This window comes from Cavia porcellus, unplaced genomic scaffold (assembly GCF_034190915.1).
Source record: "Cavia porcellus strain 051 isolate PalLab524CR breed Dunkin Hartley unplaced genomic scaffold, mCavPor4.1 scaffold_1, whole genome shotgun sequence".
NCBI lineage: Eukaryota > Metazoa > Chordata > Mammalia > Rodentia > Caviidae > Cavia > Cavia porcellus.
The window spans coordinates 195,594,787-195,738,965 of NW_026947484.1; the positions used below are offsets into that span (position 1 = coordinate 195,594,787).

Genomic DNA, 144,179 nt, shown 5'->3' on the forward strand with positions numbered 1-144,179 from the left:
GGAAATTTCCAGCTATTACTTCTCTAAATATCCTCTTGACATCCTTTATGTTGTCTCCTTCTTTTTCATTAATCCCTATTATTCTTATGTTATTTTTCTTTGCATCGTCTTGCAGTTGTTGAATTGTTGTTTCCTGATTCCTTGTTATTTTTAAAAGATCTTTTCTTTCCTGTTCACTAGCTGCAATCCTGTCTTCAAGGTCTGAAATTCTATATTCACTTTCATTGAGGCAGTTTTTACAACTTTCAGTGGAGTTTTTTATTTCCTATATATTTCTGTGCATCTGCATTATGTATTCTGTTTGTTTCTTATCTTGCTCATCTAGGGATTCTATCTTTTTGTTTAGTTCCTCCAGTTTTTTAACTGTGTTTTCTTTAGATATATTCAGAATCTCTTTCATTTTTTTAATCATTTCTTCTTTTACCTGGGCGATTATTTCGAGTTTCAATTTCTTTAAAGCTTCCTGGAGTTGCTTGTTAATTTCAGGAGCTATTGTGTCCGATACGTGAGGTGAATGGCATATATTTTCTTCTATATATATTCCTCCTAGGGTTTCCTGAGATGGGCTGGAGGTTTGAGGTTGTAATTTGATCTTTCGTTTTGTCATTTTCCTATATTTCTGTGTTTCAAGTGTTATTTGAAAGCTTCCTCAAGGTCTTTTGGAAATCCCCTTCTATGCTCGCAAATTCTGAGACTCTGGCACCCCGTTACCCAAAGCCACTGGGCCTGTAGAACCAATGGCCCTCTTCTGCCTGTTTAGAGCTCGGTAGTTCTAGATAATCTGTGCTTCAGGGACACTGTGCACCCCCCTGCTTGTTGGAAGCTCCACAGTTCTCCAAGTGCAGTCGGGATGGTGAAGCGGATGTAGATGCCTCAAACCCACTTATCCATTTCACTGCACCTGGAAGCCTGGAGGGTCCCAAACAGTCTGGGCTTTGGGCAGAGTGGGTTGAGCACTTACCACAGGCCGTGGGGCCTCTGAAACCTGTGATGCTTCCCTGCTTCCTGAGATATCCTCAGTCCTCCAGACACACGGGGAGGGGGATGCAGACGCCCCAGATCTGCTCAGCCCCTCCTCTGCACACCGATGGTGAGATACAGGAGTCCCAAATAGGCTGGGCTCTGGGGATAGTGTGCACCCGCCTACTTGTTGGAAGCTCCACAGTTCTCTAAGCACAGCCGGGATGAGGAGGCAGATGTAGATGCCTCAAACACACTTATCCACTTCACTGCACCTGGAAGCCTGGAGGGTCCCGAACAGTCTGGGCTTTGGGCATAGTGCACTGAGCACTTACCACAGGCTGTGGGGCCTCTGGAACCTGCAATGCTCCCCTGCTTGCTGAGATATCCACAGTCTTCCAGACACACGGGGAGGCGGATGCAGACGCCCCAGATCTGCCCAGCCCCTCCTCTGCAATGAGTTAAAATTTTTCATGATAGATTGTTATATAATTTTTCCTAGTCCAAGTTTCTATAGCTTTCATGATTTATCTATCTAATTAAATAATTTCATTCCTAGATATATCATATATTCAAGTCAAATTTATATATAATGCATATATATCAATTGATGTTGCTTTCATTCATTTTTTAATTCTCTCCATCACCAAGATCTTGAGAGATAATTTCAGTACAGAAATTCTTGTCAAAAATTTGAATTCATCAAGAAGAAATGTTCTTTCTTACATTCATCTTGACTCAATTACACAAGTGCATTTCTTTCTCCTAAAGACTGAAAAGTTCCATGAGCTGTTGTTCATGGCAGATGCAAAGTTTTCTAAACATCATACACACAGTCATTTTCTAAACATCATACACACAGTCACACAGAGACAAACACACATAATGTACAGTATAGGAAAGGTTCTTATTAGTGCCCAGGCTGATTAACACTGTGCTGGCTGCTTTTTGTATATATACATTTCGTAACAGAAGTATCCCTTTATGTTTTTCATCTTAGATTCATTTGCATAATAAATTAATTTGCACAAATAAAATTGTACATATATAAGACATGAAATGTGATGACTGAAGGAATAAAAATTGTGACATGATTATCAAGTCACATATGATTGCAACATCCATCAAGCACTGTCAACTGAGTGAGGATGGTGACACTTTACATCCATTTGAAGGTTGTTCTCCAACATACAGTAAGCCCTTGAGCTTAAAATAAAACTCATAGTGTGTGAGTATAATACATCATCAAATGATGATCACTAACCTAGCTGCTTCTCAGTTTCCTAAGAAAGGAAGAACACTGCTTTATAGGAGCACTTATATAGATTTGTAAGTTTGAGTTGTGAAATAAGACTGTATTTACTTGATACTAACACTATTTTTTCATGTGTTTTTAGAAGCACCTGTGAATTTCATAATTTTTTGATTGTACTACTTTGTGATTATTTTATTTAATGACACATTACCTATCTCATCAGTAGAAAAGATTCTTATAGAGTGAGACAGTGTGTTATCTGTGTTTTGACAGTCTCACAGTTAAATGCTAAAGCAGATTGTTGATTAAACAGAAGATACATGAGTTGCAAGTTTACTTATAATAATTTCCAATCTCTTCTCACAACCACCTGATTACAACTTCTGCCTGTAATAATCCACTTAATGAGTAGTAATTGGTATAACTAAAAAATCAAGGAGAAAATTGGGCCTATCCTCAGCAAGAAACTTAAAATCATAAAGGGAAATCATGAGACTTTCTGGATCATGTACAAATGTTAACTTTGCATTACTCAGAGACATTAGCAAAGCTTTTGCAAGAAGTCAGACCATTAGTTCTCTCAGTCTTTCCAGACATGGACAGTGCAGTTTTTATCCACAATGTTTTCCAATAGCTCCACGGGGCACATGCTGAACTAATCTCATTCACAGTTTGACACAATTTCACCTGAAGGCATACCAGAATTGGGAAGCATTGCCCTATAAATAAATCACATGAATTCATGCTCACTTTGCTTTTATACTGAGGGCATGAAATACATCAAAAGGGATATATCTGTCTTCTGTTACAGTGTCAATCATTGCCAAAAAGTGTAAAACAGAATTGGTGTTCAATCAACACAGTAGAAGTTAGAATAGGTTTGAGACAAGACATGAGCAGGAAGAAAGTCACTGAAGCTTTGAGAGATATTCAATCCATCATGAGCTGTACAACACAGTCTACTTGTTCTCATCTCCAGACTTTTCTTTTTTTAAAATTTTATTTAAGGAGAAAAAAGAAAAAAAAAAAAACAGAAAAAGGGTACAAGTTATATGAATTTCAGAAAAAATAAACAGTAGTAAATCACTAGTTAATTACATATTTTCATCTTAGAAATAGTTGTTGAAGTTACAAAATTAAAGCATATAGAGGGGACTTTCAAACAGTGAGACTGCAAACAGTTTTGTTCAATGATCCAACAAATCTCAGTAATATGGTTATTTATCTTATACACTTAAATATATATGCAGTTATATCTTTTAGAGAACTTTCTTTTCCTTTCTTTTGTACAATGACAATTACACATTTTGGGTTTTATTATTCCCACAATTCTTACTACTTTTTTTTTTTTTTTGGTCTTTTTCACTTTTATCGGTACCAGGGATCGAACTCACGACTGCCTGCTTGCAAGGCAGGCGCTTATGCCGCTGAGCTAAATCCCCAGCCCCCTTACTACTTTTTTTTGAAGAAAGTAAAACCAAATGTGACATACCAGGACAGAGTCAGTCAAATCAAAAGGATGGACATGATACATAATGTAAAAACAAAATACAAGGTTATCAACAATGGTTACCATAATGCCTCTTGTTATCTTAAAAAGAATTGCCTATATCATCAGTTATAATAAAATTGAACAAAACAGTAAAGAATAAGACCAATAAAACCAAAACATTGGAGACATTAGAGGACTTCAAAAGAAGATAATAGTCAATCAGAATGGGCGTCACAATGAATCTTATTGTCTTCATAGTTGTTGCCTATACTTTCAAACTTGGTACTATCAAGCATAACAGAATAGAGGAAAATCAGTCAAAACAAGATGGTGAGAGCAATACAGAGTTTCAAATCAAGTTAATAGGAAATCAAAGGGGGTTACTATAATATATGCTGCTATTTTTTATTTATTTTTCCCTTAATTAAAAGGATAAAAATGAAATAAAAAGGAGATTGAGGATAAAAATGAAATAAAAAGGAGATTGAGATGAAAAAGAGGGCATAACAATAAAACAGCACAGGTCAAAACATAGCCAATTAAGCAAAATAGTGTTTCACCACAAGATAATCTCGACATAATAGTAGTTACCATAGTGTCTCTTTCCTTAAAATCTTTGGGTATAACTTCGTATACTGTAGCATCAAACATATCAAGACAATGTAAAACCGTTCAAGAGAATGACAGTATTACAGGGTATTTAGAACCAACTAACAGGAAATCAACAATGGTTTCTGTATAGTCTCCTTGTCTATAAAAGTTTTTGTTTATATTATCACATATAATAAAATCCAATAAAATACAACACGTTAAAACCGATGGAGACAGAAGAACAAAAGCTTGATGGGACTTCAAAACAAGAGGATATTAAATCAGCACTAGCTATTATTATGTCTTGTTTTCTCCAAAATGGCTGTTCCTGCCATCCAACCTTCTCTGCCTCATTTCTGTTGAGCTCTTTTTCTATCATTAGTTGTCAGTTTGTCCTCTTCATTTTGCTTTCTACTCCATTCATTGTGGCCTCTCTGCCACTGTTTCTGGACTCTTGGTATTTTTCATTTTTAGAATGTCCTGCAGTAATCTCTATAGAGTTGAACTGATGGTTGCAAATTCCCCTAGTTCCTCTTTATCCTGGAAGCACCTTGTTTTTCCATCAATTTCTAGGGACAGTTGTGCAGGATATATCAATCTTGGCTGGAGGTTATTATCTTTCAAAGCTTGAATTATTTCCCCCCATGCTCTTCCTGATTTGATGGTTTGTGCTGAGAAGTCTGCTGTAATTCTGATGGGTGTTCTCCTGTAAGTGATCTGTTTCTTGTCTTTGATGGCTTTTAATATTCTGTTCTTATATTAGATTTCTGGAATTTTGATTATTATATGCCCGGGTGTAGCTCTGTTTGGGTTGTAGGTTGCTGGGGTCCTGTATGCCTCATACATCTGAGTATCTTTACCTTTTGCTAAATTAGGGAAATTCTCCTGGATTATGTCTGTGAATAGCTTTTGTAGTTCATTTGTTTGAAGTTCATTTGTTTGAAGAGTCCCTACTTCTTCTTTTATGTTCTTAATTCTTAAGTTATAGTCCTCTTATCATCTTCTAGTCTTTGTATTATTGTTTGTTTTCTTGTTATTTTTAAGAAGTTTTTCATTTCATGCTCCCACCTTACAAATCTATCCTCCAATTCTGATAATCTATCCTTAGTTTCTTCCAAGCTGTTATGCCAGCTTTCAATAGAGTTTTTAGTTTCCTGGTAATGTCTTTGAACCTGCTTCACGTATTCTATGTTTTCTCTATTTTCTCCATCAAACAATTCTCCCCTCTTTTTCTGTTCTTCCATTCCACCATCTGTTTTTTCTTGGGTGGTGCTTAGCATTTCTCTAACTATTCTCCTTATTTCTTGCTTTATTTCATTAAATACTTCATTTTTGAACTCATCTATGAGGCTCCAGAGATATTGCTTTATGTCTATAGGTGCCGTGTCGGATATTGCATGTTTTCTGTCTTCATTCTCTTTTGCATTTACCTTTCCTGGATCAGTGTTCTCAGGATTGGGGACTGAGCACCCTTTGTTGTTGCTCCCTTTTCCCATATTTTTTGTTCCTTCCATACAAGTGTATGTAGGAGGCCCTGTTTTTTTTTTCTCTTTGTCTGTTACAGTTTGTTTGAATCCACCAGCTAGGTGTTCCTGCCCACTGCAGTGTACTTGGGAGACACAGACCTGGGCAGTGTATGCTGGGCCCGCCCCTCCAGGTCAACCTACTGAATGCTTCACTGCTAGGGTGCACCACCAGGTGCAGGGACCTGATTTGGGCTAGCCTACTGGATCTTAGTCCATGGCGTCACCAGGCCAAGTGCTCCCCACCACTCCTGCTTGAGAGGGGAATATGTGACTAAAGTCACTGCAGGGCCCTGTTCTGGCTAGTCTGCTTGTCCACAGAATGTCCTCTTTTGGAGCCTCCTAGTCTATGAAAGGGTCCCCATATCTCTCACTCACTGCAGGTCGATGCAGGGCTCCCTGCCAGTCCCGCTCTCAATGCCATTTGGTTCACTGATTCCAGCTCTCAGAGCTTTCCTGCATCTCTCTCCCTGCCGTGCTGATTGGGACGCAGTAGTGGCAGCAGGAAATTCAAATCACGGCTTCCAATGGTGCGGGATCCAGCTTCCACACTGAGGTTTTATCTGTTCCTGTTATAGCATCAGGACTGCATTTCCAGTTGGTTTCTCTCAGCTTAGTTCATTCCTGGGTTGGCAGGGTACATCTCCCCTTGCGTAGGACACCTGACACGGCACCGCTCCTGGATTCTAAACTGGTAATCTCAGAAAAACATGATCCTCCTGTGACAAATAATATATAGGCATAAAATATGCATTGTTTAATTAATTTAACAATGTATAATGTTAATGTGAAACTATACTGACAATTAAGAGTGCATGGCACACACTCAAAGTCTTCTGCTTGTATTATTTTGTAAATATTTATAACAGTTGTGATATTTTAAAGCATTTATATTTTAATATGCTCTAAATGAATTGTTATGAAAGCTAAGTTTAATTACATGTATTTATCATTTTTGAGGCTCCAGCTAGGTCTGCTTTATTCTAAACGCTAGACAAGTCATCAAGTGCATATAGAACTGTGAACGTGTGTTATTATTGTTTATTGGCCTGTTCACTCTTCTTGCTTCTTTAAATAGGTAAGATAGGTGGAGTTGGGGCTGGGGATTTAGCTCAGTGGCATAAGCACCTGCCTTGCAAGCAGGCAGTTGTGAGTTCGATCCCTGGTACTGATAAAAAGCAAAAAGACAAAAAAAAAAATAGGTGGAGTGTTTCAGTGCACTGATTCTTTCGTTCAATGTGTCAAAGTGTATTCTATGGGCCTTCCTTTCTATATATTTTCTCCTTAATATTGCTTCCTTTGTTAGCAATTTTAGCAGACAGTTTATTTCTATCCATGACAGAAACTGTCACAAAAGAACTATCAACAGTTTCATAGATAAAATATTGCTCTGAAATAATTTGTGTTCCAATTCTTATCCTTGTAACATTATCATGACTTTTTAAAAAAAATCAGTTTTAGCCTAGAGGCATAAATGCCTGCCCAGGAAGCACAAGATCGTGAGTTGCACAAAAAAGAAGCACAAAAAAATCAGTTTTACTGGTACATTTTAATGTACATAATGATCACATTCATTGTGGGGAATTTGTGCCTGTTTTTTCTTTCCCCACAGAATCACTAGCCACATTGAAATCAGAAAATAAAAATAAGAAGCAAAAGAGATAATCAACAACAAAACCAAAACAATAACAATACAGGTTTTCAAAAGAGAATGAAAGAAATTTAACAATGGTTGTTATATTGCATATTGTTCTATTTTTCAAAAAAAAGAAATTAAAGAAAATAGAAAAACAGAAGAAAAGGTAGAATAAGGAATTCAAAGAAATTAACATCACAAAATCACTGGTTGATATATTATACATTGTCATCTTAAAATTGTTGCCAAAGTCACAAAATCAAAGCAAAACAAGTGGCTAGAGACTCAAAAATTTGCAGTGTAAACCTTTCTGTCCAATGATCCAGTAGAAATGCAATAATAAGGCCATCTATCTTACACTATACATACCGTTATAATGTTTGGAGCATTTTCCTTCCCTTTCACTTTTACAATATCTATTATATTTTTGGATCCCATTATTCTGTCCATTTTTTATTATTTTTCACACTAGAGAGATAATGTGATATTTACTAACATGCATGTTGTTTAATGATATTCTCAAGTTGCCTCCATTTATCTATAAAGCCTCAAGATAATCTTTTTTATAGCTAAGTAGTATTTCATTGTATAAAAATACCACATTTTTTTCATCGACTCTGTGGTTGATGTGCAGTTTGGTTGTTTGCAAGATGTAGCTATCAGAAATTGTGCCACTATGAACATGGGTGCACATATATCTCTGTGACATGACCTTTTCAATGTTTCTGGGAAAATACCCAGGAGGGGAATAGCTGGGTTGAATGGAACCTCCAATCCTAGTTTTTGAGGAATCTCCATACTGATTTCCACAGTGGTAGCACCAGTCTGCCCTCCCACAAACAGTGCAGAAGTGTTCTTTTTTCCCCTGCATCCTCACCAACATTTGTTATCAGTTGTTTTCTTGATGGCAGCCATTTCCCTGGGTGATATAAAATCTCAGTGTTATTTTAACTTGCATTTCTCAGATGATAAGTGATGGTGAACACTTCCTCATGTTTTTATTGGCCATTTGTGTATCTTCATCTGAGAAATTTATGTTCATTTCAGATTTCCATTTTTGGAGAGGGTCTTTGAATTTGCGGGGCTTGATGTTTTTCAATTCTTTATATGTTCTGGCTATAAATCCTTTGTATGAGAGATTATTAAAATTCTTTTCCATTCTGTTGGTTTTTTTCCACTTTGTTGGTGATTTCTTTTGAAGTGCAGAAACATTATAGTAATATGACTTTCCAGTTAGTGATTCCTTGAAGTATTTCCCATGCGGTTTGCATTTTATTCATGAATTCTCTGCCTACTCCTGTGTCTCCAAGATTTCTACCTACATTGTTCTCCATTATATTTAGTGTTTTTGTTTTAATATTTAGATGCTTGATCCATTTTGACTTATTCTAGTGTATGGCGATAGACATGGGTCTATTTTCAGGCTTCAGCATGTGGAAAGCCAATTTTTACAACACCATTTATTAAAGAGGCTATCTTTTTTCAAATGAACATGTTTAGCTGCTTTATTAAATATAAGGTGGCTTAGTGTCTTTGTAGTAGTACTTGTATCTTGTAATCTGTTCAATTGATCCTCAGATCTATCTTTTCAGTACCATGCTGATTTAATTATTGTGGCTTTGTAATACAGTTTCAAGTCAGGAATTGAGATACTTCCTATGTTGCCTTTGTTACTCAAAATTGCTTTTGCTATTCTAGATTTCTTCTTTTTCCAAATGAATTTTAGGAATATTTTCTCTAGATCTATAAGGCATGTTAATGGTATTTTGATTGGGGTTGCTTTGAATCAGAATATCGGTTTTGGGAGTATGGCCATTTTCACAGTGTTGGCTCTGCCTAACCAAGAGCAAGGAATATCCTTCCATTTTTAATATCCTCTTCCATCTACTTTTTAGAGTAGTATAATTTTCAGCATATAGATCCTTTATATTCTTGGTTAGCTTAATTCCTAAGTATCTGATTTTTTTAGATGATATTGTGAAAGGTGATATTTCCATAATTTCTCTCTTGGAGAGTTTTATGTTTGTGTACAAGAATAGTATTGATTTTTGATTGCTGACTTTGTATACAGCTATGCTGCTTGGATTTATTACTGCTAGTTGTGTTTTAATGGAGTTTCTCAGGTTCTCTATGTAGAGAATCATATTGTCTGCAAATAATGATATTCTTCTTTTCCTGTTTTTATTCTTTTTATTTCTCCCTCTTGTCTGGTTGTTCTGGCTAATATTTTTAGAACTATATTGAAGAGGAGTAGTGATAGTTGAAATCTTTGCCTTATCCCTGATTTTAGAGTAAAGGCTTTGTGAAGCAGAGTGAAGTATCTATTTCACATAATATTGACTGTTCATTTGTCATAAATGGCCTTTATGCAATTGAAATTCATACCGTCTATTCCGACTTTCTGTAGATTTTTTATCATGAACAGTTGTTTGATTTTATCAAAGGTTTTTCTCCATCTATTGTGATGATCATGTAACTTTTATTTTTGGCTCTGTTGATGCAGTGTATCATATTTTTGATTTGCATATATTGAACCATCCCTGCATACCTGGAATACTTCCCACTTGCTACTGGTGTGTAATCTTCTTGATGATTTGTTGCATTCTATTTGCCAATATTTTTTGAGAATTTTTGCATCAATATTCATTATTGAGATAGATTTGTAGTTCTCCTTTTTCATTGGGTCCTTTTCTTGTTTTGGTGTCAGAGTGATCCTTGCCTTCTTGAATGATTTAAGGAGATTGCTCTATTGGTTTACTTCTACTTTAATTTCATTTGTAAACCACTGGTTGTTCGGAAGGTTGTTATTTAGTTTTCATGGATTTATGCAGGTCTTATAATTTTTTTGCCACTGATTTCAAGTTTTATTTCACTGTGGTGAGATATTATGTATGGGATAATTTCTCTCACTTTGCATTTACTTAAGAATATTTTATGAGTTACTATATGGTGCATTGTGTAGAATTTCGCATGTGTAGCTGAGAAGAACATATATTCTGATGTGGTTGGGTGGAGCACTCTGTAAATATCACTAAGTCTATTCATTCACAGGTATGACTAGGTTCTGTTAATTCTTTGCTGACTCTTTGTCTACTTCATCTATCTCTTTGTGATAGTGGGGTGCTAAGATCTCCTATTACAATTGTATTCTTTTTTTTGTCTTTTTCCTTTTTATCGGTACTGGGGATCAAACTCACGACTGCCTGCTTTACAAGGCAGGCGCTTATACCACTGAGATAAATCCCCAGTCCCTTACAATTGTATTCTTGTGTATTTGGTTTTTCATGTCCATTAGTATTTGTCTTACATAGTTGGGTGCTCCTGTATTTGGTGCATATATAGTTATAACTGTTAGTTCTTCCCCTTCTAGTTTCCCACATAAAAGTATGTAGTGACCTTCTTTATTTCTTTTAATCATTTTAGGTTTTAAGTTCACTTTGTCTGCAAACAGGATAGCTACCCCTGCTTTTTGAGGGTTCCTGTTGCATGGAGTACTGTTTTCCATTCCTTTACTTTTAGTCTACAAGTTTCTTTTTAAGTCAGATGTGTTTTCTGTATATAGCATATTGTATGATCCTGTTTCTTGATCCATGCCATCAACCTGTTTCGTTTGACACAGGAATTGAGCCCATTTACATTTATGGAAATTACTGTTATGTACAGACTTGACTTTACCATGTTGTGTTCCTGTTGTTGGTTTCCTGCTTTTCTTCCCTGTTTAATTTCTTGTCCATCCTGATAGTTTATTTCCGTTATTGTTCTGGAGATTGTGGTCATTGTTATCACTTTCTAGCATGTCTTTCAATACACTTTCTAGGGTTGGTTTGTTAGATATGAATTTCTTCATTTGTTCTTTGTCATGGAAGCATCCTGTTTCTCCATTACATTTGAAAGACATTTTTCTGGGTACATCAGTCTCGGTTGAAAGTTGTTTTCTTTTAGGGCTTGAAACACTTCACTCCAAGCTCATCTTAACCTGAAGGGTTGTGCTGAATAGTTTTCCATGATTCTAAAAGGCTTTCCTTGATAGTTGAATTGTGTCTTTTCTCTAACAGCTTTTAGTATTCTATTTTTATGCTGTATGTCTGGAATATTAATTATTATATGTCTGGATGTAGATTTATGTTGGTTATGACTGTTTGGCATTCTATAGGCCTCACTTATTTGTATATAAGATTTTTCCCCATGTTTTGGAAATTTTCTGCTATCACTTCTGTGAATAGCTTAGTGATGTCATTTGTGTTTCTCCTGCATCTATTCTGATACCATTTATTCTTACATTGTTTCTCTTGGCATCATCTGGAAGCTGCTGGGTTGTCATTTCATACTGCTTTATTGTTTTTATAAGTTCTACCATTTCATGGTCACTATCTGTGATCCTGCCCTCGAGGTCTGAAATTCTATCCTCATCTTCATTTAAATGATTTTGCTAGCTTTCAATAGAATATTTTGTTTCTTGGATATCTCTTTGAATTTGTTTCATGGATTCTAATTGTTTTCTACATTGTTAATTCAAAGTGTCAATTAATTTCCCATGCTCCTTTTTAAAATCTATTTCTTCCCTAGATATGTTGAAAAAATAATTTACTGTTTGATATTCCTGTCTTTATGTAAGTCATTATTTCTAATTTGATTTCCTCTATTGCCTTATGGATTTGTTTCTTGTGATTGTAAATTTGAAGCAAGTACCCCCAGATAAACAAAAATTTTGTAAAACAACAGAGTTTGAGAATTTACACTGACAGATATCAAGACTTATTACAAAGTCATAGTGAGATAATGATATGCTGGAGCCAGCCTGTTATCAGCTCATGAAAAGCCAAATGTTGAATTTTTACAGGTTTCACATGGTGACTGTTGTATTGGTTATTTGAATGTGTCTTTTGTGAGAGTACTTTTAAAACAAGTGTGCTGCCTCCAGACATGGGCAAGGCTGTCATAGCACAGCCACAGGTAGACTATTTGCAGTTTTTGTAGCCCTTGGGCTCCAATATACAAAGTTCCTCATTAATAAAAAAACTTTCAGTCTCCTTTGAATACAGGGCAATGCAAATCCTTAGAGAGCCAGCCCAAGAGATGCAGAATTTGGCTTTGGTTGATTCTCTAATCTGGAGACGTCTGCATGCTGCCTTCCTCCGTCCCCACTTTTCCATCTTGGTTCATGTACATTTCAAGTAACTTGTGCTCCTTAATGCATTTTGGATCTGTTGTTGACTTTTAGTTTTCCTTAAAACTAGAATTAGACATACTTCAGGAAAACTTTTATGAATATTTTAATACCAAGTTTATTGAAATATCATGAGATTAATAGGTTATCTTTGGCTGCCACAATTACAACAGGTGCTCAATGTGATGACCATTAGATTCCAGATACTTATTAGTATGACAAACTACTGCTTGGGTCACCTTTGCCACTGAGTTTGTTGCATGCACATTTTCAGCTTCTTCCCTAAGGCTTCATAATATGTTGGATTTTCTGTGATATACAACACCTTCTAGGGTCCCTTTATAAGAGTGACATCATCTACTAAAGAAGTATCATAGATTTTTCTTTTCCTGAAGTTTGTGTACATTTTTGACAGAGTATATGTATGTATATTCCCTCTATAAATTTATGTAAAAGTATAATCAAAGTGTGTAAAAATAAAAACTCAGAGGTTTAATACAATGAATGGGTAGTTCATGGAACAATTCTTATGACTCTTAAATAGTACATAAAATGCATGATGCAATTATGATTCATATTTTAGTTATATTATTAATAAATTGATACTAATGTATTTATATAATTCTATTTAGAAAGACATTTTTAGCCAGAATTAGTGGAACATGCCGGTAATCCCAGAACTCTGGAGGCTGAGGCAGGAAGATCATTGTGAGTTTGAGACCACCCTGAGTTACAAAGTGAGCTCCAGGCCAGTCTGAACATAACAGCAAGACCCTGTCTCAAAAACACCTAAACAAGAGGAACTTTTATTGTTGTTATTAACAGCTTTATTGAATTGTAGTTAGCATACAATACTTATATACTCAAATGGCTCAATTATATATATTTTAACATATGTATATTGAGATATCTGTATACAAAATATATATGTGTGTGTATATATATGTATATATATCCAAATATCTCTATATGTAGGTATCTGAATACTTATTATCACATAAATAAATGTATGTGTATGTAGACTTGCATCTTAATATTTATTTATATATATATACTATATATGTATACAGATATACACCCAAATTCCCATCACCAAAATTGATGAAGACATGTGGCTCACCTAAGAAATTTTTCTTATATCTCTTTGTAAATTTTTTTTACCTTTTTATAATCACTGAGCATGCATTTTTAAAAGATTTATCCATTGATTTGTTTCAGTAGTTTGTTACTTTTTATTTTATCAGTACATGTTTGCAGTACTTAATGATTACATTCATTGCTGGGAATTGGTACACATACATGTCACATTTTAATTATTTTTTCACCTTCCTTCTAACCCCTTTTATTCTGTCAGCATCAGAATTTTGCTAGCATCAGATTCATTGAATCTTATAAACCCTATAAAATTAATTACCATATATACAGGTTAAAAAGCCAAACAGGACAAAATATATAAATAAGGCATTTGTACCAAGTTAAGGTAAACTTTTATTTTTTATTAAGTTTACCAGTACATTTTAATTACACAATAATGAGCTAACAAAAAAGAGTAGTATAGTGCTGTCATTGTCTCAAAATCTGTTCATGTTTTACACTTTGATTTTGTAACTTGAACAACTGCTTCCAAGATAACAATATGTAATTTATCAACTAGCAATTTCTTACCATTATTTCTTTGAAATTATGTATTATTTCTTCACTTTTTTCTGTTTTGCCTTTTTTTCTCTAAATAAAAAAATAGTTAAAAGTGTTATATACACAATGATCACTTTCATCATAGAGACGTTATGTAGGAACTATGTAGGGACTTTATATCTCAAATCCTTTTCCCCATTTCCTTATCCTACACTAAAGCCCTCTTTGCCTTATTTACAAAGATATATTGTCCAAACTATTATTATTGGTAAGTTTGCCATTATTTTGATGCTCCATAATTTTCTTTTCCATTGTCCTGTGGGGAAGCAATTGAATTATTTTCAGTTTTTGGTTACCACCAATGTAACTATCGTAAATATTTGTGTACAATTGTCTGTACAGACATATGTTCTCATTTTCTCTTCAAAAGAATTCTGTTCAGGGAATGAAGAGTGGATCACAAAGTAAATGAATCACAAACTGATTCCAAATTGTTTGCAGTGTTCTCCGAAGTAGTTACCAATAAATATTTGTCAGAATTCTGTGAGAATTCTAGGCTCCTTGGCTTCTTTAACCTTCTGATTTCACTAATTTTTAAAATTATAGCCATTTAAAAGCTTGTATTAACAATATTAATTCATTGTGGCTTCAGTTTGTATTTCCCTAATGACAAATGGGGTTAATGTTCTTTTCATGTGTTTGTTTGCTGTATGTATTGGTTGATGTCTGTGAAATATTTGCTATTTTAAAATTTTTTTCATGCATAATAACTGTACATATTTGTGAGGCACAATGTACTATTTTGATTCATGAGTACATTATATATTTATAGAGCTAGAGAAATTAGTAACTCCATCATCTTTAACATTTATATTACATTTGTAGTAACAGAATTCTAAATACCTTGCTTTTTGTTTAACTATGAGGGAGGAGGACAAGAGGTCATAAGTCAGTGGGTAAAATGTTAAAGTTGGGTGTGAACAATAACTTCTTGTCTCTATTGTACAACACTGTGAAAAAGTAACAAACATGCAATGTATATTTTACAATATCTCCCAAGTTTTACTGAGCCTTTTGAGATTTGAATCTTATGTATATTCTGAATACCAGCCTCTTAACAAATATATGTATGTATAAAACTTACAAATACTTTCTCAAACATGTGATATATCTTTTATTCTCAAAAAAATCTCTTTTGATAATGGAAGAGTTGTATTTTAATGAAATCAGAATTTTCAACTCTTTCATTTAGGAGAAAAAAACTCAAAAAAATGAAAGAGAAACAACAAAAATAAACTGAAATCAATAACAATATATACTTTGAAAACAGGAGGATAGGAATTTAACAATGATTGCTATATTGCATATTTTTATCTTCAAAAAGGTTGCTTAAATTACCAGATATAGACCTGAAAATTTGATCTAATCATACTAACTGCTCTTTTCCAAGACTAATATAATTAACAGTAGAGTCATCTTAGCTATCGTATGTATACATACATACATGCAAATTTATGTCTTTTTCCTTTTCCCTTTTTCTTTCCTCTTTCTTCTCTTCTAGATATCTTTTCTCCTTTGAGCAGTTGCTTACACTTACACAATATTTATTGTAGATTTTGGATCTTATTTGTTCTTTCAGTTTCTTACACTTGGATACATGTGTCCTAATAAACTAAAAACATAATTTGAAATTAGTTTTGTACATGTACCAATTTCCAAAGATTAATATAATTTTATTTTGCAAAAATATCCCAGTAATAAAAATATTAAAAACTTGATTTACTGTGAGGTATATTTTTTCATATTTGCAGTTGATAGCAAAATGATCACTTATTTCCCACCACACACATGCACACACATGCACACACACACACAACCACATAAATATGTTCAGAACATAGTAGCATAAACATTTTTCTCCCAAAAAATGAGTAATACAGATTTTAGCTATTTCATATAACTTTTGAAAGATAAAGAATACATAAAAGATAATTTATGAAGGCATTTTATAACGGGGTTTCCTCAGTGTTGTTTTAATTTGCATTTCTCTAATGAGTAATGATGATGAAAATTTTTTTCATGTGTTTATTTGCCATTTGTATTTCTTCATCTGAGAATTGTGTATTCATCTCAGATGCCCATTTTTGGATTGGGTCTTTGAATTTCGGGGGTCTGATTTTTTTTTTTAATTCTTTACGTGTTTTAGACAGAAGTCCTTGGTCTGAGGGAGAGTTCACTATGTTTTTCCCCCAGTTTGTGGGTTTTTTTTTCACTATGCTGGAGATTTCTTTTGATGAGCAGAAATTTTTTAATAAGAGGTGATCCCAGTTATTGATTCTGGGAAGTAATTCCCGTGAAGTTTGAATCCTGTTCATGAGTTGTCTACCTACTCCTACGTCTTCAAGGTTTTTACCCAATTTGTCTTCCAACAGATTTAGTGTTTCTATTTTAATATTCAGATATTTGATGCATTTAGATTTTAGTTTAATACTTCATGATAGGCATGGGTCTAGTTTTAGTTTTTGGTATATGGAGAGCCAGTTTTCCCAGCACCACTTATTAAAGAGACTGTCCTTCTTCCAGTGAAACTGTTTGGCCCCTTTATCAAAGATAAGATGGTGGAGTGTGTTTGTAGTTGTGATTGTATCTTCTAATCTATTCCATTGATCTTCAGATCTATTTTTATTCCAATACCATGCTGATTTTATTACAATTGCTTTGTAGTATAGCTTTAAGTCAGGGATTGTGATGCCTCCTGCCTTGCCTTTGCTGCTTAGAATTGCCTTTGCTATTTTAGGTCTCTTCTGGTTCCAGATGAATTTTAGGAGTGATTTCTCTAGGTCTATGAGGTATGTTTATCATATTTTCATTGGTATTGCCTTGCATGTGTGTAACAGTTTAGGGAGAATGGCTGTTTTCACAATATTTATTCTTCCTATCCATGAACAAGGAGCGTCTTTCCATTTTCTAACATCCTCTTCAATCTCTTTTCTTAGGGTATTAAAATTTTCCCTATATGGATCTTTTACTTCTTTTGTGTGATTAATTCCTAAGTATTTCATTTATTAGGATGCTAGTATGAAGGGTGTGACCTCTCATTTCTCTCTCCGTGATTTGTTGCTAGTGTATAGGAATGCTACTGATTTTTTTATTTAAAGAGAGAAGAAAAAAAGAAAGGACATAAAAAACAATGCAGTAAAAGGGTACAAATAATACAGTATTTCTAGAAAAAAATATATACAGTATGAAATCACCAGTTAATAGGTTACATATTATCTTCCCAGAAACAGTTGTCCATATCACTAAATTAAAGCATATAAAGTGGACATTCATACAGTGAAATTGGAGACAGTTCCGTTCAATGATCCGACAAAAGCCCAGTTATATGGTTTTCCATCCTACACACTTGAACATACCTGCAGTTATATCCCTTAGTCCACCTTACTTTCCTCTCTTTTTTACAGTAACAATTAGACTTTTAGGGTTTTATTACTCTCACGGTTCTTATTACTTTTTAGAAGAGCATAAAACCAAATGTGACTAAGCAAGTCAGAGTCAGAACAGAAGGGTGGGCATAGCACATGATGCAAAAATAGAATACCAGGTGATCAAAAGTGGTTACCATTGTGCCTCTTGCTATTTTTAAATTGAGTTGTCTATATCATCAGGTATAATAGAATTGATCTAAACAGTACAGAACAAAACCAATAAAACCTACACTGAGGACCTTACAGGACTTCAAAAAAAGGATAATAGTCAATCCATATTGGGCATCATAGTATATCCTATTGCCTTCAAAGTGATCACCTATACCCTCAAACTTGATCCTATCAAACAAAATAGAATATAGAATAATCAGACAGAACAAGATGGGAGAGCAATACCGGGGTTCAAGTCATGTTAATAGGACAACAAAAAAGTTACTATAATATGTCCCATTATTTTTAATTTAGTTTTCCCTTAATTAAAAAAATGAGAGAAAATAGATTAATTTAAAAAAAGGTGGGAGATTGAGATAAGAGAGGACATTGTGATAGAACAACGCAGGGCAGAACTGAGCAATTCAAGCATCATTGTGTTTCACCACCAGATAATATAACATAATAGTAGTCGCCATAGTGCCTCTTTCCTTAAATTATTTGAGTGTAACTTCACATGCTATAATATCAAGCATATCTAGACAGTGTGAAGCCTTTCAAGAGAATGCAAGAATTACAGGGTATTTAGAACCTGCTAATAGAAAACAATGGTTTCTATATTATCTCTTTGCCTATAAAGAATTTTGTTTATACTATAGCATATAGTGAAATATAGTAAGATACAACATGTTAAAATCAGTGGAAACAGATGTACTACAGCTTGATGGGACTTCAAAACAAGACGATATTAAATCAGGACTAGCTTTTATGTTGTGTTGCTTTCTTCAAAATAGGTTTTGTGCTATTATAGATACTAAAATCAAAAAACCCAGGTTAAAACCATTGCAGTTAATAAGTGAAAACATTATATGGCTTCAAACCAATATGACTGGGAATCATGATTACCACATACTTCTATGTATTCTTATCATTTCTTACACTAGGGAAACTATTCAGTACTTATACATGTGAATTTGATTTATTTCACTTATGAGTATGGTCTCAAGCTGCGTCCATTTATTTATAAATGTCTCAATGTGGTCATTCTTTATAGTTGAGTAGTACTTCATTGTATAAAAATACCACAACTTTTTTATCCATTCTTCAGTCGATGGACACTTAGGTTGTTTCCAAGATCTGGCTATTACAAATTGTGCTGCTATAAACATGGGTGCACATATATCACTGTGGTATGATGCTTTCAGTTTTTCTGGGAATATGCCTAGAAGTGGTATAGCTGGGTCATATGGGGCTTCCAGTCCTAGTTTTCTGAAAATATCCAGACTGACCTCCACAATAGTTGCACTAGTCTACACTCCCACCAACAGTGCAGGAGAGTTCCTTTTTCTCCACAGCCTCTCCAGCATTTATTTTTGGTAGTTTTCTTGATCTTGGCCATTCTTTCAGGAGTGAGATGAAATGTCAGTGTGGTTTTGATTTGCATTTCTCTAATGACCAATGATGATGAACATTTTTTCATATATTTATTTGCAATTTGTATTTCTTCCTCTGAGAATTGTTTATTCATCTCAGATGCCCATTTTTGGATTGGGTCTTTGAATTTTGGGCATCTGATTTTTAAAAAATTCTTTATGTGTTTTAGACAGAAGTCCTTTGTCTGAGGGGCAGTTCACTAAGATTTTTTCCCAGTTTGTGGGTTTTCTTCTCACCATGCTGGAGACTTCTTTTGACATGCAGAAACTTTTTAATAAGAGATAATCCCGGTTATTGATTCTGGGAAGTATTTCCCATGTGGTTTGAGTCCTGTTCATGAATTCTCTATCTACTCCTATATCTTCAAGGTTTTTACCCAATTTGTCTTCCAATAGATTTAGTGTTTTGTTTTAGTATTTAGATCTTTTATCCATTTAGATTTTATTTTAGTACATTGTGATAGACATGGGTCTAGTTTTAGTTTTCGACATATGGATAGCCAGTTTTTCCAGCACCATTTATTAAAGAGAATGTTGTTCTCCCAGTGAACATGTTTGGCCCCTTTATCAAAGATAAGGTGGTTGAGTGTGTTTGTAGTTGTGGTTGTATCTTCTAATCGATTCCACTGATCTTCAGCTCTGTTTTGGTTCCAGTACCAGGTTGATTTTACTATGGTTGCTTTGTAGTATAACTTCAAGTCAGGGATTGTGATGACTCCTGCCTTGCCTTTGCTGGTTAGAACTGTCCTTGTTATTCTAGGTCTCTTCTCACTCCAGATGAATTTTAGGAGTTATTTCTCAAGTTCTATGGGGTATGTTGATGGTGTTTTTATTGGGATTGCATTGAAACTGTATAAAAGTTTTGGGAGGATGACCATTTTCACAATATTTATTCTTCCTATCCATAAGCAAGGGATGTTTTTCCATTTTCTGAGATCATCTTCAATTACATTTTTCAGTGTATTCTAATTTTCCCTGTATAGGTCTTTCACTTCTTTTGTGAGAGTAATTCCTAGATATTTCATTTTTTTGGTTGCTAGTGTGAAGGGTGTGCCTTCTCTTATTTCTTTCTGTAACTTTGTTGTTAGTGTATAGGAAGGCTATTGATTTTTGAGTATTGATTTTATAGCTGGCTACATTACTAAATTTATTTATTATATCTAGCAGTCTTTCAATGGAGTTTTGGGGATCTTCTATATAGAGTATCATGTCATCTGCAAATAATGATAGCTTAACTTCTTCTTTTCCTATTTTTACACCTTTTATTTCTCTCTCTTGTCTAATTGCTCTGGCTAGTATTTCCAGTACTATATTAAATAGGAGCAGTGATAAGGGACATCCTTGTTTTGTGCCTGATTTTCAAGTAAAGACCTTCAATTTTTGGCTATTTAGTATGATATTGGCTGTTGGTTTGTCACAGATGGCCTTTATTATACTGAGGTAAAGACCATCTATTCCAGTTTTCTGCAGGGTTCTTATTGTGAATGAATGTTGGAGCTTAAGAAAAGCTTTTTCTGCATCTATAGAAATGATCATGTGATTCTTACTTTTGGCTCTATTGATATGGTGGATTACATTTATTGATTTACGTATGTTGAACCATCCCTGCATGCCTGGGATGAATCCCACTTGGTCGTGGTTATATGATCTTGATGATTTGCTGCATCCTATTTGCCAATATTTTATTGAGTATTTTTGCATCTGTGTTCATTAGGGAGATTAGTTTGTAGTTCTCTTTTTTAGTTGGGTCGTTCTCAGGTTTTGGTACTAGAGTTATATTTGCTTCCAGGAACGACTTAGGAAGGATTGCTTCCCTTTCAAATTCATTGAAGAGTTTGAGGAGTGTTGGCAGTAGGTCTTCTTTGTATTTCTTGTAGAATTCTGCAGTGAATCTGTCCGGGCCTGGGCTCTTCTTTGTAGGTAAGGATTTAATTATGTTTTCAATTTCATTAATAGAAATTGGGTTATTCAACAGTTTTACATCTTCATGACTTAGCTTTGGTACTTTGTGTGCTTCGAGGAACCTGTCCATTTCCTCTGTGTTATCAATCTTTGACAGTAGAGGTTTTCAAAATAGGTGTCGATGATTTTCTGTATTTCTATAGGGTCTGTTATGATTTCTCCTCTTTCATTTCTTTTTGCATGAATTTGAGCTTTTTCTTCCCTTTTTAAAATAAGGTTGGCTAGGGGCCCTTTCAATTTTATTTATTCTTTCAAAGAACCAACTCTTTGACCCATTGATTTTTTGGATTTTTTTTTAGTCTCTATTGCATTGATTTCTGCTCTGATTTTTATAATTTCTTTTCTTCTTTTGGCTTTGGGCTTGACTTGCTCTTCTTTTTCTAGATGTTTGAGGTGTAACAACAGGTTATTTATTTGTATTTGTTCTGTTTTCCTGATGTGTGAACTCGGTGCTATAAATTTTCCTCTGAGGACAGCTTTCATTGCATCACACAGATTCTGGTAAGTTGTATTTGTGTTTTCATTTTCTTGTAGGTAGTGTTTAATTTCTTCTTTGATTTCCTCTGTGACCCACTGATTACTCAAGAGTGTTTTATTCAGTTTCCATGTGATTGTGGGAATTCTGTAGTATCTTTTATCATTAATTTCTAATTTCATAGCGCTATGTTCTGATAGCATGCAAGGGATGATTTCAACCCTTTTACATTTATTTAGATATGTTTTGTGAATTAATATATGGTCTATTTTATAAAATGACCCATGCACTGCTGAGAAGAATGTGTATTGTGTTGTTGTTGTTTGGAATACTCTGTATATGTCTATTAAATCCATTTGTTCACAGGAGCGATTCAGTTCTTTTATTTCTTTGCTGATTTTCTGTCTGGTTGATCTGTCTGTTGGTGTCAATGGTATGTTAAGATCGCCTGTTAGAATTGTGTCACTGTTAACTTGGTTTTTCATTTCTGTTAGTACTTGTTTTATATAACTGGGTGATCTGGAATTTGGTGCACATATATTTAAGATAGTTACCTCTTCCTCTTGGAGTTTTTCCCTAACCAGTATGTAGTGACCTTCTTTATCCCTTCTGATCATTAATGGCTTGAAGTTCACATTGTCTGCAAACAGAATAGCCACTCCTGCTTTTTTTTCCCTTTGGGTTCCTGTTGCATGAAGTATTGTTTTCCATGCTTTGACTTTCAGTCTGTGGGTATCCTTTTGGGTTAGATGTGTTTCTTGTAGACAACTTATGGTTGGATTTTGTTTCTTGATCCATTCTGCCAGTCTGTTTCTTTTAATTGGTGCATTGAGACCATTTACATTAATGGTTATAACTGTTATATATTGGTTTATTGCTGACATGTTATCTTTCTGCTGTTGCATCCTTGTCTTTCTGTTCTGTTTAATTGTCTGCCTTGTTTAGTGGTTTTTTCCTAGATGCATCTAGGCTGTCTTTCAGTATTCTTTGTAGGGTTGGCTTTGTGATCATGTAGTTTTTCAGCTGTTCTTTGTCATGGAAGTATCTTATTTCTCCATCCATTTTGAAGGACAGTTTTGCAGGATACATCAGCCTAGGTTGGAAATCATTTTCCTTTAGGATATGAAATACTTCACTCCATGCTCTTCTTGACTTTATTGTTTGTGCTGAGAAGTCTGCTGTGATTCTCATAGGTTTTCCTTTATAGGTGATCTGTCTTTTCTCTCTTCCAGCTTTAAATATTCTATTCTTTTGTTCGATTTCTGGGATGGCCATTACTATATGTATGGGTGTATTTTTATTTTGGTTATGGCTATTTGGAGTTCTATATGCTTTGTTGATCTTGATATGTTTCCAATCTCATGTTTGGGAAATTTTCAGCTATTACTTCCCTAAATATCCTCTTGACATCCTTTATGTTGCTCCCTTCTTTATCCCTATTAACCTTATGTTGTTCCTCTTTGCATCATCTTGCAGGTGTTGAATTGTTATTTCCTGATTTCTTGTTAAGTTTAAAAGATCTTTCCTTTCCTGTTCACTGGCTGCAATCTTGTCTTCAAGGTCTGAAATTCTATCTTCACATTCATTGAGGTGGTTTTTACAACTTATGATTTCCTGTATATCTCTTTGCATCTGCTTTATATATTCTGTTTGTTTCTTATATTGTTCATCCAGGGATTCTATCTTTTTGTTTATCTCCTCAAGTTTTTTAACTGTGTCTTCTTTAGATATGTTCAGCATCTCCTTCATTTCTTTTATCATTTGTTCTTTTACCTGAGAGATTATTTCTAGTTTGATTTCCTTTAAGGCTTCCCATAGTTGCTTCTTTATTTCAGTTAGTATTATTTCAGGTATTTCAGATATGTGGCATATATTTTCTTCTATGCACATGGCTCCTAGGCTTTCTTGGGATAGGCTGGATGTTTGAGACTGCATTTTGGTCTTTTATTTTGTCATTTTCCTATATTTTTGAGTTTCAAGTTTTGTTCCAAGTGAGGTAGAGAGGTCAGCCAGAATTCCCTGCTCCCTCCTTACTCACTGATTTCTACAGGAAGCCGGATCCTGGGCCCCAGGCAAAGAAAACAGTTTGCCGGGCTGGGACGGGGTTCCTTGCCTCTGCTGGACTTACTCCACTGACAGGAACCCATAGTCTGGCCCCCAGGTGAAAAAGAGAGTTCCACGCCTCCACTGGACTTACCCCACCCACAGGAAGCCGGATCCTGGGCCCCAGGCAAAGAAAACAGTTCACAGGCCTAGGGTGGGTTCCCTGCCTCTGCTAGTCTTACTGGACCAACAGGGAGCCGGAGCCTGGCCACGAGGCAAAGAAGAGAGTTCCATGCCTCCGCTGGACTTACTCAATCCACAGGAGGACTGCTATTAATTTTTGAGTATTGACTTTGTATCCAGCTACATTGCTGAATTTATTTATTGTATCTAGGAGTCTTTCAATGGAGTTTTGGGGGGTCTTCTATGTAGAGTATCATGTCATCTGCAAATAATGATAATTTAACTTCCTCTTTTCTATCTTTACACCTTTTATTTCTCTCTCTTGTCTAATTGCTCTGGCTAGTATTTCCAGTACTATAGTAAATAAGAGTGTGATAAGGGACATTCTTGTCTTGTGCCTGATTTTAAGGTAAAGGCATTCAATATGATATTGGCCATTTAATATGATATTGGCTGTTGGTTTGACATAGATGGCCTTTATCATATTGAGGTGAAGATCATATATTCCAATTTTTTGTAAGGTCCTTATCATGAATGAATGTTGGACCTTATATAAACTTTTTCTGCATCTATGGAAGTGATCATGTGATTCTTACTTTTGGCTCTATTGATATGGTGGATTACATTTATTGATTTACGTATGTTGAACCATCCCTGCATGCCTGGGATGAATCCTACTTGGTCATGGTGTATAATCTTCTTGATGATTTGCTGCATCCTGTTTGTGAATATTTTATTGAGGATTTTTGCATCTGTGTTCATTAGGGAGATTGGCCTGTAGTTCTCTTTTTTAGTTGGGTCTTTCTCAGGGTTTGGCACTAGAGTAATATTTGCTTCCAGGGATGACTTAGGAAAAAATTGCTTCCCTTTCAATTTTATTGAAGAGTTTGAGGAATGCTGGAATTAAGTCTTGTTTGTATTTCTTGTCAAATTCCACACAGAATCCATCTGGGCCTTGGTTCTTCTTTGTAGGTAAGGACTTAATTACATTTTCAATTTTGTTAGTAGAAATTATTCTATTAATAATTCAGATGTTTTACATCTTCTTGACCCAGCTTTGATAGTTCATATGTTTCTAGGAATCTGTCCATTTCTTCTGTGTTACTGAATCTATGAGAGTAGAGGTTTTTGAAATAGGTGTTGATAATCTTCTGTATTTCCACAGGGTCCATAGTGATTTTGCCTTTTTCATTTCTAATTGCATGAATTTGAGCTTCTTATTGCCTTTTTAAAATAAGGTTGGCTAGAGGCTTATCAATTTTAATTATTCCTTGAAAGAACTAAGTCTTGGATTCATTGATTCTTTGGATTGCTTCCTTAGTCTCCATTGCATTCATTTCTGCTCTGAGTTTTATAATTTCCTCTCTTCCTTTGGCCTTGGGCTTGACTTGATTTTCTTTTGCTAGATGTTTGAGGTGTAGCATCAGGTAGTTTATTTGTATTGATTCTGTTTTCCTGATGTGGGAACTCAGCAATATATTTTACTCTGAGGACTGCTTTCATTGCATCCCACAGATTCTGGTAAGTTGTATCTATATTTTCATTTTCTTGTAGGTATTGTTTAATTTCTTCTTTAATTTCCCCTGTGACCCACTGATTGCTCTAGTGTATTATTCAATTTCCATATGTTTGTGGGTTTTTGCTATTTCTTGTATCCTTAATTTTTAGCTTCATGGCACTATGATCTGACAACATGCATAGACAATTTCAACTCTTGCAATTATTTAAATATGCTCTGTGGGCTAGTATATGGTCTATTTTAGAGAATGTCCCAAGTACTGATGAGAAGAATGTATATTCTGATGTTGTTGGATTGAACACTAAGTATATGTCTATCAAGTCCATTTGTTCACAGCTGTGATTTAGTTCTGTTATTTCTTTGCTGATTTTCTGTCTGGTTGATTCTCTCCCTTGGTGTCAATGGTGTGTTAAGGTCTCCTGCTAGAATTGTGTTATTGCTTATTTGACTTTTCATTTCTATTAATACTTGTTTTGTATAACTGGGTGCTCTGGAATTTGCTGCATATTTATTTAAGATTGTTATCTCTTCCTCTTGAAGTTTTCCCCTAACCAGTATGTAGTGACCTTCTTTATCTCTTAGGATCATTCTTGGTTTCAAGTTCACATTGTCTGCAAACAGAATAGCTACTTCTGCTTTTTTTCAGTTCCTGTTGCATGAAGGATTGTTTTCCATCCTTTGAGTTAAAGTGTGTGAGTTTTCTATTGGGTTAGATGTTTTCCTTGTAGACAGCATATGGTTGGATGTTGTTTCTTGATCAATTCTGCCAGTCTGTTTCTCTTAATTGGTGAATACAGACCATTCACATTAATGGTTATAACTGTTATATATTGGTTTATTGTTGTTATGTTATCTTTCTGCTGTTGCATCTTTATCTTTCCATTCTCTTTAATTGTCTGCTTTGCTTATGGTTTTTTCCTTTATGTATCTAAACTCTCTTTCACTATTCTTTGCAGGGTTGGCTTGGTGATCATGAAGTTCTTCAGCTGTTCTTTGTCATGGAAGTATCTTATTTCTCCATCCATTTTGAAGGATGATTTTTCAGGGTACATCAGTCTAGGTTGGAAATCATTTTCCCTTAGGATCTGAATTACTTCACTTCATGCTTTTCTTGACTTCATTATTTCTGTCAAGAAGTCTGCTGTAATTCTGATAGGTGACTTCTCTTTTCTCTCTACAAGCTTTTAATATTCTATTCTTATGTTGGGTTTCTTGGATGGTGATTATTTTATGTCTGGTTGTAGTTTTATTTTGGTTATGGCTATTTGGAGTTCTATATGCTTCACTAATCCTAATGTGAGTTTCCATTCTCATGTTTGGGAAATTTTCAGCTATTACTTCTGTAAATAGCCTTTTCATATCATTTGTGTTGTCCCATTCTTTTTTATTTATCCCTATTAATCTTATGCTGTTTTCTTTGCATTATCTTGCAGCTGTTAGTCATTTTCTGATTCCTTGTTATTTTTAAGAGATCTTTCCTTTCCTGTTCACTAGCTGCAATCTTGTCTTTGAGATCTGAAATTCTATCTTCACACTTGTTGAGGCAGTTTTGACAGCTTTCAATTGAATTTTTGATTACGTGTATATCTGTTTGAATATGATTCTTGTGTTCTGTTTGTTTCCTGTAGTGTTCATCCATGGATTCTATCTTTTTGTTTTGTTTTTCTAATTTTTTAATTGTGTCTTCTTTAGACGTGTTCATCATCTCTTTCATTACTTTTATCATTTCTTCTTTTACCTGGGAAATTATTTCTTGTTTGAATTCCTTTAAAGCTTCTCAGAATTACTTGTTTATTTCAGGTGTATGGCATATATTTTCTTCTATGTACATGGCTCCTAGGCTTTCTTGGGATTGGCTGGAGGTTTGAGATTGTGTTTTGATCTTTCATTTTGTTACTGTCCTATATTTCTGTGTTTCAAGTGATGTTCCAAGGCTTCCCCTCGGCATGCTGGAAATTGTCTTCTGTGCCCTGGGCTCCTGGGACTGAATGGAGGTTGCTGAGTGTGGTGCAGTTAAGGCACACAGGACCTCATTTGCCACCTCCCAAGTTCCAGGAAGCTGGGTGGGTACCTAACCACTGTGGATGAAGGTTCTAACCTATCCCCAGGCTATGACCAATGCACCGGAACTCACTTCATGTGCCCTCAACTCCCTTAATTGAAGAAGGTGCCTGGGTGTAATCTAGTCAGGTCATAAACCCTCCCAAGCCTAATCTAGTGTGGCTGGAAGCTGGGCAGGTCCTGACCACTGGGTGTGGAGATTTTATGAGTGCTACAACTTCCCAGAGGAGAGGGATGGCCTTTGTATAATATAAAAAGGAGGAAAAGAGGCTTCACCTTGCCTCCTTTCACTCTGGTTACTTTTGCTTGCTGCTGCCTTGAAATGTTGCCCCAGTGCCATGACACCCTGCCTTGGAGCTAGCTCAATGTGGACTAAAACCCATAAATACCACTAAGCTAAATAAACCATTCCTTCTTTCATTTTAGGTGCCATTTATTTTGTTCTAGCCACCAAAGAAAAGTAATCAAGACAGAATTGGATAACAGGAGTGGAGCTATTGCTGCAACTATCTAGTGGTCCAAGAGCCTTTGAAAATGGCTTGTGGGAAAAGTTTGAAAAGGTTCAGAGATGTCACTTGAATGTATAGAGATTGAACACCTTAGGCTTTTCTACATCGGTGATTCTGATCAGGTGTCAGAAGATTAGAAGGCTGATAGAAATCCTGTGAGTAGAGATCAGGCTAGAGAGTTTTCTGCTACAGAGAAGGATTGCATTGGTTGTTGGATTCCACAGGATGTGTTTCATGGCTTGGCAGAAAATCTGCATTTTGTTTATGTCTTGAGACTTTGCCTGAGATGGAGATTAATAGGAGTAGGTTAACTAATCTGATAAAAGAAATTTCAAAGCAATCAAATGTTGAGTTGGTGGCATGATTACTGTTGGGCGTTTTATCCAGATTCAAGATATGAATCAATAGAAAAGAGCCCATCAGGATGATTTAAAACATTGTAAGTTTGGCCATAAAGCTGTGAACTGCAAAGATAGAGCTGAGATCTTGATTGCTGAGAAAAAAATAGAAAAGATATCCTAGGGCATCATGGGAGTAGAGAGTAGGTCTCTATGCTTTGTAACCTCAAAACTGCCAATGTGAAAGTCATTGCTTGGAGAAGACAGCCTCACATCACATGTTCCAGAATGGTAGTGGCAGCAGTTGCACCAGGTTCCTGAATGGTAGCAGCATATGGGATCTTTTCCTAAGATTCAGATTCAGAGTGCTCAGTCATCCAGGCACTTTACCCCTACAGTCAAGAGAGCAGAAAGCCTGGCTACTACTCCAGCTAGAAGCAGACTTCAGCATTATCAACACAGCACTGATTTTAGGTTCATACAGAATGCACAAATTCTGAGGGTAAAAGGCTTCCATTCAAATTTCAGAAGGCCAGGGAAGCCAGACATTGTGACCCTGATGTGAAGATGTGAGTATGAAGCCAAAGATGCAGTGGAGACCTCAGCAGTTAGGAACATGGATCATCTAAGGCACACTGCAAGGAGGAAGGAAAGCCAGCCTAAGGAAAAAGCCATGAAATCTGTAACACCAGAGTGCTATAAGGGTGGAACCACATAAGCCCTTTGGAACTCACAATGGACGTGTAACTATAGGGCTTAACATTTTCCTTGCTGGATTTTGGACTTGTTTTCATCCCATATTTTGTATCCCCCTGTTTGTATCTTTTTAAATGGAAATGTTTATCTTGTACCATTGCATATTTGAAGTGTTTAACTTTGTTTTATTTGTACAGAGGCTGACAGTTAAGCTTTGCCTTACATCTCACAGATTTGGGACTTAAATTCTTCAGCAATGCTAAAATTTAGGACTTTGGCAACTCTTGAAGATGAACTAACTGCTTTTTGCATAAAGGGATGTGCATGAGTCTTTGGTGGCTAATGATAAAATATTATGATTTTAAATGTACATAGACACAATTCATGTTCTTAAGGATTTGTTAATCTGTGTTATAAAGTTCAAGTTGAAAATGTTAAGAACAAGTATGCCTCTGCATCTGGATACTGGTTTAAAGAAATATGTCTGGGTGCCAAGTTGAAAAGGGATGGACTGTTGTGATTGATTCATTGTGTCAACTTGAGAAGTTTTGAAGTTTAACTAAGAGACTCAGCAGAAAACCAGTATCCTTACATTGTAAATATCCTCATCCTGTGCAACAAGGGGGCACAAAGTCTTTGTAGAACTACTACGATCCTGGGGGAAGGGGTGGCCTTTGTATAATATAAAAAGGAAGAAAAGATATTTAACTTGTCCCCTTTTGCTCTGGCTGAGTTTGCTCTGCAGCTGCCATGAAATGTTGACCTAGTGTCATACCATCCTGCCTTGGAATCAGCTGATTATATGCTGAAACCACCAAAAATTGTAATCTAAATAAAACTTTTTTCCCTTCTTTTCAGGTGTTGGTATTTTATGCTAGCAATGAGAGAAAAGTAACCAAGACAAGTATAGAATAGATGTTATGAAATTGGAATAAATTGTTTAAGAGGAAAAATGAATAAGGATGAGAGCAGAGGGAAAGAAAGGAAGGGATAAAGAAGAAAAATGAAAGATAGCTGCACTATTTGTGTCTCAGTCCATTGAAAATTAAAATTTGTGCTAATATCACTTGTAAAAATGTTATGTCCATATCTTGCACTCTGAGTAATTACTTTTAAGATGACATTTATGGAATGTATTAACTATTTTTATTATTCTATTATTTTGCTATGAAATTTTGTTTTAACTTTTCTTCTATAAAATAAGAATTTTCTATTGTAAAGGGAAAAAACAGAGAAGAAGCTAAAAGCAAACAAAAGAAACAAACAATAAAAAACAAGAATAATGCAAACTCAAAACCCAAAGAAGAAAATCATAAATATTGGAGCAGAAATTAATGAAATTGAGACTAAAATTACAATACAAAATGTTAATCAATAAATAGTTATTATAATACATAAACTACCTGAACAATCCTAATCCAAACTTACCAAAAGAAAGAAAATCAAAATTCTATTCAATGCATTAAGGCAAAATCACAATGCTTACTTCTAACACCCAGAGTTTTATAAGTATTTACTTTGAAAATTCTACTGCACTAAACTTGAGAATGTAGAACAAATGGATGGATTTCTAGATAGATAGGGGTTCCCAAAATTGAATCAAGATGATAAAAACAATTAACAGTCCATTAATAGGCAATGCAATTGAGTTAGTAATTTAAAAACTACTAAATAAGAAAGGATTAGGACTTGATTGATTCACCACTAAAATCCCAAAAGACTTTAGAAAAGATATAAAGCCAATATTCCTCAGCATTTTCAATAAAACTGAGATGGAAGTAGTAATGTTAAATTCAATCCTTGAAGGTAACAGTACCCTGATACCAAAATCAGACAAATAGTTAAGCAAAATGGAAAGCACCAATCTTTCTACAAAACAGATTCAGAAACCCTCAACAAGATATTAGTGAACACATTGTTGCAAAATATCAAGATCGTACATTATGACCAAGTTGACTTCATTCCCAAGATACAAGTATTACTGCACATACATAAATTAATAAATGTAATACATCACATAAACCTAAGCAAGAGAAATAACCACATTATTATCTGACAAGATTCGGTAAAAGGCTTTGACAAAACCTAGCACAAATTCCTTGAAGAAATAGTGGGTATAGAATGACCATATCTCAAGTCTGATCAAGGACGCTTATGACAAACATATGCCACTATTATACTAAATAGGGAAAATATAATATCTTTCACCTAAATTCAGGAACAAGAAAAGATTTCCCCCTCGTGTCACTACTATTCAATACAGATCAAAACTTTATCCAAAACTCTCTAGGAAAAAAATAAAATAGACACAAAGAAAAGGAAAAAGTCAAGATATTCTTATTTGCTGGTGACATAATTGAGTACATAAAAGACCCAAAAATGCCACCCAAAGATTATCATAACTAACAGTTTCTGCAAAAGATATAAAACAAACACAATCAACACACATAAATCAATGCCAATCTTACACAGCATCACTTTGCTTCATTTTGTCCCTCAGAGCATTACATACAGTTCTAATTGTAGTATATATGCCACCACAGCAATCATTAGATATTGTTTCAAGGTTGCAGGAATAAGAAGCAACCCCTGCCTTTTTCTCTAACCCTCTTTATACTTGTTATCTTCTGACGGGTTTCACTTTCAAGTCCCTTTTCTAGGCATAGAGTTTTTACTTTCCCTCATTTCTGAGTATACACAGATTCTTTTCAGCATCCTCTGGTCATCTTATTAGTGCTGCTAACTCTAATCTACCATGGAGGATCATAGCAAGAGTAAATATTTGAGTTGGTGGATGTACCAATTATCCTAATCTAATCACTGCATTTTGTGTACAGGTATTGAATTGTTAAACTGTGCCACACAAATAAGATCAATTGACATGTGGTTATTAAATATATTTTTATAGTCAGTTAACACTAAAACCCATGACTTGGGATCTTATTCCATAATGTGAGAAAGAAAACTGACTTTAGAAAGTGAAGTTGTTTTTGAAATATCACAAATGGCTACAAGAAAAGTAAATTGCTCAAAATACAAAGTTAAAATGTATTTAGTCTTTATATCATTATGTGGTGATTTTGATGAACTTGGTGATGGGAGAGCCAGACATTCTAACACACTGGTATTTCTGTCACTGTAACTTACTCTGTCAACAGCAAATGACATATCACAGAACCAAAGACACCCTTTTGAAGAACTTCTTTAGCGCTTCTTTCATTTCTCTGTTCCTCAGACTGTAAATAAAGGGGTTAGTTATTTGGGGGACCACAGAATACATCACGGAAGCCATAGCAGTTTTTCTGGAGGAGTCAGTAACTGCAGAACTAACGTAGACACCCAGTCCTGTCCCATAGAACAAAAAGACAATTGTTAGGTGAGATCCACAGGTTGAAAAGGCTTTATACCTTGCTTTGCCTGATGGAATCCTCAAAACGGATGAGATTATTTGAGCATAAGAGAAAATGATTCCGGATAAAGGAACACCACCAAATATGAAAGCTGCCACATATGTGAGGATGTTATTGATGAGGGTGTCAGAACAGGCAAGTTTGATGATTTGAGCAAGTTCACAGAAGAAGAGGGGGACTTCCAGATCTGTGCAAAAGGACAGATGCAGCACCATCAGAACAAGAAGGAGGGCATTCACAGTACTAATGGGTAAGGAAAGTAGAACCAGCAGAGCACAGAGGCGGGGATTCATGATGACTGTATATTTCAAGGGGTGACAAATGGCCACGTAGCGATCATAAGCCATTGCTGCAAGAAGACAATTCTCCAAACCAGCAAAGAACAAAACAAAACAAGCCTGAGTAAGGCATCCTGAATATGTGATGCTCTGGTCCTGTGCTTGGATGTTCACCAGCATCTTTGGAATTGTTGTTGTGCTTAAACAGATATCAGTGAAAGACAGGTTAGAGAGAAAGAAGTACATGGGGGTTTGAAGGTGGGTGGTAGAGCTGATGGCCAGAATGATGAGCAGGTTCCCCAGGATGGTGACCAGGTATATGGACAGGAAGAGGCTGAAGACGGGCAGATGCAGAGTTGGATCATCTGTTATTCCAAGAAGAAAAAAATTTGCAACATTTGTTATGTTTCTGGCTTCTACATTGCATCTGGTGGAAATATGGAAAGAAATAACATGTTAACACCATCAGCAGCACCATTTGGCAACATGTGAAAATACAAGTTCTTTGTCCCATGTCCAAATGTATTCACCATAAACTGGTGGCGGCAGTGCGTGCTTCAATAAACCCTCTGAATGATCTCGATATATCCTGGATGTAGAGTGCATTCAGGGTTCAAATGCATTCAGTGACTCAGTTTTCTCATGGTTAATTTGAACTCAAATAAAAATGTAAATATTTCCCTCTGATATTTGCTGCCTCCATCCATCTTCATGCACCCTGTTTTTCTCCATTCCTTTTATTGAAACATATTTTTATTGCACATCAATTTTGTTTCATTCCTTGTGCTAGGTAGTGGCAGTAAAACAGAGTATAAATCCACAGATTAAGCAAATCAAAGATGAGAGCCAAGTTATGAATTCTGTTTTTTTAAAAAGTTGATTCCCTAAATTTGACTTACCTTTGAACACCAGAAGGTTGTGTAAAATTACACACATGTGATTTCTTGCTATCATCCCCACTTGCCTAAGCAAATCTTTAGGTAGAGTGAGGTTATATTGTTGTTATGAGCTAAACACTACTTGGCACATCTACATTTGAACTCAGCTGTGTTGACTCCTTAGCTAGCTCTTTAGATCAATCACTATTAATGTTTCAGGATACTGTTGCAGAGAGCTGGAAAGACTTTGAAGTACCCAGTTGGCAAGAAACAAGCAGGAAGGTATAGTTCTGTATAGTAATGTGAAAAAGAAAGTGGATGCTTTACCAATGTGGCTTGTAGCTATACTTCTTAAGATACGGCAGCAGGCTTCCTGGGAAAACTGGATTATCTCACACAAGTAATTAAAATCCAATCCATTGAAATTGTAAAAGAATTTAACGACTAATGATAGGCTTTGAAGATGTGATAAGACTCAAATATCTCCTTTGTTCTGGACTCTGTATGTGGAGCACACAGATATGTTTCTTTTTCTTGATAAGTTTTCATTTCATTTTATCTTTGGGCTTAGTCTTATATTATTTCCATCTTACAAAAGACGATTACCTACACTACCTGGTAACAATATGGACAGGATTATTATTATTAACTGATAATTCAAAGCTTATCATTTACTGATCTTAATATTTTCCTCTAGCATCTTCCTTCTTCCCAGATATGTCCATCTCTATAAGCTTTGTTGCAGCATGATTTTGAAAGCTATTCAGTAGATCATAGCAATAAGAGCAGAAAGAGCAAAAGGAGTTTGAAGTTCATAAGACTCTTCTGCAAACTCCATACCATACCCTCTGGCAATTAATATTAGAATAAGCTGGTATTGTTTATCTATATCATTTTTTCTCAGCCTAATCTATTGCTTAATTTGAGATGTGGCATATCATTTCAAAACAGATTAATGAAAGTGACACACAATGACTTCAAAAAATGAAAAAAAGAATATTTGATTATATTCAGAAAACAGAAACTTACAAGAAAACACAGAATTATAAGTCATCTAGAAGATAATCTTATTGGGATTGTCATGGTACTGCAATGGTCTCTGTCATCAAAGAGAGAAAAAAGCTATAGCATCATTTATCATTCAGTGCAATCCTGACTTATGTACGTGTGCTGAATGTGACCCAGGTCTTCACACTTGCTTTCTGAATAAGGAAAATCTTCAAGGATGTGAACCCAGATCTCATGTTTACACAACAGCACCAATGTGACAGATGTTAGCTGGATGACAGAAATCATTTTTCATTTTATATGTGTACCAACCACAACATTACATGATTTCACCAAATACATTTTTCACTTACTTTATATAGACCTGGTAATAATATGGAGGTGTTGAGCAACAAATAGATCAAATATATCCAGCACAGAAAACACCACTTGGAACATTTGTATTCACATGACTTTTTGTTTACTTTTGTGTTGTCACATACCACTATATATGGAACTACTCATTTTCAAAAAGTATCAATTAACCAAGAAAACTGAGGAAAATAAAGAAAAAAAAGCATTCTTAGCATCATAAGTGAAAATCCTAAGACAATGTTTCTGAGCTGAAGCTACCTTTAGAAATGATGGTCAAGCTAAAAATGAGGAAGAAAACGTCAATAATACCACTATTCAGTTGGCATAGTTATGTTGTAAAATATGTAACAGCTAAAGTTAAATAAATAATAAATGAATTAGATACATCAATCAAATATGACCTTACTTCCAAAGCATTAAGTATGGGATTTTGTTAACTGGCCTAAAACAGTTGTTTGATATCTCACCTATGTATTGCAAACAGAGATGTGCTCTCCAGAAGGACATGTAGGCTTAATGAGTTACCGTGCTTCTGGTCAACAAAGGTCATCTTTGGGAAGAAACATAAATGTTGCCTACTGCTTGGGGCAGGGCTGCAGAGGGAAGTGGCCACAGGCTGACTTCTCCAGCAAGTCAATTCCTAGGGCGTCAATATCCAGAGCTCCTCATTACACCAACTATTTCACTATCATTCTGCTCCCAGAAGTGCGGATCTTTAAAGATCTTCTCTGTAGAAGTGAGGAATTCAGGAAGGCTAATTTTCTGACCCTTGGGGATGTGTTTACATGACTTTTTTCTCAACATTTTTTTCTGTTCATCCACATTTCATGAGCCCTAAAAATGTTTCACGTATTATGTGTTTCTATAACAAGTTCCAGTGTCACCCTTTAGCTACAAACATGAATCTTTATGTAATTAATAATTTAGAAGCATAATTCTAATTTTTAAAATTAAGTTTATTGGTACATATTAGACATACTTACTGATGATATTCACCATAGGGAATCTGTAATTGTACATGATGTATTTTGATTCCCTCCCCTCCCCCAATCTTCTCTCCTCCCTTTAAACTCTCTTCTCCCTATTGACAAAGCATTGTTTCAATTTTACCCTTTTTATTTTATTTTTTTTCCTTTTCTTTCTTTCCTTCACCTCATCCCTGGTTACACTTTCCTTTTGAAAAATTTCTCCCCATTTCACTGTATATTATACATTTTAGTATTTATTTACTTTTTCAATTTCTCATACCAAGGACACCATGCAACATTTGCAAACATAAGTCAAATTTATTTCACTTAAGAGTATGTTCTCAAGTTGCATCCATTTACTTAGAAACCTCTCATTTATCCTTCTTTGTGGTGGAATACTACTCCATTGTTAAAAAATATATATCTTTTTATCCTTTTCTTTGTTGATGGGCATTTGGACTGTTTCTAAGATTCATCAATTACAAACTGTGGTGCTATAAACCTGGGTGCATATATATCGCAGTGGTGTACTATTTTTAAATGTTTCAAGAACATACCAAGAAGGGGAGTACCTGGATCAAATGAGACCAGTAATCCTAGTTTTTTAGGCATCTCTACACTGATTTCCACAGTGGCTATACCAGTCTACATTGCAACCAACAGTGAAGGATACATTTTTTCCCCACAGAACTTCCAGCATTATTATTGGTTTGTTACTCCAGAAATAATGAATTCTATCCAAAAATAAATTAATTCTGATTTTAACTTATTGAATACTTGTAATACTTCTTTTGAGAAGTGCCTGTACATATCCATTGCCCATTTTTATTAAGTCTTTTATATTTCGGTGTCTGGTCTTTAGACTTTACATAACCTAGAGGTTTCTCCTCTACCCAAAGATTATCTAGAAAAAAATTTCCTACTCCAAAAATTGTCCCTTCACACTCACGGTTATTTCCTCCAGTGTGCAGAATCATTATGCCTGATATAGTTTCATTTATTGTACTTGGTATTATTTATTGTGTGGTTAGACTTCTGCTCAGAAAGTGTTTGTTTTTAACAATGACTTCAAGAGTTTTACTTATTTCAGTCTTCCTAAATATTCAATGTTTTGGCTTTTTGATGTAGGAATCTGATATATTTTTCATTTTACTGTGAGTAGCATGAGGATAGATTAATTTTTCTGTACATGAGTTAATCAGCTTCCCCAGCTCCATTTATTAAACAAGGTATATTTTCTTTAACATTAGGTTTAGGTCCCAAGTCTAAGATAAAATGGTTAAAGCTACATGGGGTTATCCCCTGCATTCTTGATTCTGTTTATGCAGTATTTCTATTTTAGTGCCATATCACATTTTTATCATTGTAGTTTTGGTTTATTATCTGAAATGTGGAGTTGTAGTGCTTCCTGCTTTGTGGTTGTTGCTCAGGCTTGATTTATATATATGGGGTTACTTTGGTTTCCATATAAATTGCAAGATTGTCTTATTCACTAACGGATAGTGTTGGTTTATTTATTGGAATTGCATTAAATCTATGTATAGTGAAAATATTTATTCTGAAAATATTATTTCTGCCTATCAAGGAAAAATGTTTTGCTACTTCTTATATACTCTTTAATTTTTTTGATTACTATAGTTTTCATTATAGATGGCTTTCTTTTTTGATTGGTTAATTTCTTTTTATTAGCATTTTCAAGCTTCTGTGAATGGAATTACCTTCCTGATTTCTTTCTCAGTGTGTTCATTGTTGATGTACAGAAATGTGGCTGATTTTGTGAGCTAACATGATATCCTGTTATTTTCTGCTTTTTCATGATTTCTAAGATTCTATTAGTGGAGATTTTTGGAACTTCTATGTTAAAAAATCATGTCATCTGCAAAAAAGATAGTTTGAATTCATTTCTTATATAGATTTCTTTTATTTCTTTCTTTTACCTGATTCTGATGGCAAAAGTTTCAAGAGTGTTTTAACAAGGGTAAAAAGAATAGACAGTCTCATGTTGTTGCTGATTTGAATTTTTCCCATTTCAGGTGTTTTATATCTCAGTTACTAATCATAAGACCACAATTTTTTAAATTGAGAAAACTAGATATTTGGTTATTAAGATCTATTTATCATAGACATGAGATAAAATCCTGAATAATATTAAAATAATTCACAAACTAAATGCTAGAAGCACACACAAAAGACACACCCTTTAAAATAAAGTATACCCCTACACAAAAGCTCCAAAACATCTGCTTCAATTAAAAATCCACTTCAATCATATAGAAATATTATTAATAAGTTATAAAACATTCAGCTTAAAGGAAATAGGTAAAATGTACAGCTCATGAGAAAAAATATTTTGTTCATAATATGGGACATGAGTCTGAAATTCACAATAAGTGAAACAGAAATTAGGTAAATGCCATTTTACATTGGAAACGTCAGAAAAATATTAAAATGATTTGAGAAGGATATTTTACAATAAAAGTATAGTAAGAAGGTAGAGTGTTTCAATCATGTAGGAAATCTCATCAGAAATATGCAAACATGGAAAGCCACTCTATTACAGCCAATTATTCAATTTTAAATATAAGCTACCCTTTATTTCCTTAAAAGAATGGACCACTGAAAATGTAGCAGGGAGTGCTGTCCCAGGAGGTATACTTGAGTTTCTTAGTTGCCCGTGACATAGTTCCTGTTCCAGTTCTTGTTGCTTCACTCTCCTATAAATGGCTGGTCACTGTGATGCATATTTTATAAACTAATCCCCAGCTGAAAAACCATTCTGCCTCTGTATGTCCTGCTTGCTTATTCATATAAGCCCTAGATCACCAGAGATCAGGACCTGACATGCTGATAATGGTTCTGCTCAATGCTTGTCAAAATAAATAAATTTGCCTTTATTCTGGGTGTTGTTTTGTTGTTTTTACTTGCTGTTGCTAAAAGACATTATTCACAATACTGAAAGAATATCTCATAAAGCCAATTTATTGATGATGTCCCAGAATACGGTGTATGATGTAACTGCCTCAGAAAAAATGTATTTCACCAGCAAATTGTCCTACTAATTGTTTCTTTTTTTGCAAACTTTGTGTCTGATTTATTTCTTTTAAAAAAAAGCAGTAAAAGGGTACAAGTAATAAAGAATTTTAAGAAAAAATACAGTAAGAAATCACTAGTTAATAGATTACATATTGTCATCTTAGAAACAGTTGTCCAAAATTACAAAATTAAAGCATACAAAGTGGACATTCATACAGTGAGATTGCAGACAGTTCTGTTCAATGATCCAACCAAAGCTCAGTAATATGGTTTTCTAACCTACACACTTAAATATAAATGCAGTTATATCCTTTAGACCACTTTCTTTTCCTCTGTTTTTTACAATAACATTACACTTTTTGGGTTTTATTACTCCCACAGTTCTTATTACTTTTTTTTGAAGAGAATAAAACCAAATGTGACAAAACAAAACAGAGTCAGTTAGAACAGAAGGATGGACATAGTACATGATGCAAAAATAGAATACCAGGTGATCAAAAATGGCTACCATTATGTCTCTTGCTATCTTAAAAAGAGATGCCTATATCACCAGTTATAATAGAATTGAACAAAACAGTACAGAACAAGACCAATAAAACCTACACTGGAGACCTTACTGGACTTCAAAGAAGATAATAATCAAACCATAATGGGCATCATAGTAAATCTTATTGCCTTCAAAGTGGTTGCCTATGTAGGGAGTGGCTCAGAATGGCTGCTGCTGCTCTGCCCCTCCCACCTGAGGGCATTTTGTGTGTCAGCCTACATTTCCCATGATCCTCTCCTTGCCTACAGTGCGCATGACATGAGCAACTTCCCACTTTAGCCTACTTCTCCCATAATCCCCTCTTGTTGACACCATGTTCGCTTAGCTATGTGCCTACGTATGACTTCCTGCTTATCTGATAGGCCCACTGCATATGAGAAGATCCAAGCTGGCCCATCCTGTAAGGCCACGTCCCCTTTGACTCTATATAAGCCATGTATACTTCCTAAATAAATGAGACTCGATTGGAATCTCAACCTGTCTCCATCTCTCTTTTCTCTTGCCCAGCCCTTCGTCTCTGTCCCCTCTCCAGGCGAGGCCCACGCACCAATCCACAGGATGGATCATGCCTATACCCTCAAACTTGATACTATCAAACAAAACAGGATATATTAAAATCAGACAGAACAAGGTGGGGAGAGCAATACTAGGGTTCAAATCAGGTTAATAGGAAAACAAAAAAGTTACTACAATATATCCCTCTATTTTTAAATTTAGTTTTCCCTTAATTAAAAAAATAATAAATAAATTAATTTAAAAAGGGGGGAGATTGAGATAAAAGAGGACATAGTAACAGAACAACACAGGTCAGAACCAAACAATTTAAGCATCATTGTGTTTAACCACCAGATAAGCTGACATAATAGTAGTCACCATAGTGTCTCTTTTCTTGAATTATTTGAGTATAACTTCATATACTATATCATCAAACATATCAAGACAGTGTGAAGCCATTCAAGAGAATGAAAGAATTACAGGGTATTTAGAACCAGCTAACAGAAAACGAACAATGGTTTCTATATTATCTCTTTTCCTATAAAGATTTTGTTTATACTATCACATATAGTAAAATATAAGATACAACATGTTAATACCAATGAAAACAGATGAACAACAGCTTGATGGGACTTCAAAACAGGATGATATTAAATCAGCACTAGCTATTATAATGTATTATTTTCTTCAAAGTAGCTATTCGTACTATCACAGACAATAAAATCGAACAACCCAAATTAAAACCATTCCAATTAATGAGTGAAAACATTATATGGCTTCAAACCAATATGATTGGGAATCATGATCTACCACTTTTTCTGCTGTAGGACTAACACTAGTAATCAGTGCACATGGTGGACTTTTTCTCTAGATAGTCACTAGGTAGGACCAAAACTTTGTTTAAAACACTTGCAATCCTGAGAACCTTTTCCAAATTAATACATTCAAAGAGTGCACCAAAAAATTTACCAATATAAACCGTTATCTCAAGTTCTACTTTTGTGAAACCTGAACAATGTGATTGTGCACCGATTCTGTCTGGGAAAGTATAAACCAGATATTAAAAGTCAAAAAGCTAGACTTAAAGCAATATACTAGTTAAAGTCAATTGAAAATGATCCCAATTAGTAAGTTAGTCATGTAGCAGACTTTCATGAAAAAAGTTTCATATATACTGGATTATAGGAATGTCATGTACTTCACTTACTGCATAACCACAAATCCAAAATAAATGACATGTCATAGAAAAGGAGCCAATGAATTTGTTCAAGTTCCTCAAACTATAAAGAGATTCAGCATTGGAGATACCATACCATAAAGCATTTGAAGCTACAGAACTCGTCCTTTGAGATCAGTAATTGTGAATGGAATGTACACCCCCAAACTTGTCCATAGAATAAGATCATCAAAGATCAAACATCATGATTATTGCTGTTAATGTAAGGATGGATCAAAATATGTAAATCAATAAATATAATGTATCACATAAATACATGTAAGGATAAAATTACAAGATTATTTCAATAGATACAGAAAAATCCTTCAACAAAAGCCAATATTCATTAATGACAAAAACCATGACAAAATTTTGTTTAGCAGAACCTTACCTTCAAATAATAAGACATTTATGAAATACTGCCAACGATATATTAAATGGGAAAAATTGAAAGCAATCGCATTAAAATCAAAAAAATACAATGCAACACTCAACATTTTATCAATTAGAGCAATTAAGCAAGAAGAAGAAATAAAAAGTATTTGAATAAGGCATATTTTAGAGCACAACTTCTGTCCATGACAGAGATGCAGTCCAGATGATCAATGGAAAAGTTAACCATAAATGAACCAAAACAACTGGTTTTGTGTCACTAGCATCATGGGCAGGTATCCATCTGCATTTACTACAACTATCTGGGGATAGGAAGAAAAGTTGGCTAGGATAGGGGTAGCTCATGGAGGTTACAGTGAAGCCTTAAGTTCTATTCTGACATATTCCCTATCTCTGATGTATTCCTTATCTTTGTAATAAAAGACAACTCTATAGTTTAAGGATATAATGATTTGAAATTAGGATTTGGGGGATTTTTTATTATTATGATTGAAAATGTTTACTGATCAGTTCCACATATCACATAATCTTCTCAAGTTGCCATGTTATCAAGTAATGTCAACTTGATAAGCAATAATCCTGAGTACAGTGGATACTGTTTTTTCCTCAGAAAGAAATAATTTATCTAAAACTGGTCCCAGTAATTGCTTCACATACAGTAAGTGTCCACTGAATAAGTTCTGGAGTTGTTCTGTAGTTCAGTCTTAAATAATTAACACCTTCCCCCTAAGGACTCCTGATTAAATATTATCAAATATATTGGACAGTGCACTGTATTTCTTATACAGATTTAGCCTACCTTGTAGGAGGAGTCACCTTCAGAATAAAACTTCATTCTTTTTTTTCAGTTTGCTCCTGCTAGGAGTTTTTCTTGGAAGTAGCTCTGCTGGCCATGTGTGTAGTTTTTTCTGAGTCTGCAACCCTTCCTAGGCTTAATGTGTGTGATCAGGACTGGCTCCCCTACTCTTCACCCGGGATCAGCTTTCCAGATTATTTTGTGTTTTTCTTTCCACATGGAATTCCTTTTCTCAAGCTTTTCTCTAGTTTCTAGTTTTCCTATCATTTTCATCCCAATTCCCAGTGTTGTACTTCTTTCTTTTCACCAAATTGTTTTCCAGGTATTTCAGTTCCTGGTTGTAGAGAGACTATATTTTGCTGTCTGTATCTATTCTACCAATTTTAATCTTCCAAAAGGATTCTCTTGATCTCACCTTGATTTCCTATTCAACAATCCCCCATGACTGTGCTCACCTTCTATAGGGCTCCAGCTGAGCTTTCTGTCCTGTTGTACAGCTATAAGGGTTCATGCCATCTCTCTGACCAAGCATCTTTTACCCTTCACAAAGCCATCAATTTTGCTTCTGTAAGCTCATCAATGTGCGGGCCTTAGAGCTATCAGCAACCCTTATCTGAGGCTGGAAGAGTTCACATGTTGATGTAAATGGTGGGTTGGGGACAGACTACTGTGTTGGCACAAGATTCTCTGCTGTTTGAGAAAGCAGTAGAAAAGTGCCTGATTTGATCATCCTCTACTTCACAATTTTTCAAACACCAAATGCTGGGAAATAATCTTTAACTCATAGCCTTTGGAAACATTTCAGATTCACATTACATAACTGGATAACTGTGAGAATGATCCTACAATGAGGCCACCTTATGTGGGGCTAGGTGAAGACCTATTTCTGGACACTATGCATTGTATACTTGTGAAATCATAATCATGAACAATGACTCCCTTGATAATCTAAGCATATTTGTGTAAAACTTTTTTTTTTAGTTTTAAAGAGGGTAAAATTAAACACATCAAACCAGAACAAAACAGAACATAGGAAAGCAATATGAGTGTAAATTTCAAAGCAAGACAATCAGAGATCTTGACTACCTATCATTATTGTCTCTTGTTTTCTTCTGAATAGTTTTTCATATCTTCATATATAGAGAATTCACATGAAACAACATAGTTTAGAACAGATATGAACAGGATAAGGAAAGCATTTTAGGTCTTCAAGACCAGACAAAAGGGAATTCAACAATGGCTGTCATAGTGTCTCTTCAAAACAGCTGTCCATATCTTCATGTATGTTGAAATTATACAAAACAAAACAGGCTAAAATCTCTCTGAACAAAGAATAATAGTATTGCTGGATTACACGTCATGACACTATGGAATCGGCACTGGGTACTGTTGTGTCTCTTTTTCTTCAAAATAGTTGTTCTTTTCATCATGCACTATATACTCAGTTCTCATAAACCATTTATAGAGTCTACACTTGAATGGGTCTCTACATGTATTTCTATCCTTTCTGTATTAGAGGGAAAAACAAAGCATAGAAGACAAAACAAAACAAATACCTATAAAAACATGAAATGAAAAAGTCATATAAAACCACAGTACAAGGTGATCCACAATGGCTACTGTGATTTCTCTTGTTATCTTCAATAGAATTGTCCATATACTCAGGCATTGTATAATTGAATACAGCAGTACATAACAATATTAATAGAAACAAAACATTGTAGACATTGTAAAACTTCAAAAGCGGGTAATAATCAAATCAGAGTGGGTATCCTAGTGAATCCTGTAATCTTCAGTGCATTTGCCTATACTCTCAGACTGGATACTATTAATCATAACAGATTTTAATAAAATCTATCAATACAAAACAGCAATCTAACAAACCAGATTCAACTAAGATCAATCATGATAAAACAGTATACGTTATACCGGGCTTCAGATTATGTTAATAAGAAATTAAGGATGATTCTCATACTGTATCCTGCTATTTTCAGGATAGCTGTCTGTGTCCTCAGATGTAGTACAAGTAGACCAACTGGAGCAATAACCCATCTAAACAGAGCATTATGAGCAATGTGCATTTTAAACACTGATACACTGTTAACAATATCCTCTGATTTCTTTTTAAAGACTATTCCTCCCTTTTCACTCCCACATGGTGCTGCACATTTTGGGTCCCACCAACTCCCTCAGTTTATATAATGGGGGGAGGGAACCTGCTATTTACTTAAGTGGTTCCAGATCTTCTTACTCCTAGACTTGATCCCAAGTTGTATTCCTTTACCTACAAAAGCCTCTCTGCTACTGTTCCTCAAATCCTGGTATTTTAAAAATCTCTCTCTAGAATGTCCTTCAGTATTCTCTGTAGGGTTAGATTGGTGGTCACAAATTCCTCCAGGTACTCTTGGTCATGGAAGCATCTTATTTCTCCATCAATTTCTGGAGACAGCTTTTCAGGGTACATCAATCTGGGCTGGAGGTTATTTTCTTTCAGGGCTTGGAATACTTCACTCCAAGGTCTTCTTGATTTGATGGTCAGTGTTGAGAAGTCTGCCATGATTTTGATGGGTTTTCTTTATAGGTGATTGTTTCTTTTATCTGATGGCTTTTAATATTCTGTTCTTATATTGAATTTCTGAGATCTTGATTATTATATGTCTGGGTCTAGTTATATTTCGATTGAAGCTGGCTGGAGTTTTGTATGCTTCATACATCTGAATACCATTTCCTTTTCCTATGCTTGGGAAGTTTTCCTCAACTATTTCTATGAATAGCCTTTGTATTTCTTTTGTTTTAACTCCTGCTTCTTCACTTATGTTTTTTATTTTTAAGTTACAGATACTTTTATCTTCTAGCCTTTGTATTGTTACTGCCTGTTTCCTTGTTATTTTTAAGAGATCTTTCCTTTTATGATCATGTGTTGCAAACCTGTCTTCAAGTTTTTATAGTCTATCCTTAGTTTCTTTCTAGAAGTTTTGCCAGATTTCAATTGAGTTTTTAATTTCCTGATTATTCTTTGAATCTGCTTCATATATTCTAGGTTTTCTTTATATTCTTCATCAAACATTTCTCTTCTTTTTTGTATTCCTCCATTCTTCCATCTGTGTCTTCTTGAAAGGTGCTTAACATTTCTTTTATTAATATACTTATGTATTGCTTTACTTGAATTAATATTTCCGTTTTTAGCTTATCTATGAGGTCCCAAATATATCTCTTTATGTCCACTGATGCCGTGTCTGCTCTTGTATGTTTGCTGCCCTCAATCTCTTTTGTGTTTACCTCTCCTGGATCAGTATTCTCAGGTTGGGGTCTGGGGACTTTTTCTTATTTCTTTCTCTTGTTTAGATTTTGGTTTCTCCCATACGGGTGTATAGTGGAGATCCCAGCCCCTTTCCTTGTCAGCTATGTTTCTTCTGAAGCAGGCTGACTAGGGCATTCTCCCCCTCCAATTTGCTGTTGGTCATTGAGGTGCAACTGGGGTGGTGTATGCTGGCCCTTCCCTCTAGGACACTCAACTTTCAGGGGCCTTCACTGCATTAGTGTGTGCTACACATACAGAATTGGTTTGGGATAACCTATTGGGTCCTGACCAGTGGTGTGACCCAGGCCAAGCAGATCCCGCCAATCTGCTCTTGGAAAGGAGTAATCAACTGAAGTCACTGCTATTCCTAGTTCAGTCCCATCCTGCCTGATTCCAACATGTTATCCAGTTGGTTGCCCCTTTTCCATGGGAGGGTCTTATTCCCAGAACTCACTATGGGTTAATGCAGGTCCCTCACCAGCTCCATTCTCCACTGGGCTCACCAACCTCTGACTTCAGTACAATGGTGGCTCCAGCAAGTCATGGCAGTGTGGGTTTGGATGGCTCTGGCAAGTTAAGGCGGTGTGAGTTCGGGCCACTCTGGTGAGAGGACTGTGGCTGCTAGTCTTAGCTGCTCCACTTGTAGCCCCAGGACTGCATGTTTGACCAGCTCTTTTCCCTTTAGTTTCTTCCTGGGTTGAGAGGATCCATCTCTGTCTGTCTGGACCTCTCCAGGATGTTTTATTCCAGCATCTGAGTTGTATCTCTCAGGGAGTTGTCTCTCTCTGAGTTGTCTCTCTCAAGTTTGGAAAGGCTCTTCAAACTTTGTTTTTCTTATGAGGAATAAACAGTCTTCTCTAATGAGATTAAAAATCTAAAATATCTCAAAAATTCCTCAAACCATTAATAATGTCTTAATGTGTGAATTGGAAAAGTAATGACACTGAGTAGGGGAGATGCTAATACAAACTCAGAAAGATGCAGTTGCCTAAATATAGTATCAGTAACTGATCAATTACATGTAACAGTCCAGATCATTAGCATCATGAAGAGAAAACAACCATGGCTCTATCTATAGGATCATGTAGATGCTCATCTCCAGATGATAGTGCAGTTTTCACTAAATTCAAATACTCCAGCACTATGTCTGCAAAACAATGCATAAAGAATTGCTAAAACTGGGGATTTCTGGAAGAACATGGTGGTTAGATAGCAGCAGTCTCTGAGGCTCTTGGAGAAATCGCACTTGAAATCTAGGAATGGTGCTGGACAGGAAGTCCCAGGCAAGGGGGATATTCTTTGCTGACCCAGGAATGAACTAAATTAAGAGAAACCATCTGGAAACGCAATCCAGGTGAGACAGCAGGCACAGATAAGGTCTCAGCACGGAAGCTGGAGCCGCGCCACTGGAAACTGCGATTTGAATTACCTGCAGCTGCTGTTGCATCCCAGTTGGCACAGCAGGGAGAGAGGTGCAAAAGCTTGGAGAGTGGGAAGCATTGAAAGGAGTTGGGAGCAGGACTGGCTGGGTGCCCTGTACGACCTGCGGTGAGTGAGCGAATCGGACCCTTACATAGAGAAGGAAGCTTCAGTGGAGGACATACTCGGACCGGGAAGTCTTCCTGGAATGAGAAGCTGCAGTGACTTCAGTCACATATCCCCCTCTCAAGCGGGATTGGTGGGGAGTGCCTGGCCTGTGAGATGCCGCTGGCTGAGACCCAATAGGCTAGCCCAACTCAGGTCCCAGTCCCTGAAGGTGCACCCTAGAGGTGAAGCCTTGGGGTAGGTTGACCTGGAGGGGTGGGCCCAGCAGAGGATGCCCAGGTCTGTGTCTCCCTAGTACACTGCTGTGGGTGGGAACACCTAGCCTGTGCAATTCAAACAGACTGTGGCCGACAGGGGAGGAAGCTGGGCCTCCTATACATGCTTAAATATAGGGAACAAAGAATGTGGGAAGAGGGAGCAACAAGAAAGTGTCCTTGGCCCCCAATCCTGAGAAACACACATAGCAAACACGGCACCAATAGATATAAAGCCCTATCTCCAGAGCCACATAGATGAGTTCAGGAATGAAGTTATTAATGACCTGAAGCAAGACATAAGCAGAATAGTTAGAGAAATGCTAAGCACTGCCCAAGAAAAAACAGATGGTGGAATGGAAGAACAGAAAAAAAGGGGAGAATTGTTTGATGGAGAAGATAGAGAAAACATAGAATACATGAAGCAGGTTCAAAGAGATTACCAGGAAACTAAAAAAATCTATCAAAAACTGGCAAAACAGCTTGAAAGAAACTAAGGACAGACTATCTGAACTGGAGGGCAGATTTGTAATATGGAAGCATGAAATGAAAAACTTCTTAAAAATAACAAAAAACCAAACAGCAACAATACAAAAACTAGAAGATGATAAGAGGATCTATAACTTAAGAATCAAGAACATAAGAGAAGAACTTGGGACACAAAGAAGTGGACTACAAAAGCTATTCACAGAAATAATCCAAGAGAATTTCCCTAATTTGGCAAATGGTAAAGATACTCAGATATATGAGGCATACAGTACCCCAGCAATCTACAACCCAAACAGAACATATAATAATCAAATCAACCCAACCCAGGCATATAATAATCAAAATTCCAGAAATCCAATATAAGAACAGAATATTAAAAGCCATCAGAGACAAGAAACAGTTCACTTACAAGGGAACACCCATCAGAATTACAGCAGACTTCTCGGCACAAACCATCAAATCATGAAGAGCATGGGGGGAAATAATTCAGGCTTTGAAAGATAATAACCTCCAGCCAAGATTGATATATCCTACACAACTGTCCCTAGAAATTGATGGAAAAACAAGGTGCTCCCAGGATAAAGAGGAGCTAGGGGAATTGGCAACCACTAATTCAACCCTACAGAGAATACTGCAGGATAGTCTAAAAAAAGAAAATACCAAGATTCCAGAAATAGTAGCAGAGAGGCCACAATGAATGGAGCAGAGAATGAAATGAAGAATGACAAACTGACAACAAACGGCAGAAAAAAGAGCTCAACAGAAATGAGGCAGAGAAGATCAGAAGGCAGGAACAGCAATTTTGGAGAAAACAAACATCATAATAGCTAATGCTGATTTAGTATCATCTTATTTTGAAATCCCATCAAACGTGTATTCTTCAGTCTCCATTGGTCTTAAAAGGTTGTATCTTATTGGATTGTATATATGATAATATAAGCAAAAACTTTTATAGACAAGGAGTTGTTCATTTTCTGTCAATTGACTCTAAATACCCTGTAATAATGTCATTCTCTTGAATGGTTTTATAGTGTCGTGATATGTTTGATGCTACAGTATGAGAAGTTATATGCAAAGATTTTAAGGAAAGAGACACTGTGGTAACTATTTTTATGTCAGGATATTTTGTGGTGAAATACTGGTTTGCTTAAATGGTTATGACTTGACCTGCGCTATTCTGTTGTTATGCCCTCTTTTATCTCAATCTCCCCTTTTTTAAATTATTTACTTTTTTCTTTTTTAATTAAGGGAAAATAAAAAATAGCAGGATACATTATAATAACCTACTTTGATTTCCTATTAACTTGATTTGAAATCCTGTATTGCCCTCACCATCTTGTTTTGACTGATTTTCCTCTATTCTGCTTTGCTTGATAGTACCAAGATCGAAAGTATAGGCATAACTGTGAAGACAATAAGAATCATTATGACACCCATTCCAATTGACTATTATTTTCTTTTAAAGTCCTGTAATGTCTCCAATGCTTTGGTTTTATTCTTTCCTGGTTAGTTCAATTTTATTATAACTACCAATTCTTCTTAAAATAGCAAGAGGCAGTATGGTAACCATTGTTGATCACCTTATATTTTATTTTTACATTATCTATTATGCCCATCCTTTTGATTTGACTGACTCTGTTCTGATATGTTGCATTTGGTTTTACTCTCTTCAAAAAAAGTAATAAGAACTGTGGGAGTAATAAAACCCAAAATGTGTAATTGTCATTCTACAAAAAAGAAAAAAAGAAAAGAAAGTGCTCTAAAGGTTATAACTGCATATATGTTTAAGTGTATAAGATAGATAACCATATTACTGAGTGTTTTTTGGATCACTGAACAAAACTGTTTTCACTCTCACTGTTTGAAAGTCCACTTTAGGTGCTTCAATTTTGTAATTTAAACAACTATTTCTAAGATGAGAATGTGTAATCTATTAACTAGTGATTTCTTACTGTTTATTTTTTAAATTTTATATTACTTGTACCCTTTTTCTGTTTTTTCCCCCTTTTTTTCCTTAAATAAAAAAAAATCCAAAAAAAAGAATTGCTAAAACTGTGGCCTCAATTCACATTGTGGTTCCAAATGTCAGAGCAATTAAATGGAATTTAGAAGTTGAAATTGTTTGTGAAACATCACAGAATTGGATAAGTCAAAGGAAATTACAAAGTTTAAGTTGAAATGTGGTTAAACATCTTTTTTGCAGGCATTTTGGAAGATCATACAGACATAAGACCCAAGCTTTCTGTCCAACCTATGTTTTTCTCATTTTGTCACATTCTAGAAAATGTAGCTCAAAGTCTATGACACCAACATATTAAATGTTTTTCAGTTACGAGATTTTTCAGTGCTGTCTTCATTTGCTTGTTGCTTAAACTGTAGATAAAGAGATTCATCACTTGAGGGATCACGATGTAGATCACTGAAGCTACTATATTCTTAGTGGAAGAGTCAGTAAATGTAGCACTCAAGTACACACCAAAAGCTGTACCATAGAAAAAGGAAACAATAAATATATGAGACCCACAGGTGGAAAAAGCTTTATACCTTTTTCCAACTGATGGCATTCTCAAAATACAGCAGATGATTTTAATATAAGAGAAGAACAATATCAATGAGAAGGGACACCAAAAAATGTGTTTCCTGCTGAATATATTAGCATGGCATTCACAAAGGTATCAGAACAGGTCATCTTGATGATCTGAGAGAATTCACAGAAGTGTGGAATTTCCACATTTGTACAAAAGGACAGTGGAAATGCTGCCAGACTGTGGAGTAGACCATGCACAGTGATCATGAAAAAGAGAGTAGAACAAGCAAGGCACAGAGATAAGGGTGCATGATGATTGTGTATTTCAGAGGATGACGAATAATCACTTAGTTATCATAAGGTATTACCACAAGGAGACAACTTTCTAAACAACCAAAAACTAATACAAAACAAATCTGAGAAAAGCATCCTGTGTAACTGATTCTCTGATCCTGTGCTTGCATGTTCATGAGCATCTTTGGGATCATGCTGGTACTTATAAAGATATCTATGAGTGGCAGATTGGAAAGGAAAATGTACATGGGGCTGTGGAGGTGGGAGTCAGAGCTGATGAATAAGTTTCCCAGGATGGTGACTAGGTAGATAAACAGGAACAAGCTGAAAATTAAGGACTGCAGTTCTGGATCATCTGTCAGTCCTAGGAGAAGAAATTCTGAGACAAATGTTTGGTTTTTGAATTTCATGTTGTAGGTGAATCTATAGAAAACATGATGATGGAATAAAATGAAACAAATGGTTTATGGATGAGCAGCAGAGTCACCTGGGCATGATAGGAATGAAACATCTTGATACAACTATGAATGTCTGTTGTACGTATTTTGGGAATAAAGGCCATCATTCCATAGTTAGCACATTTGACATGAATTTAATATTTGTAAACTGTTTCTACGAGTGAATTAAAACAAAGAAAAAGTAAGAATTGACATTCACAACCCATGAAAATATTCAAATGTTTTTCTTCCCTCTTTCTACTTCTATTTTCCTTCTCTCTCTTCTCTTATTTCCTTTTTATTCCATTTTGTTTTAAAATGACTTCTAGAACTTAACCAGCTGTTATTTTGCATAGATTCATTTAGCCAATATCAGCTATAGTTCAAGGATGCTGTAAATTCTAAGGACCTTCTGATTCTACTTAGGGGAATCACACCTCCCAAACTTCTTCAAAATCTGTGACTCTGAACCTACTCCCTTGTTAGAATCACTTAATTATGATCCAGCTCCACTTGGAAATACCTTAATCCAAACCTAAGGACAGAGTTTCACACATTTGTGCCTTACAAAATCTTTTCAGGTTATTCTAATGTGAAGTTAGGGTAAGGAACCACTGCTCTAAATCAAACAGATTACTGTGGGTTTGCTCATTTTAGGAATGGCATTTGCTTCACTTAGGGAGTGTGTTTTATATGGGCGTACTTCATCTGGAATCAAACAAAAAATTAAGTTTCCTATGGAAATTATAAATGGGTGTGGGATGCCAAGCTTGTCTATAAAGATTATTTGGCTCCAAATGAATTTAATATGTGAATCAATACTGTATTCAGTGCACCGGTGATGGTGAACTTTCTAGAGCTTTCAGCGACACAAACAGCCCACTATGGCATATGTGCTGTAGGTTCGTCACCACTTCAGTAAGGCCTCTGTTCGCAAAGTCTACTAGATATGTCCAGGATTAGGCATCTGTCGCTCCAGAAAATAGCACACCTACCTTGTAAGTATTGCTGGTCTCATCCATGTGGTATAATCACTCCTCAGAGACTAGTCAAGGACAACAAATCCAGCATGCAGCTAGTCAGCACAGACAGCCCCTCTTTGTGTCTCAGCTGCTTCCAAGTAATTATGGACAGTAGTCATAACTGCTTACCTAAGGAAGCTGGAGTTTTACCTCCCCAAGAAAGACAGCTAGAGCTGCTCACTTAACAAGGTTCTCTCAGTAATAAAAGTGCAGAAAGTCCCTTATTTAGAAGTTTACATGACAGACTGCTGTTCTTCAGTCTTTCTTTTCTAACTCCTACTTCCTGTATTAAATATTGATGCTTCTTCAGAATGGTGCTGTCTGAATTGCAGTTCTCTTTGATGCAACAAAATATCCAACACTCAAAGTTAAAGAACAAAGCTTTATTTAGCTCACAGTTTGTACGCATTTCAGTTGATAATCAGCAGACTTCAAAGCAGGGTAGAGGGGCAATCATTCATGGCCCCAGGAGATAGTCAAAGCAGCAGGAAGAGAGAGAAGGGACATGCCTTTTTCTGTCCTGTATGTTGAATGAAGGCTGCACACTTTAGGACAGGTGTAGCACTCAAACTCTTAATTTCAGCACTGGATGGTAAATCAGTCAAACACTAGATTCAGCTGCCTATGAAAAGCTCACTCCCCATGACTTCAGGAGACTTTGGGGGACATCTAGATACAAACCATAACAAGTGACAAATGATTGATTGAAACAAAGCACAAGACATGGATCTTTCTTACTAGTCTAAAGCTTGAGACAAAAGGAATATTAGAGTAAAATGTATCAGTTTATCTGTTAGTGCAGCAGTGTCCATTCTTTTTGGTAGTGGGTACCATTTTCTTGGAAGACATTATTTCCACAGGCTGGGAGGAGCTGGTTGCAATGATTCAAGTGCATTACGTCTGTTTTGTACCTTATTTCTATCATTAATGCAGTATAGTATAAAATGTAATAATTATACAACTCACTATAATGCACAAGCAAGTAAATATTGTACAGGTCTTATGAAAATAGAAATTAAAGTTGGTTTCTGATCTAAATCATGCCATCAGATACAGCAGTACAATGTAAGTACATCAACTCACTTGCCACTGTAACCTCGGTGACTAGGTACACTTTAATTGTCATTACTGTGCACTTATAGAGTTTTGATAGGAGTCTACAAACTGATTTATTGTGATTTCTATGTAAACATCTCTCCTTATTTTTATTCCTATTTTCACCTATTTTCTGGTATGAGCATCAGCACCTGAGCTCCACCATGGAACATCATACAACAGAGTCTCTTAAGGAGCATGGAACCTAGGTCTGTTGCATATAGTTCACAGTGGCATTTGAGCTCCTGTGATAACTTAAAGTTACTGATTCTCAGACAGAAGTACAGTCAGGCAGTCAGGTAAGCCATGGTGAGTGGCTGTACCTACAGAAAAGTTTTCACCTGCTGATCACCTCCTGCTGTGTGTCCAGATTCTTAACAAGCCACAGACCAATCCATGGTCCAGGCTTGAAGAGCAATGGTCTATTATGGAACAATGTTCTCTTATTTTATGGAATCTTATTATTACTTGAATGTCTTGTCAGTTTCAGATGAGATAGTTTATCTTTTAGGCCTATGTACCTATCAGCACTTGTTATAGGTATATATACACATAGTTTGACAAACACTATATCAAAGATCTCATTGTCAAACTGCTGATCTGATCCTCTTGACTTATCTCTTCAAATACCCCTGGAAAGTACAAAATGAGCATTTCTAAATGATTTTGTATTTCTGATGAATGTTCTTTACATTTGTAATACTTTCTGTTAAAATAAATTCCCAAATTTCCTCTTGCTTTCAAAGTGTACCATTCACTAAGCATTAAGTGAGTTAAGACAGCAATCAAGAGAACACAAACAGTGACTAGAAAATGCTTCCTTTAGAGTGGAAGATGGTAATCCTGTCCCTTGGATTCACAAGCAATCTGCTTTAGCAATTAATTCTAGGAGAAGCAAAGTAACTTATGTTGATAACATTATTTTCAACCTTATGGGAAATTCTTCTCTTAATGAGTTAGAAAACAGATAATCACATAAAATTTAAAAGCAAATTAACTAATAACTAAATTCAATATAAGGAAAATGTAGAGTAGTTTATGAAAAAAATAAAAATAAGTTCCTCCTTTGTAGAAGATAGAAACTTAAAAAAATTTACAAGGACTCTGATATTTAGACATCTTAGTAGGAGTGCCCCTTGAAAGAAGTGCTGTTTCTTCCCTTGAGGAAGAAGAAAACAGTTACATTAGCAATGACTGTTTGGTGTAAAGTGAGATTTTTGGCTCTAAATTTATTGTATCTTGCAGGAGTTGGTTTTAGAATGAGGAAAAAAATCTCAAACTGGACGTTTTACATTTGTATAAAGCAATCTGATTAATGTGTGTGTTACTGAACTGCAACATAATGATTTTCACAATATGTACTTCTCCAGCATACAGTGCATGTATGTTAAAGACATAATTTTTACTCTATAATTATATCTCAATTCTCAGGGTAAAAATCCTCATGAAGATGTGTCAAAGATAAGTGAAATAAATCAAGCAAAAGCAGCCTGTGTAACTGTAGGTAGCGTCAGACTTCAGCTGACTTTTCCAACCTTTTGTCTCTGTGTGTATATACATGTATGTGTGTGTCTTTCACTGCTTGATTTTTCATATGCATTAGTATCTGTCTTATGTGGTTTGGTGCTCCTGTATTAGGTGCATAAACATTTATAATTGTTAGTTCTGCCTCTTGAATTTTTGCACTAATGAGTATGTAGTGACCTCTTTATCTCTTTTAATCATGTTAGGTTTGAAGTACATGTTGTCTACAAATAGAATAGTTATACTCCTGCTTTTTTCTGGGTTCCTGTTGCATGGAATACTATTTTCCATCTTTTACCTTTTAATCTATGAATTTCCTTTTGGGTCAGATGTGTTTCTTGTATATAGCATATTGTGGGGTAATGTTTCTTTATCCATTTTGTTAACATATTTCTTCTGATAGGTGAATTGAGGCCACTGACATTTATGGATATAACTAATATTTACTGGCTCGACTTTGCCATCGTATGTTCCAGTTGTTTGATTTCTGCTTTTCGCCCTTGTTTAATTGCTTGTCCTACCTGGTGATTTCTTTCTGTTGTTGTTCTTGAGTTTGTCTAGTATGTCTTTGAATACTCTTTAGGGCTGATTATCTGTGTGGCATGCAGGAAGCATGGCACAGTGGTGTACATGGTCCTGGGCCAAGGGGAAGCCTGGTGGCAGGCTGGGCATCCATAGGGCACATAGGAGTATGGTACAGTGATATATGTGGTCCTGGGCTGAGGGGAAGGCTGGTGGCATCAGTCCAGGCATCATAGGGGAATATTGTGTTTTGAAATCCTATGTCACTTTCATGGTTTTGTTCTGAGTGGGTTCATTCTGTTTCATCCTGTTTGGTCCTATTCTACTTAGTGAAGCTGTAACTTCAATTTGTTGTTGAAGTTGTAGGAAAAATCCAGGAGAAGCACAGGAGCATAGTGATTGGAGCCTGCTGAGATCTTCTGTTTCGGTGAGAGGTCACTGAGTCTCTGTTCAAATCAGCATGGTTAATCCACTCCATCCTAAGGTTCTGGGAGGAGAAGTGGAAGCCAAAGATCAAGTACTTGGTCTAGGAGATGGGGAAGGTCATTGAGGGCAGTGGCTGTTGGCACAGCATTCCTGCAGACCAGTGGGAGTCACACAGGAAGCCACATAATTTTTTTGAATAGCGTCTAAAACTTTTTCTACACCACTCCATTATGACCAGTCTCATTTCTCCCCTGATTTTGTATCAATGCTCTTTGAAGGAATTGTTTCTATTATGTTTTGATATTTTGTCCTCACATGTTATTCTGCAGTCAGTCCAAAGAAGCATCAGCTACTTACTTATCAGTCAAGTTTACAATTACTTCACCAACATGAAAACTTCACTCCTGAGTTCATTTACTGAATTCTGCTGCTGGTTAGGGTAGTAAAGATGGTAAAACCATCCATTAAATAATCAGTTAATTTACTTCATTTATTCTTTGGAAGATTTCCTGAAGGTTGCAAGAGATTTTTCTAAGAGAATCAAATCAAATCAAATCAAATAAAACAGAATGCAGCCAATCAAAACAAATAATGAATGTAATACAAGACTTCTAAATAAGATAATAGGCAATAAAATGGCTACCATACTGCTTCTTGTTATCTTCAAAGTAGATGCCTATACCATCAGACATGTTAAAATCCCCATGAAACATCAGATAATAAAATCAATTAAACAAAATAATGAAAGTGACACAGGGCTTCAAAACAATATAATAGGATAAATCAACAATGGCTATGATGGATCCAAATCTTCTAAACTCACTTTCTCAATCTAGCAGTGCTTATCTCTTGAGCATACATTTTTTAAGTAGGAAAGTTCTCTTCTGCCCTTGGCAACTAATGTCTTAAGAAATAAAATACTTAATATCTGCAGGGTGAAAGTCTTAACTTGCTCATATAGAAAAATTCACAGGTTTCCTTTGCTGCTTCTTACTTATCATACTATGCTTGGGGATTCTTTTCTGTTCTTGGAAATTTTGATATTACATATTAACAATTTTCTTTGTGTTATACAAAAAAATTCTCTATTTTATAACTACACTGATTCTTTTGTTTATTTTACCTTTACTGATTTGACTGAAGTGAAAATAACTGAGGTGATAAAGATGATTATACTATCATTATATTATATTATATTATATTATATCATATTACATTATTTGCAAATTATACTATTACACTGAAAATTATATATTTTTATTAGTACCTCTAATTTATACCTCTTAATCAATGGTGAATACAGGAAAATATTTCACTTATTAAATTTAAAATGTTTTCAAAGGAATGCTAACCAGGAACACCATCTCCAATTGTTATATGATGATTAAAATGTGACTAAAATATTGAGAATGGCTAAACCAACCTATGGGTCATTTTGTAGCTAACTGAACACCTGAGTTAAAGAGGAAAAAATCACAACTTGAAGCCACAAATTTTTAATACACAGTGTACATTGAAACAATAGTGGTGGAATTGAAAAGATGTTTTTATAAGTCTAACCAGGGAAAAGCTGACAGATCTCTCTTTATTTTTTCAGGCAGGAATGAACAGTGAAAATACCTGATTTTAAAATATCTAAAGTATAGAAAAATTGCATTTTGGAAAATAGACTACTGTATGTCTCAGGGTTAGTTTAAACAGCAGTTTCTGTGATATTATTCTCCGGTGATACTTTTGTAACTATGAAAAGTTCTGTAATTCAATAGATAAATTTCACATTTTCTATGATGAAGACAATCAAATGAACCTGCACTGGACATGGAAGACAGTCAACTGAACATGTACTGATGCAAACAAGGTCTCAAGAGCTCTCTGGAGCTCTGAAGCCGAATGCTATGCAGTTTTCTGACCATTCCACACTGTGCCGGGAATGCAGTGAAGGCAAGCATCATAGTGTGCAGTAGACTCAAGAGGAAGACCTGCACCGAGCCCTGGTGAGTACTAGGGACTGGGTCCCGGGGTAGCTGTGACTGGCCAGAGAACATTTTGGAATAGGGCAGAGCCTGCCACCATGGCGACATCAGTAACACAGAGAGTCTGGCGGAAGACATCTTAGAGTTGGGCAGAACCTGTGGCTTGGTGACATCACCGAGTTACCCCTGGCATAGAGAGGTCTGGTGGAAGACATCTTGAAATTGGGCAGAGCCTGGCGCCATGTTGGCTTCAGCATCATACAGAGAACTAGTGGAAGACATCTTGGAATTGGGCAGACCTGCTGTCCTGGTGCTCCTGGCACAGAGAAGTCTGGAAGAGAACAGCTGGGATTGGGGCAGAACCCTGTGCCATGGTGACATGAGTCAGCTGCTTCTGGCACAGAGAGAATTGGCAGGATCTGCTGGGGCTGAACCAAGCCTCTGCTTGGGGTCCAATAAGCAGATACAAAATAGTCGCAACTCTGTGACATCCAGAAAGTACAGCCTAATTTACAATTGGCTGGCACAGAGGCTGGAGGCTAGCCTGTACCGCCCTCGCATCCCAGCCTACTCCAGATAACATCAAATTGGGGAGGACAGCAAAAACTCAAGTCAGCACGCTTCTGAAAGGCCCTAAGCAATACAGAGAGGGCCAGAGACCCCCAGGACACTCCAGTCTGAAAGAAACCAGAAACATGACAAGAGATAAGAATAAAAAAAAATCTGCCCAACATGAGAAAATAAGTCCAGGAGAAGTAAACACTGAAGAGAACAAGCACAGTAACCATTCAATACTGGACACAGCATCAGCTGAAATTAAAAAATACCTCCATGACCTCATAGATGAATTTAAAGCTGTACTCCTGATCCAAGTGAGGCAAGATATAAAGAGATTAAGTAAAGAAATGACAAGCCCCGCCCAAGAGAACACAGATGGAAGAACTGAGGAAATCAGAAAAGAAAGAGAAACTTCTGAAGAAGAATTTAAACATAACTTAGAATACATGAAACAGATCAAAGAGATTACCAGGAAACTAAAAACTCCATTGAACGCTGGCAAAATGCCCTGACAGAAACTAAAGGCAGCCTTCTGAAACTTGAAGAGAGATTTATGACATATGATCGTGAAAGAAAAAACCTCTTAAAAATAACAAAGAACCAGAAAGAAACAATTCAAATGCAAGAAGACGACAAAAGGATACATAACTTAAGAATAAAGAATGTGAGTGAGGAAGCAGCAGCAACCAAGAATGAAATGCAAAGAATATTCACAGTTATATTAAAGCAAAATTTCCCATGTATAGCAAAAAGAAATGATATCCAGATAAAAGAGGCATACAGAACACAAGCTACCTACAACCAAAACAGATCTACGTCTAGACATATAATAATCAAGATTCCAGAAATCCACCAAAAGAACAGAATATTAAAAGCAGCCAGAGAAAAGAAGCAGATTACCTACAACAGGAAAATTATCAAAATAACACCGACTTATCAACACAAACTCTTAAGTCAAGAAGGGAATGGGGAGAAATATTCCAAGTCCTGAAAGAAAATAATATGCAACCAAGACTCATATACCTGTCAAAACTCTCTCTCAAAATTAATGGAGAAATAAGATGCTTCCAAGACAAGCAGGAACTGTGGGTGTTCTTGGCCACCAATCCAACCCTACAGAGAGTGCTGAAGGACATTTCAGAGAAAGAGAGGAAGAAATACCAGGATTCCAGCAACAGTGGCAGAGAGCCTCAATGAACGGGGCAGACAGTGGAATGAGGGAATAAGGTGGACAAATTATAGCAGAAAAGTGGAGTAGCAGACATGAGGCAGAGATGGTAAGCTATAGTCCTTAGTATAGACAGCTCTGAAACACTATAAAAAAAGGTAGAGGTCATTGTTAATAGTGTATCAGGATTTAAAAGACACAGTAGTCTTATTGTCATATGTGGTTTGAATTTAATTTGTTCTGGTCTGTCCACTCATGTCAGATTTGAGGGCACAGACATCTGACCCAAAAATAGCAGGTTATACCATGGTAACTGTCCTTACTTTCCCATTAACTTAAACTGAAATCCTGTATTACTTACATTGTCTTACTATGACTGATCTTATTTGCATCTGATTCATAAGACCACGGGTTTGCCTTGGCTGATTTTATTTGAGTTTGGTATGCTTGTTAGTATCAAACCTAAAAGTAGAGGCAACTACTCTGAAGATGACAAGATGTAAAGGATATCCATAGTGGTATTAATTATTAACAGCTCTCAAATCCTACAATTAGCTTTCAAAGTTGTGTTTTTTATAAAAATAGGTAATATTATGTTTAACTATATTAAGCAATGATGTAGACAAATTTATTGAAAATAAGAAGAGAAAATATAGTAACTACGGAAGATCACCTATCTTGTGGTCTTATATGTCTTATCCATTGCATGTTTTTCTAGGAATTTGTTTTGCTGTCTTGTTATGATTTGTTTTTCCCTACAATACAGAGAGGATAGATATATATGTAGAAATTCACACATGAGACTTTTTAAAAAAATTATTTATGGGAACAGATTATATAATGCAAGATGTAATGAACAGGTACTCTGAAGAAGAGACACTAAAAAACCCAATGCTAATTTTGTAGCAGTATGATATAAATTCTAGCAATACTATTATTCACTGATCAGAATATTAGTGTAGTCTCTTAAGTTCAATTTCAACATATGTAAAGATGGGGATGGCTACCACGAAGAGAATGAGAGATGCGATGGTAGTTATTATTGTCTTCCCCAATGGTAGATCTTGAAGACCTAAAAAGCCTTCATCATCCTGTAATTATTTGATTAGTTCTATAGTTTGCAATATGTATATAATGTGGGTGAAGATGGGGACAACTATTTGTAAGAAACTAGAGACAGTTAGATAGTGAAAATCTCCAGTGGACTTGCTTTGAAATCTGTATTTCTTTAAATTGTTTTTTTAACTGTTTCGTTCTGTTTTGAAATGTTTAATCTTACCCTCTTTGAGATGTAAAACAAATGTGTAGGACTGATAACCATATTACTGAGTTTTTGTTTGATCATTGAGCAGAACTGTTTGCAGTGTCACTTTTTGAATGTCATTTTAAATACTTTAATTTTGTAACCTGAACAGCTATTTCTAAGATGACAATATGTGACTTGTCAACCAGTGATTTCTTACCATTTATTTTTCTGTAATTTTGTATTATTTCTACCCTTTTTAAAATCTCCATGTATATTTTTGTTTCCTTTTCTTTAAATAAAAAAAAGAGTTAGGAAAATAGCCATTATACTCATCTCTTGTGTAGATTGGGTTATTAAAGATTTACTCCACTGGGATCCAAGCAACAGGAAAAGAGCTGATCTAATGAGAAGGCTTGGATATTGAACCTCCATTGAAGCAGAGACTTCAGCAGGCCACCTTCTGACATGAGAAACATTTTAGTTCCTTCCTGAGCTGATATCTACCAATGTGGAGCTCACTGCCTCCTTTGCCTCTCTTCAATTGTTAAGGACACATCTTCACTGCTCAGGTGAGATGCTGATCATTGCTGCTCTTGAATCTGGCTGGGTTACAAAGTGTCTCTTACAAAATGCTCTAGAAAATAATGTAGATGTTCTACTGAAATGTCAACCAGGGTATCAAGGAGGAGAGAAAATGCAATACAATGGGAATCATGTATGGTGTGATTTCTTTCAAAAGTCTGTCACTCTCTTGACATATTCTTGTACATGATTAGATCCCAGATTCACCCCTCTTTGGTTCTGCTGGTCTTGTACTCTCCAAGAAAAAGGATGCCATTGTTTCTCTTTAGAAATTTACCCCTTCTCACAATGGTGCCACTTATAAAGTATTCTTATATTTATTTGTACTTTGTGATAAAGGTAGGGAGTGAACTTAAGGAGTATAATTATTTCTAGGCTCCCACAAAAAAGTACCAAAAGTTGCAAGGTTTAACATGTGCCACTTATAAAGTATTCTTATATTTATTTGTATTTTGTGATAAAGGTAGGGAGTGAATTTAAGGACTATAATTATTTCTAGGCTCCCACAAAAAAGTACCAAAAGTTGCAAGGTTTAACAATAGAATTTATTTCCAAATTTCTGGAAATTCAAAGTGTGTACAGAAATATTTTCCTAGTATGTTTGTAAGTACTTCCCTTGTTGTCTATACATCTTACTCTCTTTTACTTCATTTTTTCCAACAGCCCCTTCAACAGCATGAAATATGTGAACCAAACAGTTGTTTCAGAATTCCTACTGTTTGGACTGACTGACCAATGACCCAGAACTACAAATCCTTATCTTCACCCTCTACTGTTAATTTACCATCCTGAGAACCATCCTGGTCACCATCCTGAGAAACCTGCTCACCATCCTGGCTGTCATCACTGACTCCCACATCCACACTCCCATGTACTTCTTCCTTTCTAACCTATCCTTTACTGACATTTGTATGAGCACAACCGCAACTTCAAAGATGCTGGTGGATATTTGAGCCAAAATCAGCACATAACCTACACAAGCAGCCTAAACCAAGTAGGCTTTGTTATCATTTTTGCATTCTTGGATAACTTCCTCCTGGCATTGATGGACTATGACCATTATGTAGCCATTTGTCAACTCCTCAATTACATGACCGTTATGAATCCTAGTGTCTGTGGTCTGCTGGCTCTGTTATCTCTTTTGCTTAGCACTTTGGATACTCTGCTCCACAGCTTGATGCTGCCTCAGCTGTCCTTATGCAGAAACATGAAAATTCCCCACTTCTTCTGTATACTTACCCAGGTTATCAAACTTGCCTGCTCTGATACACATATTCTCTACACCATGATATATGTTACTGCTTGCATGTTTGGTGGTATTCCTATCTCTGGAATTATTTTCTCTTACATTCATATTGTATCATTTGTCATGAGAATGCCAACACTGGAAGGAAAGTATAAAGCCTTTTCCACATGTGGGTCCCATTTATCAGTTATTTCCTTATTTTAGGGGACAGATTTGGGGAAGTACATTTGATCCACACTTACAGATTTATTCAATGATGTATTCTGTGATCCCTCAAATGCTGAGTTTCTTTATCTATAGTTTGAGAAACAGGAACATGAAGGAAGCCTTAAGGAGATTCAGTAGGATAGTTTTCCTTCTGTGATGAGTCTTTTTCTTTGGACTTGTGTTCCTAGGTAAGGCAAGGATAAAACATTCCTGTATCCCATTCTGCTAACTGATCAAGTAATTCAATGGCCAGGTACATTGTAGCTCATCTTTAAACTTGATATTGCTTTGTGTCTGCCATTTGTATTTTTTCCCACATAATTTAAATTTTCCAGGCACAGCTACTTGTTCAAGTTTCACAGAAACAAAGCTTGAAAAAGGAATTCTAATTTTGTCAAAATTTGGTGTATGCTTTAATAACTGGAAAAGGCATATAGGTCAGGATGTTATTCAAGTAAAGCTTTGCTCATATCTATAAAATGGTTTCCACCCAAAATCATGCAGTTAAGGCATGTAAATTGCATCCTATTGTAAATACTACTGAAATAAGTAGTGGACATTCACAGTGTTCAAAACAACAGCTGAGATCTGTAAACTGTTAAATAATTTCTTTTTAATGCAATAATAAAATTCATCACTTTCAAAGATGGTAGATTACTTTGTGATCTATTTGGCATAAATCAGTGATCATTTTACAGTGTAATATGGGGGAGGGAACAACCCAAACCCTAATATAAAGTATAAATAAACTTGACAATAGTGGCCTTTCAGTTTAAGGATCCTGGAGGTAAGAAATATACTGGAGCAGTGAGTATGGCTTCTAACTTCCATGCACTATCCTCAGCATAGGGCCGATTCTCTATCGGGTCACCAGTTGATAATTGTGAATGCAGCCATACCTGGTCATGATACCAGATACAAAGATCCAATTTTCTTGGTCCATTTATGGTTAATTTTTTTTTTACATCAAACTTCTTTTTTTTCTATTTTTTAAAATTTTATTTAAAAGGAAAAAGAGAAAAAAACAAAACAAAACAAAGCAGTGTAAGGGTACAAGTAATACAGGACTACAAAAAAAAAACACAGTAAGAAATCACCAGTTAATAGATTACACATTATCATCTTAGAGATAGTTTCTCAAGTCACAGGATCAAAGCATACAAAGTTAACATTCAAACAGTGAGACTGCAAACAGTTGTGTTCAATGACCCAACCAAAAACATTAATATGGCCATCTATTTAACAGCCCTAAACACATTTTCAATGGATTATCTGGCATATAGCTCTGTAAGGAACAATGACCCTTAAAGATTGTCCAGATCCTGTCTCACTAAGAGCTGACTTGCTTATGTGACATATAGGTAATGTCCATTGCTCAGGAAAAGGGAATTTGAAGAGGAAAGACTTCCAGATTCTATAGGTCAGTCCTAAATGTAGTTACATGTTTCTTAATAAGAGAGGGATGGATTGCACTGAGAAAAATGAATTATTTTAACCATCAAGGCAGTAACTGGACTGACCAGCCAGTGTTTGATTATTACTATTTGATCACTTCATTATGCAAGACACATTCTAACTCTAATGCATGTATATTACTTCTGCAGATATCCCTATAAAATTTGTTACCTAAATGAACCTATTAAAGTTCAAATATACTAGATTAATTCTCTGTCTTTTTATTTTTCACATCATTGTTTTTCAGAATGAGTCACTTGGTTTGCATGTTGTTCATTTATTTACAATATTCTGCTTTTTTGTGTCTTTTTATTAATACATGCTTGCAGTGCATGCATTTTACAATCATCTTTTGGAGTGGGTATATGCATGTAAAACAACTTGTTTTCATTTTTGTATCCTTCCCTTCTCTCTCCTATCCTTTCTAATATTCTGCATTTTGTATGGCGACATTAAAAATTAAGAGGTTTGAGAGGAGCAAAGATGGTGGATAGATAACAACCAGCTAAAGAGGCTCCCTGAGATAGTCAACTTAGAATTCAATATAATACAGAGTGGGGAACCCCAAACAGAGGGAGATGAATTCTCACATCCCAAGAAGAAATTAAGGTGAGAAGAGCCAACAAAACATACAGTCCCGGTGCTATTATTGAAACAGCTAAAGGCCCAGTGTTCCCACAGTAGCAGGTGACTTACTGGCCACCTGAGGTCCTGCTGTGACTTGCCAAGGTCCCACTGCGACTTGCCTAGCCATCCCATGTCCCACTGCTTTGACTCACTGGAGGTGCAGTTACACCGAGTTTGGGGGTTGGTGAGCCAAATGGAGAGCTGAGTTGGCAAGGTGTATACACCAACCTGTGGTGAGTATTGGGAGTGGAGCCATTCCATAGAAAGGGGGGCTCCAGCAGATGACATTCTGGGACCTGGCAGGACTGGCAAGTACAAGGGGCAGCAGTGACTTCAGTCAGTTATTTCCTTCTTGAACGGGATTAGTGAAGTGAGCTGGGCCTGGGTCACATGACCTGGCTGAGACCCAATAGATTATTTGAAATCAAGTCCCTACAGCAGTGGTGCACACTAACCACACTAACCCAGTGAAGCCTCAGAAGTTTGACTGACTCATAGGGGAGGTGGCGCATAGTAATACAGTGCAGGCCACAGCAACTTGACTGATTCAGAGGGGAGGCACCAGCATATGCTGTCCTTGTTTGCAACTCACTAGCACATGGCAGTGGGAAGGGTCCATTAGCTAGTGCACTTCAGAAGAATTGTAACCAACAAAGAAGGAAACTGGCGCCTCCTGGAAGGAGCAAAAAAGATGGGAAGAGGAAGCAACAATAAAAAGTCCCCAGTTCCCAACCCTGAGAACATTGACCTAGGACAGGAAAATACAAGGGAGAATGAGAACAACAAACATGCAATATCAGACCTGGTGCCAGTGGACATAGACGGATACATTCAGGATCTCATAGATGAATTCAAAAGTGAAATATTTAGCCAAGTAAAGCAAGATATAAGAATATTAATAAAAGAGATACTAAGCACCCCTCAAGTGACACAGATGGAAGAAGGGAAGAACTCAAACAAAGGAGAGAACCATTTGATGAAGAATATAAAGAAAATATAGAATACATGAAGCAGATTCTAAGAGATTACCAGGAAATTAAAAGCTCTATGGAAAGATGGCAAAGCAGCTTGAAAGAAACTAAGGATAGATTATCCAAACTGGAGAACAATTTTGCAAAGTGGGCTTATAAAAGAGAATACTTTTTAAAAATAACAAGGAAACAAGCCATAACAATACAAAGGCTAGAAGACGACAAGAGGATCTATAACTTATGAATAAAGAATGTTAAGGAAGAGGCAGGGGTACAAACAAAGGAACTACAAAGGTTATTCACAGAAATAATTAAGGAAAACTCCCCAAATATAGGAAAAGGAAATGATATTCTAATATATGAGGCATACAGAACTCCAGCCACCTGCAAACAAAACAGAGCTACATCCAGAAACTCAATATAAGCACAGAACATTAAAAGCTGTTACAGACAAGAAACAGACAACCTATAAAGGAAGGCCCATCAGAATAATGGCAGATTTCTTAACACAAACCATCAAGTCAAGAAGAGCCTGGAGTGAAATATTCCAAGCCCTGAAAGAAAATAACCTCCATCTCAGATTTATATACCCTGCTAAACTGTCTCTAGAAATTAATGGAGAAACAAGATGCTTCCAAGACAAAGAGGAACTTGGGAAATTCGCAACCACCTAGCATGTACAAAGCATTGAGATCAAACTACCAAACTGAAAAACACTTAAATGGAAATATTTTAAGAGCCAAATGCTTAAAGGAGAAATGAAAATGCCCCACAATATATAAAAAGAGTCAGAATAAGAGAAATATAGACCCCTTCCCAGCAGAAGCTGCAACTGTGTTGGAGTCTGGAGAGTTGAGCTGCTTTGAAGCCAGTCTTGGCTCAGGCAAGGGAAATGAAAAATGGTGAAGATATCAGCATTGTTCATCCCCTTTCCTAATTGTGAAGCATCCTGTTGGCTTCTAGTTAGAAGGAAAAGTGGAAGCTGTGAGCTAGGGTAGGAGCCTGTCAACATTCTACATGTCCAGGGTGGAGGAGAAATGTAATGGTAGCTGCAGATCCAGAGAGGGGACCAGTGTCACCTGTCACCATTCCCAGGCCTGGCAACACTGAAGCATTGTTCTCTACTCTTCTACTGCTTCCAGTGTGGTAGCAGCACATTATGATATTTTTGTTAATATATGCTTGAACATCTAATCATCAAACTCATCTTGGAGAACTGATATATATATATATATATATATATATATATATATATATATATATATCAGTTATAGTTATATATATATAGTTAATCAGTATATTTTTCCTTCCCCTCCTCTCTCTCCTTCTCACCATGACCAGATCCCTTTCCTATCTCCACCAAATCCACTTTCCCATTCCCTATCACCTATCTTTTATTTTGATCATTGAATTACTTGTAGTTTTGGTTTTTCATTGAGAGAAACCATGTGGTGTTTAACTTCCTGCTTCTCATTTTTTTTCACTTAACATTATGGTCTCAAAAGTGCAGCCATTTTCCTACTTAAATTTTTGTGTCTATTGTATGTATATACTACATTCATTTTGTTCATTCATCTGCTGATGCACATGTTGGCCACTTCCAGGACTTAACTGCTAAAACTGTGCTGCTATAAACATGGCATTTGTGTATCACTGTAATATGATGTCCTTAACTGTTTTGGGAAGATATCTAGAAGTGGAATAGTGGAGTTAAATACAATTTCTAGTTTTAGTTTTTTGAGTAATCTCTGTACTGGTTTCCATAGTGGGTTGTACTAGATTACTTTCCCATCAGCAATGAAGAAATGTTCTTTTCCCAACAGCTTGTCATTTTTGATGATGGCCATTGTTTCTGGAATAAGATAGATTTACACTATTGTTTTGATTTGTATTTTCTAGTAGCCTAAGATACTGAAGGTTATTTTTCAAGTATTTATGGGCCATTTGGGACTGATTTTAAACCTCCACTCATTGCCACAGTACCATCTCTTTCTGGGCTCCAGAGGCCACTGCAGGAGACAACTGTTGCAAGGATCATTTTATGCACATCCTGCCAGGCAGTGGTTACTCAGGAGAAGCAAGCCAAATCACTGTAGCCATCAAGTAGCTATCACAGCAGCCATTACTTGGCTGTGGCCCAGAACCAAGCTTCCACAGAGAGAAGGACATCAATAACCAAGTCCAGAGCCATTTCCAATCTGAAGAATACCACCAGCACCTTCAGCCATCTGTCTCTTTGTCCTTCAGCACAGGTTCCCAGACATGGCAACCATCATCAAAGGGATCATTAGCAGACACAAAAGGAGATGTCAGGAGAATAGATTTGATGTAGGCTTAACCTATGTTTATCCAAATATGATTGCTATGGGATGTTCTGCAGAGAAATGTGAAGATGTATATAGGAACAAGACTGATGATGTAGTAAGGTATTTGGATTCAAAGTAAAACATTACAAGGTACATAGTGTATGTGCTAAAGGCATTATAACACCCCAAATTTCCTGCAGTTTCAGGGTATCCATTTGAAAAGCTTCTCTAACCACAACTAGAAAGTAGCACTCTGTTGTGAAGATCTTCACCAATGGCTAAAGGAAGGTGAAATCATCTCACAGAAATTCACTGTAAAGTTGGAAAAGGGCTAATTGGTATAATAGTTTGTGCAGTGTTTTTACACTGAGGCAAATTTTAGAAGCTTAAAAAGTCCTACATTTCTATGAGGAGGTAAAGAAAAGAAGACAAAGAGGAACAAAGTATCTCCACTTAGAGACACTATGTGTGCTATTAGAGCTAGCTGTGAAATAATCATCTGGAATATAGAGTTGCGACCCTGCCGCTTTACAACCTGATGTTTGAAACTGTCCCAATTTAAAGTGGAGTAATTTGCAATTCTATTTATGATCTTCCAGGTGAAGGTGAAGTTATGCCTCTCCAGTTTAGGTTTCACAAGACAGGGAAGTAAATTCACATACTTTGAGTTCCCTCAATTGTTACCTGTGTGTGGTAAAATCAAAATTGCATCCTCCAACAGATGGAATAAGACAATTTTAAAAAGGAACCTAATATTCCATTTGGGAGTACTTCCCTCATATATAGGCCAAAAGAAGCTTCAGGAAAAGCAGACAGTGAAAGTCTCTAGGACCCAATTTTCTTTTATATTTGCAGAACAGAGAAAAGAGAGTGACAAAGAATCTCGAGGTCTTATTTCAACAAAGAATGATCTTTACAAAGAAAATAAAGATAAAGCCTATTAAAAAGAAAGAGAAATATAAAATATCCAAGCAATATTTTCATTCTCTAGATTGTCAAGATAACTAAAAACATTTTCTGATGGCATGGAAATTCCAAATCGCCTATTGGGAAGGTCAATTAATTCAACAATTTAGGAAAGACTTTCTGGAATTACACATACAAAGATGAAGAAAATATGTACTCTAAAAGCGAATAATCTCACCCCAATAAATCTTTTCCACTTCCATGAGGAGACATGAGAGACAACATTAAATCTCTTTATACACAATGTCAGAAAAAGATCTATCAAAAATTCATCAATATTAGAGGGACTACTTATTTTTTGTCACTGGACATCATGTACAAATGGAGAACACTGTAAATTAATGTTTCACTGCTAAACTAAATGACATGATGGAATATCAGAAGTTCAAAGAGGAAAATAAAAATATATAAAAGTCATTCATTACCTTAATTTTATCGAGGTCCTAAAGAGCAAACTGATGTAACAAGTTATCCAGGCATTTATAGAGTGACTGTGACACATTATAGTCAAAAGAAATTAGTTTTGGGAACAAGTATGTAAACAAAAATCATCAGAAGGTGGTTGCATTAATTCAATATGTGTCTCTATTTCTGTGTAACTTCTAAGAATCTACAAAACTAAACTTGAATCCAAGGAACTGGCATAATGCACCTTGTCTGACAATGAGCTGGAATAATGTACCCCATTGTATATAAATGTCATTCCTCTTTCTGTATTATAAGTCCGTATTCAACACTGAGTCAGATCAGAATATAGAAGTATTGTTTTGACAGCCATCATTTAACTCAAATCATAAATATACTCGAGTGACTCCATATAGAAGTCTATAATCAATGCACTGACAGAACACTCTGAGAGTTTTTGACACTCCGTCTATATGTAAAACTTGAAATCATTCTCAAAGAAGTACCTTGGAATAGAGTACTAGTCCCTGAACCTCCTCATTTGCAAATTCCAAAGCCCCTATAATGAACAATAACTTTCCTTATTGCCTAAGAATATTAAATTTAGGGTTTAAAAAAAACTATACAGAAAGACATTTTATTGTAGAGGACACATAGAAAAATGTGCCATGTCATTAATTGTTAATGTATGCAAATTAAAAACATAATGAGATCGCACTATTAGATGACTAAAATATAACATCAAATGTGAGTAGGATGCCAAGAAACTGGGTCACTCATGAAATGTTCATGGAAATATATAATGGTACAACCACTCTCAGGCACAGTTGGGAAGTTTATTTTATTTTACTTTTTATTACATTTATGGATATGATTTAGATATACATAATGATCATTTACATCATAGGGAACTTGTTCCTGTATATGATATATCTTCCTTCATCTTTTTTCCCTACCTCTTTCCCTCCTTACAAACTCTTTTTAACTCCTTATTTATAAAGGTATTTCCATTTTATTCTTCTTTTATCATATTTTTCTCTTCCCATCCTTCCTTCCTTGATCCTTCCCTCTAGTTCCATTTTCTTTGTAGTTGTTTCTTCTATTTCACAATACACTTTGGTCTTTATTTACACTGTCAGTTTTTCACACCAGAGAACCAATGTGATGTTTACACATCTGTAACCTATTTACTTTGCTTAAGTGTATGATCTCAAGTTGCATCCATTTACCTAGAAATGTCTCAAGTTCATCCTTCTTAGAGCTTCTTTTCCATGAAAGGTGAATGCATTTTCACTGATGAAGTTTCAAATCTCAAACATCCCAAGACTATCTCAAACCTCTGAGTTTTTATACTTGTGATAATTTTATAAATAATGGAACTGAGTAGGGTACATGGTAATGTGACCATCATAGAATACTCTTTTTCTGTGACATAAAAAAATTTCCTAATGGAGTATGAAATTACTACATTTGCCTCACAGTGGGTGTACATAGTGGTGTATATGTATCCATAACAATAGGATACACAGAAATTAGTTTCCAGATATTAACACAGCCTTGCTTTAAACCTTTCTCTACTCTGTCCACCTATTCCAGTATTCCTTCTAAGACTCACACATACAGTGTTACTAAGACTGAATTCCTCACTTCAGTGCTATTTCTGTCAAGTCCAAGCAACAAGAAGGACTTTAGAGATTGAAATCATTTGTCAAACATCACGCACCTGAAAAAACAGTGAAATCAGGATTGAAGTCCCAGTTGAAATGTACACAAATATTATAGTCAGGCACTTTCTACTCAATATTACTGTAATTTGAACTTATTCTAGAAGCCAAAGCTCCAAGCCAATTCCATAATCACTTGAAAGGTATTCCAACAATGACATATGTCAAGGCTTCTTTCATTTTTTTGTTCTTCAAACTGTAGATAAAGTGATTAATCATTGGAGGGATCACAATCTGCATCACTGAAGCCAGCACATTCTTAATGGAGGAATCAATAACGGCAGAACTCATATAGACTCCAAAATCTGTCCCATAGAACAAGGAAACCACTGAGAGGTGAGACCCACAGGTAGAAAAAGCTTTATACCCTCTTCCCACTGATGTGATCCACAAGACAGAGGAGATAATTTTCTACAAAATAAAATAATCCCAAATAGCTGTACACCAAAAATATGATTCTGACTACATATACCAGCAGGTTATTGATGAAAGTTTCAGAGCAGGTGAGCTTGATGGCCTCAGCAAATTCACAGAAGAGAGGACTTTCCAGGTCTGTGAAAAAGACCAGCTGCAATGTCAATAGACTGTGGAGAAGGGCATGCATGGTGCTAATAGCAGGGCAAGTAGAACCAACAGGACACAGAGGGAGGGATTGATGATGACCACGTACCTCAGAGGATGACAAATAGCCTCATAGCAGCCATAGGCCATCACTGCAAGGAGACAATTTTTCAAGCCACTAAAAAGCAAAGCAAAGGAGGCCCTGTGGCCTGCAGTAAGTGCCCAGTGCACTCTGCCCCAGGCCCAGCCTGTTCGGGACCCTCAAGCCTTCCGGGTGGAGTGAAGTGGCTAAATGGGCCCAAGGCAGCTACATCTACCTCCCCATTCTGGCTGTGCTTGGAGAACTGTGGAGTTTCAAGCAAGCAGGCGGGTGCACAGTGTCCCTGGAGCCCAGCCCATCTGGAACTATGGAGTTCTAAGCAGGCAGAAGACTGCCACTGGCTCCAGAGGCCCAGTGGCCTGGGGAAACTGGGTGCCAGAGTCCCAAGAGCTACAAACATAGAAGTGGATTTCCAACAGACCCTGAGGAAGCTTTCGAATAACACTTGAAACACAGAAATATAGGAAAATGACAAAACGAAACACCAAATTACAACCTCAAATCTCCAGCCCATCTCAAGAAACTCTAGGAGAAATGTATATAGAAGAAAATATATGCCATACACCTCAAATATTGGACATAATAGCTACTGAAATAAACAAGCAACTCCGGGAAGCTTTAAAGGAATTCAAACTCAAAATAATCTGGCAGGTAAAAGAAGAAATGATAAAAGAAATGAAAGAGATTCTGAATATATCTAAAGAAAACACAGTTAAAAAATTGGAGGAACTAAACAAAAAAATAGAATCCCTAGATGAGCAATATAAGAAACAAAGAGAATACATAAAGCAGATGCACAGAGATATACAGGAAATCAAAAACTCCGCTAAAAGCTGTAAAAACTGCCTCAATGAAAGTGAAGATAGAATTTCAGATCTTGAAGACAGGACTGCAGCTAGTGAGCAGGAAAGGAAAGATCTTTTAAAAATAACAAGGAATCAGGAAATAACAATTCAACAAGATGTGCAAGATGACACAAAGAAAAACAACATAATGTTGATAGGGTTTTATGAAAAAGAAGGGGACCACATAAGGGATGTCAAGAGGATATTTAGAGACATAATAGCTGAAAATTTCCCAAGCTCAGAAACCGATATCAGGTTCAGCGAAGCCTATAGAACTCCAAATAGTCATAACCAAAATAAAACTACACCCAGACATATAATACTCACCATCCCAGAAATCCAACACAAGAATAGATTATTAAAAGCTGTCATAGAAAAAACAGATCAGTTATAAAGGAAAACCTATCAGAATCACAGCAGACTTCTCAGCACAAACAATAAAGTCAAGAATATAATGGAGTGAAGTATTCCACATCCTAAAGGAAAATGATTTCCAACCTAGACTGATGTTCCCTGAAAAACTATCATTCAAAATCAATGGTGAAATACGATACTTCCATGATAAAGAACAGCTGAAGAACTTCATGAACACCAAGCCAACCCTGCAAAAAATATTGAGAGACAGTTTAGATACACAAAGGAAAAGACCATTAAGCGAAGCAGATAATTAAACAGTACAGAAAGATAAAGATACAACAGCAGAGAGATAACATGTCAACAATAAACAGCATATAACAGTTATAACCATTAATGTAAATGATCTCAATGCACCAGTCAAAAGAAACAGACTAGCAGAATGGATCAAGAGGCAAAATTCAACCATATGCTGTTTACAGGAAACCCATCTAACCCAGAAAGATACTCACAGACTGAAAGTCAAAGGATGGAAAACAATACTTCACACAACAGGAATCCAAAAAAAAAAAAAAAAAAAAAAAAAAAAAAAAGCAGGAGTAGCCATTCTGTTTGCAGACAGCACGAAATTTAAACCAACAATGATCAGAAATGAAAAAGAAGGTCACTACATAGTCGTCAGGGGAAAACTCAAAGAGGAAGTGATAATTATCTTAAATATATATGCACCAAACTCGAGAGCACCCAGTTACATAAAACAACTAATAACAGAAATGAAAAATCAATTTATCAGTAATGCAACTGTAAGAGGAGACGTTAACACATGATTGACACCAAGGGACAGATCAACCACACAGAAAATGAGCAAAGAAATAACAGAACTGAATCACACCTGTGAACAAATGGACTTGGTAGACATATACAGAATGTATAACAAACAACAACAGACATCAGAATACACATTTTTTTCAGCAGGACATGGGTCATTCTCTAAAATAGACTATACATTAGCTCACAGAACATATTCAAACAAATGCAAAGGAATTGAAATCATCCCTTGCATGTTATCAGATCATAGTGCTTTGAAATTAGAAATTAATGATAAAAGATACGGCAAAAGTCCCACAAACACATGGAAACTGAATAACACATTCTTTAGTAATCAGTGGGTCACAGAGGAAAATAAAGAAGAAATTAAAAAATACCTACAAGAAAATGAAAATACAGATACAACTTACCAAAACCTGTGGGATGCAATGAAAGCCGTCCTCAGAGGAAAATTTATTGCACTGAGTTCTCACATCAGGAAAACAGAATGAATACAAATAAATAACCTGATGCTACAGCTCAAACATCTAGAACAAGAAGAGCAAGTCAAGCCCAAAGCCAAAATAAGAGAGGAAATTATAAAAATCAGAGCAAAAATCCATGCAATAGAGACTAAGAAAACAATCCAAAGAATCAACGAATCAAAGAGTTGGTTCTTTGAAAGAATAAATAAAATCTATAAGCCCGTAGCGAACTTTATTAAAAAAAGGGAAGAAAAAGCTCAAATTCATGCAATAAGAAATGAAAAAGGTGAAATCACTACAGACTCTACAAAAATACAGATCATCAATACCTATTTTGAAAACCTCCACTCTCAAAGGTTTGATAACACAGAAGAAATAGATTCCTAGAAACATATGAAGTACCAAAGCTAGATCAAGAGGATGTAAAACTGCTGAATAACCCAAACTCTATTAACGAAAATGAAAATGTAATTAAGTCCTTACCTACGAAGAAGAGCTCAGGCCCAGAGTGATTCACTGCAGAATTCTACAAGAAATACAGAGAGGACCTAATGCCGATACTCCTCAAATTATTCAATGAAATTGAAAGGGAAGTAATCCTTCCTAAGTCATTCCTGGAAGCAAATATTACTCTAGTACCAAAACCTGAGAAAGACCCAACTAAAAAAGAGAACTACAGACCAATCTCCCTAATGAACACAGATGCAAAAATCCTCAATAAAATATTGGCAAATAGTATGCGGCAAATCATCAAGAAAATTATACACCATGACCAAGTGGGATTCATCCCAGGCATGCAGGGATGGTTCAACATATGTAAATCAATAAATGTAATCCACCATATCAATAAAGCCAAAAGTAAGAATCACATGATCATTTCTATAGATGGTAGAAAAAGCCTTCAATAAGGTCCAACATTCATTCATGATAGGAACTTTACAGAAAATTGGAATAGATTGTCTTTACCTCAATATAATAAAGGCCATCTATGACAAACCAACAGCCAGTATCATACGAAATGGCCAAAACTTGAAAGCCTTTACTTTAAAATCAGGCACAAGACAAGGATGTCCTTTATCACCATTCCTATTTAATATAGTACTGGAAGTACTAGCCAGAGCAATTAGAAAAGAGAGAGGAAATAAAAGGGGTAAAGATAGGAAAAGAAGAAGTTAAATTATCATTGTTTGCAGATGACATGATACTCTACATAGAAGACCCCCTAAACTCCCTTGAAAGACTCTTGGATACAATAAATAAATTCAGTAATATATCTGGATACAAAATCAATACTTAGAAATCAATAGCAATCCTATTCACTAACAACAAATTCAGAGAGAGAGAGAGAGAGAGAAATAAGAGAAGCCACACTCTTTACACTAGTAAGCAAAAAAATGAAATATTTAAGAATTACTATTATGAAAGAAGTGCAAGACCTATACAGGGAAAATTATAATACATGGAAAAAAGAACTGAAGATGATCTCAAGAAATGGAAAGACATCCCTTGCTCATGGATAGGAAGAACAAATATTTTGAAAATGGCCATTCTCCCAAAATTGTTATACAGATTCAATGCAATCCCAATAAAAATACCATCAACATACCTTATGGATCTTGAGAAATCACTCCTAAAATTCATCTGGAACCAGAAGAGACCTAGAATAGCAAAGGCAATTCTAAGCCTCAAAGGCAAGGCAGGAGGCATCACAATCCCTGACTTGAAGTTATAGTACAAAGCAACAGTAGTAAAATCAATGTGCTACTAGAATCAAAACAGAGCCGAAGATCAATGGAATAGTTCGAAGATACAACCACAACTACAAACACACTCAACCACCTTATCTTTGATAAAGGAGCCAAGGAGGTTTACTGGAAGAACGACAGACTCTTTAATAAATGGTGTTGGAAAAACTGGCTCTCCATTTGCTGAAAACTAAAACTAGACCCATGCCTATCACCATGTACCAAATTAAAAACTAAATGGATCAAAGATCTGAATATTAAAACAGAAACACTAAATCTGTTGGAAGACAAATTGTGTAGAAACCTTGAAGACATAGGGGTAGGTAGAGAATTCATGAACAGGACTCAAACTGCATGGGAAATACTTCCCAGAATCAATAACTGGGACCACCTCTTATTAAAAAGTTTCTGCATGCCAAAAGAAATCTCCTGCATAGTGAAAAGAAAACCTACAAACTGAGAAAAGATCTTAGTGAACTCCCCCTCAGACAAGGGAATTTTGTCTAAAACATATAAAGAATTAAAAAACCTCAGAACCCAAAATTCAAAGATCCAGTCCAAAAATGGACATCTGAGATGAATATGTACTTCTCAGATGAAGAAATACAAATGGCAAATAAACACATGAAAAAGTGTTCATCATCATTGTTCATTAGAGAAATGCAAATTAAAACCACACTGAGATTCTATCTCACTCCTGAAGGAATGGCCAGGTTCAAGAAAACCACCAACAACAAATGCTGGAGAGGCTGTGAGGAAAAAGCAAGTCTCCTCCACTGTTGGTGGGAGTGTAGACTGGTACAATCTTTGTGGAGGTCAGTCTAGAGATTTCTCAAAAAGCTGGGATTAGAAGTACCATTTGACCCAGCTATTCCACTTCTAGGCATATTCCCGGAAGAACTGAAAGCATCATACCACACTGATATATGTGCACCTATGTTTATAGCAGCACAATTTGTAATTGCCAGATCTTGGAACAACCCAAGTGTCCATCAACAGAGGAATGGATAAAAAAGTTGTGGTATTTCTATACAATGGAGTACTACTCAGCTACAAAGAAGGACCACATTGAGATATTTATCAATTAATGGGCACACCTTGAGACCATACTCATAAGTGAAATAAATCAATCTCACATGTATGAATACCGAATAGTTTCACTAATGTAAGAAATGTTTCAAATATATAAAAGTATGTTGTAATCATCATTCCCCATTATGTGGCCTTGAAGCCTTATAAAGTTTTCACTTATTAATTGGAATGGATGTATTCTGGGCTGCTTGATATTATTGCCTTTGATGAAATGAACAGCTATTTTGAAGAAAACAAGTTATCATAATATCTAGTGCTGATTTACTATCATCTTGTTTTGAAGCCCCACCAAACTATGGCTCTTCTGTCTCCATTGGTTTTATCATGTTGTATCTTGCTGGATTTTAGTATATGTGATAGTATAAACACAAATTATTATAGGCAAAGAGATAATATAGAAACCATTGTTCGTTTTCCGTGAGCTGGTTCTAAATACCCTACAATGCTTTCATCCACTTGAATGGTTTTACACTGACTTGATATGTTTGATTCTATAGTATATGAAGTTATATTCAAATATTTCAAGGAAAAAGACACTATGATACTATTAAGTCGGGTTATTTGGTGGTGAAGCACTAGGTTGCTGAAACTGTCATGCTTTGACCTGCATTGTTATGTTGTTATGTCCTCTTTTACTCAATCTCTCCCTTATTCATTAAAAATTATTTATTTTTTATGATTTTTTTAATTAAGGAGAAAATAAAAAAATAGCAGGATATATTATTGTAACTTTTTTGATTTCCTATTAACTTGATTTGAAGTCCTGTAATACTCCCACTATCTTGTGTTGACTGATTAGATTGTGTTCCGTTCTGTATGATAGTATCAAGTTTGAGGGTATAGACAACTACTTTGAAGGCAATAAAATTCACTATGATGCCCATTCTGGTTTGACTATTATCTTCTTTTGAAGTCCTGTAATGTTTCAAGGTTTAGGTTTTATTGGTCTTGTTCTCTACTGTTTTGTTTAACTTTATAATACCTAATGAGATAGACAATTCTTTTTAAGGAAGCAAGGGGCATTGTGGTAACCATTGTTGATAACCTTGTACTCTGTTTGTACATCATGTGCTATGTCTATCCTTGATTTTGACTGACAGCTTTGTTTTGCTGTATTTGACTTTATTCTCTTCAAAAAAAGGTGATAAGAACTATGAAGTAATAAAACCCCAAATGTGTAAATTTTGTTATAAAAAAGAGAGGGGAAAAAAGTGCTCTAAAGGATGCAACTGCAAGTGTGTTTAGGGGTGTTAAATAGATGGTCATATTAATGTTTTTGGTTGGATCATTGAACACAACTGTTTGCAGTCTCACCGTTTGAATGTCCACTTTGTATGCTTTGATACTGTGACTTGAGCAACTGTCTCTAGGATGATAATTGTAATCTATTAACTGGTGATTTCTTACTTTTTTTTGTAGTTCTGTATTACTTGTACCCTTACACTGTTTTGTTTTGTTTTTTCTCTTTTCCTTTTAAATAAAATTTAAAAAAAGCAAAGCAAGTAAGGCCTGAGAGAGGCAGACTATGAAAGTGATGCTCTGACCCTGTGCTTAGGCATCCATCAGCATGTTTGGGATCATGACTGTGCTTGTACAGATGTCAGTGAAGGACAGGTTGGAGAGAGAGATGTACATGGGAGTGTGAAGGTAGGAATCAGAGCTAATAGCATGATGAGCAGGTTCCCCAGGATGTTGGTTAGATACATGGACAGGAATAGGCTGCATATGAAGAGGTGCAGTTCTGGGTCACCTGTCAGCCCCAAAAGATGGAATTCAAAAATAACTGTTTGGTTGGTGTGTTTAATTTTCCTGGTTGATCTTATGGAAAAGATGATGCGAAAATAAAATAAAATGCTTTGTTTCTAGATAAGCACCAGCAGTATGATATAGTAACTTGTTAGGGAGGAAAATTCTTTGTATTGTTATAGTCTTACTGATGACAAGATATGGGAATGAAGACCAATGCTTCCAATGAACTTTGTATATATAAACATTAAGAACTAAGTTATTTTCCAAAAAAAAAATGACCTTCTTGTGTATACTATGGGCCTAAAAGGATTATTCAGATAGTTTTTTTTTACTGATTCTCTCCATTCCTGTTCTCTCTCCTCTTTCCCTAAATTCTACACTTTTTGTTGGACACCAAAATTTTTTCACACATTATGGTAAATGCCAAAACTGTAAGAAATAAGACATGTTATTTCCGTAAGAGTCCATGCCTTCAATAAAAATAAGGATGAGAGTGAATTTATCAGATATGTCTTCTAAAGCTGTGGTCTTGGAGGCATGCTGACATGTCTCAGATCATCTGAAGGGCTTGTCAAATTAAGACAAGGTAATTGTTGATATCAGACCAATGGGCATGAAGGCCAAGAGGACATGTAATGGATATAAAGTACACTGTTCATATTGACAAAGACGAGACAGAACTCAGCTTGTCTGGCTGCTGGACTGATTCTCATGACCAATTTCTCCTAATGTTTATGGAGAGCATAAAATCAACATCACTAAATGACCATGTAGGTCTTCATATTTTCCACTATAGTATTTTTTTTTTGGTACTGGGAATGGAAATTACAACCTCATATTTTTCAGGTTTCCAATATAGTTTTAAACTTGAACAAAGATTTTTTTTTGTCTTTTTCTTTTTTTTTTAATCGGTACCGGGGATCGAACTCACAAGTGCCTGCTTGCAAGGCAGGCGCTTATGCCGCTGAGCTAAATCCCCAGCCCCATTTTGTTTGTTTCCCTTGTTTTCTAAGTATGCTCACTTCCACCACTTCTGCATTAAGCATGGGTCAGACAGAGGTCCATCCAGGTGGACTTGGATAATAATTAGAAAATGTTTCTTTTAACTTCAAATCCATAGGAGTCTTCTATGCATTAAATTTGATTTAGCAATAAATTCTAAAAGAAGTGAGTAACCATGTTAATCCCACTTTCTGTGTCATCTTTGGGGAACTTCTTTCCCTAGTGAGAGAAGTAGCACATCATTACATAAAATAAACAAATATCAGCTACATGAGGGAAGGAAGCAAATGCAGAGCCTTCTATGCAAACAGACTGAAATAAAAATCAATTTGTTATTCTTCCAATAACAGAGATATAAAAGATGACACAGATTGTGGTTATCAGGTTTCCTAATTGGAGGGTCCCTGGAGAGCATCATTTTTTTCTCTATTGAGGAAGACAGAAGCAGTACAATGTTGGTAATCATTTGATGTTACATTAGACCCCCATACTCTGAATTTAATTCAGGATCCAGCGTTTGCTTTCTGAATAAGGAAAAATCTTGAACTAGATGAGAAGCCAAGGTGTCATCATTTGCTCAATTAAACTGCCTAATGAATGTGCTTTTTAGCTGTCATTCAACAATCATTTCTCAGTTTGTAATTCTCCATCACATTGTGTATCTCAAATACACCTAATTTTTGCTTATGTAATTATGCCTGAGTAAGAAGAAAACTCCATGTGAATGCTTTAATTGATACAAAATGAATATAGCACAGCAGTCAGCTCAGTACTGGGCAACTGGAATCCTCATGCTGATCTTTTCTATTGAATACATGATTATAGTAAGTGGTGCTATTCACCTCTAGGAAGGAGGAGATACCTGGAACAAGTGAGGAAAAAAGATAGAACATATTCAGAATAATAAATGCACATTTTGGGATTCTACTGCTGAAGAAAAGCATAGAAAGATGCACCAATGATACTAATATTCATTTGGCTTGATTATAGAACATGTAACAATGAATGAACTAAGTGGTAAATGCATTAGACATAGGAATAACAAAACTCTGACTACCTAAACTAGGAATAATATCTATGTAATAGTATTCCTTGAGAAAATTGAAAATGTTTTAACCTACTCAGATAATATGTTTTATTACAGATTATTCAAGTGTGATGGAAAGTTAGCATTAATCAGTCAACAGTTAAATGCTAATATACTTCATGAATAGGAAGGGGATTTTAAAAAGGAACAAGATGTGTGATGTCCATGTACTCACTCCATAAGATAGCTATAAATTTTATGCATGCAAATACATACTAAGAAAAATAAAATATAATAACCTGTATCATAGGGTAAAACTCATATACTACAGCATTTTTTCCTCTAGATATCATTAATGCAAAAATGTTAGAGGCATATTTCAAATCTCCATTTTATGTTCTTGCATGAAATTGATTTTTTCCTTTCCCCTGGGGAAACTATCACACTTACATGATATACACTTTCCTGTTCACTTTTTATCAAATTGATATTATTTTTTCAAGTAGTAAAAACTGCACCGTATCATATTTAGTAAGTTTTATGTAAATAGAATCTTATAGAAATGTCATTTATAAGTGACATTCTTAATTTTAAAAATTAGCTGTGGCATATTTAGTTCTTCTTCAGAAGTTTTTACTATTAGAGTATCTCACTGTCTTGTTACAATACAATTTTTTGGCCCTAAATGATATGTATACCTTTTCACACATATGTAGATGATGGCAGATACATAAAGGAAAGACTAGCTATATGGATGGATGGACAGATAGATAGATGACAGTGATATAGATGATAAATGATAGATGAGTGACAATAATAAAGATGATACATAGATAGTTGATAGATAGATAAATGATAGACCCAACAAAAAGTTCAGTACATATATATGACTATATGTACAATATAGAGGTATGCATGGGGAACCCATGACATTCATCGTTCCATGTTTTGGAGAAGGGGCAAAGAGAAATGCAGAATAATATAGTTTATAAATTGTGTGTACTTCTTACTTTATTTTAAAAGACTTGAAACAATAGTATGAAGTCCCAGCTTTTAATTACAGAATTAAAATTCTGGAGGTGAGGCTACTGTTATTATCAACTACTATTAACTGTAGTATCTCTTTTGTTCCTATATGAATTGTTTGGTAGTTTTAGAAATCAAACCAGGGAAAGTAGGACCTCTGTGTCTGTACCTCTTTACCCAGAGTCCCACATCACCTACCAGCATAGAACAAAAGCTTTCTGTACAACGCTGGATCCACACAACCAAGATAAATCAAGGAGCTGATTTCTATTAACTGACTTCTGTACTCTCTAAAATTCATATGTTGAAATCCTTATGCACAATTTACTAATAATGTGATGCTACTTAAAGAATTTATTCAAAACACACAGTCTTTTAAAGCACAGGGAGAAGATAACCAGATATAAGCTAAGGACAGATACCAACCCTGCAGGTATACTGATCCTTGAAATTCTAGACACTGCAACTGGGGATAGGGGGGATTCTTTTGTAAAGTCACTGATCTGTGTTCTTTTGTTTCAACAGGGCAAGCAACTAATTGCCAAGTGGAACAGTTTTCCCAGCACTATTACAAATTACTCTAGGAAACTTCAGGATATTTTATGAGTCATCGTGTCTGTGAAGGGGCACCCTTCTGCTCAGAATAAAATGGCTTCCATCCTTGTGCAAAGTAGGAGAGTAGAAAGACTTGTGCAAATTTTGGTGAGAAAGTAGGCTTACAATGAATGAAACTGAGGTAGAATACTTATCCTTATGTCCCAATCATCACTTTGGTGACTGGCCTCACTGAGAATGATGTTCAGCACCTCCAGTGTGTTGAAGGCAGAAGATCAGTTCTCAGCATTGGTAGATAAATCACTTGAAGCAGGAAGTTCTTGTTTAGAAGGGGTCATCTTAAAAGAAGGCTCAGATGTTGCTTCCTGTAAGTCTGGACTGTGGAGTGACTTGGCCATAGGCCTGTTCCCTGTTGTCTTTTCATCCATGAAGAGCTTAATATACAAAGTGGTCCACTGAGGAGCTATTTATCTAACCTTACTGTCCCAGGAGTGCATGTCCTGAAAGAGTGAGAGTACAGTAAAAACAGAGTTCAGATGTCTGACCTCCTAGCGCCAATGTCTTGTTTGCCTCCTGCAGTTCTCCCCACAGTCCATACTCATCTCTGTTTCTCAGACCTTAAACACATAATGTGTCACTCTTCTGATACATTTCAGTCTTCCATCTCTGCTATGAACAAAATCATTTCTAACCACTTCACAATATTAGAAGGCTTGATCCAGTGTTATGTATGAAAATATATGGGTATGGAAAACACAATTTATGTGAATGAAACTCATAATTTAATTTAAATTTTATATAACTTAACTTGTTATGAAATATATCTTTTCATTTTATTCACCATTTAAAAATTTGATTATGATACAGAGCTCAAGGGGTCATACAAAATGAGATAACAGGCTATATATAGCCCAAAACTAATAATTTGTTGGCCCCTAACCCAAAGTATTACAAAAAAGCCAATATCAAATCAAATGGAAGATTCTTTGTACCGAGGAATCTAGAAGGCAATTGTTTATTATGCTAGTGGGATGACAGTAATCTCAGTTCCAAATCTTCAGTACTGAGGCAGTTTCATGTTCAGTTTAAATACATTTTACAAGCAGGAAGTACAAGGCATTGCATGATTAATTACATGGATTGGATTAAGTTATATATCATTAGGAAAACTGAATCTGAATACATTTGCTTAGAATAAATTGTTTGTCATGACATAGTAACATCCTGGTGGTGAGGGGAGGAATTTCAAGTGGAGCAAGCAGAGTTAAAAAGTATCTTTGACTGGGTTGCTTCACCTCAACCAAAGTCTTTGAAGTGCGTTAGAAGCAATGTATTTTATTAATCAAAGAAACATAAGCTAAGACTAGTCAAACTGGCCCAGTACACTACAAGAAGAAAAGCAGCTGGACCCAGACAGTCAAGGCTGACTAGGCTAGCTATGTGACAAGCAACAGGAGCATGGTTACAGGTCTCTAACTGATCTATAGCATTTACTATGAAATAGCTGTAAGTTTGCCATTCTTTAACTATGCCTTTACTAACCATATAATTGTGCTGCAACAAAAGATAAAAGGTACACATCATTCAAGTTGTAAGATTAATTTATGGTTCAAATATAAGCAGAAGTCTCCAAAGTTGGGTAACTTTCTCTGAAAAAAAATCTTGTTAAAAGTAAGACAAGTGTAAACATGACTTGTATTGTAAAAGTGCATGCATGGTGCATTCTCTTGTCATTGCAAAGTTCTCAAACCTTAATATTTGTCTGTATTTACATAGAGGATTCTATCTATTTTCTTGCATCCTTGCTGTAAAGTGTGTGTATGTGGGAGGTTGGGTAAGTTTGGTGTGGTCTCATTTGTGTTTTTGCTTGTTTTATTTGCTTTAGGGTAGTATAGAAAAACTGATAGCCTACACCAAATACTCATTTATATGCAAAGTGGGTATACCCATGACCCTCTGAAACATTAGTAATTGTCTGCCTTCAGATCAGGGTCTCTCAGGCGTTCCACCAGTGCCATGTGGGGCTGGGTAACTAATGTCTGTTTTTTAGATGGGAGATTTTGCCCTGTATTAAGATGTTCAGCAGCATTCTTGGGTTCCATCTACTACATGCCAATAGTACTTTTCTCATTTGTGACAACCAAAAATGTCTGCAGACATTGGTAGTACATAACCTGCTGGGAGATAAAATAATCTCAGTGAGAAAAAAGTGGTTTTTGATTCTTTCTACCTCATGGTACTAGAGAGCTTACTTTCAGAAATATCATTCATATATAACAAAAGGAAAATCCTTTAAGAAGGGCTAATTGACAAATTCTGGTGGTCCTCTCTGAGGTCATCATACCTGCTGATAACTGAAGCTAATTGCCTTCTCAGGCACAAAGTTCTTACCAAACAGGGATCTCAGAGACAGATGATCCCCCTAAAAATGGAAAATATTTGCCCAAAAGTGGTAATGTGTCAGAACAGACTGTTGGAGGGTAAATGTCCCACCGCATACCTTAGGGGAACACTGAGGTCATGTGTTTTATCTCAGTCCAGAACAGATAAACTCTTTAGTGTGACTGTAGGCAACTCCTTTCCACCTTAGAATATGAGACTCAACTGGATATGTCTAATGAGATTCATTTCTCTTCCATGGAGCAGAAAGCTATTGTCTTAAGTTACTTTTTACTCCTTGCTGAGACAAAATACCTGAATCCCAAAGTTGGGAAAGGAAAGGTTTATTTCTTACAGTTTTTGGAGATTTCAGTCCACACTCAGTTGGCTCCAAGGCAGGTGGGCATGGCTGGGCCACAGTTCATGGCGGCTGTAAACAGCAAGCCGGAACCAGCAAAGAGCAAGACACATCTTCTTCCTGCCACTACATCACATCCTGGATCTACCCCTATGTGGGTGTAGCACTGACATCATCAATCTAAGCGCTAGACAACGAACCAATCACAAATGCACAATGCAAACTTATGAGGCCTGGGGGCCACAGACATAAACCATGACAGGTATCTATAACCCACATTCCCATCCATCAAGGAATGAATAAAGAAAAGTATTTTTACAATGGAGTATTATTTAGCTATTGAAAAGGAAAAGCTTGAGACATTTATAGGGAAATGGATGCAATTTGAGACTATACTCCTAAATGAAATAAATGAGGTTCACATGTGTAAACATCATATTGTCTCCCTAATGTAAGAAACAGAAAGAGTAAATAAGATCAAAATGTACAACAGATATTATAAAATGGGAAGAACCTGTTCAAAGAAAAGACACACTGGGATGGAGAAAAGGAGGAAGGCAAAAGGAAAAAATATATATATACACACACACACACACACAATACTTTAGATAGTTATACTACTAATTGCTATTAGTTCTTTGAAAAGAAAGGCTTGTGCTTATATGGTTTGAATAAATTTTTCATGCATATATTTTGTAATATGAAAACTACTTTGAAGATAATGATATGCAATATGCTAGCCAATGTTATTCTCTGTAATCTTAAGTTCTTATACCATTGTTTTTATTGTTTTTTAAATAAAAAAATAAAAGCTATATATATGCACATTGAGAATGAGGTCACATTATATGAATGGAAACCCTTCACAGTGAGAAGCCAAACAATTTTCCTTTTCTGGATGAAATTCAGAGCCTGTTATAATATGGGGAATTTCCACAAAACAAAAGCTTTATCTAATTGTTAATTCCATGAGGCACAGTTCTCTTCATATTTGTTCTCATTTAATTTTGTAAATTTTAGACTGTCACAGAAGTTGTAAAATAGTGAGACAGAGAAGAAATGCCTAACTTCCCTTTCCTAGGATGGGGGAGGGACATGGTTTCATATCCTCTCCCCCTCAATTCCCATCAGGCCACCATGATCCACTGAGGATGGAGTGGGACAGCTTTTCTTGGTGTCCCTACCATCACCACCTAGGAGACTTCGTGGCCACAGATCACTGAAACTGAAAGTGAGTTTCAAATCTTGTTGGGGACCATTAATTCACAATGGTTGATTTGTATACATCCCTAAGAGATGATAAACTGGAGGCATGGGATTATCAATATGTCCTATTTTATATTTCCCATTGACTCTTCTTACCATATCATCTATGCACTCCTGAGTAATTCCAGGATACACTCTCTTTTTTTATCATATTTATCTGTATGGATGACATGATTTCTGACTGTGACAGCCTATGTCCAGTTTGTGGCCATCTGCCACCCTCTGCACTATTCAGTCATTATGAATCCTCACTTCTGTGTCTTACTACTTTTGCTTTATGCTTTGTTAGCCTTTTGGCTAACACACTTTAACTGACTTGGTAATTACCTGCTTCAAGGATATAGGAATTGCTAATTTCTTCTGTCATTTTTCTCAAGTTTTTAATGTTTCATGTTCTGACACATTATTGAAAACCAATCACATGATTTGTTGGTTCCACGTTTCTCATTTTTCCCATGTTATGGATCTTTTCTCTTACTATAAAATCATTGTTCCATTCTCAAAATCTCATCATCTTGTAGGAGGTACAAAGCCTTTTCTACCTGCAGTTCTCACTTGTTAATTGTTTGCTTATTTTGAGGAACAGGGATTGGAATATACATTGGTTCAGCTGTGTCATATTCTCTAAGGGAATGGTAGCCTCACTGATGTGCATTCTGGTTACCCCTATGCTGAATCCCTTTATCTATATCCTGCAGAACAGGGACATTAGTAACAACTTAAAGAGGCTCTATATTTGGAGAGTTTAATCCTAAGATACTTGGCATTCACCAAGTAAAAGTGATAGTGTCCCATAAGCAATATTGTAATGTATATGACCAAACTCTGAACCTAATTTGTTTATATTATACCATTAGATATGTATATCTTTCCACACTGACCAATGGAAATAAAAATCTGAGGACTGGGCAGGGGATACAGCTCAGTAGCACAGTTCCTGTCTCACAAGCACAGGTCTTGAATTTGATTCCCAGTACAAAAAAAAATCTGAGAATTTCATTTATAAATGAAAAACATTAACAAAACAATGTGTGCTCTTAAGACTTTTACTGCATAAAGGAAGAGACCAGAATTTTTTGTGGATATTCATTTAAGTTTCATTAAATATCTGCCTCTGCCCGATGAGTGCTGCCACCTAAAGGCACTTTCCTCTGTGCACCCAGCATGGGGATAGAGAAGCAGGTGAAGAATGGCCTCTGCCTGCTGTATGTCATCACTGGAAGGCCCTTTCCTCTGCATGGCCAGCACAGGCCAAAGAAAACAGACAGATCCACCTCTGTCTGCTGTGCACCACCGCCAAAAGGCCATGTCCTATGGTGGCCAATGTAGGAAGAGAGAACCAGCAGATCCACCTTCACCTTCAGAAAGCTGCCACTGGAAGGCTTCTTTATACAGACAGCCAACAGGAGCAGGGGAACACTGCCAGGTAAGCCCTGTGCATCCATAGGCCACCATCTGAGGCCTTTGGTTCCCTCACCATCATTCCATTCACTAGCAGAATCAGAAAAACATACCCCTGTGTGTTGGCCACCATCATAGGAATCCCAGGGTAGACACACAGGCTAAGAGAAGCAGCCCCAACTACCTGTACCCCTGATCATCAGCAACACCCAGTGTAGCTGCATAGCTCTGGAGAAGCCTGCTCCATACCCTACTACCTCCCTATAAATCTGGAAGTAGAGGAATCCAGGTGCCTGTCCCATCCTCCTGCATTGCTTAGAGGCAGCCAATGTGGTAAGTGCCTGGAGCCCCACAGCCAGCTTGTCTGAAGGAACCAAGGATAATGTCAAGACAAAGGAGCAAAAGGCAAACTCAGCCCTTTAGACCACACACAATATGTCTGGGAGATACAGTCATGGCAGAAAACAGAAGTCACATACCTGAAATCTCTGAGAGGATAGCAACTGAAGTAAGGAAACGAATTCATGAGATTATAAAAGTAGTCAAATCAGAAATAATGTCTCAGGTAAAAGAGGAAATCACAAACATACTGGAAGAATTATCCAGCAGGTCAAAGAAGACATAGACAGTAAAGAGGAGCATAGAAAAATGTTGGAAACCTTGAATGAATGTAGAAAGGAATTACAATGTGTTAAAGAGATTCAAAGAGAGATGCAGGAAATTAAAAATTCAGTCAAAAGCTGGCTAAACCACTTGAAAGATAGACTTTCAAACTTTGAAGACTGGATTGCAGCTAGTAATCATGAAAGGAAAGATCTCTTAAAAATAACAGAATCAGGAAATAATAAGGCTGCAAGATGAGGCAAAGAAGCATAATTTAAGAGTGATAGATATCAATGAAGAAGCAGGCATCAACAACAATGAAATTAAAAGGGTTTTCACAGAAGTAATAGAAGAAAACTTCCCAAACATGGGAAATGGATCTGGTGTGCAGATAAATGAAGCATATAGGATTCCAACTAGCCATAACCAAAGTAAATCTACACCCAGACATATAATAATCAAGATCCCAGAAATTCAGCTCAAGGAAAGAATATTAAAAGCTGTTAAATAAAAAAGACAGATGACTGGTAAAGGAAAACCAATAAGAATCACAGCAGACTTGCCAGCATAAACCATCAAGTCAAGAAGAGTTTGGAGTTAAGTGTTTCAAACACTGAAAGAAAACAATTTCCAACCCAGATTGATCTACCCAGAAAAACTATCTTTCAAAATTGATGGAAAAATAAGATACTTCCATGGTAAAGAACAATTGAAGGAATTCATGACTACCAAAAGCAACCCTACAGAGAGTGCTAAAGAATATTCTAGAGAGAGATAAAGATGATCATGGTTCCAGGAACATCAGCAGAGGAGGATCACCAAACAAGACAGGCAACTGAATGAAGGGGAAAAGTGGAGGGCCGTCAACCGGAGGATAGCAGGGCAGAGATAAACCAATGTATGCTGGTTGTAACCATTTATGTAGCCTCAGGTGAGTAATAAAAAGAAACACAGGAAGAGTGGATCAGGAAACAAGATCCGTTGATATACTGTATACAAGAAACATATCTAACTGGAAATGAAATTCATAGACTGAAAATCAAAGGAGAGAGCAATTGTTTCATGTGAGAGGAGACTCCTCCAAAAAGCAAGAGTAACTTGCCCATCACTGAAGAATGGATAATAAAGATATGTTACTTTCATGGAGTGGGTAGCTAACCAGGTATAAACTGAATAATCTCTAGGCTCCTGTAGGCAAATGGACACAACTGGAAATCATGTTCATGGCTGAAACAGATAGAACTCATACGCGTGAACCCTAGCATAAGAAACAGAAGGAGTTAATGGGATCCAAAAGCAAAATAGTTAATGTAAGAGCAAAGGGGAGGGAACACTTTGGAGGGAAAGATGCGAACTACTGTAAATTTCTTATTGTCTTACCTTGAACTTTTGCATTATTTACACAATTTTGTTAAGGTTTGGCTCTGTTATGTCTTATTTTGTTAAATTTTATGCTGTCAGATGGTAGGTACAGCTATTTGAATATAATGCGATATTCTAAGGTAATCATGGTTTTCTATTATATTGCTTTGAAGTCTTATAATGCTTTCATTCATTAGTTTGATGGGTTTATTCATTTTTATTCATTAGTTTGATTAGTTTATTCTATTTTGTTTGATTTTATTATTTGTGATTGTATGCACAGCTATATTGAAGAAAAGAAGACATTATGGCACCTATTGCTTATTTATAATCATCTTATTTTGAAGTTCTACCATGATTCTGTTCTTCTGTTTTGATCGGTTCTATCCTGCTGTGTTTTATTTGATTTTAAACAAATATTTTTGAGGAAAATGAGATATTATAGTAGCTATTGTTTATTTCCTGTTATTTGGTTTTGAAGTCCTGTAATGCTTTCATTCTTCTGAATTGTTTTATAGTATTTTATTATGCTTGATATTATGGTGTGTGAAGGTATGGTTAACTACGTCAAAGAAAAACGACATTATAGTAGCTGCTGTTTATGTCTGGCTGTCTTGTTGTGAAGTGCTGTGTTGCTTGCATTGTACTGTTCTGATTTACTTTGTTCTGTTCTCTTTTTTTAAAAATTCAATTTAAAATTTAAAAAAATAAATTAAAAAGTTACACTAAATGTCAGATATTTCAAAGATTTTAATAGAAAGAACCAGTAAAGATAATTACAAGCTGTGTGCATTAAGCTTTCAAGGTAATACGATCCTACATAACCAGTCTACTCTTCCAGGTATTGCTTGTTTGTTGTTTCTATACATTTGATACCTTGACTGTATCTAAAACAGAAAGACTATACTTAACATTGTCCGTATCAATTTTGTAGGCTGTTGTTGATCTTTTTTGGTAGATGAAGAATGTAGTATTTGTTTGGACATCCTATACTAGACATACTGCCTAACTCAGACACTGAATAACAGTTTTTTTTAAATGTTCTTGCCACAGGGCACCTAAAGCCTGTGAAAGCAGTATACATCACAAACCCTTTTGGTCTTGAAATGTGTTCTTTTACATTCACATGTGGATTTGAGTCTTTGTGAAATACACACAGCTACTTTGAATGTTTTAACTGATCCAGGGCATTTCATGATGGAGGGATAGAATTTAATTTGAAACCTTATTGTAATGACAATCTTTTTTGAATTGTTGTCTTTCTCTAAATCTGGCAAGTAAGTATTTCTGTCTGATACGTAGGCAAAAGATAACTGTTTGAATTCCAAAATGGAAACATATTTAATGTAAACCATCCACATCTTCATTATCCTAATGAAGTATCATTTATTATGATTGAGTCCTCTTTTTCAGTATGTAATCATCAAACATATCCTAGAAGGCCATCTATTATTAATCCTCCTGAGATGAGTAATTGACACATTTTATATTACTTTCAAGTAATAACTTCATTCTACTCCACTAAAATAGACAATGTTCTGGAGTCGTACTTAGGAAACTGCATTTATTATTATATGTTGTTTAGGCTGTAGTATACAGAATAGGCACAAATCTGACCACCCCTCTATGTTTACACTATTTAATGTAAAATAGGAAAATAACATTCATTTCCACATCATATGTGGTGCACAAGCAAATTTTATAGCCCAAAATATCTTTTGTCACTGTTGTCTTTTGGAAACAAAGAATTACATCACTGCAATGTTAGTAATCAACTTAACTTATTACTAAGATTGTAAAATGTGAAAATCTAAACTACATCATTGCATGCCGTTAAGATTTATATGTCCATTGACCTCATGCCATTTCTCCTGATCTCTATTGCAGGCAAGTATTAAACATTTTCTATCCATGGATCGCACCTAAATGTCATCTTGTTGCTCTATTGGACAGCATTTGGGGTGTATCTAACTTCTGCTGTGGCCCCTGTTTCTCTAAGAAATATGACTGCTTCTATGATGTACGTTGTGATACCAATGCTAAACCCATGCAGTCTGTACATCTACCATAAGGTGAACAGACAAACAGATGTACTGAGCCTTAAAGAAGAATAATTTTAGGAACATGGAAGCAGCTTGAGAACAGAATTTTAAGTAAAATAAATAAGACAGGAATTTAAATAGCACACAGTTCCTCCTATGTAAGAAAGTCAAATGATAAATAATTTCAAGAGAAAAATACATAATAGATCACTGAAATCAGGAGAGGACTTCTTGTAAAAGGAAATGGGATCTTGGGATGAAGGGAGAGGGTATCGAGCAGAGGAAAAGCAGATATAAAAATGATAAAAATGTGATATGAATATATCCAAATTACCCATGATGAACGTATTTATTATGTATCCAAACATGTATTACTAATTGTTTAATTATATTACTCATGTCCATCACATAGTTTCAAAGAAAAGCCCATTTTTCTTGTTCTTAGTTAGATGCAACATTCATAAGAGGGGTGAAAGTACTTAGTGTAAAGCACCCAGTGTGTCAAAACTAAGTTTTATGAACTAAACAAAGGTTGAATCAATGCTTTCCAGAGACATTTTCTCTTTTTCATTTAATTTTTTTGTGCTGGAAACTAAAGCCTGTGCTTCCCATATGGTATGAAAATATTCAACCTCTGATGTACAGACCAATGCTTTTTTATTAGGGAATGTCTAGAATACATAATAGTAGCATTAATTTCAGGGGATATTTACATATTTATAAAGCTATCTCAATATTTTTGTTTACTTCCTATTCAAATAGTCTCATCAAAATTTGATCTTCTATAAACTTTTTGTTTCATTTTAAATTTTGATACATCCTCTATGCCAAAAAATATCAAGGCTCAAGAACCAAAAAGAAAAAGAAAGCTTGTCACTGCTCTCCAAATATGTACATGTAAGTGTATAAATGTTAAGTGTCTTCACACAAATAGAAAAAAATTTAGTAAATTTATGTAACAGAACACTTTGATTGCTTTAAAACAATTCTGATCATTTTAAGAATAATAAATATTGTTTAATTTTATTTTCTCCCTATTGTATACATTCGTCACGTGTTATCACATAGGGAATATTCATTATATTTTATTACTACCTTAAAGCTGTAGTATCAATGAGAAATTAACTAAGGCAACAATAGTAAGCCTCAGAAACACAATCTTCCATCAGAGGCAAATTGTAACAGTTGTAATTGTAGGAGCCAGTGTTCAAAATCAAATAATACAACCAGTCATCAGAAAGTGTTACACAGAGGTCTAGGGATCTTAACTACAAGAGCAGTTAAGGTACATTTTTAAATTTTTGAATTTGTTGTATGCTTTTCCTTGAGCACAGCAATTACTAAAAGGATGAGAAGAGTGCATAAGAGGGGTCTCTCCATGAAATGGGAAATTTAAATAGCATACATGATTATGAGTAGAATCTGCCAAGATTTTCCTGAAAACATGCCCTATATCATTGGGCAGTTCAATTCAAAACACATGTAATTAGTTCTAAGTGCCAGCCTAGTAAAAACTGCACAATATAATACTCTTTAATTTTTTAAAAAGAATAGTGGTGGGAGAAAACATATAGAGGAAGACTATGGAGATAAAATAAGCAGTATAAACAAAAACCTCAGCACCTGAAACTTAGGAAGTCCTTGGTAACACTTTTTGACATTACAGTTTCTGTGTTAGTCCTCAACATCCTTATCACATCCTTCATGATCCCTGCACAATGCTTAGAAAATGGGTTGGATACATGCTGTATCACGGTCCAGATGTATGTTGGAAGTAGACAAGTGTGGGTAGGAGATTAAGACTGAGTAAATTTCTGTGCACATGATCACAATCAAGAACATAAAAATGAGTTCTGATAATTGAAAATGTCCCCATTGGTATCCTCCCATCTGGCAATCCAAACTTTCATAATTGTCCTCATGAGTAATTAATGTCTCTGATGCTCCTTCCTCTCTCCATTATCTTCAGCTAACTGCAGGGCTGGAGCAACAGCCCAAACATTGACGGTTCCACAACCTTCAAGGAACAGAGATAATAATTAGGTGATGTCCTTCAAATCTCTAAGAACTTCTTAATATTAATGCAAGAAAAAGAGGAGGAGATAGATGTCTTCTACTTTGTGTGGCCCTCTTTTCTCTTCAGCAAAAACAGTAAATGTAAAAACACTTAATGTAAAATTTAGTATTTACTGTTTTTATTAACAAGTTCAAATTGTATATATTAATAAAATTTAGTGATATTTACCTCCATGCACAGAGTCTGCATTCCTCTTTCTCCACTCTAATACCCACTTCCAGAGCGTCTATCTACCTAATGTCATTATGACTTTGTTTTGTTCCCATATATGAGACACAACATGCAGTACTCATTTTCCATGTCTGGATTACGTTTTGAAAAAGGCATCTTATTTTATTTTCATTGTTTATTTTGATGAAATACACATTAAAATACCGTATTCACCATTCCAAAGTGCATAGTTAAATGGCATAAATTTCATTTCACTTTCTTCCGTACCCATTGATGTCATCCATTCCCCATAAATTTTTCTTGCCCTCATGTTGAATGTTTGAACAAATTTAAAATATTTACATGTTGCCCTCACCCAATAATAGTAACTGCCATTCTAGCAGGAAAAAAATGCAGTATTAAACTAATCATATTACAAAAATAATGTAAACAAGAACTTAGGACCCTGGGAAACCAAGCAAGCAGCTCGCCTCCCTGGTAAGTGGCAGTGGTGTGGCAGACTGTGGCCCTTCCAGAGGGAGAACAACTAGTTCTCCTGAGATCCACACCATGCTGGAACTTAGGATGCTGGGAAATCAAGCAAGCAGCTTGCCTCCCTGGTAAGTGGCTGTGGTGTAGCAGACTGTGGACCTTCCAGGGGGAGAACCACCAGTGTCTGCTGAGATCCACGTCATGTTGGAATTTAGGACCCTGGGAAACCAAGCAAGCAGCTCACCTCCCTGGTAAGTGGCTGTGGTGTGGCAGACTGTGGTCCCTCCTGGGGACATACCTGGGGTCAACCTTCATTATCTCCTGAGATCCACACCATGTTGGAACTTAGGATGCTGGGAAACCAAGCAACCACCCGCCTCCCTGCTAAGCAATAGTGAACCTACTGGTACATGGCTAGAGTCAAACATCCCACTTCCCCTACCCCGCTTCCCCTGTCTCCCTGATAGCAAATGGGAACCAGAAATCTGAGCATCTCTTGGGAGGTTGACCATAGCAAGTAAGGAGGATTTCCTTCTACCATTTCTCTGAAGGCAAATATTTTTATTACTGTTTTGCTTTATTCTGATCAATGGTACTGCTCTATTCAATATCCTGTTTTGATAAGTTCTATAATGTTCTCTATTTCATTTTATTTTGGTGTATGTGATTGAAAGAACAACTATTGTAAAGATAATTAAATACACTGTGATACCTATTACTGTTATCCCAGTAACCTGCTGTGAAATTCTGTACCAATTTCACTACATGGTCTCAGTTGGCTTTATTCTGTCTTGTTCTGTTGTATTTTACTACTCGCTCTATGTTCAAAATTAAAGAAAGAAGAAAAAATAATGTAAAACAAATAGCATAATTTACACATCTAGATGTCTACTCTTACTGCTTCTTCAAAGCCACATTGCAAATGGTTGTCTCACACCATGAAATTAAAGTGTTCTGCTGTGCATGATCCTCAGTGCACATTTTATATGTCTGTTCCATAAACTGTAGATGAAGGGATACAGCATGGGATTCACAGCAGTGTACATCACTGAGACCACCGCATGATTTCTGGATGAAGATGATATAAGTGAAGCAGTGTACACTCCAAAGCCCTTGCCATAAAGTAAGCAAACAACTGGCAGGTGAGATCCACAGGTAGAGAAGACTTTGTATTTCCAGTTTGATGATGGAATTCTTGAAATGGTAGGACCAATTTTAAAATAAGAAAAAATATCTCTGAGATCGGAAAGAAACAGTAAAAGAAACAACAAAATATCTGATGAAATTACTGATAACAGTATCAGAAAAGGCAAGAATAAAAACTTGAGAAGCATCACAGAAGAAATTAACAATTTCTATATTTTTAAGCATGTAAATTAAAAGGCAATAAAATTGTGTAGGAATGAATCCGAAAGGCTAACTAAAAAAGATATCAACACTAAAGGGAGATGCCAGTTGGGGACTCATGTAGGCTGACTAATGCAGGATATGACAGATGGCCACAAACCTATCATAGGCCATCACAGTGAGAAGCATGTAATCCATGCTTCCAAAAAGGAGACATCTGGGTCAGGCAGCCCACATAGGAGATGACTGTGTTCTGAGTTAGAATGCCTACAACCATATTTTGGGCTGTGGTGGAGATGAAGAGATTTACATTGAGGATAAGTTGGACAGGAAAAATTTCAGGAGAGTATGCAGGTCGGAATCAGTGCTGATGGCCAGGATGATGAGCAGGTTTCTGAGGACTGTAACCAGGTACATGGACAGGAATAAAGCAAAGAGTAGGAGCTGCAGATCTAGATCATCTGAGAGACCCAGAAGATGGAATTCTGAGTCACTTGTTAGATTAGTGTTTCCCCATTTTTGGCATACCTTTTGAACTCATGAATTCTCTCCATACCCCTATGTCTTCAAGGTTTTTACCTAGTTTCTCTTCCAGTAGATTTAATGTTTCTGTTTTAATATTTAGATCCTTGATCAATTTTGACTTTAGTTTAGTTTATGGTGATAAGCATGAGTCTAGTTTCAGTCTTTGGCATGTGGAGAGCCAATTTTTCCAACACCATTTATTAAAGAGGCTATCCTTCTTTCAATGAACATGTTTGGCCTTTTTGTCAAATATAAGGTGGCTGAGTGTCTCTGTAGTAGTGCTTGCAGTTTCTAATCTATTCCATTGATCCTCAGATCTATTTCTTTGCCAGTACCATGCTGATTTTACCACTGTAGCTTTGTAGTATAGTTTCAAGTCAGGAATTGACATGCCTCTTGTCTTGCCTTTGTTGCCTAGAATCATCTTTGAGAAATGTAACAACTAGTGATTCTATGATGATAATTTTTTAAAATTCAGTATTGTTCTACACTTCTTTTCTGTTTTTCTATTTTCTTTAATATTCTTCTCTTTTTTTGAAAAAATGAACAATATGCAGTATAACAACCATTGTTAAATTTATTTCATTATGTTTTGAAGACCTGTATTGTTACTGTTTTGAATCTGCTGTTATTGTTTATTTTTTTTTTGCTTTTTGTTTTTCTCTTCTGACTTTTCTCTTTTTTAATACAATGTAAAAAATTTTTAAAAAATAATATAAAATAAAATAAATGATATGGAGAGTTAATACAATTCCAACCAAAATGCCAAAAGCATCTTTTATAGATGTAGAAAAAAAATCGTAAAATTTTTATGGAAGTAGAGAAACAGAGTTTTAAAGCACTATTGAGTTTTCTCATTCTTTTCATGTTTGCTTGTTTGTTCTCAAACATGACAATCACTGCTATGCTGTTGAATAATTGAATACTGTGGATGTGATTAATAAGAGTGCTTAGCCCATACATCCATGGTATCAACTCAAAACACACTGCGTAACTTTTCTGTACTACTATGGGACATTAATGAAAGGACCAAAAGACAGCCTGGACAGTTTTAATTGTGCTGGAATCACATTGATTACAGCTGGTAATTATGAACTAACAAAAGATGCATTCAATGTTCAAAAAGAGATTTTTTTATACTAACACCTTCGTTGTGCCAAATGAAGTGTAAATATAAAGGAATACCAGGTTCCGCCCAACTTGGGACCCTGGCCATGCCTGCATGTCTTGGCGTCCATGCACAGCCATCCCTAAGTGGAGGAAGAACACTGAACTCCACCCAGCTTTGATCACTGGGTGTGCCTGTGAGCCTCAGCACTACCCCACCACTACCATGTAGAGGAAGCCTCCGAGCTACACCCCAACTTGGGCCACTGGGTGTACCTGAGCACCTCAGCACCCCTTGCCACCTCCCATGGAGGAGGAACACTGAGCTCTGCCACAGTTTGGGCCACTCAGCAGTGCATGTGACTCAGCATGCCCATTCCATGTCCTGAGCCAGAGGACAGCCACACCTACCCTGGCTCAACCTGTTGCCCTAAGCCACCCTCCCCATCACTTAGACCAAGCACTGCTGTGAACATTTGACTCACACTCTCCCTCCCAGATCCTTGAACTGCAAAGGAATGGCAGTACTGGTTTGACAGGAGACTTGATGGTCCCTCAACCAGTCAGAGGACATCAGCAGGTTCTGGTAACTATTTACTCACAATTGGGTAGACATCATCCACATAGTAGGACTCTAGGTACACAGCAGAGAGTTGTGACTATTGGGATTAAATAACCAGATGTTGTCCCAGAAAGTGAAAACAATAAAATGAAAAACCAAAATGCAGGTTCAAGAACAGGCAACAGCAAAATAGAGGACTTTAAGTGTCACACATCACAAATCTCTGAAAAGATAGCAAATGAAGTAAAGAAACAAATCTATGAGGCTACAGATGAAATCAAATTAAAAATAATGCCTTACTTAAAGACAGAAATAACAAGCTTAGTAAAGGATTTGGTCAACAAAGCTAGGGAAGAAATAGATAAAAAATACAGGAACATGGGAAATTGATTGAAATTTTGAATGAACAATGTAGAAAACAAGCAGAATCCATGAAAAAAATTCAAAGAGATATCCAAGAAAGAAAAAAGTTCTATTGAAAGCTGACAAACCATTTAAATGAAGCTGAGGATAGAATTTCAGACCTTGTGTACAGGATCGCAATTAGTGATCATGAAAGGATAGAACTTATAAATACAACAAAGCAGCAGGAAGTGACAATCCAGCAGCTTCAAGATGACATCCAAAGAAATAATGTAAGACCCATAAGCATCAGTGAAAATGCAGGAGACAACGAAAAAGATGTAACTCAGTTGTTAACAGAAGTAATAGCAGAAAATTTCCCAAACACGGGGAACAAAATATGACATACAAATAAGTGAGGCATGTAGAATGCCAAACACTAATAACCAACATAATAACCAACCATAAATCTACATCCAGGCATATAATAATTAAGATCCCAGACTTACAATATATAAACAGAATACTAAAAACCATTAGAGAAAAGACAAAACTCACCTATCAAGGAAAGCCTATTAAAATCATGGCAGACTTCTCAGCACAAGCCTTCAGGTTAAATGAGCTTGGAGTGAAGTACTTCAAGTCCTAAAAGAAAGCAACTGTCAAACCAGACTGATGTACACAGGAAAACTCTCTTTTTTAAAAAAAATTTTTTTTATTTATGGAGAAAAGAAAAAAAAACAGTGAAAGGGTACAAGTTATACAGATTTACAGAAGAAAAAAATGAACAGTAGGAAATCACTAGTTAATGGATTACATATTGCCATCTTAGAAATAATTGTTCAAGTCACAAAATTAAAGCTTGTAGAGTGGACATTCCAACAATGATACTGCAAACAGTTCTGTTCAATGATCCAATAAAACTCTGTGATATCATTTTCTATCTTATACACTTAAATATACATGCAGTTATATAGTTTAGAGCACTTTCTTTTCCTCTCTTTTGTACAATGACTATTACACATTTTGGGTTTCATTGCTCCCACGGTTCTTATTGCTTTTTTGGAAGAGAGTAAAACCACATGAGACATAACAGGACAGAATCAGTCAAGTCAAAAGGGTGGACATAATAGATAATATAAAAACATAATACAAGGTGATCCACAGTGGTTACCATAATGCCTCCCGCTATCTCTAATAGAATTGCCTATATCATTAGTTATAATACAATTGAACAAAACAGTAAGGAACAAAACCAAAACATTGGAGACATTGTAGGTCTTCAAAAGTAGATAAAAGTCAACGAGAATGGGCGTTATAATGAATCTCATTATCTTCACAGCTGATGCCTAAACTTTCGAACCTGATACTATACAGCAAAACAGAATAGGGGAACATCAGTCAAAAACAAGATGGTGAGAGTAATGCAGGGCTTCAAATCGAGATAATAGAAAGTCAAAGTGGGTTACTATATTATATCCTGCTATTTTTTCCCTTTAATTAAACGGATAAAAATAAAAAAGTAAATAATGGAGTGGAGATTGAGAAAAAAGAGGGCATAACAGCGAAACAGTGCAGATCAAACATAACCATTTAAGCAGAATAGTGTTTCACCACCAGATAATTCCGATCCAGAAGTAGTTACCATATTGACTCTTTCCTTGAAGTCCTTGAGTACAACTTCGTATGCTGTAGCATTAAGTATATCAAAACAATGTAAAACCATTTAAGAGAATGACAGCATTACAGAGTATTTAGAATCGACTAACAGAAAATGAACAATGGTTTCTGTATAATCTCCTTGTCTTTAAAAGGTTTTTGCTTATACTATCGTACATAATAAAATCCAATAAGATACAACCTGTTTAGAGCATTGGAGACAGAAGAACAAAAGCTAGATGAGACTTCAAAACAAGATGATACTAAATCAGTGTTACCTATTAAGATGTCATTTTCTCCAAAATAGCTGTTCCTATCATCCAATCTTCTCTGTCTCATTTCTGTTGAGCTCTTTTTCTGTCAGTAGCTGTCAGTTTGTCTTCTTCATTTTGTTCTCTGCTCCATTCGTTGTGGCCTCCCCGCCACTATTTCTGGGTTCTTTGTATTTTTCTTTTTTTAGAATATCCTGCAATACTTTCTGTAGAGTTGAATTGGTGGTTGCAAATTCCCCCAGTTCCTCTTTATCCTGGAAGCACCTTGTTTTTCCATCAATTTCCAGGGACAGTTGTGCAGGATATCTCAATCTTGGCTGGAGATTATTATCTTTCAAAGCTTGAATTATTTCTCCCCATGCTCTTCGTGATTTGATGGTTTGTGCAGAGAAATCTGCTGTAATTCTGATGGGTGTTCCCTTGTAAGTGGTCTGTTTCTTGTCTCTGACAGCTTTTAATATTCTGTTCTTGTATTGAATTTCTGGAATTTTTATTATTATATGCCTGGGTGTTTCTCTGTTAGGGTTGTAGGTAGCTGGGGTCCTGTATGCCTCATACATCTGAGTATCTTTACCTTTTGCTAAATTAGGAAAATTCTCCTGGATTATTTCTGTGAGTAGCTTTTGTAGTTCACTTGTTTGTGTCCCTACTTCTTCTTTTATGTTCTTAATCCTTAAGTTATGGCTCCTCTTATCATCTTCTTGTCTTTGTATTATTGCTGTTTGTTTCTTTGTTATTTTTAAGAAGTTTTTCATTTCATTCTCCCATATTACAAGTCTGCCCTCCAGTTCAGATAGTCTGTCCTTAGTTTCTTTCAAGCTGTTATGCCAGTCTTGGATAGACTTCTTAATTTCTTGATAGTCCCTTTGAACCTGCTTCACGTACTCTATGCTTTCTCTGTTTTCTCCATCAAACAATTCTCCCCTCTTTTTCTGTTCTTCCATTCCACCATCTGTTTTTTCCTAGGTGGTGTTTAGAATTTCTCTAACTATTCTGCATACTTCTAGCTTCAGGTCTTTGATAACTTCATTCCTGAATTGGTCTATGAGGCTCTCTATATGGCGCTTAATGTCTCTTGGTGCGGTGTCCGCTATTGCCTGTTTCTCAGAATTGGGGGCCGAGGAGCCTTTCTTGTTGCTGCCTTTCCCCATATTCTGTGTTCCTTATATATATGCAAGATTACATAGGAGGCCAGCTTCCCTGCCTGTCAGCCACAGCCTGATCGATTTGTGCTGGCTAGGTGTTCCCGCTCACGGCTGCGCACCAGGGAGTTACGGACTAGGCAGCCTACGTGGGGCCCCCCCTCTGGGCCACTGTCAGGCTCTGGGATCTGGGTTGGCCAGCCTACCGAGTCCGCAAGCAGCGTCATGCAGGCCAGGCACTTTTCACCAATCCCGTCCGAGAGGGGAATGTGTGGCTGGAGTCACCACCATGCCCTGCTCTCTCAGGACTGCCCGAGCCCAGAAAGTCCTCTGCTGGAGTCAAACTGTGGTAGAGTGTCAGTTTCTCTTACTCACCTCGCCACAAGTCAGTGTATGCCTCCCTGTCCGTCCTGTTTTCAACTCCGTTCACAGACTCCCATTCCCAGAGCTTCTGCGTGTCTCTCCTTGCCGAGCCGCTGTGGAGGCAGCCAGCCGCCGAGTGGCGGGAAACCCAAATCACGGCTTCCAATGGCGTGGGGTCCAGCCTCCACACCGAGACTTTTCTGTTCCTATTTTAGCACCAGGACTGCATTCCAAGTTGGTTTCTCTCAGCCCAGTTCATTCCTGAGTCAGCAGAGCATATCTCTACCAGCTCATGTCTCTTTAGTCCGCATCATTCCTGACTTCTGAGCCGAGCCTTTCAGAGAGCCTCCGGTAGTTGCTGTTATCTGTCCGCCGTGTTCTCCCGGAAGTCCCCTCTCTTTCAAATTTAGTGGAGAACCAAGATACTTCCATGACAAAGAGGAAATTCATATCTACCTAACTAAAAAAGAAAGGAACATCGTATGGCAAAGTCAGGCTAGTACATATCAGTGATATCCATAAATGTAAATGGGCTCAGTTCACATGACAAAAGAAGGTTGACAAAATGGATCAAGGAACAGGACACCACAATATGCTATATATAAGAAACACATCTGACTCAAAAAGAAACTCATAGATTAAGTCAAAGGATGGAAAGCAATATTCCTTCCAAGAGGAACCCAGAAAAAAGCAGGGGTGGCTACTCTGATTGGAGACAAAGTGAGATTCAAACCTGAAATTATTAAAAGTGATAAACAAGGTCACTACATACTCATTAGTGCAAAAATTTAAGAGGAAGAACTAACAATTATAATTATATATGCACCAAATATAGGAGCACTCAAAGATATAAGAGAAATACTGATGGACATGAAAAACCAAATATACAAGAACACAATTGTAACAGGAGACCTTGTCACAAAGAAACTGATCAACTACATAAAAGTCAGCAAAGAAATAATAGCACTGAATCACCTGTGAATGAATAGACTCAGTGGATGTTTACAGAGTGACCTACCCAACCATATCAGAATATACATTCTTGTCAGCTGCACATGGGATATTCTTCAAAATGATCTTATATTAACTCATAAAATATTCTTAAATAATTGCAAAGAGAGTGAAATTATTCCATTCATATTATCCGATCATAGTGCTCTAAAAGAAGAAACCAATGGCAAAAAAACTGAGAAAACTGCATAAATACATGAAAATTAAATAAGAACCTTGTGAACAACCTCTGAGTTACAGATGAAATTAAAGAAGAAATAAAACAATTCCTACAGTACAATAAAAATGCATACACAACATACTGTATCCTATGGGACACAATGAAATCAATCCTCAGAGGAAAATATATAGTAATAAATAGTCACATCAAGAAAATGGAATGAGCACAAAAAATAACTTAATGCTACATCGCAAGCTCCTAGAGAAGCAAGAGCAAGTCAAACCCAAAGCTCATAGAAGAGAGAAAGTTGTAAAGATTAGAGCAAAAATTAGAGCAATTTAAACAAAAAATAATGCAAAGAATTAATGATTCAAAGAGCTGGTTTTTAGACCGAATAAACAAAATTCATAAACCTTTAGCCAACCTTATCAAGAAAAAGAAAAAGTCAAATCCATGCAATAAGGACTGAAAAGAGGGGAATTATTACAGACCCATGGAAATTCAAAAGTTCATGAACACCTACTTTGAAAATCTTTACTCACATATGGTGGAAAACACAGAAGAAATGGACAGATTTGTAGAAACATATAAACTACCGAAGTTCAATCAAGAAGATAAAACAATTTTGAATAACCCAATATTAGCTACTGAAATCAAAAACATAACTAAAAACTTATCAACAAAGAAAAGCCCAATGTCTGACAGATTCATGACTGAATTCTACAAGAAGGTTATAGAAGATATAATGCCAAAATACATTAAACTCTTCAATGAATTTGAAATAAAAGCAGTCCTCTCTAAAGCATTCCTGGAAGCAAGTATTACCCTGAAATCAAAAAACCAGAGAAAGACCCAACCAGAAAGGAGAATTATAGACCTATCTCACTAATGAATATTGATGCAAAGATTCTCAAAAAATTGCTGGCAAATAGAATGCATCAAGAAGATTATACAGCACAACCAAGTGGGATTTATTCCAGGAATGCAGGGATGGATCAACATACACAAATAAATAAATGTAATACACCACGTCACCAGAGCCAAAAATAAAAATTACATGATCATCTCAATAGACGCAGAAAAAGCTTTAGATAGAGTCCAACACCTAGTCATGATAAAAACCCTACAGAAACTCAGAACAAATGTTATGTTCCTCAGTCTCATAAAGGCCATTTATGACAATCTGACAGACAACATTATACTAAATGCACAAAAACTGAAAGCCTTCACTCTAAAACCAGGAACAAGACAAGGATGTCCACTATCAAAACTCCTATTCACTATAGTTCTAGAAATATTTACCAGGGCAATCAGACAAAAGGGAGAAATAAAAGGAACAAAAATAGGGAAAGAAGAAATTGAATTATCTTTATTTGAAGATGACATGATACTCTGTATAGAAGACCCAAAAACTCCATTAAAAGACTATAAAAAAAGGAAATAAACAAATTCAGCAGCATAGCTGGATACAAAGTCAACACTCAGCAGTCAATAGTATTCCTGTACACAAACATAAAATCACTGAAAAAATTATGGAAATATCACCTTTCACAATAGCACCTAAAAAAAAGAGATACTTAAGAATCACTCTAACCAAGAATGTAAAAGATCTATATGCTGAAAGTTATACTACTGTAAAAAAGAAGCTTGAAGAGGATGTTAGAAAATGGAAGGATATTCCTTGCTCTTGGTTAGGAAGAACCAATGTTGTGAAAATTGCCATACTTCCAAAATTGTTATACAGATTCAGTGCAATCCCATTCAAAGTACCATCAACATACCTTACAGATCTAGAGAAAATATTCTTAAAATTTATTTGGAAACAGAAGAAACCTAGCATAGCAAAAGCAATTCTGGGCAACAAAGACAAGACAGAAGGCATCTCAATTCCTGATTTGAAACTATACTACAAAGCCACAGTGATAAAATCAGTATGATTAATAAAATAAAATAGGCCGGAGGATCAATGGAACAGATTAGAAGGTACAAACACTACTACAAAGACACTCAGCAATGTTAAATTTGACAAAGGGGCTAAACATGTTCACTAAAAAAAAAAAGATAGCCTCTTTAATAAATGCTATTGGAAAAACTGGCTTTCCACATGCTGAAGACTGAAAATAGCACCGTGCCTGTCACCATACACTAAACTAAAGTCTAAAAGGATCAAGGATCTAAACATTAAAATAGAAACTAAGTTTACTGGAGGACAAGGTAGGTAGAAATCTTGGAGACATAGGGGTAGGGCAAAAATCATGAATAAATTGCAAACTACATGGGGGAAATACTTCAAAGAATCAACAACTGGGATCTCATATTACTAAAAGGTTTTTGCATGTGAAAAGAAATCACCAACAAAGTGAAAAGAAAACCCACAGAATGGGAAAGAATTTTAGCCAACAATCCTCAAAGGACTTATATCTAGAACATATAAAGAACTAAAGAACATTGAACTCCCTAAATTCAAAAATGGGCATCAGAGATGAACATACAGTTCTCTGATGATGTTATACAAATAGCAAGTAAATATATGAAAAAATGTTCACCATCACTGGCCATTCAAGAAATGCAAATTAAAACATCATTGAGATTTCATCTCACCCTGGAAAGAATGGCTGACATTGAGAAAACAACTGATAACAAATGTTGGTGAGGATGCAGGGAAAAAGGAACACTGCTCCACTGTTGGTTAGAGTGCAGACTGGTGCAACCACTGTGAAAATCAGTATGGAGATTCCTCAAAATTTAGGATTGAAAGTTCCATTCAATCCAGCTATTCCCCTCCTGAGTATTTTCCCCTGATATATGTGCACACTGGGTCATGGCAGCACAATTTGTGATAGCTAAATCTTGGAAACAACCAAAATGCCCATCAACTGCAGAGTGGATTAAAAAGATGTGGTATTTTTATACAATGGAATACTACTCTGCTGAAAAAAGGATGTTCACGAGGCTTTTATAGGTAAATGGAGGCCACTTGAAACTATTCTCTGCTGCTAAAATGGGTGCACATATATTGCTTAAATATTTTTAATATCTAAATCTTAGAAAGAACCAAAGTGCCCATCAACCACAGAATGGATGAGAAAGATTTATTTTTATACAATGGAATATTACTCAGCTATAAAAAAATATGACCTTGAGGCTTTTATAGGTAAATGGAGGCAACTTGAGACTATCCTCCTAAATGAAGTAAACAAGCCTCACATTTGTAAATATCATATTGTGTCTCTAATATAAAATATAATAACAAAAGATATAGGTAATACAATCCTCCTCATCTTTACAATCCATCACTTACTTGTACCTTGTGGAGGCTTACAGAAATGTTTTGAGGGACACATTTTATACTGAAATACCTGTGCTGTCTATGGGAATTAGAACTAATATAGAATGAAAGAAAAACTTTGAAGAGGATTTCAAGGATGCCCACACTAACATAGGTGGACAGTCCATGTAGGTTTATAAAATGATTCCCAGTTCACATAGTCAACATTCTGCAACTTGTTGCCCTCCATTCTGGCTAACCAAACTGCTTGTTCCTCCTGAAGGCACAGTAACTGTGTTTCTCCTAGATTCCCTCTCCATCCATCCTCTCCCTCAGAACATGCTACATAATGCTGCATTGCTACCGAATTCTGATTGAGGGATGAGAGTCAAATGCACATTTCCTGCCAATTCCGTACAAAACACTTCGCCTCTGTCCTCAGCCTCAGTATAAATACAGTGTCAGATAGGAGTTTCCTGATGCAGACAACTTGGAGGAGCCAGAGTCAGAAAACCCCCCAACCTGGAAAAATCAGCATGAAAGACTGGAGGCATGGCTTAATTGTTGATTATTCAATTACATAACTTTGGAGCTTCCAGATACAGAACTCATAATTAGTCAAGTTGTCCTGTTTACTGCAAGTCTCTAAGGGCTTCTTAGTATTGTGAATGCAAATATCCTCTGAGGGGTGTTTTCTCATTCTACTAATCAGAAAGCTTATGAGTAATTTTTAGTTCTTTCTTATCTATTTTAATAATGCATATTAATTTGTTTCATCACAGTGATCCAATGTAACATTTTCCTGCATGCATTTATCATAACCAATCATTCTTCCACTCTCACTCCCACCCCAACACCCTTCCCAGAGCTTCTTCATTTATTTTCAGGTGCACTTTGTGTAGCTGTTGCATACATGAAAGAAAACACATTGCTAGTAATTCTGTGCCTGGTTTATTTTTGAAAGATCCATCTCTGTGCTATTTGCATTGTATATTGTAGCAAAATGATCCGGCCTGCAGATCAATCTATGGAGAACTCCTGGAGGGGGAACGGGGATTAAATAAAAGACATGGGGGAGACAAAGAGAGATGAAAGCAAGACGAAATAATCCGATCAAGCTTCCATTTATTCAGGAAATGATCACACCTTTTACAGGCTAAGGGCAGAAAGAGGTTAAGGGAATGAATACAACAGGGTCACCGTCACATCTGGATATGTGACATAAGCAGGAGAGGATTATGGTTAATGTAGGCAGATGCAGTGCCCATAGGAGAGAGAGGCAGGGAGGCAGCAATGGGCTGTCACTCGGCTCCCTACAGTAAAATGCACATAACAATGAATATTTTCATCATTTTTATGTCCATAGTTCAGTACATAAATTCATTCACATTGTTATGTATGCACAGATATCCATATAAATTTTTACCCTCCCATACATTTTTATCCATTTGAATTGTTTCTCCCCATTTAAAAAATTTTCAATGCTCCAACCCCTCAGTTTTGACTATCTGCACTACAGTATGAAATGTGACAGACAAGGAAATAAAGCCCACAAGGTACAAACTTACTGAGACCAACAAAGCCTGATTTACATGAGCATTTCTTCTTCTTTGCTGAAGTTTGAAACCCACATTCCAAAAGAATATAAAAGTGGTGAAATTATACTGCTGAGCTGTGGACCTTCTTTAGGGCACTTGTACTGTCCTTCTTCCTCAAATTGTTGATGAAAGAATTCACACTGCACATCACTGTGACAACTGCACCACATTTGAGACAATAGGGTACAGCAGGATCAGTGCGCACTATGTTTATTTTACGGTACACGCCTGTGCCATAAAATAGACAATGAAGCAGTGAGACACTGGCGTGGAGCACGCTCTACACTTACAACTAATGCTGGGTTTCCCAAAATGGAGGAAATGATTTTATAGTAAGAGTACAAGTTGCCAGAGATAGTGAGAAATTCCAAAATGGCAGCAATAAAATATATGATGATAAAAGTATGAGAACGGCAACATTAAAGGATTAAAGAGTGGTCAGAGAAGGAATTGGCAATTTTGACATCTTGATATGTCAATTATGAAGCACTCAAATTATAGAGCAGTAAATTCAAAAGACTAAAAATAGGCATGAAAGTGAGGGAGGGTTCAGTATGACCTGGTAATGGAAAAGGTAAGCGTGAACCATCATAGACAGAAGTGCCTCCCGTACAAGTAAAATTGAGGTAAGAATTCATTTTGGGAACATGAAGGGCCATGTGAACAGTAGAAATCTTAGAAAGAAAGAAATAAAAAGTAAGTAAGGAGAAATAATTTAGACATATAAAACAGAGTTATGAACTTTGAAAATAGAATAAAAGAAGAAAAGTGTCTTTTAGGCAGAAGAAGATCCAGCATTTTAAAATTCACAGTGCTTCCCTCAGGGGCCACAATGCACATTTTGTTCTGAGGTGAGGGGTCCTTTAGGACAGGAAGCCACTCTGCAGAGAAGTCTTCTCAAAGCCCCCTTCACATCCTTGTTCCTCAGGCTGTATATGAAGGGGTTCAGCATGGGGGTCACCACGGTGTACATCACAGAGGCGATCATGCTTGCCCGAGAAGAATGGGTCACAGCAGAACTGAGGTAAACCCCAAGTGATGTTCCATAGAACAAGCAGACCACACAGAGGTGAGACCCACAGGTGGAAAATGCTTTATACCTGCTTGTGGAGGAGGACATTCTCATCAAAGAGGAAATGATCTGACAGTAAGAGAAGAGGATCCCAGTCACAGGAAACACACAGAACAGGGCTGTTGCTATAAGCAAGACGATGTTATTGATAAGGGTATCAGAGCTGGATACCTTGAGAACCTGAGCTAATTCACAGAAGAAATGGGGGATTTCAGTGCCCATGCCAAACGTCAGTGGCTTCATCAGTAGAATATGAATCAGGGAGACCCAGACAATAATAAGCCATGTTATCAGAACCAGAAGACTGCAGTGTTGAGGGCTCATGATGATCAGGTATTTTAAGGGGTGACAGATGGCTACAAAGCGGTCATAGGCCATCACAGTGAGTAGAAAATCATCCATGCCAGCAAAAAGCATAAAAAAATATACCTGAGTGAGGCATTCCATGTAGGAGATGTCTTTTCTGTGTGCCTGGAGATTCACCAGCATCTTTGGCACTATGGTGGAAGTGAAACAGATGTCCACAAAGGACAGGTTGGACAGAAAGAAGTACATGGGGGTGTGGAGGTGCAAGTCACAGGAGGTGACCAGGATGATGAGTAGGTTCCCAAGCACTGTGAGCAGGTACATGCACAGGAACATTCCCAAGAGAAGGGGGTGTAGTTCAGGATCCTCAGAAAGGCCCAGAAGGATGAACTGTGAAGATTTTGTGTGGTTTTCTGCTTCCATTTCCATTTGCTCCTTGAGAAAAAAATTACAAAAATCATCTAACTAAACCTATGCAGATATCATTTCCCATTATCACCTTTGAGTTAATGTACCTTGCACCCTATGATTCATTCTCTACACATTAACTAACATAGGCAACAGGAGCTCATTTCACTGTTAAATATAATTATTCCAACATTTTAATTTGGGAAAAGTGTCACTTGTTTTGCATCCTATCACTTAATTTTTGAACTTATGAATAAAAACTAGTTGCTTAGTTTTTGTTGTTGTTGTTTTTGTACCATGTTGTTTTGTACTCATGAGCTCACACTTACCAGGCACATGGCTATCCCTGGCCTCTTTGCTATGACTTTCAGGTTACTTGAGGGCATTTCATACATTTTCTATGAGAGTCCCTATATTTTTAAGTCTCATATTCATATAACAATGATAAAACATGTATTTATAACTAAAACAATTTTTATTCTATGACTTGATAATTACTACTGATATGTGTTAACTCCTAGTGGCTTATTTTTTCCTACAAATGTGATAATTATTGATGCTATAATTTTGTTATTGAGAATAAAACATGTTTTTGAGTATAGTAAAAGCCTCCATAACTATTAGCTGTGATTATTATTTTCTACTCTTTAGTAATCATGTCAGATATTTAATCCTCCCAAGCTATAAATAGAGCTGAAATTAGAAATAGAAGCTGGATTGTTCAATCACATTTGATGGAATACAATTAGTTCCTCCGTTATCATCTACGTGAGTCTGAGAAAATTATTCCAACTCACTTAGTTACAAATACTTTAGTTCTCCTTTGCAAATTAAAATGTTCAGCACATGAGACTGAATTAAAAAAAACAGCATATGGATGGTTTTTCCTTTGTATTTCCTGAGATATGCAATGGTTATTTTAAAAAACCTGGCCTTATTGGTATAACAACACATCTGTCTTGCAGTGGTATCATTCAGAAAAATCTCTCTAAACTAGGGCAGTCACAATGGCTGAAATCATTTTCTTCACACATACAACAGGTATGTTAACTCTTCTGACCACCATGTGACATTTCTAATGGTGCTATGGATCCTGCTTTTAGAGAATGTCTTATATGTGAGTTCTTTTAATTCAGAAAAAGAAATGTAGACTGTAGAAATTGAAAGAGGAAACAAATTGATAGTACAGTTAAAATTAAATATGATCCATAAGTGATGGTGTTATATGTCCATACTCCCAAGTGGGTACATATCATATTGTAATCAGCAGGTAATTGTCCCAATTCATGTCTGATGGATTTTCTGAAAATATTCCAGACTTCTGCAAATCCAAACATCTTAAATGTTAAACAAGTAATGCTTATCTGGGGGATAATGCTTATAAATGCCATGATTAAAATAGAGGCAGCCGTATTAATGTATATAGATTGGATAATGCAGTCAGAAAACATAATTGAAAAACAATTTACTAGGAGATAATAGGCAGAAGAGGCTTTTTAAAATTAGGAATTTTAGAACTAAAACGAGGATGAGTCACTGTTAATAATGATAATTAAAAAAAAAAAGCAAATATTCTATGGTGAGAGGCCAGATGTGGAGGGCCTAATCAAGTGACAGCACAGTAGAATAGGGCATTTAAGAGACCAAAACAATAGGGCAGAGGATAAGGAACAGAATGTATGAGGTCACAGAAGTTCTTTTCTTAATCTTTATGTCCTTTTCATATTGATAAATTCATGTTTGTGGATCTGAGATTGTTAAAGTTCGGCTCCATCATTTGACTTTACAGATCCTTACATGGTACCTATACATTTATACTTTTTGAATAAACATAAATATTAGATGCATAATAACAATTAAAATAGATAACATAAGGAATAATCTTGAAGTTGATGGTTACTTGAAAATAGGAAAGTTAAATGAAATGAGTTTGCATCTATTTTAAAAGAGTAAAATATGATCAACTAATGCTGATTCTAAAGAAAGAAAATTTGCTTATCATAAAAATGCTGGTTGACATAACTCATTAAAAATAGGTCATTAAACAAAAATCCTAACCATTACAACAGTATACATTTGAAAATGTCTAGCAGCCTCATAGTAGTTAACAGCCAGGAATGAGCCTTTCAGGAAACAAAGCAAACAAGATCAATTTTCTACAACACAAGACAATGGCTATTTCCAAACAAGGTCCATGAGAAAATTTGAGACATTGAAGTATTTGTGTTAAAGTTTTGAGCATGTAAAGACAGTTACAAAATTTATTCAATATTTTCCTGAATCTTTGAAGGTACTGTTAAAATAAAGGAAGGAAATAGGACTGAGCTCTGTACCTCAGAAACAATGACATTATTGATAGTTTTACAGAGACTAAGGTGAAACAGTAACAACAGGTAGCTCTCAAAGACTATCGCCTTGTCAAATACATCAGCAAAAACAGTTAAGGACCAGAACAAAAAACTCCTTCAGGTAAAGTAAAATAAACAATACCTTGTGCATAATAGATTTCCAGTGAGTAGTAAACAAAGAAGGAATTAGATGCAGGAAATCTGACAGGAGCCTGTCATTTGTAGAGAGTGAAGTTTGGAAACTGCAGACAATAACTTTTATTGGGGAGTGCTCCCAATTACAAAGGTACAAAGAGTAACAAAACAGGAGCTACAAAAGACTGATTGCAGAAAGCCAAATTTCCTTCACTGTACAGGAACACAGCTTCACAGACTAAAGAAAACACAGCTTTCCCAGAATTCTTATTCCAGAGGCACAGCCCAGACCCATCTATATGGTTTCCTTTTATTCCTCCGAGAGACAGACTACCTCCTTTTGAAGGTCATCCTTGAAGCTCCCTTCTTCACAATTGCTCTCTACAAAGCCCAGTGAGGTTTTCACACAGGCAGGACTTGAGGATTACAGGGGAGGGGTATCAGGGATAGGTTTAAAGTTTCTTTCATCTCAAGGTTTGGATTCCTATGGGTCCTAATTAAGTAAATGTTCTATTGTCTTTTCAGTCTCTATACAATTCTGTTCCCTCAGGGTTTGAAAGACAGCAGGATAAAAGCTTTCAGTAGCTATTTTGTCTTTGCATGAAGCAATAGAGTGACATAGATTTATTTTCCTGAAGTGAAACTTTTTGTTGGTGTTCTTTGAAATCAATTTAAGTTAAAACTAATTTGAACAAGGAATCAATCCAGGAAACCATCTCTCAATGACCACTTTGAGTAATCAATGGAGCCTTAATTGATCATTTGGTTTCCACATTATAAAAAAAATCCTTTCCCACTGTGTAAATTATCTCTTTATTTTCAAATTCATTTATTATTTTAACTAACCAATAAAGTATACATGCTTATCCTGAACATCATGTTTATAAGTACTGTGTAACACACTGTAAGATGGTAAAATCTAGAACATTAAATGTGTGTGTATATATATATATATATATATATTATACCTATATCCTTTTATTTTAATATTTATCCATCCTATATTAGCTGAGTAAATCATTCCTTATGGTCATCATCTCTATTATGTTTTTAATCTGGGGAATTATTTCTGATTTACTTTCCTCTATAGTCTCATGTATCTGTTTTTGAAATTTTTCTGCTGTTGTTTCAGAAATTTCAGATAGTTGGCGTCTATTTTTCTCTGCATCATTATCTCTTGTACTTCTCTCAAGTGGACTGGAGGTCCATGGTTAGATTTTGCTTCTGCATCATGTCAATTTCCATATAATTAATATAAATAATATAATAAATATATTAATTTATAATTAATATATAATATAATTAATATAATTAATAATCTTGTTTTCCATGTTCTGTTTGTAAATTTTTTATAGTAGGTAACTTTATGACCAATATCAAGTCCTCCTTAGGATGTGTGTTCTTCAGAGATGTCTTCTAAATGTAGAAGGTTTTGATTTTTGCATATGTCTGAAGATTCTACCTTCTGAATTTATTAAGAATGACGTGTTGCTATTTATTTGGCTCAGTACCTAGTCCTTTGGTACTGGACTATGGTAATATTTATCACTCCAGAAAATCACAGTGTTTTTATAGAAAGGAGAAATGAGTGTTTTTATTGCAACAGTTATTTTAACTTGGCTAACGTATTACAAGTAGCAATAATACTATCAAGGATAGGGTAGAAACTGACCAACTATTTTAACTAATTTTTTAGGGGGCAAGATCCACATTTTTATTTAAAAAAAAAACCAAGAACTTTTATGGAATGAGTTTCTCCCTGGTAGAGTGATTTTACCTTGTGGTGGGCAAATTAAAGAGGTTATGGGACATAAAGAGAGATAAGTGAAGAGAAATATAGTAGAAATAAGCTTGGATAACAAAAGATGGTCACAGATGATAACCTAGAGAAGGGGTCAGGAGAAAAATAATGAAGGAACAAGTCAAAGATTATTGACACAAAGTAGTAAGACTGGAGATAATATTCAGTCACATGAAAATACTGTAAAATCAACTGATAGTTGAGGAAAGGGAAAAAAATGAATGGGATAGAACAATAATAAAGGTAAAAATTTAAACAAAACAGCAACAAAAACAGACAGAAGATATAAATTTAAAAAAAAGAAAAAGGATAAAATTCCTATGGTGCCCACAGTTCTATGCTTGTGTCCAAGTCAGAGAGCACAAAACTGTTGGATAATTCCAACCAATCTGCAGTAGAATTAGTGCTGGGCTTGGTGCTGATCTTGGCTTCTGGGTTGAATGGTTGGGGCAGGAGTCTCCAGCTAGTGTCTGCCTTTATGTCTCTAACTGGCCCTTACATTCCTTACACTGTTTCCCTCTCTGTCCCTGTCCCAGTTGTGGCAGCCTCAGACACAAACAAGCCCAGACTGGTCCCAATCCCATGTACAGTTGGTTCTTCCCAATCACTGAGTACCTTCCTCTTTTCCACTACCACTGTCACATTTCTGTCCTCTCATCTATCTTGTTGCAGGGTGAGGTTATGAGATGCTATGGAGTGACTCTCTGGTTCTGACACTGTCAAGGAGACAGCCCAGAGCTGCTTGGTCCCACTTCAACCTCCCCTTCCATCAGCTGAACAGCTGAGTGCCAATCTCTCACTTGTTGCTGTGCTGTGGCATAGAACTGCCTAAATCTGTCATCTCACTATGTGTCCCTGCAGTCTCTAACTGTTGTCCATAGATGCTCCAGTTAGCTTTTCTGGTGCATGACCAAACACAATACAACAAAACAAACAAAAGGAAAAACAGGTGTGTCATCAGGGAAAAAGCAACTCACTCACTCCAGTGTGCTCTGGTGAAATTTGCCACCAGGCTTCTGCATCCTGTCTTTAAAGGAAGGCAAAATAGTTAGGTTTTATATACCAGGTCTGTCCTGTGTGGCATGAGTTAGTTGCATTATTTAAGTCTAACCATTTTTTTTCATTTGTCTGTCTGTTTCTTTTAAACTTCTTTTTATTATTTTATCTTAAAATCAAAACAGAAATAAAGGTTAGAAATGATACAGAATTTCTTTTTCTTTTGTCTTTTATCGGTACCAGGGATCGAACTCACGACTGCCTGCTTGCAAGGCAGGCGCTTTATGCCACTGAACTAAATCCCCAGCCCCTCTTTTGTCTTTTTTTGAGACAGAGTCTTGCTATGCAGTTCAGGCTGGCTTTGAGCTCACTTTGTAGCCCAGGCTGGTCTCGAACTCACAAGGATCCTCCTGCCTCAGCCTCCAGAGTGCTGGGGATTACAGTCATGAGCCACCATGCCTGGTCCAATAATACAGAATTTCAAAAACAAAAAAGTAGGAAATTAACACTGCTTCTGAGTATAGTAGTCCTGTTCTTCCTAAAGGTGGGAAACCCATTGGCAGCTCTATGGGATGGATTACTATTTTATTAAGTGTTACATCTATGTTTTGCTTGATACAAGGCTCTTATTTTAGATTGATTTGGGTTTAAGGATGTGTATCCCTCCCTTTATTTCAAACACCTCTGTTTTTAGTTGAGTTTCTCTGAGTAGCACCTTTGTGACTGCGCTCTGTTCAACTATCCTTGTCAGATTTATAGCCTTCAACTATCTTGTTATGTTTTAGGCTACCTCTTCAATTTACTGAAATTTTTGTTATGTTGATTCTCTCTCTCTCTGTCTTACTCTCTTGCACTTTCTTTGTCTCTGTTTGCATCAGTCCATTTTCACTTCTAAATGTTACATTATTGTTAACAGTAAGTGTAATTTTCATTATTTCCTTTTGCACACACTTCCCTATTGATGCATAGAAATATTTCGAGTAAGTAGATATTGGCTATGTTTCGTGTAACTAAATTTATCCCTTACTTCTCTTTTCTTGTTGGACCTTTGTGTTTTTAATGTATTAATTCATGCTACCTCTATATGCAGTTTATTATTTTTACAGCTAATACTATTTATATACATATATATACCACATACATAGACACACATACATCTATAGACCATGACCTGGCCATGAACTCAGCGATTTTCCTTCTTCAGCCTCACAAGTTCTGCAATTGTAAGTATGTGGTACTATACATGGTTTGGCTTATATGACTTCATAGGACCTGTAGAGGATGTTCAATAGTTTTTAGAGTAGAAAAAGAACAGAATGTATTTCCACTGGAAATCTCCAGACTTCTTCCTGTTGAATGTGGTGATGGCTGTGGGCTTTTTAGAAGTGAACTTTCTTGCAATTAAGGTTCATTGGTCTATACTTAATTTTTGGTAGTTTTTAACATAAAAAATGTTGAATTTTGTCTAATACAGTTTACATGAATATGGCTGACCTAGAAGAAAATTAAGGAGTTGAATTTAGCTATGTGAAGAAAAATAAACACTGTTTGATATTATACATATGTAGATCTAATAAATTTGATTTCATAGAAATTTAGAAAACAGTGGTGATTATCAGAAGCTGGGGAAGTGTTGGAAGTATGTTCAAAAAATATACAAAATTTCAGTTAGATATCAGAAATAAGGCAACAAGTTGAACCAGAAAATGACTACAGATAATGATGATATACCATGGTCTTGAAAATTCTAAGTAGAAATTAAGCATTCTCCATATATATACATATACATATACATATACATATACATATACATATACACACACACATGAAATAATATGTATGTTAAATTTCCAGATTTAACCACCATATAATTTATATTTTCAAACATTATGTTTAGTGTGAAAAACAGTAATCTTGATCTGACACTTTAAAAAACAAAGCTAACACCCTTCAAATTTGCAAAAGATAAATTTCTCCTTATCGTATTTCCTTAGCTATATCTGTTATCACCAAGACACAACACCTGAAAACAATTACTTAAGGCAGGAAAATTTTATTTTGCTTCACAGTTTATTGAGGTTTCAGTCCATAATCTACTGAGTCCAAGACAGAAAACATGACAAAAAGTTCTAGATGGGCAAAATATGACCACCTCATGGTAACAAGAAAGTGGAGAGAGGTCAATAAAGGAGTTGATCAATATTATATATAATTATAAGGGAAGAGCTTCACAACCTACTCTTCCAGCCAGAATCTGCCTACTGAGAGTAAGTCAGTTATGCTGCCGTAATAATCCAGTCACTGGCATTATTGGTTTAGGGGGCACATTTTGAAATAAATCCCAACTACTCTTCTCACCTTACATTATACACTTACATTACTTAAAGACAGAGACAAAGAAGAAGAGAGAAGGAAGGGGCATAAAAAGAATTAAAATTGGTTACATATTTGTGGTCACACACCATGATAAATGTAAACATTATGCACTACAAATATTTGCTAATATAGTAATTAAAAAAATTTTTTTACAATTTATTTAAAGAGAAAAAAGAAAGCAAAAAGAGTAGCAACAATACAGAATTGCAGAAAGAATAAACACTAAGAAACCACTAGTTGACAAATTACATACTGTCATCTTAGAAATAGTTGTTCAAGTTACAAAATTAAAGCATACAAAGTAGACATTCAAACAGTGAGACTGCAAACAGTTCTGCTCAAGGATCCAACAAAAACTTAGTAATATGGTCATTTATTTTACACACTTAAACATTCAAGAAGTTATATGATTTATAGCACTTTCTTTTCCTTTTTTTTATAATAGCAATTACATGTTTTATTACTCCTGCAGTTCTTGTTACTTTTTACACTAGAGACACTACTACACTGATACTAATGTGTATTTCTTTGCCAGTACCATGCTGATTTTATCACTGTAGCTTTGTATTATAGTTTCAAGTCAGGAATTGAGATGCCTCCTGCCTTGCTTTTGTTGCCCTGAATTGCCATTATTATTTTAGATCTCTTCTACTTCCAAATGAATTTTAGGAGTGTTTTCCCTAGATCTCTGAGGTATGTCAATGGTATTTTGATTGGGATTTCACTGAATCTGTATAACAGTTTTGGGTGTATGGCCATTTTCACAATATTGGTATTTTGATTGGGATTTCACTGAATCTGTATAACAGTTTTGGGTGTATGGCCATTTTCACAATATTGGTATTTTGATTGGGATTTCACTGAATCTGTATAACAGTTTTGGGTGTATGGCCATTTTCACAATATTGGTATTTTGATTGGGATTTCACTGAATCTGTATAACAGTTTTGGGTGTATGGCCATTTTCACAATATTGGTTCTTCCTACCCAAGAACAATGAAAATCCTTCCATTTTCGAATATCCTCTTCAATGTCTTTTTTAAGTGTAGCATAATTTTCAACATATAGGTCTTTTACATTTTTGGTTAGGTTGATTCCTAAGTATTTCATTTTTTTAGATGCTGTTGTGAAAGGTATTATATCCATAATTTCTCTTTCGATGAATTTTGTTTGTGTACAGGAATGTTATTAATTTTAGAGCACTGACTTTGTATCCAGCTGCATTTCTGAATTGTTTTACTACGTCTAATAGTCTTTTAATGGAGTTTTTTGGTCTTCTATACAGAGTATCATGTCATCTTCAAATAGTGATAGTTTAACTTCTTCCTTTCCTATCCTCTTTCCTTTTATTTCTCTCTCTTGTCTGATTTCCTTAATAGTATTTCCAGAACTATATTGAATATCAGTATGATAGTGGGCATCCTTGTCATGTTCCTGATTTTAATATGAAAGCTTTCAATTTTTATCCATTTAGTATAATGTTGGCTGTAGTTTTGTCATAGACAGCCTTTATGAGATTGAGGTAGACAACATGTATTCCAAATTTCTGAAGGGTTTTTATCATGAACGTGTGTTGGACTTTATCAAAAGCTTTTCTGCATCTATCAAGCTGATCATGTGTTTTTCATTTTTGGCTTTGTTGATGTGGTGTATTACATTTACATGATTTGTGTGTGTTAAACCATCCCTGTATTCCTGGAATGAATACAACTTGGTCATGATGTATGATCTTCTTGATAATTTGCTGAGTTCTGTTTGCTAGTAGTTTACTGAGAATCTTTGCATCAGTATTCATTAGTGAGATTGGCCAATTGTTCCCTTTTTGGCTGGTCTTTATCTGCTTTTAGTATCAGAATAATACTTGCATCCAGGAATGATTTATGGAGAATTGCTTCCTTCTCAATTTCATTGAAGATTTTAAGAAGTATTTGTATCAAATCTTCTCTAAATTTCTTGTAGAAATTTAGAATTTTAGAATTCTAAATTTTGTAGAATTCAGCCATGAATCATTAGGACCTGGGGTTTTCTTTGTTGGTAATCTTTTAATTATATTTTCAATTGCAATAATTGATGTTGGGTTATTCAAAATTGCTATAATTTCTTGGTTGAGGTTTGATAGTTTATATGTTTCTAGAAATCTGTCCCTTCCCTCTGATTTCCATCCTATGTTAGTAGAGCTTTTCAAAGTAGGTATTCATGATCTTTTGAATTTACATGGGATCTGTAATAACTTCCCACTTTTCAGACCTTATTGCATGAATTTGGGTTTTTTCTTTCTTTTGCTTGGTAAGGTTAGCTAGAGTTTTGTCAATTTTATTTATACTCTCAAGAACAGCTTTTTATTCATTAATTCTTTGTATTGATTTTTTAGTTTCGCTTGCATTGATTTCTGCTATAATCTTTACAATTTCCTTTCTTCTATGAGCTTTGGGTTTAACTTGCTGTTCTTTTCCTAGAAGATTGAGATGAAGCATTAGGTTCTTTATGTGTGCTCATTTGATTTTCTTGATATGACAATTTATTGCTATATATTTTCCTCTTAAGATTGCTTTCATTGCATCACACAGATTGCAATTCATTGTTTCTGCATTTTCATTGAATTGTAGGTATTGCTTTGCTTCTCCTTTAATTTAATCTGTAGTCCAATGGTTGTTCAGAAGGTTGTTGTTTAATTTCTATTTATTTATGCAGGTTTTGCAATTTCTTTTGCCATTAATTTCCAATTTCTGTGTACTATGGTCAGATATTACACATAGGATAATTTCAATACCTTTGTGTTTTCTTAAGAATGTTTTATGGGATAATATATGATCTATTTTTGATAATGCCCATGTGCAGAAGATTAGAATGTGTATTCTGATGTGGTTGGGTGGAGAACTCTGCAGACACTACTAAGTCCAGTTGCTCACAGGTATCATTCAGTTTGTAACTTTTGCTGAATTTCTGTCTAGTTGATCTATCTCTTTGACAATGGGGTATTAAGATCCCCTGTTATAATTGTATTCTCATGCATTTGATTTTTCATGTCCATTAGTATTTGCCATATATAGTTGGGTGCTTCTGTACCTGGTGCATATATATTTATAATTGTTACTTCTTCCTCTTGGATTTTTTCCACTAACAAGTACATAGTGACCTTCTCTAACTCTTTTGATCATTTTAGGATTGTTCATATTGTCTGCAAATAGAATAGTTACTTCAGCTTTTTTCTGTGTTCCTGTTGCATGAAATACTGTGTTCCATCCTTTGACTTTTAATCAATGAGTTTTCTTTTGGGTCAGATGTGTCTCTTGTGTACAGCACATTGTGGGATCATGTTTCTTGATGCATTCTGTCAACCTATTTCTTTTATTAGGTAAATTGAGCCCACTTACTCTTATGGATGTAACTAACATGTACTGGCTCGACTTTGCCAAGTTATGTTCCAGTGGTTTCCTTTTGCTTTTCCCCTTTATTTAATTGCTTGTCCTCCCCGGTGATTTCTTTCTGTTGTTCTGGGAATTGTGATCATTTTTATCTCTTTCTAGAATTTCTTCAATACTGTTACTAGGGTTGGTTTGGTGGAAATGAATTTCGTCAGGTTTTCTTTGTCATTGAAGTATCTTGTTTCATTAAATTTGAAAGACTGTTTTCCTGGGTACATCAGTCTGGGTTAAAAGTTGTTTTGTTTTAGGACTTACTCCAAACTCATCTTCACTTGAGGGTCAAGTCTGAAAAGTCTGTTGTGATTCTAATGGACTTTCCTTGACAGATGAGTTGTGTCTTTTCTCTAACAGCTTTATTATTCTGTTTTTATGCTGCATGTCTGGGATCTTAATTATTACATGTCTGGGTGTATATTTATATTGCTTGTGATTATTTATTGTTCTATATGCCTCACTTATCTGCATATCAGATTTTTTGCCCATGTTTGAGAAATTTTCTGCTATTACTTCTGTGAATATTTTAGTTATGTCATTTGCATTGACTCCTGCATCTTCACTAATGCCTATTAATCTTATATTATTTCTCTTGGCATCTTCTTGAAGCTGCTGGATTGTCATTTCATGTTGCTTTGTTATTTTAAAAATTTTATCCTTTCATGATTACTAATTGTGATCCTGTCCTCAAGGTCCAAAATCATATCCTCAGCTTCATTTAAATGGTTTTTCCAGCTTTCAATAGAACTTTTTCTTTCTTGGATGTCTCTTTGAGTTTGTTTCCTGAATTTGGCTTGTTTTCTATATTGTTAATTCAAGGTTTCAATCAGTTTCCCATGCTCCTGTACTCTTTTCTCTATTTCTTCTTTAGCTGCACTGAGCAATTCCTTTATTAAAGTTGTTATTTCTATCTTTACATGGGAGAGTACTTTTAATTTGATTTCCTCTATAGCATCATGGGTTTTTTTTTAATTTCACTTGCTATCTTTTCAGAGATTCATAATGTGTAACTTTTGAAGTCCTCTATTTCAATGTCTCCTGCACTTGCTCCTGGTGGACTAGATGTCTGAAATTGCATTTTGCTTTTTCATTTTGCTATTTTCTTCCTCTTGGGTTAATACTTGGTCCTTCAATCCCACTAGTGTCAAATGTTGGTAGTGTGTATCTTGGTGTCCTACTGTAAGGTTGATATTTGTTCACCTTGCTGGGTCCCACAATGAAAAAGTGGGCCAGCCACCTGAATAAACCTGCAGGCCCTGAGTTCTATATTCTTTCTAGGCTTACAAGCCTAGGAGTACTGATGGAAATCACCCCCTAGTTACTGCTTTTATTATGTATTGAGATTTTTCAGAGTAACCCGATCTCCCTCACTGAAGGAAGTCTGCTGAGTTCTTCTTACTTCATCTCCCCTGGATACTACATGGTTATTCCACTGCAGTTTAAGGTTCTGGGGGGAGATGTGGGAGCCTAAGATAACCAGCATTTCTAGTTCCAGGAGATGGGGAGATCCCCAACGGCATCATAGGACTGTGGGGCACTCCTCATGGGTTGGAGTTCCTAGCTCCTGAGGTGGGTGGCTAGGATTTTGGGACACAGGAGGGGCTGGGTTCTAGCCTGGCCCTACATACACTTCTGGCTGGACTTTCTGGGTCCTGAGAGGTGGTCTGTAGAGATGGTGGTAGTCATAGGTGGGGCCCAAGTCTATCCTGGCCCTTTGAGTGCACCTCGGGCCCAAATAAAAAGAAATGTGATTTTTTTAATGCAATATTGTACTCCTTAGCCATAAAGAAAGATAAACTTGAGGATAAACTTGAGACATTTCTAGGTAAATAGATGCATCTTGGGGCAATATATGTAAGTGAAATAAATCAAATGTGTAAATATCACATTGTTTCTCTTGTGTAAGAAACCAATAGTGTGAATAGGTACTAAATGGATATTGCAAAATTGGAAGAAAATGTTCAAATTCAAAGGGAAACATTGGATGGGTGAGGGGGAATAAAGGAAGGGAAGAGAAACAAATAAAAAATTAAGGAAAAATGAAAACAAAGCTTTTGTAAACATAGAAGAGAAAACGGGTTAAAGCGGGTAGGAGAGTGGAGAAAAAGAAAAAATCAAATTTTGCTCTCTATGATGAATGTGATTACTATGTACATCTAAAATGAACCAATAAACAATTAATTTAACAACACAACAGCAAAACAAAAGTTGAGTGCTGTTTGGAACTGCAAAAATATGTCTGTGATGGATATAAGGAAATTTATCTCAGTAGATTGTTTCTGGGATTGCATCCTTGAAGTAATTATATATTGCTTAGAGTTATTCTCACCCTTTTGAGTTCAAACTAAAGAAAAAATTTCTAATTAGAAAAATAGATTTATTTCCTCCTATTCTTCCTCCATAAACATAAAATTGAAAAAAATCTTACGTGTTTCTCCATATCCCGAGGGAGATAAATTGTTTGGAACATTGAAAGGTAATAGAACTATTTATTTAATTAGGGCCTCTGAGAATTCAAATCCTGAGATGCTAAAATCTATAAACTTGCTCTCATGTACCTTCCCTAGAATTCCCTGCTTAGCCTCTAAGAAAATATTAGGGGGCTTTCTAGGAACAGATTACGGAGGATATGAACCACTAGAGAGAACCACATGTGTTATTGAGAATAGTTGGCCAAAGAAAAAGAGACAAGGTGGTCACTGGGCTTTCTCTCTAGAACATTGTTGCTGAGAAACTCAATACTCCTTTAGCTCGTGAAACTCTGGTCTCTGTACTATGAAGGAAATTTGTTTTCCATTGTCATCTGTCATTTAAAATCGCTTAGCTTCCTGTTCTCATTCTGGACACTAGGACCTTTTCTCAATGAGATTTATTTTCTTTAGAGTTCAACTTTTATTTGTTCTTTTTTAATAAGTTGTGTGCAGCTGTGAGATTTTCTCCAATGAATTATTTATACACTAACAAAAGCTGAAATCCTATTACTCATGAGGAATTGTCTATTTTGTTTCAAGTTGGATTTTTTCTTTTATATCCACAGGCAGATTATACTTCCTCAGAGCTTTTCTCCTTGGCATGCTACTGTGGTTATTATTACATCTTAATATTCACTATAGCATCTATCAGCACTGTAGTTGTTTCTGATGTTTCATAATCACAACTTTCCTTTTACCATATTACTGATCCCTTCACATGTTTAGGCAAAAATTAAATAATTGCAATTGTGGATTCATCTTCACACTTTCATGAACATAACACTAATATTATAGCTTTTTAATGAAACATATACTGTTGTCTGTGCTTTGTGTTTATTGAAAATCATTTTTTGCATATTAAAATTTATAAGATAATTTTTATGTGTATCATGTATTTTCCTAGATAGTTCCCATATTATCTTATTTATATTAAAATGAATAACTTAAGCAATCTTTATTGTATTACTTGACAATCCCTATTGACAGGACCATAGTAATGCAGAGTGGCTTATTTTTTTCACAAATTACTCTTAGCATAATTAATTTTGTTTTTAAGGATGAACATGTTTTAGGGAATGATAAAAGAGTAGTCCCATGACTGGCATGGTTTTGCAGGTTTCCAGGGTGAAAGACCATAAGAGGATGAGAAAAATAAAGACAAAAGCTGGGGTAAGGAGGAGACCTCTCTCTTCTGAGGGGAGGAAAAAAACTGCCTTTTCACTGTAAGGGTACTTATATAGATAATTAGCAATGTAATGTCATATGGTACCCCACTGCCTAGTAATCTGCATGCATGGCAACTTAAGGGCCTGATTTTCAGGGCCCAAAGTCACCCTCTCATTGGGCAGTCTTTGCTTTCAATTATGTTGGTGAGCTCTATCAAGTTTGGTGAATTTCTAGCTTCAATGGTTCCTCACGGAGTAAAATGAGTGATATGATTATTATTATTACTTTTTTTATAAAAAATGTTTTCAATGTATAACTTTTCTAAGGAGCACAACAGAGCTTGTGTTAAAAACTGGATTTGGCTCATACTTGGAATAGAATTTCTTCCTCCATGTGATCATTGTTTAAAATTTTATTTAAAAGGAAAAAGAGAAAAAACAAAACAAAGCAAAGCGGTGTAAGGGTACAAGTAATACAGAACTACAAAAAAAAAAAAAAAAAAAAACCAGTAAGAAAGCACCAGTTAATAGATTACACATTATCACCCTAGACATAGTTGCTCAAGTCACAGTATCAAAGCATACAAAGTGAACATTCAAATAGAGAGATTGAAAACAGTTGTGTTCAATGATCCAATCAAAAACATTAATATGGTCAGCTATTTAACACCCCTAAACACACTTGCAGTTATATCCATTAGAGCACTTTTTTCCCTCTCTTTTTTGCAACAAAATTTACACATTTGGGGTTTTATTACTCCTTAGTTCTTATTACTTTTTTTTGGAAGAGAATAAAGTCAAATATGGCAAAACAAAGCTGTCAGTCAAAACCAAGGATAGACATAGTACATGATGTAAAAACAGAGTACAAGGTTATCAACAATGGTTCCCATATGCCTCTTGCTTCCTTAAAAAGAACTGTCTATCTCATTAGGTGTTATAAAGTTGAACAAAACAGTAGAGAACAAGCGTAAAACCTAAACATTGTAAACATTACAGGACTTCCAAAAGAGACAATAGTCAAACGAGAATGGGCATCTTAGTGAATCTTATTGCCTTCAAAGTAGTTGCCTATACTCTCAAACTTGATACTATCATACAGAATGGAACAGAGTCTAATCAGTCAAAACAAGATAGTGGGAGTATTACAGGACTTCAAAACAAAATAATAGGAAATCAAAAAAAGTTACTATTATATATCCTACTAATTTTTAAAATTTTTCCCCTTAATAAAAAAACCATAAAAAATAACTAAATAATTTTTTTAATGAATAAGGGAGAGATTGAGATAAAAGAGGACATAACAACATAACAATACAGGTCAAAGCATGACTGTTTCAGCAACCTAGTGCTTTACCACCAAATAACCTGACTTAATAGTAGTTACCATTGTGTCTGTCTTTTTCCTTGAAATATTTGAATATAAATTCATATACTATAGCTTCAAATATTTCCATATCAAGAAGCCCAGAATAAAGCCTTTCCAATTAATAAGTGAAAACTTTATAAGGCTTCAAGGCCACGTAATGGGGAATCATGATTACCACATACTTTTATATATTTGAATCATTACTTACATTAGGGAAACTATTTGGTATTCACACATGTGAGATTGATTTATTTCACTTATGAGTATGGTGTCAAGCTGCTCCCAATTACTGATAAATATCTCAATGTGATCCTTCATTATAGCTGAGTAATACTCCATTGTATAGAAATACCACAACTTTTTTATCCATTCCTCAGTTGATGGACACTTGGGTTGTTTCCAAGATCTGGCGATTACAAATTGTGCTGCTATAAAAATGGGTGCACATATATCAATGTGGTATGATGCTTTCAGTTCTTCTGAGAATACGCCTAGAAGTGGAATAGCTGGAACAAATGGGACTTCCAATCCCAGCTTTTTGAGAAATCTCCAGACTGACCTCCACAAAGGCTGCACCAGTCTACACTCCCACCAACAGTTTAGGAGAGTTCCTTTTCCCCCCACAGCCTCTCCAGCATTTGTTGTTGTTGTTGGTTTTCTTGATCCTGGCCATTCTTTCAGGAGTGAGATGGTATCTCAGAGTGGTTTTAATTTGCATTTCTCTAATGACCAATGATGATGAACATTTTTTCATGTATTTGTTTTCCATTTGTATTTCTTCATCTGAGAATTGCGTATTCATCTCAGATGCCCATTTTTGGATTGGATCTTTGAATTTTGGGGGCCTGAGATTTTTAATTCTTTATATGTTTCGGACAAGAGTCCCTTGTCTGTGAGAGAGTTCACTAAAATCTTTTCCCAGTTTGTGGGTTTCCTTTTCACTATGCTGGAGATTTCTTTTAACATGCAGAAACTTTTTAATAAGAAGTGGTCCCAGTTATTGATTCTGGGAAGTATTTCCCGTGTGGTTTGAGTCCTGTTTATGAATTCTCTACCTACACCTATGTCTTCAAGGTTTCTACCCAATTCGTCTTCCAATAGATTTAGTGTTTCTGTTTTAATATTCAGATCTTTGACCCATTTAGATTTTAATTTAGTCCATGGTGATAGACATGGGTCTAGCTTTAGTTTTTGGCAAATGGAGAGCCAGTTTTTCCAGCACCATTTATTAAAGAGACTGTCGTTCTTCCAGTGAACCTGCTTGGCTCCTTTATCAAAGATAAGGTGGTTGAGTGTGTTTGTAGTTGTTGTATTTTCTAACCTATTCCATTGATCTTTAGCTCTGTTTTGATTCCAATACCATGTTGATTTTACTACTGTTGCTTTGTAGTATAACTTCAAGTCAGGGATTGTGATGCCTCCTACTTTGTCTTTGCTGCTTAGAATTGCCTTTGCTATTCTAGATCTCTTCTGGTTCCAGATGAAATTTAGGAGTGATTTCTCTAGATCTATAAGGTATGTTGACAGTATTTTTATTGGGATTGCATTGAATCTGTATAATAGTTTTGGGAGAATGGCCATTTTCACAATGTTTGTTCTTCCTATCCATGAGCAAGGGATGTCTTTCCATTTCCTGAGATCATCTTCAATTTCTTTTTTCAGTGTATTATAATTTTCACTGTATAACTCTTTCACTTCTTTCGTAAGAGTAATTCCTAAATATTTCATTTTTTTGTTTGCTAATGTGAAGAGTGTAGTTTCTCTTATTTCCCTCTCTGTGATTTTGTTGTTCGTGTATAGGAATGCTATTGATTTCTGAGTATTGATTTTGTATCCAGCCACATTACTGAATTTATTTATTGTATCTAAGAGTCTTTCAATGGAGTTTAGGGGGTCTTCTATGTAGAGTATCATGTCATCTGCAAACAATGATAATTTAACTTCTCCTTTTCCTATCTTTACCCCTTTTATTTCTCTGTCTTGCCTAATTGCTCTGGCTGGTACTTCCAGTGCTATATTAAATAGGAGTGGTGATAAAGGACATCCTTGTCTTGTGCCTGATTTTAAAGTAAAGGCTTTCAATTTTTGGCCATTTAGTATGATGCTGGCTGTTGGTCTGTCATAGATGGCCTTTATTATATTGAGGTAAAGACCATCTATTCCAATTTTCTGTAAAGTTCTTATCATGAATAAATGTTGGACCTTATTGAAGGCTTTTTCTGCATCTATAGAAATGATCATGTGATTCTTACTTTTGGCTTTATTGATATGGTGGATTACATTTATTGATTTACGTATGTTGAACCATCCTTGCATTCCTGGGATGAATCCCACTTGGTCATGGTGTATAATCTTCTTGATGATTTGCTGCATTCCTATTTGCCAATATTTTATTGAGGATTTTTGCATCTGTGTTCATTAGGGAGATCGGTCTATAGTTCTCTTTTTTAGTTGGGTCTTTCTCAGGTTTTGGTACTAGAGTAATATTTGCTTTCAGGAATGACTTAGGAAGGATTGTTTCCCTTTCAATTTCATTGAATAGTTTGAGGAGTGTCGGCATTAGGTCTTCTTTGTATTTCTTGTAGAATTCTGCTGTGAATCCATCTGGGCCTCGGCTCTTCTTTGTAGGTAAGGACTTAATTACATTTTCAATTTCATTAACAGAGATTGGGTTATTCAGCAGTTTTACATCCTCTTGACCTAGCTTTGGTACTTCATATGTTTGTAAGAATCTGTCTATTTCTTCTGTGTTATCAAACCTTTGAGAGTAGAGGTTTTCAAATAGGTGTTGATGATCTTCTGTATTTCTGTAAAGTCTGCAATGATTTCACCTTTTTCATGTCTTACTGCATTAATTTGAGCTTTTTCTTCCCTTTTTAAAATGTTTGGCTAGGGGCTTATCGATTTTATTTATTCTATCAAAAAACCAACTCTTTGATTTGTTCATTCTTTGGATTGTTTTCTTCGTCTCTATTGCATTGATTTCTGCTCTGATTTTTATAATTTCCACCCTTCTTTTGGCTTTGGGCTTGACTTGCTCTTCTTTTCCTAGCTGTTTGATGTGTAGCCTCAAGTTATTTATTTGTATTAGTTCTGTTTTCCTGATGTGGGAACTCAGTGCAATAAATTTTCCTCTGAGGGCGGCTTTCATTGCATCCCACAGATTCCGGTAAGTTGTATCTGCTTTTTCATTTTCTTTTAGGTATTGTTTAATTTTTCCAGACCCACTGATTTCTCAAGAGTGTGTTAATCAGTTTCCATGTGTTTGCAGGGTTTTTGCAGTATCTTTTATCATTAATTTCTAATTTCAGAGCACTATGATCCGATACCATGCAAGGGATGATTTTAACTCTTTTGCACTTGTTTAAATATGTTCTGTGAGCTAATATATGGTCTATTTTAGATAATGATCCATGTACTGCTGAGAAGAATGTGTATTCTGATGTTGGGTGGAACATTCTGTATATGTCTATCAAATCCATTTGTTCGCAGGTGTGATTCAGTTCTGTTATTTCTTTGCTCATTTTCTGTCTGGTTGATCTGTCCCTTGGTGTCAATGGTGTATTAAGGTCTCCTGTTACAATTGTGTTAGTGATAATTTAAGTTTTCATTTCTGTTAATAGTTGTTTTATATAACTAGGTGCTCTGGAGTTTGGTGTATATACATTTAAGATAGTAATCTCTTCCTCTTGGAGTTTTCCCCTTACGAGTATGTAGTGACCTTTTTTGTCCTTTATGGTCATTGTTGGTTTAAAGTTCACATTGTCTGCAAACAGAATGGCTACTCCTGCTTTTTTTTTGATTCCTGCTGCATGAAGTATTGTTTCCCATCCTTTGACTTTCAGTCTGTGAGTATCCTTCTAGGTTAGATGGGTTTCTTGTAAACAGCATAGGTTTGGATTTTGTTTCTTGATCCATTCTGCTAATCTGTTTCTTTTGATTGGTGCAATGAGACTATTTACATTAATGGTTATTACTGTTAAATGCTGGTTTATTGTTGACATGTTATCTCTCTGCTGTTGCATCTTTATCTTTCTGTTCTGCTTAATTATTTGCTTTGCTTAGTGGTTTTTTCCTTTGTGTATCTAAACTGTCTTTTGATATTTTTTGCAGGGTTGCTTTGGTGTTCATGAAGTTCTTCAGCTGTTCTTTGTCATGGAAGTATCGTATTTCACCATCAATTTTGAATGATAGTTTTGCAGGATACATCAGTCTAGGTTGGAAATCATTTTGCTTTAGGATCTGGAATACTTCACTCCACGCTCCTCTTGACTTTATTGTTTGTGCTGAGAAGTCTGCTGTGATTCTGATAGGTTTTCCTTTATAAGTGATCTGTCTTTTCTCTCTGACAGCTTTTAATAATCTATTCTTGTGTTGGATTTCTGGGATGGTGATTATTATATGTCTGGGTGTAGTTTTATTTTGGTTATGACTATTTGGAGTTCTATAAGCTTCACTGATCCTGATGTTGGTTTCTGATCTCATGCTTGGAAAATTTTCAGCTATTACTTCTCTAAATATCCTCTTGACATCCTTTATGTTGTCTCCTTCCTTTTCATTAATCCCTATCAATCTTATTTTTCTTTGCATCATCTTGCAGTTGTTGAATTGTGGTTTCCTGATTCCTTGTTATTTTTAAAAGATCATTCCTTTCCTGTTCACTAGCTGCAATCCTGTCTTCAAGGTCTGAAATTCTATCTTCACTTTCATTAAAGCGGTTTTTACAACTTTCAGTGGAGTTTTTTATTTCCTGTATATCTCTGTGCATCTGCATTATGTATTCTGTTTGTTTCTTATATTGCTCATCTAGGGATTCTATCTTTTTGTTTAGTTCCTCCAATTTTTTAACTGTGTTTTCTTTAGATATCTTCAGAATCTCTTTCATTTCTTTTACCATTTCTTCTTTTACCTGGGAGATTGTTTTGAGTTTGAATTTCTTTAAAACTTCCTGGATTTGCTTGTTAATTTCAGTAGCTATTGTGTCCGATATTTGAGGTGAATGGCATATATTTTCTTCTATATACTTTGCTCCTAGGGTTTCTTGAGATGGGCTGGAGGTTTGAGGTTGTAATTTGGTCTTTCGTTTTGTCATTTTCCTATATTTCTGTGTTTCAGGTGTTATTTGAAAGCCTCCTCAGGATCTGTTGGAAATCCCATTCTATGTTTGTAGCTACTGAAACTCTGGCACCACGCTACTCCAAGCTACTGGGCCTGTAGAACCAATGGCCCTCTTCTGCTTGCTCAGAACTCTGCAGTTCCAGACCAGCTTTGCCTCAGTGACACTGTGCGCCCACCTGCCCATTGGGAGCTCCACAGCTCTCCAATCACAGCTGGGATGTGGAGGCAGATGTAGATGCCTCAAACCCACCTCTCCACTTCACTGCACCTGGAAGGCTGGAGGGACCCAAACAGTCTGGGCTCTGGGCAGAGTGTGCTGGCCACTCACCACAGGCTGCAGGGCCTCCAGAACCCGCGATGCTCCACCACCCGCCGAGACATCCACAGTCCTCCAGACACACGGGGAGGCTGATGCAGGTGCCCCAGATCTGCCCAGGCCTTCCTCTGCACACTGATGGCTAGGCGTGGGAGGCCCAAACAAGCTGGGCTTGGGGGATAGCATGGGCCCGCCCACCCGTTGGAAGCTCAGCAGTTCTCCAAGTGCAGCCGGGCTGGGGAGGCAGATGTAGAGGCCTCAAACCCACTTCTCCACTTCACTGCACCCGGAAGCCTGGAGGCTCCCCAACAGTCTGGGATTTGGGCAGAGTGCACTGAGCACTCACCACAAGCCGTGGTGCCTCCGGAAGCTGTGATCCCTCCCTGCTTGCTGAGATATCCACAGTCCTCCAGACACACGGGAGGCTGATGCAGGCACCCCAGTTCCGCCCAGCCCCTCCTCTGCACAGCGATGGCTAGGTACTGGAGGCCCAAACAGGCAGGGCTCTAGGGATAGCATGGGCCCGCCCATCCATTGGAAGCTCAGCAGTTCTCCAAGTGCAGCTGGGATGGAGAGGTGGATCTCATTCTGTTTTCCTGATGTGGGAACTCAGTGCAATAAATTTTCCTCTGAGGATGGCTTTCATTGCATCCCACAGATTCCAGTAAGTTGTATCTGCATTTTCATTTTCTTTTAGGTATTGTTTAGTTTCTTCTGTGACCCACTGATTACTCAAGAGTGTGTTAATCAGTTTCCATGTGTTTGTGTGATTTTTGCAGTATCTTTTATCATTAATTTCTAATTTCAGAGTGCTACGATCCAATAACATGCAAGGGATGATTTCAACTCTTTTGCAATTGTTTAAATATGTTCTGTGAGCTAATATATGGTCAGTTTTAGAGAATGATCCATTTACTGCTAAGAAGAATGTGTATTCTGATGTTGTTGGGTGGAACATTCTGTATATGTCTATCAAACCCATTTGTTCACAGGTATGATTCAGTTCTGTTATTTCTTTGCTCATTTTCTGTCTGGTTGATCTGTCCCTTGGTGTCAATGGCGTATTAAGGTCTCCTGTTACAATTGTGTTACTGATAATTTGAGTTTTCATTTCTGTTAATAGTTGTTTTATATAACTGGGTGCTCTGGAGTTTGGTGCATATACATTTAAGATAGTAATCTCTTCCTCTTGGAGTTTACCCCTTACGAGTATGTAGTGACCTTCTTTGTCCTTTATGGTCATTGTTGGTTTAAAGTTCACATTGTCTGCAAACAGAATGGCTACTCCTGCTTTTTTTTTGATTCCTGCTGCATGAAGTATTGTTTCCCATCCTTTGACTTTCAGTCTGTGAGTATCCTTCTAGGTTAGATGGGTTTCTTGTAAACAGCATAGGTTTGGATTTTGTTTCTTGATCCATTCTGCTAATCTGTTTCTTTTGATTGGTGCATTGAGACCATTTATATTAATGGTTATTACTGTTAAATGCTGGTTCATTATTGACATGTTATCTCTTTGCTGTTGCATCTTTATCTTTCTATTCTGTTCAATTATCTGCTTTGCTTAGTGGTTTTTTCCTTTGTGTATCTAAACTGTCTTTTGATATGTTTTGCAGGGTTGGTTTGGTCTTCATGAAGTTCTTCAGCTGTTCTTTGTCATAGAAATATCATATTTCACCATCAATCTTGAATGATAGTTTTTCAGGGTACATCAGTCTAGGTTGGAAATTATTTTCCTTTAGGATCTGGAATACTTCACTCCATGATCTTCTTGACTTTATTGTTTGTGCTGAGAAGTCTGCTGTGATGTTGATAGGTTTTCCTTTATAAGTGATCTGTCTTTTCTCTCTGACAGCTTTTAATAATCTATTCTTGTGTTGGATTTCTGGGATGGTGATTATTATATGTCTGGGTGTAGTTTTATTTTGGTTATGACTATTTGGGGTTCTATGTGCTTCACTGATCCTGACGTTGGTTTCTGATCTCATGCTTGGGAAATTTTCAGCTATTACTTCTCTAAGTATCCTCTTGACCTCCTTTATGTTGTCTCCTTCTTTTTCATTAATCCCTATCAATCTTGTGTTATTTTTCTTTGCATCATCTTGCAGTTGTTAAATTGTTACTTCCTGATTCCTTGTTATTTTTAAAAGATCGTTCCTTTCCTGTTCACTAGCTGCAATCCTGTCTTCAAGGTCTGAAATTCTATCTTCATTTTCATTGAGGCAGTTTTTACAACTTTCAATGGAGTTTTTGTTTCCTGTATATCTCTGTGCATCTGCATTATATATTCTGTTTCTTATATTGCTCATCTAGGGATTCTATCTTTCTGTTTAGTTCCTCCAATTTTTTAGCTGTGTTTTCTTTAGATATATTCAGAATTTCTTTCATTTCTTTTATCATTTCTTCTTTTACCTGTGAGATTATTTCAAGTTTGAATTTCTTTAATGCTTCCTGGATTTGCTTGTTAATTTCAGTAGCTATTGTGTCCGATATTTGAGTTGAATGGCATATATTTTCTTCTGTATATATCACTCCTAGTGTTTCTTGAGATGGGCTAGAGGTTTGAGGTTATAATTTGGTGTTTCGTTTTGTCATTTTCCTATCTTTCTTTGTTTCAAGTGGTATTTGAAAGCTTCCTCAGGGTCTGTTGGAAATCCACTTCTATGTTCTCAGCTCCTGGGACTCTGGCACCCAGTTCCCCCAAGCCACTGGGACTGTAGAACCAATGGCCTTCTTCTGCCTGTTTAGAACTCCATAGTTCCAGATAAGCTGGGCTCCAGGGACACTGTGCACCCACCTGATTGCTGGAAGCTCCACAGTTCTCCAAGTGCAGCCAGAATGGGGAGGCGGATGTAGATGCCTCAAACCCACTTATGCACTTCACTGCACCCCGAAGCCTGGAGGGTCCTGAACATTTTGGGCATGGGGTAGTGTGCACTGAGCACTTACCCCAGGCCACAGGGCCTCTGGAAACTACGATGCTCACCTGCTTGCTGAGATATCCACAGTCCTCCAGACACATGGTGAGGCAGATGCAGGTGCCCCAGATCCACCCAGCCCTTCCTCTGCACCCAGATGGTACGGTGCAGGAGTCCCAAATAGGCTGGGCTCTGGGGATAGTGTGTGCCCACCTGCTTGCTGGAAACTCCACAGTTCTCCAAGCACAGCTGGAATGGGAAGGTGGATGTAGATGCCTCAAACCCACTTATCCCCTTCACTGCACCTGGAAGCCTTGAGGGTCCTGAACAGTCTGGGCTTTGGGCAGAGTGCATTGAGCACTTACCACAGGCTGCAGGGCCTCTGGAACCTGTGATGCTCACCTTCTTGCTGAGGTATTCACAGTCCTCCAGACACCCATGTGATCATTTATGAAACCCAGAGGACATTGTTTAAACTCCCTCAGCCACAAATCCATTACATTCTCTGTTGGAATTATAAATATTCACTATATGACAATTTTGAATATGAAAGTAAATGGCATGAGGATGTAATTTTTCTTCTATGATTCTTGTAATGCAAAATGGTCACTATACAAATATGAGCTTACTGACATAACAAAAAATTTGTATAGCTTGGATATCACTTAGCAAGAGCTCCCTAAACTAGGATCCTCATTGTGAATGGGCTCATTATCTTTACACATACAACAGATCTGCTAAATTTTCTGACCATCATGTGGTGTATCTAACTATGATGATATCTATGAATTCTTCTTTCATAGAATGTCTTTCAGGTGACATCTAATTAAGAAAAATAAATATGGACTATGTAGACCGAAGAAAGGAAAAATTCACACTATACTAAATTTAAATACAAAGCATGTGTGACAATGTTTGGCTATGTCTCCCTGCTCCTGAGTAAGTACATACCATATAAATTCAACAGTGAATCCTTCAATATGTTTCATGCATTTCCTGAAAATACTCAAGATTTATGTAAATCTAATCATTTTTAAAAATCTTGAGGGACAAATGTAAGATTTGGGGAAAATCTTGCAACCTCCATGTCAGAAAACAAATCAGCATTACTGCCTATCAATTTTGGAAACTGATTAAAGACATACAGAACGCTACTGAAGGAAAATTTATTGTGGGAAACTGGGTGGGAGAAACTTTTGAAAAAGGAATTTGTGACTAAATGAAAGATAAGTCATTGTTACTAGGGGAAAAAAACAATATTGTTTAATGAGAGGTAAGAATGTCCAGTTGACCTATCAAGTGAGAACTTGGTATAAGAGAGGATTTGAGTCACTAATGAAACAGAACAGAGGATAAGAATCAGAAATGTCAGTGTGTGAGGCTGAAAATAGACTTTCCTATTTCCTTCCTTAATGTCCCTGTCACACTGATAAATTCATATTTGCAGATCTGAGATTATGACAGTATTGTCTCATCACTTGTCTTTTGAGATGTTTACATGATGACAGTCACATTGTATATGCTAAACAAACACAAATACAAATATATGATGCATAATAATTACTGAAAGCAAAATATCAATGTATTACAATAAATAGTCTTCAAATTGTTGGTATCCCTGAAAATAAGCACATGTTTGAATAGTAAAAGTAAAATACATTTATATTTCTTTTAAAAGACTAATATATGAGTGATCCCCTTCTCTTTTTTTTTTGGCGGGACCAGGGATTGAACTCACGACCTGATCTCACACTTGCCAGGCAGTTGTTTATGCCACTGAGCTAAATCCCTGGCCCTAGTGATCCCCATTCTAAGAATAAAAACCTGCTAAGTGTGTTGGTTCATATAAATCATCACAAAACTAGCTCAGTGAATGTAAATCCTAACCATAACAGCAGGATGCATTTGAGGAGGTTTAACAGTCATTACTGTGCTAGTAGCTAGTGATGAGCCTTTCAGGAAAAAGAATAAAAGGAAAGTTTTGTGCAACAAAAGACAATGATTATTTGTGAAACAAATCCAAGAAGAACTTTACATTAAGATATCAGTGTGCTTAGTTAAATTTATGTTTGTGTCATGGCAGTCCTCCAAATACACTCAATATTTTCCTGAATTCTTTGAAGGAATTATTAATAGGACTGAGCACTGAAACTCAGAAATAATCACATTGGTATATTTTTATAGCCATTAAGGTGAGCTATAGCTATAAGTAAACACCAAGGAATATCAGCTTCTCATATAGGCAAGAAAAAAAAGTTAAGGACAAGAACAGAAATCCTGCTTCAGGTAGAATGAAGTAGACAATATCTTGTGCATAATAGGTCTCCAGTGAGTAGTTAACAGATAACTAATCAGATGCAGGGAATCTGATGAGAGCCTTTTTAGAAAAGATGAAGCTCTGGGGATTCCAGACAGTGACTCTTATTGGGGAATGCCCCTTACTACAAAAATGCAAGAGGGAAACAAAATAAGAGTTAAAAAGCCTGAACTCAGAGACAACTAAAATCCCTTCAATATATATGGACTCAGCTTCACAGACTGAGCGCCCATCTCTTGGTATCATTATTCTAGAGACACAGGCCAGACCCACATTCTATCCTCATTTCCTTTCATCACAGTGGCCTCCTAGGCACATATTGATTCCTTTTGAAGGTCATACTTTATGTTTTTTTCTTCTACACAAATGCTCCCTGCAAAGGCAATTTGAGTTTTCATGAAGGCTGGATCTGAGTATTACTGGTCAGAAGCATTAGGGATGCGTTTAAGGTTTCCAGTGTCTCAAGGTTTTAATTCTAGGAGGTTCTAACTTAATAAATGTTTCATTGTCTTGCTAGTCTCCAAAAAATTCATCTCCCTTGGGTTAAAGAGAAACAGTATAATGGAAAATTTTCAGTCAATTTCTTGTCCTTTAGGGGCTGGGGATTTAGCTCAGCGGCATAAGCACCTGCCTTGCAAGCAGGCAGTCGTGAGTGCGATCCTCGGTACTGATAAAAATGAAAAAGACAAAAAAAATTTCTTGTCCTCTCATGAAGCAATAGAAATTTATTTTCTTAACAGGAAAATTACTTGTTTGTTTGCTAATCTGTTTGTTTGAAGTTAAAATTATATATGGCCTAAGGAAAATCAATTTTACAAGGAATAATCCCAAGGAACTCTTTCTGCCTTTCCCTTGATTAATCACCAGAGACTTAGTTTTTAGCATATGAAAAGCCAGTTTTTCCAGCACTACTTATTAAAGAAGGTATCTTTCTTCCCAGTGTACATTTTTGAGCCCTTTGTCAAAAATGGAATGGCTGAGTGTGTTTGTAATGCTGGATGTATCCTCTAATCTATTCCATTGATCTTCAGGTATATTTTTATTCTAGTACAATGCTGTTTGTATTACAGTAGCTTTGTAATATAATTTCAAGTCAGGGATTGTGATGCCTCCTGACTTGTCTTTGTTGCCCAGAATTTTCTTTGCCATTCTTGGTTTCTTCTGGTTCCAGATGAATTTTAGGGACAATTTCTCCAGATCTGTGAGGTATGCAAATGGTATTCTGATTGTAATTGCATTAAATCTGTATAACAATTTTGAGAGAAAGGCCATTTTCACAGTGTTTTTATTTCCTATCCAAGAACAGGAAGTGTCTTCCATTTTCTGAAATTCTGTTTGATTTCCTTTTCCAGAGTAATGTAATTTGCACTATATAGATCTTTTACTTCATTTGTTAGATTGTTTCCTAAGTAGTTCATGTTTTTGGATGCTATAGTGAAGGCTGTATATTCCATTATTTCTATCTTAGTGAGCTTGCTATTGATTTTTGAGTGTTGACTTTGTATCCAGCTGAATTACTAAGTTTGGTTATTACATCTAGAAGCCTTTCAATGGAATTTTGAGGGTCTTCTCTTTTGAGTATCATATCATCTGCAAATAATGATAGTTTAACTTCATCCTATCATATCCTTATTCCTTTTATTTCTTTCTGTCTAACTCTTGCTAATGTTTTCAGAATTATATTGAATAGAAGTGGTGAAAATGAACATCCTTGTCTTATTTCTGATTTTAGATTAAAAGTTTTCAGTTTTTGTCTATTTAGTAAGATGTTGGCTGTTGGTTTATCATATATGGATTTTATCAGATTGAGGCAGAGATTATCTATCCTAATTTGATGTAGGGACTTTATCATGAGTAAGTGTTGGATTTTGTCAAAAGCTTTTTCTGTGCCTATTGAGAAGATCATGTGATTTTTGTCTTTGGCTTGGATGATATATGGTGTATTACACTTATTGGTTTGTATATGTTGAACCACCCCTGCATTCCTTGGATGAATCCCACTTGATCATGGTGTATTATCTTCTAGATGATTTGTTGCATTCTATTTTCCAATATTTTATTGAGAATTTTTGCACCTAAGTTCAGTAGAGATTGGTCTGTAATTTTATTTTTTGGTTGGGTCTTTCTCTGGTTTTGCTATTAGGTTAATACTTGCTTCCAGGAACGAGTTAGGGAGACTTGCTTCCCTTTCTATTTCTTTGAAGAGTTTGAAGAGCATTGGCATTAAGTTTTCCGTAAATGTCTTGTAGAATTCCAACGTGAATCCATCAGGTTCTGGGCTTTTCTTTGTTGGTAAGGTTCCAATACATTTTCAATTTCAATAATTGAGTGGTTTATTCAGCAGTTTTACATCTTCTTGATTCAGCTTTGGTAATTAACACATTTCTAGGAATCTGTCTGTCTTCTGTGTTATCGAACTCATGACAGTAAAGGTTTTTGAAGTAGGTATTGATGATCTTCTCTATTTCCACAAGGTCTCTAGTGATTTCACTCTTTTCATGTCTTATTGCATGGATTTTAGTTTTTCTTTCCTCTTTTGATAAGGTTGTATAGGGGCTTATCAGTTTTATTTATTCTTTCAAAGAACCAACTCTCTGATTCATCAGTTCCTTGTACTGTTTTCTTAGTTTCAATGCATTAATTTCTGCTCTGATTTTTATAATTTCCTCCCTTCTTCTGGCTTTGCACTTGACTTCTTATTATTTTTCTAGAACTTTGAGGTGAACATTAGGTTGTTGATTAGTGTTCATTCAATTTCCCTCATATGAGAGTTTAGTGCTATGAATTTTTCTCTGAGAGCTAGTTTCATTGTGTCCTACAGGTTCTAGAAATTTGTATTTGCATTTTTTAAATTGTTGATGTTGTTTAATTTCTTCTGTGAGCCATTGGTTGTTTAGGAGAGTGTTATTTAATTTGTATATGTTTATGGGATTCTTTTGTGTTTTCTGTTTCATTTCCAACTTTACTATACTATGGTCAGATAATATGAATGGAATTGTTTTTAATTACTTTGCATTTAGTTAATTGAAAATTGTTTGGTACCAGGGGTTGGTCTCATGGCCTTGTGCCTTGCTAGGCAGGTGCTTATGCTACTAAGGTAAATCCCTGGCCCTCCACTTACTTAAACATATTCTGTGGGCTAGTATAGGATCTGGTTTAGAGAATGACTCATTGCAGCTGAGAAGAATGTGTTGTTCGTGGGTGGAACATTCGGTACACATCTAATAGATCCATTTGCTCACAAATTTAATTCAGTTCTGTTAATTCTTTCTTGATTTTTTTGTTTGGTTGATCTGTCTCTGTTACAATGGTGTCTTAAGGTCTCCCATTATAATTGTATTTTTCTTTATTTGATTTTTCATGTCTACTTAGATTTGCCTTACATAGTTGGGTGCTCCCATATTTGGTGCATATTTATTTATGATTTTGATCTCTTCCTTGACAAGTTTTTCATAAACAAGTATGTAGTGGCCTTCTTTATCTCTTTTGATCATTCTTGGCTTGTAATTCACGTTGTCTGCAAATACAGTAGCTACCGCTGCTTTTTTTTCTGGGTTCCTGTTGCATAGAATATTGTTTTCCATCTTTTGACTTTTAGTCTACGATTTTCCTTCTCAGTTAAATGTGTTTATTGCACACAGAATATTGATGGATTTTGTTTCTTAATCCACTCTGCCAGTAAGGTGAGTTGGTACCATTTATATTGATGATATAATTGTTATACTGACTTATCCCTGTCATGTTATCTTTCTGTTGTTGGTTTTTCTGTTTAATTATTTTCCCTGTTTAGTGATTTCCTTTTTCTGTTGTTTTTGGGATTGTAGTTATCTTTCTCTCTTCATAGAATATCCTTCAGTACTATTTGTAGGGTTGGTATAGTGGTCATGAATTTTTCAGTTGTTCTTTCTCATGGAAGTATCTCATTTCTCCATCAATTTTCAAAGATAGTTTTGCAGGGTACAAACAATCTGGGTTGAAAGTTGTTTTATTTTAGTACTTGAAATACTTCACTCCAAGCTCTTTGTGACTGTTGGTGTCGCTCCCGGCCGGCAGGAAAAACACACGACAGATTCTGACGGTGTGCAACCTTGTCTTTATTTGTCTCCGCGTGGGCCGCGCGAGGCCTCTGCTCTGCCACCAGTCCTTTCTTACCGGTGGACTTCCTCTAACTCTTTTTGTGCTTCTCTCTCGTGGCGGGAGAGGCACTCACTTTTATAGGGTAACAGTGGCCAATCAGTTCAAAGCGCGCGATGCGGGCTGATTGGCTAACATCAGTTGTTGCTAGGCAGACTATCTTACAGAGCGGGTTGTTTAAATTGCCAGGGCAATCAGGGGGCAGGAAGCAGGCGCCAACTTGGCTCACTCGATGGGAGGGGTAATCTAGCTCAGGCTTTGCTCCTTCTTACAGGCCTCACGTCCGCCAAGTAAGACGACCGGGCTCGGCTGCGGCTCCCAACATCTCCCCCTATTTTGTTTTACAAGAACGAGCGCATCGCAGCCCGTCCTGGATCAAGCATAGAGGCCTACGCCCTGTATCTGAGGCCCACCGCAGGCCTTTGGGTTGGAACCCGGGCGGCCGTCCCAGGGTCCACCAAGGCCTTGAGGCCCTCGTCCTTTTTCCAGGGCCAGGAACGAACTGGACGGAACCTGGATGCACATAGGCATGCGCTCATGCCACTCCGTGTGATCCCCTCGGAGAGGCATCTAGACTCTGGGCAGAATCTAGCAATCCAGCGGCTTTCGTGCGCCATGGGGTAGGGCCTGGCTTAGGTTGAGTCGTGCTGGGGAGGCACGCTCTTACCCGTCATTGACTCACCCACCCTGCTACATGTTGTTGTCTAGGGAGGAGAATGTGGGAAGCCTGTCACTTTTAAACGTGGTCGTAGACCATGCGAGCGAGCCATGCGTATACAAGGGTAGCACATAGGGGAGCAAGCCGTTCCAGGCCCCCAAAAAGGGATTGTCCTGCAGTTCTTTTAGGGCTCATCTTGTTGTTGGGTCTGCGGTTGGCCTCTGGTGGAACAGGCCTGATCTTCAGTCGAGGGACTTGTCGCACGCGTCAACCTCTCTGGGACCCACAGTGGTTCTCGTCCCGGTCCCTGCGGAAAGACACAAACCGCGCCTCGGTTCCAGCTAACCACCGGATCTGGGCCCATCCATTGTCTCGTCAGGACATCTTTCCATCTAACCCATCCTTTATTTTTTGGGGATGGGGTACAATGTGCCATAGCTGGGGAGCAATTTTCACTGTTGAAGTTTAAAAAATTGTATGTGAATAATGCCATAGATAACCACGCCTTTGGAGGCAGGCCTTGGCTTACTCCCCCTTTTTGTTTTTTATTTTATTTTATTTTATTATTTTATTTTTATTTTTATTTTTATTTTTTTTATCGGTACCAGGGATCGAACTCGCGATTGCCTGCTTACAAGGCAGGCGCTTATGCCGCTGAGCTAAATCCCTAGCCCCTGTTTCCTCGACTGGCGTTTTTCTCAGCCTGCTCGGCAGAGAACTCTGCATACCATGCTCGCCAATCAAGATAACTACCCGAAGGAAGGCATGCCTTGGCCAGCTGCATCCAATCACCCGGTGTAAGAGGCTGAGAGTCAAGATTCTCTAGCATAGCTATGGTATAAGGAGCTGTGGGCCCGAAGGTCGTGACAGCGCTTTTTAATTTTCTAATCTGTTTTATTTCAAACGGTTCCCAAACATTGCGCCCTTGGCCTGGGTCCATTTGCACAGGATATACTCCATAAGGACCGTAATCTATTCCTTGCATCGGTGGATCCCCTCCGGACCATCGTTCACCCCTCCATAGCGGCCCATGAAAATACCGTCCGCCCCGCGGCGTGACGTCATAGGATGGCGGTCGCGACAGAGTGGAACGGGGCGTCACTTCCTGTGCCGGCTGAGAGAAGGGGGGGTCCCCTGTAGCGGCCTCTCGGTGGGGAACCGCTTCTGGAAATGAACTCCAGGGCGGAGCAGATGGTTCTCTATCTCCTCCCCACCAGGGGGCGCTCGGGGGTCCTTTCTCCTCTCTTTGCTTTTCTCGGGCGGCGCACGCACACAATTCGCGGCGCAACTCGGCACAGGGGTTTCGGGCCTCTCGGCTTCCTGCCCCACCTTCTAGTTCCTCCTCGCTATCTGAGTCGGAGGACTCTAGAGCTTGGGTGTTCTCTATCTTTCCCTGGATCTTCTCCCCCTGGATAGACCCCTCCCGAGAGCATTCCGATTTTGCCTGCTCAAAAGCCTTGCGCGCGTCCATGATTTCCGCGTCTCTAACCGCCGATGGGAACCCCTTCCCCTCCCCTTCAAGACACGCATGTATCATTTCCCACAAGGGGCGAATAGCCGGCGAAATATCGCCTCCCAATTCCGCCGAGGCGAGGTCCCCGCCTAACTTCTCCCATGACGGCAGGTTTAAATGCCCTGTGGGTAAAAACCAGGGAGCCACCCTATCTACCTCCACTATGAATAGTTCCAGTGTTTTTTGACCTACCCTGAGGTCTCTAGATTTTAAAAGCTTTTTAAGGGCCTTTACCAAGGGCCTTGCCTCTGTGCTCGGTAAATTACCCATCCTTAACCTCCGAGGGCTGTTACTCACCGCATGTGACTTAGAGAACCCGTCACCTACGCGTGAGCCTGAGAGGAGTCTAAAAGCCCTGTAGGTGCGCGCCACCCAGAGCCCAGGCTTATCCCCTACTCACCTGTCCGGCAGCACCACGCTGGAGCGTTGCACACCACCGAGGGGAGTGATCAGTTCCCCGTACGGGCCACCAGATGTCGGTGTCGCTCCCGGCCGGCAGGAAAAACACACGACAGATTCTGACGGTGTGCAACCTTGTCTTTATTTGTCTCCACGTGGGCCGCGCGAGGCCTCTGCTCTGCCACCAGTCCTTTCTTACCGGTGGACTTCCTCTATCTCTTTTTGTGCTTCTCTCTCGTGGCGGGAGAGGCACTCACTTTTATAGGGTAACAGTGGCCAATCAGTTCAAAGCGCGCGATGCGGGCTGATTGGCTAACATCAGTTGTTGCTAGGCAGACTATCTTACAGAGCGGGTTGTTTAAGTCGCCAGGGCAATCAGGGGGCAGGAAGCAGGCGCCAACATGGCTCACTCGATGGGAGGGGTAATCTAGCTCAGGCTTTGCTCCTTCTTACAGGCCTCACGTCCGCCAAGTAAGACGACCGGGCTCGGCCGCGGCTCCCAACATGTGACTTGAAGGTTTGTGTTGAGAAGTCTGCTGTGATTCTGATAGATTTTCCTTCATAGCTGATCTGTTGCTTTTCCCTAATGGCTTTTAATACTCTGTTCTTGTGCTGAATTTCTGATATCCTAATTATTATATGGCTGGGCAAAGATTTCTTTTGGTTATGGTTAATTTGGGTCCTGTATGCCTCATTTATCTGAATACCAGTTACTCTTCCTATGTTTGGAAATTTTTCTGCTATCA

The 144,179-nt window shown here is 36.4% G+C and overlaps 2 protein-coding genes and 3 pseudogenes across 2 annotated transcripts; 1 reads left to right on the top strand and 4 right to left on the bottom strand.

The window, feature by feature from the left end:
• Positions 1 to 32,285: 32,285 nt before the first annotated feature.
• On the bottom strand, positions 32,286 to 43,024 carry LOC100717932 (olfactory receptor 7G2-like). The gene is made up of 2 exons (XM_003470667.1): positions 42,948 to 43,024; positions 32,286 to 33,231 (listed from the first exon to the last, which is right to left on the bottom strand). The coding sequence occupies exons 1-2, from the start codon at positions 43,022 to 43,024 to the stop codon at positions 32,286 to 32,288; spliced, it is 1,023 nt and encodes a 340-aa protein (XP_003470715.1).
• Positions 43,025 to 50,372: 7,348 nt separating this feature from the next.
• LOC100717654 (olfactory receptor 7G2-like) lies at positions 50,373 to 51,312 on the bottom strand (annotated as a pseudogene).
• Positions 51,313 to 52,180: 868 nt separating this feature from the next.
• On the top strand, positions 52,181 to 92,193 carry LOC106027886 (olfactory receptor 7G1-like; annotated as a pseudogene).
• On the bottom strand, positions 71,495 to 88,158 carry LOC106027885 (olfactory receptor 7G2-like; annotated as a pseudogene).
• Positions 92,194 to 107,549: 15,356 nt separating the features above from the next.
• LOC100716547 (olfactory receptor 7D4-like) lies at positions 107,550 to 109,997 on the bottom strand. Its single transcript, XM_003470666.4, has 2 exons — positions 109,091 to 109,997; positions 107,550 to 107,617 (listed from the first exon to the last, which is right to left on the bottom strand). Exons 1-2 carry the CDS (start codon positions 109,995 to 109,997, stop codon positions 107,550 to 107,552), a joined length of 975 nt encoding a protein of 324 aa, XP_003470714.3.
• Between the last annotated feature and the right edge of the window lie 34,182 nt (positions 109,998 to 144,179).

Bases quoted from the DNA above. Each gene is read 5' to 3' on its own strand.
- LOC100716547 (XM_003470666.4), bottom strand. From the start codon at position 109,997: ATGGAAGCAGAAAACCACACAAAATCTTCACAGTTCATCCTTCTGGGC. The intron at 107,618-109,090 runs GACTTCTCTGCA...CCATAGATTGAT, and splicing joins TGTGAAGGGGGCTTTGAGAA to CTGCAGGCCGGATCATTTTG.
- LOC100717932 (XM_003470667.1), bottom strand. From the start codon at position 43,024: ATGCTTGGTCAGAGAGATGGCATGAACCCTTATAGCTGTACAACAGGA. The intron at 33,232-42,947 runs GTGAGCACAGTC...TATTTCCACCAG, and splicing joins CAGCTGGAGCCCTATAGAAG to ATGCAATGTAGAAGCCAGAA.